This window comes from Sphaeramia orbicularis, chromosome 14 (genome assembly GCF_902148855.1).
Source record: "Sphaeramia orbicularis chromosome 14, fSphaOr1.1, whole genome shotgun sequence".
In the NCBI taxonomy this organism is placed as follows: Eukaryota; Metazoa; Chordata; class Actinopteri; order Kurtiformes; family Apogonidae; genus Sphaeramia; species Sphaeramia orbicularis.
Window position 1 is genome coordinate 3,858,620 of NC_043970.1, and position 144,179 is coordinate 4,002,798.

Sequence of the window (144,179 nt, forward strand, 5' to 3'; positions counted from 1 at the left end):
ACACTACTATGAACCTCAACAAACAACAAAACAGAAAACAGAATCAAACACGGTGAAACACTGGCTAAACAGTGCCGGTTAAACAGTGCCGGTTAAACAGTGCCGGTTAAACCGTTCCCCTTCCTGCAGTGATGCTCAGGCTATGACCATGTGACATCACTGTCTGATATGGTGGTAGGTGAATACAGGGACACGTCTGTACCCAGCACTAGCCCTAACCCAGGTCAGTAACACAGTGTGTCTGTGTGGTGTTGTATTAGCCTTCACATCAGGATAGTCTGAGTCAGTTTTTAACTCTGATCTTTATGCATTCATATTTGGTAGGCCTGTGACGGTACACAAAATTTTCGGTTCAGTACATTTTCGGTTTTCAAAGCCACGGTTCGTTTTTTTTTTTTTTTTTCTCGGTTCGGAAGACAGAAAACTCCTCAAAGTGTCTTTAATACATTTATGAATTTTTGAACATTTTCCCCCCAATTTTTGGAGACAATAGAATATGGAAAAACAGGAACAATATAATTCTGCTGCTATAAATCAAATAGAAAATAAAATAAATTATTAATATTACTAAATGTATTTTAAACATTAGTATTGCACTTTTCCTTGAAAGGTAGTTTTGAACAAACAACAAAAATCTATTCACAGTTCTGTCAGTTCACATTCTGCATATAAATAATAACAAAAAAATTCCATATGAAATGCAAGATTAACATGAAGGTAAACTGGTATTCTGTTTAAACAAACTGAAGAGAAACATTAACAACAAAATTAACCAAATTATTTATTTTAGGACAGCTAATAAACTGTTTAGGCCACTGTGTGTGTGTGTGTGTGTGTGTGTGTGTGTGTGGGGGGGCAGACAGAGTGGGAGATGTGGTTTGTTTTTGTTGGAGCTGGGGGGCAGGGGGCTCAGAAACATAACTAACATTACTAACACTGGTGTGAAATGAAAGTGAAACTGTAGATACTTTCAACATCCAGCTCCAGGTTCTATTCCTCTGTTATACAGCGTGCACAAGAGAGAGAGAAACAGACAGAGTTAGTGTAAGTGTTGTAGAACTACTGTAGTTCACAGGCGGCAAACACTGTTCGTCTTACTAATGTCTCTTTCCTCGTTGTTGTCTTTCACCAGAACCTGAACTGATCCCAAACTGGACTGGACTGATGGTGGAGGGTCTTCAATCTCCTCCTTCCAGGTTCACATCATATTTGTTGTTGTTTTTTAACCTTATAAAAGCAAACCTTTTAACCTTTTTTAACCTTTTAAAGCAAAGCTCAAGACCCACTTGTTCACTTTGTGTTATAAGTCATGATGTGTTTTTACTGTTAATGTTTTTAGCTTTTATGTTTTATTGTTTTATTGTGATTGATTTTATATCTGTACAGCACTTTGACTGAAAGCGCTTTACAAATAAATTATTATTATTATTATTATTATTATTATTATTATTATTATTATTATTATTATTATATCAGCTGCTATTTCTTATTTTGGGTCAATGTGCGCTCCTTCAATATGTCCGTGTGGAACTTGTGCGGATTTAAAGTTCCGCATTGACCAACGTCATGTACCTAATGGTTTGGTTCAGTACATGTAGCGTTACAGGCCTTATATACATACATATATATAAAAAATAATAAAAAAGAAAAAAAGAAAAAAAAAAGAAAAAAACAAACAAACATATATATATATATATATATATATATATATATATATATATATATATATATATATATATATATTTATTTATTTATTTATTTATTTATTTATTTATTTATTTATATTTATTTATTTATTTATTTATTTATTTATTTATTTATTTATTTATTTTTATGCATTTGGGTTCTGTCACTCAACAGGAAAATTGTGTTTATGATCCTAAATAGTTGTGGATTGACCATAAACCTTTGAGCTTTGTGGAGTTCAAATGTATGTGATATGTATATCTGTTTTTAGTATAAACTAAACATACACTCTGTGACCATATACATACTAACCTAAATTCAAGGCAGATTGTGAAACACCTTGGGGGAGAAAAATCTGAACCCTGTGATCTCCAGGATCCTATTGGCTGCACATCTACCGTTTCAACACAAGGTGGCAGCATTAATGAAGAGCAGTGAAGCCCAGCACATACAGGAGGAACAGTCTGTGTTCAAGTGGAATAAAGTTACATAACTGAGGAGTTTATGGGAGGGAAGATTTACACAGACTCTATATTCTGTAAGCATGAGGATTCATGTTTTAATTCAATCAAACAGATATTATTTATATGTTGTCTGTGTATTATCTAGTTTAATCTGTGTCCTTTAAGTGCAATTCCATCTGAAACCCCATGTAGCTGTATGGCATAATTCTATTTATTCATTCATGTATTTATGTATTATCTGATTATGTCTGTTTTTTTTTTTCTTTTCTTTGTGCAGTATTGTCCAAATGTACATGGCCACCTGCTACTGGAATATAAAGAACACATGTAAATATATTTCCAGTTTCCACAGGTCAAAGTGTCCAGCATTTACTGGGATCTTCCCTTGATTTCATGTGTCTTGAACTCTTTTGTTCATTTTTCTAATCTTCTGGTCATTTACACCAAGTTTAATTCACAACATGTCAGATCCTTTTTGTTATTTCAACTCCTTTTGTGTGTTTTTTCATCACTCTGTACATATTTTCTGTGGTTTCCCATTGTATCTGAATCAAGAGATGGAAAAATAATGTGTCTGCTCACTTCAACCCAGCAAAAATAACAAAGTTAAAGATGGCCTGAGACTGCATTTGCATATTAGACAGTATACAAAAGTTTAGTTCCTGCTCTTCTTCTTTGTCCCATTGACTTCTGTGTCTGACCACCTATGGTCAAATAAACTGAATAAATGACACAGGACACAGTCATGGAATTGGTTCAGAAGTCATTATTTAAGGCCCACCTTAAAAATGTGTAACTCCATCACATTTACATCCGATAAACACGCAGTGACATCTGAAGGACAAAATATCCTTAATGCAGTGGTTCCCAACCTTTTTTGGCTCGTGACCCCATTTTAACATCACAAATTTCTAGCAATCCCAGACATTCAAAATGGAGACATTTTTCTGGCTAAAATTAATTTGTTTTTGATCATGTCATAGTTTGCTATACTATGTTGCAAATACACGTTAATTTTAGATGACATTTAGTCTATATAATGTATATTATTATGGACAGAGGCAGTAAATCCAGGTGTAGATTACTGCACAAAGGGAGAATTGGATTTTCCTTGGTCAGGATATGTACAGTCAGTCCAGCTTGGATTTACAAGGCTGACAATTAATACTGAACAAACAAGAACTCAAACTATGAATTGTGAAAGAGCTGCAGCATCTGAAGCCGACCACAATGAACATTTGACAGATAAACAGAACCACAGTGCAGCAGTTTCAGACTCACAGTTTGTCATGTCTTTTATGTGTTTTGATTGTCTCTCTCAACTCACCATAGATTTTTTATTAGTAATTTTATTTTTATCAATTACTAGAAATTTCAGGCGACACCACTTGGGGTCCTGACCCTAAGGTTGAAAAACACTGCCTTAATGACATCCACAAATGAAGGACCGGTCAGTTCCAGACTCATCCAGTTCTACATGGACTTTTTCCATTCCATTTATATAACCCAAGTCAAATCTGGTACTCATAATTTTATCTTGATCATTTCAGAAAAGGCTTCCAGCTGTGTATGCCTATAATATACAAATTAAGATAAGCATTAGCAATATAATGTCCTTCCAGGATGTTCGACTATCTAACATCTTACAACTTACGGAGGAAACTTTGGATCAGAAACATTCCATCAGTGACAACAAAAATAGTAACAACAACAGTAAGTGAAACCACTGAACCAGTCTGTAGTACAGAAGTACTGAGAGTGTTGAATTGAATACAGTGAAATAGGTCTTAAATTTAATTACAAGTCATACAGAACAGACAGGATTATATTACAGATGGATACAATTAGGGTCAGTGACGAGGCTTTAGCCGACGTCACATGACAACAGCTCAGGTGTTGACTACAATGAGCTACTATTGGTTAAAATATTTAGTATGGGGATCTTATTTCATGAAGTTGAGTAACTTCTAGTAAATTGTGTATGTGTGTGTGTGTGTGTGTGTGTGTGTGTGTGTGTGTGTGTGTGTGTCCTGTTTCCTTGAAGGGTTACCAATAGGTCACAGCGACCTGGCAAATTGACAGAACTTTGGAAAGCTTAGTGATGAGAGTCGAGAAGACCGGAAGTTCTCACAGGTCTCACAGAGTCATTAACCCTCTGATGCATGAATTATGAGAACCTTCGAGAAGATTTTTTTCCTGAGTGTTTTTATTCCTCTTTAGGCATTAAAAAAACAATGTGATTATTATTATTTTATTTTTTTTTGTGAAGCAAAGAAACGTATTTAAAACATAATATCAGAAAGTGATAAAATGTGAGAAAACTTCAGATTAGCTGCATTAAAAATGTTTTTATTTATTTATTTAATTAATTTGTTTGTTTGTTTGATTAATTTACTTTTACTTATTTATTTTCTTTTTCCCCTAAGCTTCTTTCTATACTATTATCTAAAACCCTTTTTCTGATTTCCCGCTTCTGTATACCCATATCCGTTAACCCTTTTACTTTTTGCACTTTTGTTCTCATTCTCTCTTTTGCTTCCACCTGGATATGCAAAACGAGCACAAAAGAAAAAAAAAAAATCATAAATAACCACACACACACACACACACACACACACACAGTAAATAGCCCTTTGTTTGCACCCGTCTTTGTTTTGCATAATGTCTATATCTTATGAATTCTCTTTTGTTTATTTTGTCTTTGTTACCCTGTCACAATATTTTGTTGAACACTAAAAAAAAGTTCATTGTGAAATGTCAAAAAAAAAACACAAGTTTTTATTTCATAGTTTTCATACATTATATCATACTTTGATGCTAGTTATCACTCACTTCATGGAGATAATATTTAAAAAAAAACAAAAAAAAAAACTTTTTGGTTAAGAAAACTGTTAATTACAGTCTAATAACAACTAGCAATTGATTTACACTCAAACATGTCAGTGCAGATCAGGTTTATCAAGAACAGCAAAGTTACAGTAATGGTCTGAATGGCAGTGTATGGGATGATGCACAAGCGTCCACTGTGTTTGCGGATATGGAACTAAAACAACCAAACCCATGAATATACAAGAGAACAGCTGGACAATAACTGTAGTGACCACTGGAGTGACCACTATGCTTGATAGGGTTAATAACATAACATCATATTTGGCAAGAGTCTATCATCAGATGGTTAGTTCCTTTTATGGTAACAATGCTGTCAGATCATCCCTGTGTAAAACCCCTGTCCAGTAAAGAATGGGGAGATTCCCTGAGACCATCCTGAAGTCGTGGTTTCTTCGTTATTTTAGCCACAACAACTGGCGCCCAGCGTGGGGCTCGGAAGAGACCTTGGTCGATTCACAGATGGGACGTGGTGACACTGTTTGGGGCCCAAACTAAAGGTATGAGATTTCTTTCTTGCCAAACACATGCATGTGTAGTTTGAATTTGGAACGGTGCCATATCGAAGATATAAGGCATCTACTGTATGTACGAATCTGCTCTTTATTTAGTAACAATTTTTCCAAACATGGGTTCAGCTAAATCTACATATTATTCTTAATAAACGTTCATTGGCTTATATTTATGTCATTTCCAGTAGTGCAGTGTTTCTCAACCTTGGGGTCGGGACCCTCATGGGGTCACCTGGAATTCAAATGGGGTCACCTGAAATTTCTAGTAATTGATAAAAATAAAAATACTAATAAAAAATCTATGGTGAGTTGAGAGAGACAATCAAAACACATATAAGACATGACAAACTGTGAGTGTGAAACTGAAGCACTGTGGTTCTGTTTATCTGTCAAATGTTCACTGTGGTCAGTCTCAGATGCTGCAGCTCTTTCATAATTCATACTTTGAGTTCTTGTTTGTTCAGTATTAATTGTCAGCCTTGTAAATCACAGCTGGACTGACTGTACATATCCTGACCAAGGAAAATCCAATTCTCCCTTTGTGCAGTAATCTACACCTGGATTTACTGCCTCCATCCAGAATAATATACATTATATAGACTAAATGTCATCTAAAATTAACATTTATTTGCAACATAGTATAGCAAACTATGACATGATTAAAAAAAAATTAATTTTAGCAAGAAAAATGTCTCCATTTTGAATGTCTGGGATCGCTAGAAATTTGTGATGTTAAAATGGAGAGACAATCCCAATGCATAAAAGACATGACAAACTGTGAGTCTGAAACTGCAGCACTGTGGTTCTGTTTATCTGTCAAATGTTCATTGTGGTCAGTTTCAGATGCTGCAGCTCTTTCATAATTCATAGTTGGAGTTCTTGTTTGTTCAGTATTAATTGTCAGCCTTGTAAATCACAGCTGGACTGACTGTACATATATAACATACCATAACATAGCATAGCAAAGTATTACATGATCAAAATCAAATTAATTTTAGCAAAAAAAAAAAAAAAAAAAAAAGTCTCCATTTTGAATGTCTGGGGTCGCCAGAAATTTGTGATGTTAAAATGGGGTCAGGAGACAAAAAAGGTTGGAACCACTGCAGTAGTGGGTTAGTAAGGGTGCCCACCTGTCTCACATGAAGAAGAAGATGATAGGAATCACCCAAAATAATTAGACTAAAACATTAATATTTAAGTAAGCGAGCTCCACATGATACAGCCTGTGGGTTTAATCTGCATTCAAGTGGAGTTTAAAAGGGTTTTTGGTCGTTCAGTGAACAGTCAAGTGACGTGTTTCCTGTTTGGGGCATAAATCTACACCCAAGGCTCTCTGTTCACCATCATACACTCTTGGACTGAAGTTTTTCTTTCCGCTGTCTCCAAGTGTTTGTCCCTGGAGGATTCTGTTGGGTTTGTGTCAGCTGGCCTCAGAGTCTGGTTTAGACCTGCTCTGTATGTAAAGAGTAGAGTCATATGAAACATACATGTTTGAAGGATAGATGGAGAAACTTATATATAAAAAGTATTTGACTGAAAACACATACTGTGTACTTGTATTTTAATTTAAATGATTACACTGGTCAACAACAAATTTATTGTTTAAGTTTTTGAGCTGATTTAGGATAATTTTGGTGCTGAATCCAAAAATCACGTTAATTTTGCTCAATCAGGTCAACTTTCTGAACTATGCTACATATTGGCTTTTTAACATTTTTGCTTACATTTATGGGCATTTTCACATCATATGATACAAAATTCTTTCATATTTCTTGCAATAAACGAGTTCTGAAGATTTTACTTTTGCCAATTTATGATGAATGGTTTTTTTAATATTACAGGTGAATGAAATGGCTTCGACTAGAAGATCTTGCAAAAATAAGCCTGACGTATTCTGCTACATCTGCGGTGAATACACCATTGTACCTAACAGGAATCAAGTCACAAGTTTCATAAAGTGTGCTTACCAATCTTATTTTGGTATTAATTATTATTTTTTGTGAGAAGATCAAATTTTTCAAAATCAAATTAGCAAAAAAAACCCTGACCTGATTGAGAAAAACAGATGTCATTTTTGGATTTAGAGGTGCAAAATGGTCCTAATTCAGTTGAAAAAACCTAGACAACTTGCAAAAAACATTTTTTTGTAACCCAGTGTTATTTTAAATGGTGGTGCATGTACTTTGGCGTACCCTAGTGGTGATATGTGGTTATGGTGCAGCTGAAAACTGTCTTCGGTACTGTGCACCGCCTAAAAATAATGTCACCAGCCACCACTGGTCATTTCCTCAGTTTCCCTTGTTATTGCCTTGTTAACAAATTTAGACCAGAAAGAAAGCAAATAAAACAAAGTAAATACAAATATGTATTTGCACAATGTTGTTAACCCATAAAGACCCAGGGCTACCATTGTGGCAGTTCCAAAATATTTTTTTCTCCATATTTAACTTTTCTCAAGTGATTTATCACCATTTATTCTCATATTATCCTCTGTATTTTGTGTTTTTTCAGTGTAAATCATGTATTTTCCTATGTTTAATTGACTGATCATGTAGAATAAAATTGAATAAAATTATTAAAATAAAATTCATTTACTCCAAAAGTAGCCCGGAAGGAATTTTGAAGTATGATTACTCCAAAAGTACACAGTAAAAGTAGTTTATAGTGTTTGTGCTAATATTATATGAAGTACTAATACCAAAAATACCAAATTCATAAGGTACGTATTGGAAAAATTAATTTTATTCATTATTGAATTTAGTCTTTAACATTATTTCAGATGAAAACACTTTTGCAGCATGGAAGGGATTTTGAAGTATGATTACTCCAAAAGTACACAGTAAACGTAGTTCATAGTGTTTGTGCTAATAGTATATAAAGTACTAATACCAAATATACTTGATTCCTGAAATACTTATGGAGGAAAACGATTTTATTTCATGTTAAAAATAGCCTTAAAATCATTTTAGCCAACTTACTTCACTGTAATTACCAGATAAATCGTGCACATGAAAAACACTAGGGGCTGGTTTGAACACAGTTATGGATTATGGATGGTGATCGTCTCTCTCAACTCACCATATATTTTTCATAAGTAAGTTTTTATTTTTATCAATTACTAGAAATTTCAGGCGACCCCATCCCGACCCCAAGGTTGAAAACCACTGCAGTAGGGCCTGGCAGTGCCCTGCACGTCGGCAGCTGCCCACTGGTGTATGAGTGAATGTGAGGCTTTGTAAAGCGCTTTGGACACCATGAAAACAGGTACAGTCCATTTACCATTATATTCTAAGTTTTCTACAATTGTTTTTATAGTGGGCGCTTTTTAAAATATTTATTATATGCTTTATGTGTGTTTGCTGAAAGATAAAACAAACTGTAATTCTTATGTGTCTCATATTGTTGATGTTGCACCAGTGTCTTAAAAACACGTAGGCACCTGTGGACATCTGAATGTACAGATTTTTTTTTTTTTTGTTACATTAGATCAGTGTTTTTCAACCTTGGGGTCGGGACCCCACATGGGGTTGCCTGGAATTCAAATGGGGTCACCTGAAATTTCTAGTAATTATTAAAAAAACAACAACAACAACTCTCTAATAAAAAAATATGGTGAGTTGATACAGTTGAGACAATCCCAATACATAAAAGACATGACAAACTGAGTCTGAAACTGAAGCACTGTGGTTCTGTTTATCTGTCAAATGTTCATTGTGGTCAGTTTCAGATGCTGCAGCTCTTTCATAATTCATAGTTTGAGTTCTTGTTTGTTCAGTATTAATTGTCAGCCTTGTAAATCACAGCTGGACTGACTGTACATATCCTGACCAAGGAAAATAAAATCCTCCCTTTATGCAGTAATCTACACCTGGATTTACTGCCTCCGGCCATAATAATATACATTATATACAGTACCTATCCTCTAAAATTAATGTTTATTTGCAACATAGTATACCAAACTATGACATGATCAAAAAAAAAAAAAAAAAAATTAGCAAAAAAAAAAAAAGTGTCGGTTTTGAATGTCTGGGGTCACCAGAAATTTGTTACATTAAAATGGGGTCATGAGCCCCTATCTATCTATCTATCTATCTATCTATCTATCTATCTATCTATCTATCTATCTATCTATCTATCTATCTATCTATCTATCTATCTATCTATCTATCTATCTATCTATCTATCTATCTATCTATCTATCTATCTATCTATCTATCTATCTATCTATCTATCTATCTATCTATCTATCCTTCTTACTGCCACCTACTGGACTGGAGGTGTAGTGCAGTTTCTTTTACCACTCAGTACATCATCAGCCTGAGTTGACGACATTTTCTTGAACTCTGAGGTGCGGCAGAAATACAAATCACACAGATTACCAGAAATTCTTTTACCCTGGTAGATACATTCCAGGAAGTAGACGTTCCTGAAAATGTTGGTGAAAAAGAGGCTGTACTTCCATTGTCAATAATCTAAAAAAAACTCACAAGTAGTAGCAGTCATAATGGACTTCAGAAATGGTGAAGCATTCCTTAAAGAATGATTTCCAGAGCCTGTTGTTGTCAGTAATGTCTTTATTGACCTCAGTTTTAAATACATGTACAGTATTTTCTTGGTAATTCCAGCATCCAGAGGTGTTTTACTCCACATTATTGTCACAACTTCCTGCTCTCTCACTCACTCACACACATACATAAACAACAACCTGAAAAATAAGCAAAACATCATGGAAACAGATCACTGACAGCTAATAGACGCTGAAACTCCTACAAAAACTTGCTCATAAAACATTCTGGATATCAGAATGAATAAAAGAAGCAGATGATTGAGTTCCGCATTTACGCAATTTATGTCCAAAAGTAAACCACAGAAGCGCTTAGAGTGTCTGTTATGCTCCATGCGGATGGAATGTGTATTACGCAGGCAGTGATGTTATAAATGGAGCCTATTTTACACGTGTTTTCTTAAAGTTATGCAATAATTACCTCTGACTTAAAGGTCAGAATTTCAGGTTACATTAGATTCTCAAGTATTTTCATTGGCACAAGGGGAAAAAAAAATATACATTTTTGTGCCTTTAGAGTCCATTTGATTATCTTCTGATTGTTCAGATTTGTCTGCATTAAGAATCCAGAACCAATTAAGATGTGATAAATTATTACCAGGCAGTAAATAAAACTACTCAATAACATTAATAAATGATTAACCTTCTTAAAAACAATGCACAGGCAGACTTATTCAAGGAATGATCACTTGTGATGTTTGAAGAAATTCAGTGTCTTCTTCAAAACAATAAAAAGACCAAAAAAAAAACCCAACAACAACAACACTCATTTTCAATATAAAATTCTCATTAAAGGCTGTTTGTACCAATACACACCACTAAAGAAAAATACAATTAATCTCATCAAACCATAGTTTACAGCTTAACAATCATTCCCCTTGGAAACCCAAGAGTCTGAAGGCAAAGCAGAGGGAAAAGTGCATCGGTAGGCTAACGAGCAAAAAAAATGTTTCACACAACTGAAAATTAAATGAGCAGGAGTTGGGACGGGAGTGCAACTGCATAGGGAGAAATAGTTCTCCTTGTTTACTTCTAAAATGCATTGACATCAATTATTTAAAGTGTTTGCCTCCAGGCGTTTGCAAAAGAACAACATGAATGATGTTGTTATAAACAATCCATGGATTCATTCAGCTCAGGGTGAGATGAGAAACATGCCCAGAGTAGGTTTTTACTCCTCCCTCCTTCCATGAAATGAGACTACCTCTTCTGTTTGATGAAAATTACTCTTAAATGAATGGTCTTCATCCATCCAATGTGAATCACGATGTCTGAACTGTCTGTGTTTGCATGCAAATGCTCACATGTGGTGATACAGAAAAAAAATAAAAATATAGAGTGAAATAATCTGATGGTACAAAAGATGCATCTGTGTTCCTACCATCTGGTATGCTGTTTAATCTGGTTCCTCCTTGCTGCTACACTACTTTGGAGAAAACATTCCATATGTTACACATGCATTACTAGAATAAAAGCAGTCATGCCCTCCAGGCTGCTCTTAATGAGATGATGAACAACAGCTGCACAAGGTGTGACTTTTCCCATTTCCCTCTGGTGAAATGGATCAGGTTTAGTTCAATCTGAGTTTTAAAATGTAAAAGTAGTGAAACTAAAAAATACAGTGATACTGGTTTGTTGAGGTTGTAATTGGAAACTTAATATTCCTGAAAAATAATGATAAACACAATTTAAAGGTTGTAATTACAGATTCAATTCCCTGCTTCTCATATTCAACATCCTACATCTCATTTACTTTTCTCATTTATCTCATTCATTCTACAAAAACTACATGAAAAAGAAACTTCTTGAGTGAAGTGGGGGGTTGTACTAATAAACGGCTTGTTTTTCTTCTGGAAAAAACTTTGTTGAGTTTATTGATGCTACATTACTATTACAACTAGGGATGCTCCGATACCGATACGAGTATCGGCATCAGCTCCGATACTCAGTGTGTGTACTCGTACTCGTAAAAGATATCCGATACAAATGCACCGATACCACTTACGGCTGTGTGACATTCCCAGTTCAGTGCAGCAGGTACGAGGAGGAGGAATAATGTGTGTGAGTGTGAAGAGTGTGGAGATTTAACCAAATAAATGACGGTGATAAAAGTAACGCTGACTGACAGTAACGTTACAGACACAGACAGATACGGACGCAGCATTCTGTCCGTCCTCTGCGTACATTCCATCTGTTTTCCAGGTGCTGGTGGATGCGTACCCAGATGGAGAATACCAGCGGGAGTACGGAGTGGTGCGGATTGCCGCCAGTGGAAGTGAAAATGAAACTTATCACTCATTTCTCTTTTCTCTTCCTGCTGAAGCTTCGCTTTTAAACCTTACCAGTGAAAACACTGCAATATGAGTATCACATTAGTGTTCCCTCTGTCGTCTCCATGTTTGTTATTACTGACTTTCTTTTTCTTCTTCTCAAAAAAACTGTTCTTCGTGGTATTTGTCCAGTATGGTTAATTCAGGGCGGCACCCCCTGGTGGATTAATTGAGAAATGCTCATTCCGACACATTAAATGTCAGTAGCAGCACTTTGTTCCAGTCAGACTAATGACAACGACAATAAAGCACATTTACAAAAGGAACTAAGAACTGGAATGGGATTATTAAGTACTTGTATCGGTACTCGGTATCGGCAAGTACTCAAATGTAAGTAATCGTACTCGGTCTGGAAAAAAGTGGTATCGGTGCATCCTAATTAGGGAAAGAGAGAGCTTAAAGCAAACACAAGCCACTCTAAAGAATAAATAAGTGAAACACACCATTGGATTATATTTGTCAAAGCTATAAAATGTCATGTGTTCCATGGCTGAATCCAAAAGCTCAGACCTTTAATCGATGGTTGTCATTCTGTGTCTTTTATGGCCTATTATAGTTTATATATTCTCTTCAAGATAGTGTAGACACCAAAATGGTGACAGGTGTGCTGACGCTCAAATCCTGCTTACTGACACTGTAATATGACAACCTTCAAACATTTGACATTTTTAATTTTCTACTCGGGGCAAACTCCTCTCCAGTCAATACGATGTGAGGAAGTCTTATATGAGACACGAAATGTTCACAAACAAATCCAGCTGCTGCACTGAAGCCCTTAGACTTATAGAATCCTATAAAAACAGGTGAGGGTTCGTGTAATAACTCATAGAACGCACACAATCCCAGCAGGTCATTACCCTCACACACTTAATGACATAAGACTGAAATCCCTGAGGGCTTAGTTCGTAAGTGTGGAGGGTGGGCATTTGGAATCAGCCAGGTCACGGTAGGAAGTATCCGGCACATACCTTAACATGAAACTACTTCAAATCTTGGTTAATTTTGTAGCAGCAAATCCAGAAAACAGTTTAGTTAGTCGTGCTTTGCATTGCTGAGTCTCACAATCTCACTAAAGGCAGCCTTCCTGGGCATTACTGCTGTAATATATACAAGATATAAGAATTATAAAAAGATTATTAGGAATAGGTTGCTACAGGTTGGATAATGTGGATACAAAATAACCTGCTGGCTGTTGGTTTACTTTAGGTATTTTACTGGACTGACACTTTGTTGGATCACTGGTAAGATAGATACGAGGTTAGGACTCACCCACGGGCAGTATTTTCTTCTATGTTTGAAGACGTGTGCAGATGCATGTGTGAGGAGGCCATGGTACAGTTCTGTGGAGGCAGTGGACGGGCAGTCATGCAGGGTCAGTGATCATGACGAGGGCAGCTGCGTCTCTGTATAACACTCAAGGGTTTCAGAAAGAAACACACCTGCATTTTGGGAAATCTCAAGAGTCAAGAAAAGAGGAGGGGACAGACCTCAGTTTCATGTGTCTGTGCATTAGATGTACTGAGTCATGCATAGCGCAGCCCAACACAAAGAAAGCCCCGCCCTCTGTCCAGGAAACCTTTAAAAACCACACAGCTGTTGTACAGTTTCCTCAATACGAAGAGCTTTACCTCTTGTTTTGTCCAAATGGTGAATCACATCTGTCTCTACTGTGACTCGCCGGCTTTTTCAGATCATGTGGACACTATTTAACACCACCAAACCATTTCTCCAACTTTTTCCAAAGTGACAAAAGGTGGACAGTGTTCATTCAGTGTTCCTCTGTGGACATGAGAACGAAGAATGTGACACTTGACACTTGCTTCTCCATTTTCATTCTGTATGCGGCTATTTCTGTCACTCTGTCATGCAACTAAGTGCAATGCTACTGATGAAGTCACTGTGCTCTCACTCTTAATAAAGTGAGGATTGAAATCACACCAAATGCAGTTTGGAGCAGAACACACTGCTAGTTTTAAGAGTGCCAGTCTACACTGCCAGCTGCCTGGAGAAGTCTTTTCCAAACCCTAAAAACTAGACAAAATCCAAACTTAAGCCACTTAACCTGATGTGAAAACCAAAGCAAAGCAGCTGTATTGTCATTTTACAGTACATATATGTATATAAATGATGGGCTTTTCTGACATCTTTATCCCTTTCCCCATGTGGAATAGGAGCCATTACTTTCAGCAAAATAATTTTAAAACTTGAACAGCATTTTGACTTTCTAAAAAAATGGATTGGAGCTTAGAAAATTGAGAACTGCATTAGTGTTGTTGCACATTGTGCTACATTGACGAAACATTTCTTGCACTGAACATTGAACATTGACTTCCACTGAATTCAGTTATAAAAGACCTAGAGCAGGGCTGTCAAAGTCATGTTAGTTCAGTTCCACATTCAGCCCAATTTGATCTCAAGTGGGCCAGACCAGTAAAATAATAACAGTGAAAAAAGTAAAATTACATTATGATCAGGTTTACATCTACAAAGTTTCCTTAAAAACCTGAGTAACATGAACAACTTGAATTGTATTAAGAAAAACAAGTGCAATTTTAAGAATATTATGCCTCGGTTTATCAGTTTATCATTTACACATGTGCATTACAATTGCACAAAACATTGAGTAACAGGCAGAATATTGGTAAAATTGCATTTACTTTTCTTAGGACATTTCTGTTTGTTCATATTTGTTCAGGTTATTCACATTTTTTGTAAACGTATAGTTTGGTAATGTAAACATTTGAAAGAGAAAATTTGGGGTTGTCATTATTTCTAGGTAATAAGGTGATAATATTTTCCTGGTCTGACTCACTTAAAATCTAATTGGACTGTATGTGTCTGTTTGTGAAACCTGAAATAAAAGGATTTTGACACCATTGATTGTTAATTGTTAATTTTTGCATTTCACAAATTCATCCCGTGGGCCAGACTGGACCCTTTCGTGGGCCGGATTTGGCCCACGGGCCGCATGTTTGACACCTGTGACCTAGAGTCCAATTTCAACCAATGTTGATGAAAAGCACTGAATCAGATTGGTCCTCGCTCTAATAATAGTATCATGGTATTGGCAGTCAAACAGGGATTTAGCATGCCAAAACAGAAAGTATGCTAAAAATGTAAATGGAACAGCTAATACATTACAGTATAAACACAGATTTGAAAGGTTACAGGCCTTGTTTTTCCATGGTCTGTAAAGTAAGGGAACACACTAGTTCATTCTCCTGTGATGGCTTTTGTTAGCGTGCATGTAGAACCATCTGAATGACCATACTGTTGTTTTTTTTTTATTATTTAATGTTCGGGACATACAACATCTAAATTTATAATTTTTTCAAACATTTTTTGCCATAGTTTCAAGGAAACAGTCTCTCAAGTTGACATAAAAAACATTGGCTTAAAAGATAAAGCTGGTGATAATTCAGAAAATTTCAATTAAAAACCAAAATAGATTTTAAAGTGACTTATTAACAATAAGAAGCACAGAGATTTGTCAACAATAGATGTGTTTCCAATAAAAAATGTGAATTAAATGGTTTTCGAGGCTGCACAGTGCTGTCAGAGGGTTTTGCTACAGGTCACATTAACACCTAACTGTAACAAACAGAGCAGAAGAAGTGGAGCATTCTGTTGCCGTTCTTCAGCTTGAAGGGATGTTTTTTTTTCTTCTGCATATTTTTTTCTTCTGCATATATATATATATATATATATAGTGTGTGTGTGTGATTTTTACTCTTCTTTCATAGAAGTTAATTTTCCTTCTCTGTAGTGTTATTCCAAACAGAACTCATACTATCAGTCTTAAAACATCTGGACATTTAAACCAAATATTACGCAGGGTTTTCTTTGAATGCTAATTTTTCTGCAGATCCTATTTTTTCACAGTATGCTCTGTAGAAAATGCTTGGCACCAATTATTACTTCAAAAAGCAACAGTATGGTCCTTTAACGGTAATGATTTGGGTTCATTTAGTAAAGAAATTAATATCATGGAATGTCCTTTTAAGGATATGTATGTATGTATGTATGTGTGTACAGCAGGCATGTCTATCAGCTGATTGGATCCAGTGTGTGTGTGTTTGTGTGGTACATTTACCATAGCCTGTGGTAACAACATGTAATATTTATAGTGAGTGGCACAGCTATGCTTTTGTATGGCAGTGAGTATGAACTTTTCATGTGTGTGTCCTCATTTAGTTTTTGTTGTGTGTTCTTCATGCAGGGTTCACATTCTGCTTTATACTGTGTGTGTCTTTGTATGTGTTTGTGTGCTTTGCTTCACTGCCGGCCTTTGTGGTCCCTGCAGTCAGTGCTCAGGGCCACCTCCAGAGGCCTGGGTACAGTTTATCATGCTGAGCCCAGGCAGCTTGACGCGTCCATGGACGTAGATGTCGCGGTCAGGCCCCTGGTTCATGCGTTTGACCAGGTTCTTCTCGTAGAGCAGGGGGTGGTAGGCCCCGAGCGTGCAGGCGGCGTCATAGAAACGCTGGTAGTAATGGCAAAGCTCCGTCTTCCTACGGGACGGCAGGAACTCGTAAATGTGAACCACCTCGCAAAGTGACATCATAAGGACCGTGCCTTAAACAAAGGACAAACACATGGTTAGACTATGGAGTATTTGTGTTCTTCTTCTGCTAAGACAGGGCTGTCAAACTCATTGTAGTTCAGTTCCACATTCAGCTAAATTTGATCTGCAGTGGGCCGAACCACTAAAATAATAACATAATAATATATAAATAATGTCAACTCCAAACTTTTCTCTATGTTTTAGAGTGAAAAAAGTACATTTACATTATGAAAACGTTTACATCGACAAACTATCCTTTCAAACAATGTGAATGACACAAACAAACTGAAAAAAATAAGTGTATTTTTAACAATATTCTGCCTCAGTTTATCATTTCCACATGTACATTAGAACTTACAGATCACAGTGGATCTACAAACACACAAAACATTTAGTAACAGCAGAATCTTGTTAAAATTGTACTTACTTCTCTTAAGACATTTCAGGTTGTTCATATTTGTTCAGGTTATTCACATTTTTTGCAAAATTATACTTTGTTTTAGTGTAAATACATGAAAATATTGACATTTATAAAGGGAAAAAATTTGGAGTTGTAATTATTTCTATGTTATTATGACAGTATTTTACTGGTTCTGACCCACTATAGATTGAATTAGTCTGAATGTGGAACCTGAACTAAAAGGATTGTTAATATCTTAGCGTAATTTTTGCATTTCACAAATTCATCCCAAGGGCCGGATTGGACCCTTTGGCTGGCCGGATTTGGCCCATGGGCTGCATGTCTGACACCTGTGTGCTAAGAGGACCACGAAGATCCCGTCATCACATTCACTGACTGTGGAGTCCCACATTTACAGCTGTGCACACTGGAGTACATGCTGGTTCTAGGAAAAGATTGGCCACTGTCATTATTTTTGCTTGTTGTTCTGATTCTTTGTTAATTACTTAATGATTCCTGATCAATTTTCTGTGATGAAAACATAGGCCTACACAAATCTTTGAGGTCATTACAACAGTGTCACTATTGTTGAGTCTGAAGCATGAAAGGTTTGGTTGGTTGTGGCATGAACGACACGTTGAGCTAGTGTTCCCTACCCAGATTTTCTGCTCTTGACTAAAGTACGAAGGATACAAAATGTGCTACTCTATGGGCCTGAGTTACTGAAGGTCTGCACGTGTAAAAACATGTGCAAACTTGACTACGTGCGCAAAAACCCGTTGAAGCTTATTTACTAACAGAACGCACCAAGGGTTGCATCTTTCAAATGGGCAAAACAGCTCACGCAACCCATTTAGCGTGTTTGCCTTGAATATGCGAGACAGGCGTTTCTGCCAGACTTCATGTAGATTTTTAGATTTCGATTTCTAGTTTAAACAGACAAATGACCAGTGTTGGACATACCGAGCAGTCCAGAGGAGGGTGGGTTCTTCTGGATGGGTTCAGCCATGTTGTCCTGAATTCGTTGCCACACTTGCCACAGAAAGCGTGGGTGCAGGATGTAGAAAGGCTGCAGGGGATGAAGCCTTCTGTACCTCTGGTACTGGGTGAAGATGGGGTAATCTGTCCTGTTGTACCACTGCACAAGGGGTTACACATTATAGGCGAGGCAGGTTTATTTATATAGCACATTTCATGTACAGGACAATTCAAAGTGCTTTACATAAAACATTAAAAGCATTACAGCAGGGAAGCAATAAAAAGTAAAGGCATGAGAAAAAAACAAACAGATAAAACAGATAAAAACTTTTAGCTTAAAAGAAACAGTGCAGATCTGAACTGATGAATAAAAACTCTATTCAAATGCAGCTGAGAACAGGTGGGTCTTTAACCTGGATTTAAATAAACTGAGTGTTTCAGCTGATCTGAGGTTTTCTGGGAGTTTGTTCCAGACGTCTGGTTCTGACTCTGGGAACTGACAACAGACCGGATCCAGATGGCCTGAGGGGTCTGGGGGGTTCATACTGGGTCAGGAGGTCACTGATGTATTTTGGTCCTAAACCATTCAGAGCTTTATAGACCAGCAACAGAACTTTAAAGTCTGTCCTCTGACAGACAGGCAGCCAGTGGAAGGACCTCAGAGTTGGACTAATGTGGTCCACTTTTCTGGTCTTAGTGAGGACTCTAGCAGCAGAGTTCTGGATGAGCTGCAGTTGTCTAATGGATTTTTTAGGTCGACCTGTAAAGACACTGTTAAAACAAGTGTTCAGTGAACGCAAACCTCCACCAAGCACCCCAAATGGTGTGCATGTGTGGATTGACTATTTCTTTTTAAATTAAACAGTTTCCAGGTTGTTCCATACAAGCAGAAAAAGTTGAAGCTTGGTACCAGTCATGTGTATGTCCAATTATATTAAATTCCAATCAATATTTGTTGAGTTATAATGAAAAATGTGTCATAAATGGGATTTTCAATGTTAAATGTAAATGCCCACAGAGTCCACATTCCACAGTGGATGTGGACAATTTTGTGGCAGATACAAGATATTGTTCTAAGCTACGGGTGAATCAAATTGGAGGCTAATCGGAGTCATTTTGAATGTTTTATGAATTTTCAAAAATTGCTCAATGATGACAGAGAGGAAAATTGTAGATGTTGTGACCTTGCTGTGACCTTGAACTTTGGCCTACTTGGCCCAAAATTTAATGGGTTGGTCCCAGGGCCTAGGCCTATCTGTGGGGAAGATTTGGTAAAGATAGTTTGTATAGTTTTCCCGTAAAGTTGCTAACAAACAAACAAACAAACAAACAAACACACACACAAACACACAAAGCAAAATGATCACAATACCTCCTGGTGGAGGTAATAATCAAGCCGACTGAAGATCTAAGCTAATAAGCTATGCTTCTTCTCTCTCCTTTTCGAATATGACTTTTTTTCTTTTTGTGTGTATTAATATTTTATGGTTCCTTGAATTTTAATTTCTATATTATGTTGTGCAAAGAAGTCAATTAGTAGCAATCAGGAAGCTTGGATCATTTCCATATTCGAAATAAATCAACAAAAAAAAGATGAATGCATGGACTAGTTTTTCCAGGTCCTGCTGAGACATCAGATCTATAGTGATAGTGAAAGCTTTTATTAAAGGGCCAGTCCACTGATGTTATACCTACATATCCATTAGTATCAGTGAAAAAGTGAAAAAAGAGGCTTTAAAAAAGACACAGTCATTTCAGCTGGAGTTTGTCATCTACAAATTTCCAAGTAGAATTTGTTAAGGTGGTCACCTGTGACAGGTCAGCAGAGAAGGGGGCAGGGTCCCAGGCCACCAGGATGCCTGAGCTGTACAGAGAACTGGACAGAAAACGATGGTCATCAGACGCCATCACCTAAAAGACAGACACAAAACATGCAAGAGTTGAAGAAGGGAGGATAGTCACATCTGTGCAGGAAGACTTAAGGTGATAATGGCCCTGCTAAAGATGCGCATACAATTTGGGCTGAAGTTGGGATTTGTGATTTTTTGCAGCTGTTTTATTCATATGCAATATACTGTTGCTAAATAATGTATAGCAAAGACTCTGTGCTTATTATTTGTTATAATCATTGATCCTGCTTTGACATGTTTAGACTGCTGCAGAGGCATGTGGTAAAGGTAAAAATGAGACAGAACAAATTATTTGAAATACCAAAGAACTCCAATGAAACATTACATTACATTTGGGACTGTGCCAATTATTATTTATTATACAATACAATTGCCTTGTCACAATTCTTTGCATTTACTTTGTACAATCACAACAATCGTCTCCTGTGCCATGTCTAAAACCTGATGGACTATTTCCACTTTGTTCATTTATGTTACATCTGTTCAGCCAAGCTTTTGTTTATCAAGTAAAAAAGACTTAAAACGAACAGAAATATACAATTAAATCCATCAGTGATAGGCAGACTAGACTGGATGATTGAATTCCATTCTCAGATAAGCAGCAGTCTAAGGCAGAGGTATTCATATCCAGTCCTCGGGGGCCGCTATCCTGCATGTTTTAGTTATTTCCCTCTTCCAGCACACCTGATTCAATTAATGATCAGCTCATCATCATGCTCTGCAGAAGCCTGAAAATGATGTAACAGTTTCCAGGTGTGATGGAAGAGGGAAATATCTAAAACATGTAGGATATCGGCCCTTTAGAACTGGATTTGGATTTGAATACCCCTGACCTAAGAGATTAAATGAAGACCTGACCTGATGATCACATTTAATACAGAGACATAGAATCACCAAAGTAAATATCATAGGTGGCACCGTATTGATAACATGTATAGTTCTAGAATTTCATACCATAGTTATCAAGACACATCAATGTTACATGAAACGTAAAGCTGATTTATAACTTCCTGTCTTCCAAACTGTACTAATGATAATGGATTGGATTTCTATAGTGCTTTTCAAAGCACTCATACACAGGTGGTGGTAAGTTACACCTGTAGCCACAGATGCCCTGGGCAGGCTGACGGAAGCGTGGCTGCCAATCACATGACCAGGACAGAGCGGGATTCAAACCATCAACCCTGTGGTTACTGGACAATGCATTCTACCAGCTGAGCCACACTACACAAGTACCTTGAACTAAAGCTTCTGTTTGTTTGCTTTTTTTTCTTCTCTTAGTAGAGACGAGCTAATTTTCCATAGCAGCATAACACAGCATCACATCATCTGTCTTTATGTTTGGTCTTTTGACTTGACATTATCATCTATTATTCTAAGTAATTTCAAGATTCAAGGTTCATTTATAGTCATTCATTGAATGTAGCACATGAAAGAACGAAATGTGTACTCAGGTCCCAGCAGTACGATAAGAAATAGGATAAAAATAGTAAAATATCTAAAACATACAAATAAAAACACATACATAAGTAAAACACACATAAAACATATTCACCGTTCAGAAGACAAAGAAGCCAAGCAAAATAAAGTGCAATGCATGTGTGACATGAAGCGCAGTTCAGTGATTTATTTGAGGTAGGGAGGGTAGGGAGTTCAGCGGTCCCACAGCGTCTGGATAGAAGATGCATTTCAACCTTGTAGTCCTGGATTTAAGGCTCCTCAGCCTCCCGCCAGAGGGGAGGAGGGCAAACAGTCCATTTGCACAGTGGGTGGGGTCTCTCATAATGCAGGGAGCACCGTTCCTGCACCTGCTGATGGAAATGTCCTCGATGGAAGGGAGGCAACAGTTGGTGATTGTCTGCGCTGCCTTAACCACCCTCTGCAAAGTCCTCCTGTCCGCAGCAGAGCAGTTCTCATACCAGACTGTGATACAGGATGTTAGGACGCTCTCCTCCACACATCTGTAGAAAACAGTCAGGATGGGTGTGTGAGGCCAGCATGTTTCAGCTTCCTCAAAAAGTAGAGGCATTGGTGGGTCTTCTTCTTGATGCAGGCGGTGTGGTATGTCCAGGTGAGATCATACAAGATGTGCAACTTCAAGTATTTGAAGCAGGAGACCACTTCCACTGCTGCTCCTCCAATGTAAAGAACAGGGTGTCTGTGTGATCACCTTTCCCAAAATCCATAATTACCTCCATAGTCTTCGCTACATCGACATGCAGGCTGTTTCCCCTGCACCATTCTTCCAGTATTACCACCTCCTGTCTGTACTCAAGAAATTAGTCCAAAAACGATCGTGTCTCGGGCAAACTCCATAATATGGCTGCTAGGATGAATGACAGAGCAGTCATAAGTGAGGAGGGTGTACAACAGGGGGCTCAAAACACAGCCCTGAGGGGAGCCAAAGTTGAGCATGACAGAGGTAGATGTGACATCATGGATCTTAACAGTCTGTGGTTTGTTAGACAGAAAATCCAGTATACAGTTACAGAGGGAAGGTTTTCTTCCAAGCAGCTGAAGTTTGTTGATCAAAGTCTGTGGGATGATAGTGGTAAAGGCAGCACAAAAATCCAAAAAAAGCAGTCTGATATAGGAACCTCTGGACTCCAGATGGGAAAGAGCTGTATGAAGGACAAAAGAGATGGCATCAGATGTCGACCAGTTCTGTCTGTAGGCATACTGGTGGTGGTCTGTGTAGATGTTCACACTGTTCTTTATGTGGGCCATGACCAGAAGCTCAAAACAGTTCATGATTATTGGAGTAAGAGCTACAGGACAATAACCCTTCATGCCTGTCAATGTGGGTTTTTTAGGAACAGGGCATCAGTGAGCACATGTGCACAGCCTTTCAGGACCCGACCTCAGATGTTATCCTGACTAACTGCCTTATATGGGTTTATTCTCAGCAAGGACTTCCTCACATCGTCAACAGCCACCTTAAGTGGCAACTCATCAGGTGGAAGAGTGAGCCTGGTACTGGGGGTGGTGTTGGAGGCCTCAAACCGCTCGTAAAAGGTGGTCCTGGGGGCATGTCGCACCTGTCCTGTTGTAACCTGTAACAGTCTTGATGCCCTTCCACATGCTACGGGGGTCAGTGTTCTTGTATTTTTATCTCTTTTGATTCCAGCCTCCAGCTCCTTCCTTGCTGCCCTCAGCGCAGGTACAGTACGTCTCCCAGCCTATACGCAGAATCCCCCGCCTTCAGAAGGGAACGAACCTCGCTGTTTAGCCGGGGCTTCTGATTGGGATGGATAGTGATGGTCCTGGTGGTGGTAACATCATTGGTACACGTACTGATGAAGGTGGTGACAGATGATACATTTTCCTCCGAGTCCACCATACAACCAACTGCTGCTGTTTCTCTAAAGACCTGCCAGTTCATGCATTTAAAACAGTCTTGGAGGATGAGGACAGCATCAGTGGGCCACACAGTAGGGCAGGGGTGTCAAAGTCCGGTCCTCGAGGGCTGGTATCCTGCATGTTTTAGATATTTCCCTCTTCAATCACACCTGGAAGCCATTCCATCGTTATCAGGCTTCTGCAGAGCATGTTGATGACCTGATCATTAATTGAACCAGGTGTGCCAGAAGAGGGAAATATCTAAAACAAGCAGGATACCGGCCCTCGAGGACCGGAGTTTGACACCTGTGCAGTGGGGCATTAGTGACTTCAGATTTTTTCAGGTTGACTTAGTTGTCAATAAAGTCAAAGTTGAGTCAACTTGTCATGTGATGACGTCATCATGTTGACAGTGGAAGAACAACACGGACACACGAAAGTTCAACAATGAGCAACTTGTGCTAACGTTCACTGAAACATTAACAATCTACAGGGTGTCCCATAAGTCTCCATACATAGGAAAAATAAACGTTTCTTGACATAAACCATTTTTATTTATATAATATGCTCTATAGGACTGCCCTTTTGTCGGGAACACATTTCATTGCATGTCCTCCACTGCTGAAGAACTATAAAGAAGAAATAGAAAGAAATACATGTTAGAACCATATATGTATGGTATGTATTATGTCTCCTATGTATGGAGACTTATGGGACACCCTGTACAGTAAAGAGCAGAATAAAAAACTAAGACACAAGCATCAACAGTCCTTCTCAGACATTTAACCAAAACTAAACATAGGTTAACACCTGGAATTTTCTTTTAAATTTAAGTGGACAACATAAAGTGGGAAAAGGTTCAGACAGCGGCAGAGAAGACACACAGAATGTTAGAGAAAAGAGCGCATTGTCTTCATAAAATAAATGAACAGAATAATCCAAACACACTGGCGGTCCAAATGATTATTCAGTATTGGTGGTGCTTCCATGGTTCACTGAACATTACTGAGACCAGAGTTTTTCTAGATCACAGTCACTTTAGTTCCTACTCTGAGCCGTCTTCTTCTGTCAGTCTTGGCCTCGCACTAGTGATGCGCGGGTGTTTTTTTTTTTAACCTGCTTTGTGGAATTTTTTGACCCACCCCGCACATAAAGTGACATTTTTTGGACCCGCACCAACCCGACCCAGGTCTGCACATCACTACCGCTCACTGTGCTTCATGTTTTCATGTATAAAGATGAGAGTATCAACATGGGCTGAATGAAGGCTCACACACTGTCGGGTGATGGAAGGGAGAGAGAGAGAATAACACACTAGTAGTCGACTCCTCCACAGTAACGTCGACTTGTGCCACAGACGTCGATGCATTGACAAACCGACTTTTCAGATAATGCCCTACCACACAGTGATGGTTTTCTGTGTGGGCTTATAAGCTTTGAGCACCGGAAGATGAGAAGGAACCAGCACGATGAAGTCATGATCAGAAAAGCCAAGATGTGGGTGGAACACCGTTCTGTACGAGTCCCGTCTTTTAGTGTACACCTGGTCAAGAGTGCTGTTCCTCCTGGTTGCTATGGTGACATGCTTATAGAATGTCTGCAAGGTATCCATGAGGACTACATAATTAAAATCTCACGCAACCACAAGAAAAATCTCCAGGTGCTTGTTCTGACGCATCATGATGTGCTAGTACTTCACTAGCATTAGCACCCGGGGGGATGTAAACAGCTACTACGAACAGTACTGTATACTCTCACAGCAAATAATGTGGCTGGCATTTCCGTGTCAGATACTCCGCTACCTCAGAACAGTGGCTCTGTTCTTTGGAGCAGTTTGTGCTCCAGCTACTGTTGATGTAGCAGACGCCACCTCCCAGCCTACCACGTTTTTCCCAACAGGTGGTTGCGGGCGGATCTGTAAAAAAAAAGCAGCCCATCAAGCTGGTATGCAGAGTCCAGCATGTTGTCTCAAACATAAACGCACAGCAGTTCCTCATGTCTGTGCAGGGGCGCTGCTACTAATTATGGGCCCCATGAAAGCATAATCGCAGTTGGAGCCTACAGAAATTGACTATCTTCTCAATTAGTCAGATTGCGGGGGGTGAATGTGGGGGTGCGAGCCATAAACAACATCACTTATGAATCCGTGAAAACGAAAACAACACCTAACATGCCTTAAACATTTGCCTCCCAACTTCTACACCTATTTTATGCAGCGGGTCTTACATGACATTTTCACAGCTTCTATATCCACTGGGCTCCCGCCACTGCTCTATGGGCCCCCCACAAATACTGGGCCCCATGAATTTGTCATGTTCACCCCCATTATCAGCACCCCAGTGTCTGTGTAGGTGTTAATCCGGCGTTGCAACAAGTCCATCTTATTGTCCTTCGTGTGCACATTGGCCAAGAAGTGACGGGGGAAAATGGATCTGTTGTTAGCCTTTAGCCTAGCTAGGAGGCCAGCTCACATCTCCCTCCATGCGCACCGCTTCCTGATTCTCCTCTGTTGGTTTGATTTTACATGCAGTGAGTTATCCTCAGGAGCCCCAGTCTGCCCAGTGCAGCTTTCAGATCTTGGTGGATTTCAGTAGTAGGGTTAACCAGGGTTAAAAGTTCCTCTGCACTGTATTTGATCATAAAACGGGGTGGCCATGGCTCAGTTGGTAGAGCGGGTCGTCCAATAACCGAAGGGTTGGCGGTTCGAATCCCGCTCTGTCCTAGTCAGTCCGTTGTGTCCTTGGGCAAGACACTTCACCCTCCTTGCCTCCAGTGCCACCCACACTGGTGTATGAATGTTTGGTGGTGGTCAGAGGGGCCGTAGGCGCAAAATGGCAGCCACGCTTCTGTCAGTCTACCCCAGGGCAGCTGTGGCTACAGATGTAGTTTACCACCACCAGAGGGAGAATGTGAGAGCGAATGAATAATGGGTCAATAATGTAAAGCGCTTTGGGTGTCTAGAAAGGCGCTACATAAATCCAATCCATTATTATTAAAACACAAACTTGTTACCGGGAGCTGAGAAGGCGTTGCACTACTGCACACCACCATCTTGTTATGATCAATCAGTCACTCACATTTGACTGACATAGCGCCACAACATAACAAAATTTATCTCATGACACGGTCGGACCAGACTCTTAAGCCAATTCACAGACACCAACAGAATCCTCCGACAATCCATCCAAAAACTTCCTTTTAACGGCAAAAATCTCGAGCAGAGAAGGGGGGAGCTCTTAGAGGATGGTCATCTGCCTTGACCAGTTGGGGATAAGGAGAAAGGGTTAGAGGAAGAGAAAGAGACAGAGAGAAACAGAGACAGAGAGAGACTGAGAGAGGGGGGAGACAGGGGGAGACACATGTTGGCACAGCAAACTGAACTATAACTGTCATAAACTACAACCGCTGTTGGTAGTATTACTACCAACAACTAGTACAAATACCCATAACTGTTGATACTACTACAACTACTACATACAAGTATTAACAGTGGATATACTACGACTGCAGCGGTTAGTACCAATAATAGAAACCTCTACCATCGATGTACAGTAACTTTATAATAAACATTTGTATGACTGTACTGCCATGAACATTTTGTTGTGTATAATTCAGTTACTGCATTATGTATTTGTTGTGGTTTGATGCTAAAATTAGGAAAATAGTATTGTTCGATTCTTGTATTAAGTTAGTGATAAATGTGTAAAAGCACTTGAGGGGTTGAATTAAACAAGTTCATACTTCTTCCAACTCCTTTTTGACCATGCAATATTCAAACTTGTATGTGCTGAAGATAGATTCTGTCCATTTAAATGTTATTTTGTTTTTGTCTTAATTTGCTTTGTTTTGTTTTATTTTGTTTCTTTGCATGTTCAAAATGAATAAATAAGTGAAATCAAATCAAATCAAACATTATGACAACTATTTGGATAAATGAACAATGATGACAGAGGAGGAGAAAAGAAGAGGAGGAGAGAGGAGGTCCAGAGATGATCCAGGGAAAACCTGTGAGGCGATAAATCACAGAGACTCCAGGGAAAAAGTCTAGTCAGTAACATGTATTTGCTGGGGCATGAACAGAGGAGAAGGGGGGGGGGGGTCAGACAGGAGGAGGACCAGAGAAGAGCTCAGTGTATCCAGATGAGTCTCCCAGCTGTCTAAGCCTATAGCAGCAGAACTAAGAGCAGCCTGAGCCGCCCTAACTATAAGCTTCATCAAAAGGAAGGTTTTAAGTCTACTCTTAAACACAGAGATGGTGTTTCCTCCCAGACCGAGGCAGGGAGGTGGCTCCACAATTGAGGAGTTTGATAGCTGAAGGCTGTAGCTCCTGTTCTACTTTTGGAGATTCTCGGGACCACCAGTGCACCTGCATGTTGACAGCATAGTGCTCTAGATGGCTGTAAGGAACTAAAAGCTCTATCAGATAAGTAGGCGCCTGGACATGAAGGGCTTTGGAAGTGAGGAGGAGTATTTTAACCCTTTCATACATACTGGTCACTACAGTGGACAGTTATTCTCCACCTCTTCTCTTATATATTCATGGGTTTTGTTGTTTTTACTTCCATATCAGCCAACACAGTGGACACTTATGCATCTTCCCATAATACATTGTAATTTATACCATTACTGTAACGTGTTAAATCAATTGCTAATTGTTATTAGACTGTAATCTACAGTTTTCTTAATCAAAAATGTTTTTTTTGCATATTGTCTGCATGAAGTTAGTAATAACCAGCATTAGAGTATGTTAAAATGTGAAAAAACATCAGATTAGCTGCATGAAAAATGTTTTTATTTCATAGTTTTCACACAGTTTATCACTTTCTGATGATGGGTTTTAAATACATATTTTTTGGTTCAAAAATTGGTGTTCAGCTGAGTGGACATTTTTGTAACTCCATGACAAATAGGTTCATAAACAATTTTTCATTGCATTGTTTTTTTCATGCCTAAAGAGGAATAAAAACACTCAGGAAAAAAACTCAACTAAGGTTCTCATAATTCATGCATGAAAGGGTTAAAGTCTATTTTAGCTTTTACAGGAAGCCAGGGCAGAGAAGCCAACACAGGACAAATATGGTCTCTGATACCGGTTCTAGTGAGTACACGGGCAGCAGCATTCTGGATTAGCTGAAGGGTCTTTAAAGACTTTTTACGACAGCCTGAGAAAAGTGAATTACACTAATCTCATCTGGATGTAATAAATGCATAGATTAATTTTTCTGCATCATTCTGTGTTAAAATATGCCTGATTTTAGCAACATTACGCGGATGAAAAAAGGCAGTTCTAGCAATTTGTTAAATGTGTGAGTTAAATGATAATTCCTGATTGAAAATTTACACCTGGATTGCTCATTGTGGTTTTGAGTTCCAAGGTAACACCATCCACGGTGACTACTTCACTGGACACTGCATCCCTAGCCTTCTTTGGGCCAAACACAATGACCTGACTTTTGTCTGAGTTTAAAAGCAGAATGTGGTTGGTAATCGGATAACGACATCCTGTGCTTGACCCAGGTAAGACATAAGACAAACCATTTACTCTCCACAGTTGACATGATGTTTCCACTTTTTCATCCAGTGTCCACAAAAGCTGTTGTTTTTCTGTCTGTCTCACCTCAAATGCCTCTCTTACGGTGCAATAACACAATGGTAGATTATAAGAGAACAAGCAGTCATCAGGTCATATGGTGGCTACCTGATAACCTGCACCACTGGGACAAAGAATTATGAGCAGCTTCAAGGAACTGATTTATTCTCTCCAACTATTTTTCACATAACTGTTTGCAGGTGTGGGAAGTGCATCCCTAACTTTTTGTCAAGAAAGTCACAGACTGAGGAGGAAACTGTGAAAGGGAGGTGTGTGGGTTTTTTTTTTAATTCATGGCATTTCTGCCTTAAAACAATAAAAGTTTTCATCTTAAAAAGTGTCTGGAGCAGCCAGACAACCCTGCAGGAAAATAAACTTTACTGAGAAGTGTTTTAAAGCTAGACATGCAGCTAGTGGTAATTAAATAAAGGCTTAAAGGCATCACATCTAAATGCAGATACCCATGTCATTATCTGTGTTCCATTAAAGTGCTTTTAAGGACAACATTAGAGTGTGTGGAGATTAAATATTGTTCTCAAATCATAATTGAAATCTTAAAATCACAAACAGACTTGAAATAGTCCCATTTCTCTTTTAACTTTAACATCTTTAAAGCTGTGTATGACGTTTGTCACCAATATTTCATCAAATCTGTAAAACCCAAGTGCTACTTGAATAGTACATTTAGGAAGACAGGAAGTTATAAATCAGCTATATATGTTTAGAATCACATCTTTTAACTTTAGATCATGACTTTTTTATCCTTAAAATAAAGTTTCTCATTTGTGTTAAAGTAGCATATGATGTTCATAACCATGTCACAGCCTAAGTATCATGAATGTGTTAGTCATTCCATGATTATGCACCTGAATCACTTCCCTCCCTCTGAACAACTTTGAAGTTGACTCCATCACAAGCAGTCTGTTTGTTTACATACCAAACCGAAACTGAAACCAAACCTTCACTCAGGCCTTTTTGGAATTCCACGCAGCCGCAGCAGCAAGAAGCAATGAAGCCATTTCCGTGTTTGTTGCTGCTGCGGCCATACTGTGGCTGCATGGTATTCCCATTCCCACAATGCACTTCGCAATAACATTTCTGAAAAGGCCCGAGTGACCTATCGGTTTGGTATGTAAACAAACGGACTACTTGTGATGGAGTCAACTTCAAAGCTGTTTACCATGAGGGAAGTGATTCAGGTGTGTAATCACGGAAAGACTAACGGATTCATGATACTTAGGCTATGACATGGTGACCAACGTCATACACTGCTTTAACACTCTACAGAGAAACTTCTTATTTTAAGGATAAAAAAGTCACTGATCTAATATTAAAAGACGTTATTCTAAACATACAGACTGATTTCTAACTTCCTGTCTTCCTAAATGTACTATGCAAGTAGTACAGTTAGTGAAAAAGCTGCCTCACTGCTTGAATATTCGGTTTCCATTATAAATAAATGCTGGTAATTTTTGTCCTCTTGTTACATTTGGCTGCATTGTTCTCACAGTAAAGTTCTGCATCTGAAAACACCCACCAGCAGTAAAAAAAACCAAAACAAAACACAGCTCTAGAGGAGTATGAAGACTACAGTCCAGCCTGAAAACTGAGAAAACATCTTCATCTCTACTCAAATTCAGCCCTGTTGAATCTTTATAAAATCATGTAAAGCTGCATATTATATAATTTTAATTTAAATAACAGTGAAATCATTAAAATAGTTTATTTTTGCAATTCACTGCTGTTGCGTGACTGTATTTTTTTCATTGTACTCATTGTACCGCCTACACAATATTTAGGTGGTTATCTCGAGCTACTGGACTCAGTCTGAATCTGACTGAAAGATTATGTGGAAAAATCTAAAGACTGTGTAAAGTTGTATAAATCAGTAACAATTACACACTTTTTGTCATTCTTGAAAAGTGTGCACACATGAGGATGAGAATAGAAATGTGACTATCAAATAGTTACCATAGAAACCAGGGAGCTCTACTGTTATTGGCACTGTTAAAGAGTTGAAAAAAAGGGACCAAAACAACATAAGACTGTAACCAAAACACAATTCCAAAAATATAGACTATAAACATTTTATATTCCTTGATTTATATTACATTTCTATAGCTACCAGCACAATAAAGCACCTTTCACAAAACAAATCTATGATTTCATTTTCATCTTTGCAGTGAGTGAATCTTCATGTTTTAATGTAGTAACATAAAATACTTTTTTTAAAATTCTGAAATGTGTAAAAACATTCATCATTATTTACTTAGGATATATAGAGCCTGGCCAAATGTAAGTCCCCTTATGGATTTATATAAGCCAATATTTCAGATCCTTCCATTGTATAATTACTGCAGCAATTAATATTTTTCCACTGCAACAAGTTCATTAACCCCAACTAATGCAATGAGTAGCTTCTTGTTTCTTTGTTGGGCTGCATGAAAAGCAAAGAAAGCCACTGATGAGATTTCTGAAACTGCTAAAATTGGGTTAAAACGTCCAGTGCACCATCAAAAACTGGACGGATAGTGGTGAGCCATCATCTGTGAGGAGCAAATCTGGTTAGACAAAAAATCTTAAGTGACTGCAATCGAAGACCATTTAAATGTTTCACAATTCACAGCTGTGTTAAATAATGGAAGTAAGAGCAGGATTAAGTGTTTACCCAAAATGCCTAGTGCCTACAGTGCAAGCCTGTAGGGGCATATGGGGGTTATGAACACATGGATTTGCCCCAACATAAAATGCATAAATATATGTACTGACCTGTGAGTTGATGAGACGGATGGTCGTTTTACTGCCGACATCTTTCTCATAGCTGCCTGTTGGTGCAGCGTTAAACCGCATCACAGCATCATGTGAATCTATGATTTAAGTGAAAAGTAAGTGGAGCTTAATAATACCCGCACAACACTGCACAACACTTTACCCCTTCTGCTCACTGATACCCTGACTTGTCAGGGATTCATGTTGAATTTTAAATTAAAGATCATTGTAAACTAGATTTAACTAAGTTACTGTCCTTTTGGGTAGTTCAGTCAAACCAAGACAAACATTATTCTGACCAAGGGCCTGATTTACTAAAGGTCTGCATGTGTAAAAATGTGCACAACTTGACTACACACGCAAAAACACGTTGAAGTCTTTCTACTAACAGGACACACCGAGGGTTGTGTCTCAAATGGACAAAACAGCTCGCACAACCCATTTAACGTGTTTGTCTTGATGAATATGCAATATGGGTGTTTCTGCCAGAACACGCAAAATTATTAGGAGTAGATGCAAATATTTATTTAGTTTGCAGAATGTAATTGACCAAACCTGAAACTGATTGCAGTGATTGATTCTGAGTCTATATGTAGGCAGGTTTTAACTGACACAGCTTCAGCCAAAACTGGTTGCAGTTGTTGTGGCGAGGAGGCGGGGCATAGGCCCAACCAAAGGCAACGCACAGAACCAATCTGTTCTGATCATGTCAACATTTATAGAATGATGGAAGAAAAAATAATATAGCTGTATGTCCTACCCACAATACCATTTTAGTACTTCTAGATAAACTAGGGGATGATTTGGGTCCAGTCACAGGAGGAGTCATCAGTAGCTTCTATGACTAAACTCCTCCAACATTGGGGGCGGCCATGGCTCAGTTGGTAGAGCGGGTCGTCCAATAACCGAAGGGTTGGTGGTTCGAATCCCGCTCTGTCCTAGTCAGTCCGTTGTGTGACGGACACTTCATTCTCCTTGCCTCCAGTGCCACCCACACTGGTGTTTGGTGGTGGTCGGAGGGGCCGTAGGCGCAAAATGGCAGCCACGCTTCTGTCAGTCTGCCCCAGGGCAGCTGTGGCTACAGATGTAGTTTACCACCACCAGAGGGAGAATGTGAGAGCGAATGAATAATGGGTCAATAATGTAAAGCGCTTTGGGTGTCTAGAAAGGCGCTATATAAATCCAATCCATTATTATTATTATTATTATTATTATTACATTTCTGTGTCTTGATCATTCCAGTCACTGTTGTCATTAGTGCTGCTGTAACCCAGAGCAGTTTTTCCAGTGTACTGTCTCCATGACGACAACCAGTAGCGCACGCAAAATCCTCCTTTAAATAGGGCAGTCTCCAAGACATTGCACCTGTTGTCATTTATGCAGGCAATCTGAGTTGATCACGTGTGACATGCAAATCAATAGCGCGTGCATTTTTTAGCGTGAGAAAGCAAATTTGCGCCTGTTATTTGCGATCTTAGTAAATCAGGCCCCTAGTCTTAACTTTCAATCTGATCACACTTTGTCTGCCAGGTTGGGTGAACAGTCTTTGAGATTGGACAAATTTTTTTAAAAATTGGGAAAAAAATTCAAACATTTAAGTTTAGCCATTAAACGTGGCACTGCACCTCTCCTGGTAGTAAAGAAAATGTGTGTAAGATCTGAAAAGAATTTTGTGTGAAATTTGAGAAGAATTAGGTGAAAAATCAAGAAATAGTTTGGACAAAAATCTCAAATGAACAGAATTTGTGGTATTACTATATAAACCTGCCCTATGGGTGGGCGGAGTTATGATAAAATGTGAACGTTTTTACAGCAAGAGCAAGTAAGTTTTGACATACTGCCTTTTGTCTCTTTGATTTCAGAGATCCTGGATAAATCTAGAAATTAGACAGCTCTGCAAATTTAATAAAAATATCTCTAAACACTAAAAAATCAAGAAAGACAAGGGCACACAAAAGGCAATGCACCACCAGCAGAAATACAGTCTGACTCATGAGCCCTGTGCTGCAGTCACTGTCTCACCGATCTCTTTGCCAAGTCCAGAGTTGCGGAGAGACCCTGCTGATGACACCACGGCACACGTCTTGTATGGTCCGAGGTCAGAGGTCAAGGGCTTCGGCGGCAGCTGGGAGGCCCAAGGCAGAGATGCAAAGGGCTGTAGGTCAGGAGTCAAAGTCATGAGCTCTACCTTGTCTTTAAATTGACAGAGAAGCGCTTGAGCACTGAGCTTTGGTCTGCTGGGAACACCACCAGGGCCTGAGATCTTCACTCCGTACTTATTTGTCGCCTGATGGAAACAAAACAAAAGAAAAACAGATAGAGAAGTCGATTAACATCAAAAACAGATAGTGTCCTGAGTTTTTATTGACACTTTTCTCCTGGAAAAACAAGTAGATGGACCTGTAATTGTTGGTGCACCACAACTAAAAAGATCCAGAAATGACTTTTATTTGTGTTTGTTTATATTTGTTGTTCATATTAAAATGTAATGTAACCCATACCTGATAATTCTGTACCACTTTCTTCAGTCTATTTCCCAGCATGCTGCTGGACATCTCATCATCCCACACCTCTCCCAGAATCCCATGAGGTCCAAAAAACTCTGCATCCCCCCCTTTGCCACTCAGCTCCCCCCTCCGCCGGCCTCCAAACAGCGTCTCCAGGGCACGGGTGAAGGGACGAGGCAGCAGGCGAGTGAAGAACCCTGTGGAATCACGATCTCTCGACCTCCACTTTGATGTCAAGTCCTCGTGGGTGTGGTTTGGAGAGGAGAGGACAGGGATTGGACGATTAGGGTCACCTGGGATGACACCCGGGAGCTTTTGAGGGTCGATATACATGGGTTTGGCTCCACCTCGCAGCACCTTCATGAGAGACAGAGCAATGAAGATATGAGCCTTCAGTGTTTTGGTGGTTTGGATCCATATAATATCTGCTGGCAGAGACGAGACTGAAACCAAAACTCCTCCATCTCCTAAGTGCAAACCAAAACACATATCTGCTATTGCCAGGCTGCCAAATTTTAAAATTTTCTCAGTTTTGTCTTTCAGATTTGGACAATTTATTAGTAAAAATTTGAATTTGCAATATCTGTGCAATAAGTACTTTGACCTGTGTTCCATTGCGCACAGTATGACAAGTGTACATTTGATGTTTTGTCTGGTCAACTAAATTTTAAGTGAAAATGTACGCCCATTCCTAACATTCAGACCTGGGGATAAATCAAAAACCATTATGTCTTAGCCAACCAGTCTCTGTTTATATTCATTTACATTCATAAATAATAAATTCAGCAAAGGAAATGAAGGAATTTAATAAAAAGTGTTCAGCGTATTTTATCCCAAAATGGTATCTCTCACTATAGAGATATATACTGTTCCAAAGAACCATTTCCAGTGAGAATTTTATCTTCTTTGTCCTTATCTTCAAGCAGCGTATGATGTTCGTCACCAATTTTTCATCAAATCTGTAAAACCTGAGTGACAGTCAAAGTATCACAAATCTTTTAGTCTTTATGTGATTACACACCTGAATCACTTCCCTCACAGTGAACAACTTCAAAATTGACTCCATCACAAGCAGTCTGTTTGTTTACATACCAAACCGATATGTCACTCAGGCCTTTTTGGAAATTTTGTTGCGAGGTGCATTGTGCGAATGGGAATTCCACGCAGCTTCATTGCTTCTTGCTTCCGAAAAGGTCTGAGTAATGGTTTGGTTTCGGTTTTAGTTTGGTAAGTAAACAAACGGACTGCTTGTGATGGAGTGCACTTCAAAGTTGTTCACCGTGACAGAAGTGATTCAGGTGTATAATCACAGAAAAACAGACTCATGATACTTCAGGTTTTACAGATTTGATGAAAAACCGGTGACGAACATCATACGCTGCTTTAAAGATGGACTGAGTATTGACAATTTATTCTCTAATGTCAGAAAAAAAACACTAAAGGGTTTAAAACATAATGTTCTTGAAATAAAGTGAATATGGGCTTTAGATTTTTCACCCTCTGTAGTGCATCAACAGTTATCCTTGATGTCAAATGTCATCTATTCTCAGTGGAGTTCCAACTTTTCCTTTTGGTCAGAGATTTGGATTCCAAAATATGAGAACAAACTGCAGATATTGTCACCCATGGGGTCAACACAGGGACAGACTAAATTAAGAAGTTACCATAAAGACCAAAGTACAGAATACATGCTTGCACAGGGTGATGGCTCACTGCATTATGGAAACACATAAGGCAGGGGTGTCAAACATGCGGCCCGGGAGCCAAATGCGGTCTGCCATAGGTTCCAATCTGGCCCATGGGATGAAGTTGCAAAGTGCAAAAATTCCACAGTCAAGGCTGTGGAACTCATTTTAGTTCAGATTCCACATACAGACCAATATGATCTATGGTAAAATAATAACAGCAGAATAACCGACAAAGAATAATGACTCAATATTTTCTTTTCAGTTTGATGTGAAAAAATTTATATTACATTATGCCTATAAATAATGACAACTTCAAATTTTTGTCTTTGTTTTAGTGCAAAAAATAACATTAAATTATGAAAATATTCACATTTACAAACCATCCTGTAACAATAAAATGTGAACAACCTGAACACATACGGACAACCTGAAATGTCTAAAAAAAATTAAGCACAATTTTAACAATTCGATCCATAATGCACATGTATAAATGATAAGTTGAAGCATGATATTGTTAAAATTGCACATATTTTTCTTAAGAAATTTCAGTTTTTTCAGATTATTCACATGTTTTTTGTTTGGATACTTTATAAAAGTAAGTATTTTCATGATTTAATGGGTTTAATGGCACTAAAACAAAGACAAAAATATGGAGTTGTGGTTATTTATAGGTTATTATTAGGTTAGGTTATTATTTTATTGGTCCGGCCCAGCTGAGATCAAATCGGGCTGAATGTGGCCCCTGACAGAAAATGGTGACATAAGGTTTGGTTTGGATGTGAATTTTCCATTAAATCCTAACATTTTCTCATTGGGGATACAGTAATAAACTGTCAACTTAAACACTAAAGAGCATTATTGCTGCAGTTCTAACAAGGTGGTAGACCTTGATGGCAGAGTGTGCACGGGGCTGAGCCCTGGTCCGGGCCCGGACACCGAAGATGGCATCAGTGACAGGCACGCTGTTTTCAGCACACAGAGCATAGAGCAGAGCCATAGAGACGCAGAAGAACGCCATGCAGAGTGCTCCACGGCGAGCCCGACGCCTCAGACGCCACAACAGGCTGACTCTGTCCATCGCTGCCCCGGGGATCTGCAAGGAAGAAACAGATTTAAAAATAAGATGAAAGTTTGAACTGTCTGAGCTGAAATACAAAGAGTCATCTGTGGATAAAGACATGTTTAGGGATTTGATTCAAAGGGAATGGTGATGTACCGTATAGGAATTAGATAAACATACAGAGAAATACACACAGAAACATTGAAAATACCTATAATATGATGGAGAAATAAGACAAACTACGACAGTACTCAATTGCATGTTCATAATTCTGTCATTATCAGTGCAAGTGTGAGTGGACCCTAACTCTTAAATTATGCTGTGTGATTGGCATACTTCCCTAACTTTTTTGCCATCATTGCCTAATAATCATTCAGTAATTGTGTGGAAGACAAAATGCATCCACTCATCATCACATTCTCTTGTTAACAAAGAAAACAACAGCACCCTAGTTTGCTGTGGGCAATGGAACAAAAGAGCAGAATAGCTGTGAATTTTTAATTAAAGAGCCCATTACACGCTGAACAGCAAAGTAATTCCATGGCAGTCCTGCTACTCTTACTTTTTTACTTATCTTTAACATGACATATTTACTTTTATTTACTGCAAGTGCAAAATGAAACCAGACATCAGAGGGGCTTAAAATCACATGTTAGCAGATCTCATCTGCATATTTGTTGTTTTTGCTTCAGCAAGTGGGTCAGTAGGATCTGTTTTCATTGAAGATGGTCCTGTGTTGAAGAGACTAAAGGAGACCAAGAGGGAAACACTGAAGCTCTTTACTCAACAACTAAAGCATTCAGATCTTTTGTGGCCAGCAGTTAGATACCTTCTCATACTCATTAATTCGTAAGGGTCAGTGTCAGTGTAAAAAATTGGCTACTGAAACAAGACATTGACGGAGCAGGGCAGAGAACATGGTGCTGATGGAGTAGGACTATGGTAGGAACCCAAGTGAAAGGGGATATATGCAGAGAATATGGGAGAAACGGTTACTTCAAAACCCCACATTTTCACTAAGAAACAGCTATTAGCTCAGTGTTCAAATATCTGCAATAAGAAGTTGCTGTCAAAGTCAGAGATTGATGAGGTGGCTCCAGCAGATAGATCCTGCACAGAACCCTCAGGCTCCCAGACCTCTTTGTTAATCAGCTAAAATTTGCTTAGAGTTCTTATTTATGTCTTTGTGCATAAGAAATCAATAGAAGTGAACCCCCCAAAGGAACTTTGTGTTGGTAAATGCAAGTTATGCAAATTTACAGAATTTCAGTTCTGTTGCAACATGTTGATGATCATATGAACTATGTTTTCAGGTCAAAAATGTCCAATTTCTTCACAATTAATGCTATATTTTCATGTCACAAATGGCCAAGTTATATTTCAAATGAATTTACCTGAAAAACAAATATTCTATTCTTTTCGATTCCCCAATTTTTCTTACAAGAGTCTATCCTACATATCACATGTTTTATTTTTACAGGTTCAATCTGGAGTATGGTGCTGATCCATCCTGCTTATGTTACGCCAATACATACATGAAGAATGTCACACGTCACTTTTGAAATCAACACTTTTCTAATAATAAGGATTTTTATAAAGAAATAACAATTCTATATTGTTATTTACTCTTTAGTCTGATGATAAACTATACAATAAATAATAGTGCTCCTAGTTTTTGCACTGGGATCATTAGTGTAAACGGTGACATGGCTGCAGAGCATCAGTATGATGGGATCCACAACAACCATGTCACATCCGTCCACTGACACATTTAGTGTTTTTGTGTCAGCTGTTATTGTTTTAGATCCACAATACTAACATTTGTGAATAAGAGGATAATTAGCAATAGTAAGTATATAAGTTTATTACTAATAAAGTACTGGTACTGACCAGAGCATCATGGGTAATGTCACGTCCGTCCACCAGTAAAAGTTTTCAGATACACGTGCTATTCAAAATCCAATATTTATGAAAATAGAGCTTCCACTGTCAAATAATATCAGTAGTCTGTGCACAAATGGATTAGCATTATTTCAACACAGTTCTATGCATTTCTTACAACTTTTTTTTTTTTTGACAAAAAATGGCCACTCATTTGACCCCCTAAGGAAATTTTAGCCGTTATAGACTTTGCTTATAGTCTTTGTTTAGATCTGTCCCTTTTCATGGAAGAGGCTGTAATCTTTAGTGGTTCAGCCCTCAAAACATACAGTCAACTTTGACATTAGCAAATTTATATTCTTCAGTACTTTACAGTTTTAGTAAATGTCCATCCATCCATCCATCCATCCATCCATCCATCCAAACTAAAAGGAGAACATGCATTCAATGAAAGAGCAAAGAAATTCATGAGTTATATTCATCTCCTTCAAAATACATATAACTAGGATTTTTGGAAGCCAGAGATGACCAAATTAGATAAGCTGCTGAAGCTGGGGATGAGAGAAGTAAGAACCATTGGCTAGCACTGACTTACTAAAAACATTAGCGGAAATCTGAAGTAAGGACTTCACCAGTACTAGTCTTTTGTCTTTTTAACCGCCCACAGCTCTGTGGTACTAATGGGCACTAATGCACCTCAGTACCATCACAGATGCAAGCTTTGAACAGGTCATTGATAAAAAACAGAACAACAACAACAGATGACTCCTTTCCACGTTAGTCCAGAGGATTGCGTCGTCCATGGTTTTCCACAGTGATTTTGAAATTTGGATTTATTTCACCAAAGAAGAGTTTTCCACTTAGCCTGGTAAATGTAATTCCCAGAGGATTCCCCTTTCCCATAGTTCATGAAAAATATACTTCAGTCCTTTTATGACAGGAGTGATGAAAATAATCTTGTCAGAGATAGGATATCTGGGGTACACTTCCCTTTGTGTTTTCATCTAAGGCACAGGTGTCAAACATGCGGCCCGGGGGCCAAAACTGGCCCTCCAAAGGTTCCAATGAATTTGCAAAGTGCAAGTTAGGGCATCAAACTCAAAAATAATATCATAATAACCAATAAATAATGATAACACCATTTTTTTTCCTCTTTGATTTAGTGCAAAAAACATTACATTATGAAAGTGTTTACATTAACAAACTATCCTTTAACAAAAATGTGAATATCCTGAACAAATATGAGCAACCTGAAATGTCTAAAGAAAATTAAGTGCAATTTTAACAATATTCTGCCTGTTGCTAAAAGTTTTGTGCCTTTGTAGATCTGATCTGTAGTGCACATGTAGAAATGATAAGTTGAGGCATAATATTGATAAAATTGTACTTATATTTCCTAACAAATTTCATTTTTTTCAGGTTATTCACATCCTTTTTGTCTGGATAGTTTGTAAATGTAAATATTGGCATAATTGAATGTCATTTTCTGCACTAAAACAATTTGGAGTTGTCATTATTTATTGGCTATCATGCTATTATTTGACTGGTCCGGCCCACTTCAGATTAAATAGGGCTGAATGTGGCCCCTAGAAGAAAAGGAGTTTGACACCCCTGATCTAAAGGCAACTGTGGAACCAGTTGCCCTTAGATGTTAGACAGGCTCAGTCTCTGCCTGTCTTTAAATCACATCTAAAAACACACTTTTTCTCATTGGTTTTTAGTCAGTGAGTGAGATGTTCCTTTTTTTATATTTCTTATGCTGTTTTTATCAGATTTTAATTTTGTCTTTTTTTATGATGGTTGCATTTTGTTGTTCTTCTTTGCACCCTGTGTTATCACTGTTTTTACTTATTTACTTATTTAATCCCTTGTTTTATGTTTCGTGTATTGGCCAGCTGTAAATTTCTTAAAATGCTTCATAAATAAAGTTGGTATGGTTCCTTGTTCTTTAAAATGTTCATCAGCCTCTTAACGTTAACCACATAATCATCTGTCTCTGAGCTGCATACCAATCACATTTAGGACATTTCCACAAGGGGTAGGTTCCATTTGTATGCTCAACCACACTTTTTGACCACTTAGCTCTCAGATCTGGTTTGCACAGGTTCATTGTAGCATGGGACAGAATCTCGGTTCCTTTTGTGATAATTGTGAAGGGTTCCTCAACATCAAGCCATTTACATGTAAACAAGCTCTTTCTTTCATATTGGTTGATGTTCTTTCTAATGGATGGAGGGAGGAATGGGCTGAGGGAAACTGTTTTTATGCTAAAGCATGTGCAGGAAAGCCTTAGTGATGTCTCCAGTGTAAGCTAACTGGTGTGGTCAATTTAATTAGCATATCTAACAGGTTTGGTTAAGTTCATTTAAGTTTGGTTGTACCCTTGTGTTCTCATATGGTGTGGCATGTAAAATGAATACAGCTAAAATTTGCATAGAGGTCTTATTTCTGTCTGTGCATAAGAAATCAATAGAAGTGAATCCACAAAGGAACTCTGTGTTGGTAAATGCAAGTTATGCAAATTTACAGGATTTCAGTTCTGTTCAACATGTTGATGCTCATATGAACTATGTTTTCAGGTCAAAAATGTCCAGTTTCATCACAATTAATGCTATATTTTCATGTCACAAATGGCCAAGTTATATCTTAACTGAATTTACCTGAAAAACAAATATTCTATTCTTTTAGATTCCCCAGTTTTTCTTACAAGATTCTATCCTACATATCACGTTTTATTTTTACAGGTTGCAATATGGAGTATGGTGCTGATCCATCCTGCTTATGTTACACCAATACATACATTAAGAATGTCACATGTCACTTTTGAAATCAACACTTTTCTAATAATAAACATTTTTATAAAGAAATAACAATTCTATACTGTTATTTACTCTTTAGTATGATGATAAACTACACAATAAATAATTATGATCCTGGTTTTTGCACAGGGATCATTTCTGGAAACGGTGACATGGCTGCCGAGTAGGGATGTAACGATACGAAAATTTCATATCACGGTTATTGTGACCAAAATTATCACGGTTATCATTATTATCGCGGTATTGTTGAAATTGTGCTCAAAATGTTCAAAAAGTACTAATACACACACTGAAATAATTTAACCAAGTTGTATTTTGAAAAAAATTAATAAATAAATGAATAAAATAAAGTAAAAGGCACAATATACCTTCTGTTGCAGAAACATTGAAATATTAACCCTTAGTGGTCTGAGCCTATTTTGTCCATTTTTCAGTACTTTTGATTTTGCCTTTATATACTATATAAACAAATGTTTACAATACCCATGTTTGGGATCGTTTTTTTTTTTCAGCACAACTTCATTTATATCATCTGTCTATTATTTTTTTCACTTTAACCTATTATATCAACATAAAAGGACAAAAAACACAAAAAATATATAAAATCCAATTTGAAAAATTTGTATAATTTATTGCATAAATAACACAAAGATGTTTAACGAACCTTTTCAAAGACTTTAAAAGTGAATATTGGTTCCAAATATTAGGGATATAAAATCAAAATTGAAATAAATAAAAACTATACTCAAATATTTGACATAAAAGCAGATCTTTACAGAGGGTTTTTTCCCCTAAAAGTGTGGTACTCAAACGCTGTTATCTTGATAATTAGAATTTAAACAGTAATACTAATCATATGCAATTTTACCATGGTTTATCGTTATACCGGTAATCGTTACATCCCTACTGTTGAGCATCAGTATGATGGGATCCGTAACAACCATGTCACATCCATCCACTGACACATTTTGTGTTTTTGTGTCAACTGTTATTGTTTTAGATCCACAATACTAACATTTATGAGTAAGAGGAGAATTAGCAATAGTAAGTATATAAGTTTATTACTAACAAAGTACTGGTACTGACCAGATCATCATGGGTAATGTCACGTCCGTCCACTGTCACGTCCGTCCACCAGCAAAAGTTTTCACATACATGAGCTATTCAAGATCCAATATTTCTGAAAATAGAGCTTCCACTGTCAAATAATATCAGTAGTCTGTGCACAAATGTATTAGCATTATTTCAACACAGTTCTATGCATTTCTTACAACTTTTTTTTTGACAAAAATGGCCACTCATTTGACCCCCTAAGTAAATTTTAGCTGAATATTTCACAGACTACTTCATCACAGATGCCATGTTGCAGGTAATTTTGAATGGCACTGAATCTTGTGTTCCGGACTGCATCTGGTTAATTTCTCTTGTTGAGTCATTAAAGACATGCCTTGGTTGCTCTGAAATCATTTGGGAGATCTGGTCTGTCAGATCGCCATGGTAACTCAACCTCATATAGTAGCCATATTGGTATGTGACAGCCTGTTCAAAGCTGTGAAGAGCCTCTGTTTCCTCTGGGTTCTGGGGTTTCTCATTCACAAGTGTGTGTTGTCGAATCATGAGTAGTCTTAGTGCTTTAATGATGCGTTCATGAATGAAGCTCCTCTGGCTGCCAACATTCAACAAGCAGTGGAAGCAGATAGTTACAGCATCAGAACGCAAAACACTTCGTTACTGTAAATGCATGCAAATATATGTACATATATATATATATTTTTTACCATTCCTTTTCCACTATAAATGAAATATTATGAATTGTATTGTTACTTAGCTAAGCCGAATTATTCATAAATTTACAGAAGAAAAAAACAATGTTACTTTCCAGAATTCATTGATTAAAAAAAAATAATCTGCGCTGTTGGATTTTACTATAGGTAAGTCTGAAAGCATACCAACTCACTGATTTGCTCTCTGTAATCCTTTATGTAAATGAATAAAAGAATAAACAGGAAAAGGGCACAAGAGAAAGCCAAGACCGCCCTGGGTGATGGATAAAATGAGGGCAAAAGACCCAGCATAAGGAGGAGGGGGAGGCAGCTGAGGGCTGGATTTGACAAAGATTGGGCTATAGTAGAAAAAAGAAGAGAAGGCGGGACAACACAGATAAAAAGGAAGAGAAGAAGAAAAGAGAGGGAGGGAGAAAGAGAGAGAGAGAGAAAGAGAGAGAGAGAGGGGGGGGGGGGGTTGGACTGAAAGAGACTCTTGTGTGGCCCATTACAGAAGCAGATACCAAGAAGACAGCAGTGGTTGCCCTGTATCCTGCAATGCTTTTCAGCCACACCATCACTCACAGTAAATGGAAGTGAATAATGAGGGAAGCGGGTAAACAGGGAAAAGAACTGGAGAACAAAGAACAAGAACAAGTATGCAAAGAAGGACGAAGAGGAGACTTAGAGCAAGGCTTATCCATGAGAATATTAAACGATAAACTGACTCATACACAAATGATAATATTGTTGATTTTGAGATATTAAAAATGATTTGTTTGTTCTCTTTCTCAGTGTAAAGGGCTGAGTTTTCATTTTACAATGTTATGTTATTTATTTTATGGATTTATGTATAATTTAGGGTATGCATCATGAAACAACTTCACCATACCCAGGGAATGACAGTGGCGCATTAAGTAAGAAATCGGTATTTGAAGGACATTTCATCTCTCTGCAAAGCAATGACTGCACAAATACAAACATTCTAAAGTGATATAAATTAAATGAAATATAAATATAATCTGCCTGGCCAAAGAAAAGTCGCACATGCAATATTTCACTGCGCCACCTTTGGTTTTGATTACAGGAGACATTCGGAGTGACGTCTTTTTAGCCACATAATGCTGATGCAGTGTCGCAATAAGGTTCATAATATGTTTTCCATCCATAGTTACATTAATTTTTGATTATTGATGATGGAGAATCGGACCGTTGCATCAAGTCTTCATCACATCCCAAATTAGAGTCTAGACTTTATGGAGGCTAATCCATGTGTGGACATGATGTCTCATTCTCCCTGAACTATCCTGTCACAAGCCTGATGAACCTGATCAATCCTGGCTAGGGATGCACCGATACCACTTTTTTCCAGACCGACTACAAGTACGAGTACTTACATCTGATTACTTGCTGATCCCAAGTACCGATATGAGTACTTAATAATACCACTGCAGTTCTTAGTTCCTTTTGTAAATGTGCTTTATTGTCGTTGTCATTAGTCTGACTGGAACAAAGTGCTGCTACTGACATTTAATGTGTTTGGGATGAGCGTTTCTCAATCAATCCACCAGAGGGCGCCACTCTTAATTAACCATACTGGACAAATATCACGAAGAAGAGTAATGTTTTTTGAGACGAAGAAGAAAGTCAATAAAAACAAACATGGCGACGACTCAGGAGGTAAACTAATGTGGATACTAATGTTGATATTGATGAGGGTATTTGTCATAAATATGTCAGTAGTTTTCCTCTAACTCACACAGTCGCTCTTTGAACAGATCCACTACCTCCACGGTTCCTGGTGATACTGCTCCGAATTCTCCATCTGGGTACGCAGAGCACCCGGAAAACGGACAGAATTTTGTACAGAATGTAGGCAGAGGATGGATAGAAGGCTCCATCAGTATCCGTCTGTGTCTTTAACGTAACTTTCAGTCTCTTTTGAAAAATCTCCACATTGCTGACATTACTCCTCCGCCACGTACCGACTGCATTTAACTGTGAACGTCACGCTGCTGTAAAGTGGTATGTTCGTATCGGAGCGGTTTTAGGAGTATGAGTAGAAATACATACTCTCAGTATCGGACCGATACCCAATACTGGTATTGGCATCGGTGCATCCCTAATCCTGGCATTGTCCAGTCTTTTTGACACTAAAGACACCGAAAATTACCCGGGCAAATAACTTACCCCCGGCCCCAAGCTTCCCCCGAAGAAGTTCCTGGTAGGGAGGTAGTACTTTTCAGATTACCGGGAATTCTTAGGGGCGGGGCTGTGTGCTGCAGAACACTGAGTGGTGGACTACACTGACAGCGTTTCCGCATTCTGTTCACCCATGCAATTTAATTCATTCATTTAATTTCCACAAGCTTTGTATTTTGATCATTCGGAAAATGGACTAAAAGAGAAGCTATGACAAGTGGACAGACGATGAGGTCCAGGCTCTTTTGAGTGTTTTTGCGGAGGAGGGAATTCAGATGGACTTTGAATCTAGTTTCTAGTAATTATACTAACACCAGCTGATCTACTTTTAGCAGTTCTAGTTCAGTTATCTGTGCATCAACTGCATCCATGTGTCTCCCCCACTTCCCCCTTTCTCCCCCTCTCCCCCAGTCTCTCTCTATCTCTATTGCTCTCTCTTTTTCTCCTCCTTTACCCTCTATCTTTAACCCCAAGTGGTCAAGGCGGACGTCCATCCTCCAGGAGTCTGGGTCTGCTCCAGGTTTCTGCTGTTAAAAGGACGTTTTCCTTCCACTGTCACCACTCACAACTGTTTACTCCTGGAGGATTCTGTTGGGTTTCTGCAAAATGGCTTAGAGTCCAGTTTCGACTGGCTCAATATGTGAAGTGTCATGAGATAACTTTTGTTATGATTTAGCGCTATATAAATAAAATTTGATTGATTGATTGATTGATTGTCTGATTGATTGATTGATTGATTGAATCGCCGACACAAAATGAGTGAGGTTCGAGTAAAATCTGTCGGAGCCAAATGTAAGACACAAGCCTGAAGAAATATGAGAAAAGAAGAAGAAACGTATGCAGGATTCAAAGAAGCTAAAGGACCACAACCGTCGCAGTGGATCCGAACAAACCAATGGTATGAATATGACAGAAATATTCACTGTTCCACTGGTTCCATGCTGTAACAGTAGTCAACTGCACATCAGCTGTTTAGTCAAAAGTCCGGTTAACCTAATGCTAATGCTAACTGGTCAACAGTCTGACTCTAAACCTAAATCAGAACTGGATGTATTCGTGTTGTCGCTGTGAGCTGAACACTGATTTATTCTTTATGTTTCCACCTGAAATGGACCGGACGGACTCGCCTCTTTACACCGAACCTGTGGCTCGCTTGTGTCCTCATCTATCGTCTACTGCTGTTTACAACAGCCCAGGTCAGACATGTCACATTGTCACATCATAGTAGTAGGAACCTGTCATCATGTGTTCTGTTATTCATTTAATGCATTTTTATTACTTTTCCTGTAGGAAAGCGAAAAAGGGAGCAGGACCATGGAGTTCCAGACCCTGGTCCAGGACCAGCTGGTCCACACACTGGTCCAGAAGCCTGAACCTTTCACACATGTTTATTTCCCTTTTCATCTCAAGGCACCTTGTTTTTTTGCACCTTTTGTTTTCTTTCCATTTTTAATAAAAAAAAAATTCAAACCTAATATTGTCTGTTCATTTACAAGGCATCAAAACATGAGTGTAAGTACTTTTATAAGTAATATGCAGTCGAGTTAAATGCAGGCATTTGAGTAAATCTGTCTGACTTAAAGAGTTGAACCTGGACTATATCTGTAAAACAACAGAAATGAAACAGAACCATCCATCACACTTAAAGTTAGATGTGATTCAGTTTAATGACTGAGAAGTTGAAAATACATGTTCTACCATTTTTAAATACAAATTAAGGATATGTAATGATGGTTAACTTCATTTAAAATGTATTCCAGATGGATTAAGTGATTCAACAACCAGTAAAATGTTCAACCCAAACTGTCCAATTAAAGTACTGATTGGTTTTCCCCTGTAAGTCGCTTTGGAAAAAAGCGTCTGCCAAATGCATAAACAAACAACATAAACATACAAGGTTTTCATCTGTTCATGACTGTATCATGTGCTACTTAGATGTATTTAAGCCAAATATAAAAATGTGATTTGAGGGATTAGACTTAGTGAGTGGTTAGGGTGTCTAAAAAGTAGTCTGAGCAATGAGTGCATGGTTCAAATGACAGTTTGCTACGTGTCTGTCCTCACATTTCCTGAGAGTCTGCAGTGTTACTATCTCATAAATAAATAAAATTCAAATCTCATAAGACCAAGGCTTTTGTCCTTTCATCAGTCTGTTTTACGATGTTACAAGCAAATATTTGTGGCTTACCTTAGAAATAATTACCTCCGCCAAGGAGGTTATGTTTTTGCCAGGGTTTGTTTGTTTGTTTGTTTGTCTGTTTGTTTGTCTGTCCGTTAGTGTGCAACATAACTCAAAAAGTTATGGACAGATTTGGATGAAATTTTCAGGGTTTGTTGGAAATGGGATAAGGAAGAAATGATTAAATTTTGGTAGTGATTGGGGGTGGGGGGGTGGGGGGGCACTGATCAGCCTTGGCGGAGGTCTGCGCTCTCCGAGTGCTTCTAGTTTCACTATTGTTGTGGTGTGTGTGTTGTGTGTTCCACTACACTATCTGTGCAGTCCATTTATATATAGTTTATTATTTTTCATCCATATACCAACATCCCTGGAATATTTTGGAAATCAGAACTGACTGAATGTAAGAGAATCCAAGACTATTCATAGATTAGCAGAATTTTTTTTTTTAGCAGAATTTTATAGTAGTAGTTCATATAGTTTGGACCTGGCTCTAAAATTATGCTCTAACTTAGGACAAGTAAATCCATATAGATTCTGACCTTACATTTTGGGCCAGTTGGCCTTGAGGGGCTGTCAACAGCCATTTCCCCTGACAATGTTCACATAGGCTACTAATTTTTGGAGGTAGCCAAGGTACATCCGACTGGGAGAAGACCCTGTAGCTCATAATACACTGCACACTGTCAGGAAGTCATAGGTCCCTGCTACTTTACCTGGCTTCTTGCTGCTGCACACATATAAAATGCAGCATGAGTAACTTAAGTGTTTGTATGAAGAACATCATTATGAGCAAGTACAACTTCAAGCACTGAATGATGTTTAACACTTGCTCTACATCCACCTCCTTGTGCATAGGCATAATTATTATGTGCTTACTCTAACTCCCCCAGGACACTATGCATAGTCAGCACAGAATCATAGTCATCTGTATGTGGACAACACAAAGCAGCAAACGCCGGAGATTAAAAAAAGAGGTATAGCATGATGCATCCAGGTTCTTCTTGTGCAGTTCACAAGATGGCCGATACGTCAATAAAAACACAGAACAAATCCTAATAGAGTGAGCCACCTGAGTGCACAGGAATGTACACTGTGTGGGCTGATGATGGAGAGTGCAGAGAGACTGCTGTGTAAAGTCTTCTCCATCACATCCTACCGCAGTGGTTCCAACCTTTTTTGTTTCGTGACCTCATTTTAACATCACAAATTTCTGCCGACCCCAGACATTCAAAACAAGATTTTTTTTTTTTGCTAAAATTAATTTGTTTTTGACCATGTAATAGTTTGCTATGCTATATTGCAAATAAATGTTAATTTTAGACAACATTTAGTCTATATAATGTATATTAATATGGACGGAGGCAGAAAAGCCAGGTGTAGATTACTGCACAAAGGGAGAATTTGATTTTCCTTGGTCAGGTTATGTACAGTCAGTCCAGCTTGGATTTACAAGGCTGACAATTAATACTGAACAAACAAGAACTCAAACTATGAATTATGAAAGAGCTGCAGCATCTGAAACCAACCACAATGAACATTTGACAGATAAACAGACCCACAGTGCTTCGGTTTCAGCTTCACAAGTCTGTCATGTCTTTTATGGATTGGGATTGTCTCTCTCAACTCACCATACATATTTTATCAGTAGGTTTTTTTTTGTTTTTTTTTTATCAAGTCCTAGAAATTTCAGGTGACCCCATTTGAATTCCAGGTGACCCCACATGATGTCCCAAGGTTGAAAAACACTGTCCTAGAGAGTCTCAGTGAGGTTCAGGTCTGGTCAATCCATGAGTGAAAACGATGTTTCTCTGAACCACCCTTTCACAGTTTGAGCCTGATGAACTGTCCAGTCTTTATGCTCCCTAACAAACTGATGGCTGTTTAAGACACGTCAAGGTAAATGACTTGTTGCACCCGAAACATTTTAAGCACTGCAATAATTTTCTAATGGAATGTTCTGAACTATTGACACAATTAAATCCAGGAAGGGGACCTTTTTTGACCAGGAAGTGTGTATGTAATTTAGCATCGCTGTGGTAGCAGTGATAAGCATTTTGACACACCGAGTCACATGGTGTTAAGATTTCACTGTACACAAGATGTTGCCCCTAACAAATTTTATTTTGCAATAACTGCATAAAAAGCCATGATTGCATTCAGGTTGTCAATATCTTTTAATTTTTTAGGGGGGTGGGGGTGGGGTCCAGGCATGACCATATTTGGAAAAGTGGCGGAGCTGGGGATGCATGCGGGATAATGGATGGGCAGATGAAAAATGCTATCAAGTGTTTGAAATTCATCAAATGTGTGTAGCACAATAATTGATGGTCTTATTAGTGTAACTTATTATTTACAACTACAGTCAAGCAGCCGGGGAAAAAAGGTGTTATTCAATGAACAGATACTCAGAAAGTCATGACAGACAAGCCTTCCATTATCTCTGAAATCTTATTAACAGAGCAATAACTCAAAGATGGCCCACCACAACACTTGTTAGAAGGTCTAAATAAAATGAATACAACCAGAATACTTCTCAGAAAAAAAATAAAAGTCCAATAAATAAGTTCATTGTTGATCTATGGGCACCACGTGTTGTTGAAACCAGCATCTAGTCACCCATCATAGATTTTTAAGATAGTTTGAGTTCACTTTCAAGCCACAGCAGGTAGATCAGATTCCACAATTCTGACTGGTGTCTGAAATGTGCAAGTCCAATTTACTAAATGGAGCGTACATTTTTCAGATTGTAACGCTGTTTGTCACCACTTTTCTCACAATAGAGTACAGCCTCAGTTCTGTCAACAGGCACATCTGCAGCATTTAGTCCCATCCAATACTATACAATTGCCAACTCCTGTTGTTACGACCCATAGGTGGGTTGTAGTGTCACTCCGTGGGTGTGTCCTTTTTTGTGCATGTGAGTGGATGATATGTTACAGGTGCTGAGCCGGATGCTCCCCTGTGATTGGAGCAGCGACGGAAGGCGGACCTTTAAAGACCGCGGAGCTGGGCCAGTCACCGGTGTCGCTCTTCCTCCACTCCCAACCCTGCCTCCATTCCGCCAGCAGTCCTGTTCAGAAGTAGGGGTGGGCTGCCCTGTTGTGTTATCTCGTTTTCTCCTGTTTTTGGTAGGAAGGTTAGACCTTGTATTTTGGTTTTTTTCTATTTTGCAGGTCAGCCTAATTTCTCATTAGTGCAGTTTTGTTTGTTTTGGCCAGAGCCCACCCTGAAGTTTCAGTTACCTTTCTGTCTACTTTTCAATATCCTTATGTTGCACCTTGTAAAATAAATCACCTTTTTGTTAAACTTGCAAAACCCGTGTCCAGGGTTTTTTTCTCTATGGCTTGGGAGTGAGGAAAAGTGATCACAAACTTCATGTTGCACCCTGGGTAACACTGTACCCATTCAACTTTCAAACATATTTTTCTGTGATGATGTGACAAATTCATGACACACTGCATGTATTAGCTACGTCTTTACACGGACTTTAAATATTATTTATTCCTGTACACTGCAAACTGAGTTGACACTAAATCTACACTGTACACAATAAGCCTTGTTTCACAGCTGTGGCAGCAGCACTGAGTTTAATCAGTTTTTCCTCCAGCTATAGAACATAGAGGGAAAAAAAGGGCAGCACTAACATGGTCCATTAAGGGGCACCAATTGATTGAACTGTTGCTATGTCAGACCATATAGAATACACAATACAAACATTGCAAAGAACTTGAGAATCAATATGTTCTTGTTGTGCCATTGGTAGTGAGCAGAAGCTGGTGCTGTATATGGAGTAAAAAGTCAAAGGCAGAATGTGCCCCCCCCCACCTCTGTTCTGTCTGATACAAGTGGGTACATGAAGATAAACACACAAGTACTTACAGAACTATTGTTTATTTGATATATTCATCAGTGATGTCCTTTGTATCAAATAGAAATGCACTCTTCTGGGTGTTAAATAGTGTTTTGGTATCAGTTAACTTGTAATGAACAATACGTGCAACAAACACTACTACTACTTTGTTATCATCAAATAATTGTTAAAAAAAATTAAATATGGGAACAAAAATAAAGGTATACTCTTTTCTAGCCAACAATTCCATTTTTAAATAAGATTTGAATCTTCCAGTTCGTGTAAAATGATTTGAGGGTTGCAATCCACTTTAACTTTGGCAGTGCATGAATGGTTTAGGAGGTCGACCAAAATTGTGTGTATTTCTGAAAGTAATGTTTGATGTATTCAGGACCCATTTCACTGAGTCTCTATTGAAATGAATGAAACGGCTGAGTCCATTTCAGTCCCTGAAAAGACCATCTGCATTTCCAGTTGAAACGAAAAACTGTCACTGAAAAGATGAAAACAGCTTTCCCTCAGGAAGGGAAAAGAATGGAAACAGCCGCTTCTATTTCATTTTAGTTAAAAGAAGGAGCTGTCTTCATCTTCTCTTTCAATGATAAATATGACAACACAACAGTATAGAATCTCTGAGTCTTTTCAGACTTTTTGATTGTCTGAGCTGGACATTATAGTGTTGCTTTCCTTCCATTTATGTGGGTCCGGGTGGTGACTTAATCATTTCAATTCAAATATCTACCTTAGATGACATCTATCTGGATGTCATTTAACTTTCTGCTACTTAACCCTCCGGTATTCCGTTCAGCAAGGCCCTTACTAAGCACCAAGTGTGCCTTTTTGGCACACTTGTGGAATAATGTCAAAAAAAATTTCATACAGTTTATTTTTAATTCTTTTACACTTTTTTCTATTTCATCAGCTTGAGCCATGAATAAGAATACCAAATACTCAACAATTGTCACATTTTTAACCCTTTAAATGCCATGTTTGTAATGTAAACAAACCATTTTTTTGGATGCAAAAAACACAAAAATATATTTTTTTTCAATATACTACATAAAAATTGGATCACATATTATTACATTTTTGCAGCCTGGCATGTGTCAATGATTAATTCCAACATTATTCAAAAATACTAGCATTTGTCACCAAGTGTGCGTAAAATGCACACCTATAAATCAAACTATTAAATATTATATATTTATTTATTTTTCTGCTCTAATTTGATTTTACTTTTGTAAATCAAGGTCACCCCTAATCATACATATCAGATGGAAGGAATAGTGCGTTTTAGGCACACTTGGCAGACAGATGCTTGTCTTGTAATTTTCTTTCATTTACAATGTGCAAATTTTAGTTGGTGGCCAGAATTTTAAAGATCATACAAAAATGAACAACTTTTGAATTCTAACCTTACTTAAATTGTGAAAAATAATATGAAGTTTTTTAAAACGAAGTGCAGTGTGTGTAAAAAGCGCACCTGGATACCGGAGGGTTAAACTCTGCTCTGTGGATGTGATAGAACCATAGACTGTATAAAAGAAGTGGATGTAGCTGCCATGACATCACCCAGTGGTTTATGGACTGGGAAGAAGAGCTGTGAAAGCGTGAGAGGTGGAATTTACCAAGCTAAAGCTACTGCCAACTTAGCAAAAACCAATAACCACACTGCTAACTAACACTGAGGTATTAAATGCCGCCAATTTCTGGAAAAACATCTCGGATTACTCGATCAGCAGCACGTGGCGAGTGCAGGATTCCAAGACACAAAACAGCATTTGCAAATTCAGCATTCTCATGTGTGGCCATGTGACAGTGGAACACATAACCAACAGAACTACTAACAATTACAAACTATCACACTTTCTCCCACATGGTGAAAAAACAGCTACTGTCAAACCACACCTGTAGATATAATGTAATGTGATGTAAACATGTTTAGAGTGTCTGTGACAGACTGCAGTGGGACATAAGAGTGAATGGTTGGATATGAATGAATATTTTTACATAGATGGAGTTATAAATATGCATGTTTTACTGTTCTTTAATGTTTTAGTTTTTATTAATGTCTTTTTTTAATGATACACAGATGGAGTTATAAATATGCTTTTTTTTAACTGTTTTTTAATGTTTGAGTTTTAATTAATGTCTGTTTTTTTTTAAGATAACATCAGCCTGCGTAGGGACTACAGGTGGAAATCAGCACTAGTGCTAGAACCTGGCACACTACATCTCTCCTTTTTAAGGTTAAAAGCCCTTTAGCCTTATCAGCCCGCCCGCGGGCCGAAAAATTATATTAATATTCATCTACTATAAAAATATAATAAATCAGGACAATGAATGTTTTTTTCAACTTTTGCTCAAAGTTTAGACCCTAATGTTAATAAAAGTACATCAAAAGTGTATTTTAGTGCAAACTTTAATGTTCAAACATGATTTTTAATCTTTGTGGGGTGAAATATACGCTATTAAAAATCTCCGACACGAACAATTAATTTATGCATATCAACGTCAATCCAGCCGAAAAAAAAAAACAGGCGAGGATAAAAAATTCCAATTTCTCTTTTAGTTTGTTACAGTTTGCTCAGGCATAGTAATAGATACAATATTTTAGACAATAGGAATAGATTCTGTGAGGTCTCTAAATGTCCATAGACACCAAGAACATCCATATGAACCTTATTATTGTGAAGTAATTCTTCATTTACTTTGGGTATGTCTTTTTAGGCGTTTTTCCCCTGAAAATATGGTCAGGGTTTAATGTATGTTTGTGCATTGTCCCTGTCTAAACAAATAAATAAAAATAAATAAAAAATTAATTTGAGCAAATAGTTAAATGTGTGTGTTTCGCTACAGTGTGACATCCACAGTCTGGTCATGTGTGGATTAATTTTCCTAAAGACGGCCAGTTATGTGAATCATCACATATTTTGCGTTCTGGGTGGTCAGGAGGGTCACAGATTAACACAATAAGGATGGTGACTATAAGGGAAAAAAAGGCTAAACAAATGAAAGGAGAAAAGGGACAAACATACAAAGATAACCTGAAAAGGACACAAAGATTACCAAGTGCTTCTGAAGACTTCCTCACATGTGACTCTACTGCCCTGCTCTGGGACTCGACATAGAAGCTAATTCTCCATCATTTTAGTCTCTACATTTGGACTAAAGCAGGGGTGTCAAACTCATTTTAGTTCAGGGGCCACATTCAGCCCAATATGATCTCAAGTGGGCCAGACCAGTAAAATAATAACAGTGAAAAAAACAAAATTAAATTATGATAATGTTAACATCTACAAAAATTCGAATAACATGAACAACTGGAAACATCTTGAAAAAAACAAATGCAATTTTAACAATAATATGCCTCAGATTATCAGTTTATCATTTACATATGTGCATTTCAACTTACATTACAATTACAAATGCACGAAATATTTAATAACAGGCAGAATATTGGTAAAATTGCATTTACTTACCTTAGGACATTTCAGGTTTTTCACATTTTTTGTAAAATAACAGTTTTTTAATATAAACATTTTCATGTAATTTTACTTTTTTTACACTAAAACAAAGATAACATTTGCTGTTTTCATTATTTATAGGTTTAATATGATCGTATTTTACTGGTCTGACCCACTTCAAATCTAATTGGACTGTATGTGTCTGCATATGGAATCTGAATTAAAATGATTTTGACATCCTCGATTGTTAATATCTTCAGTGTAATTTTTGTATTACACAAATCCATCCTATGGGCCAGATTGGCTCCTTTGGCGGGCCGGATTTGGCCCCCGGGCCACATGTTTGACACCTGTGGACTAAAGGGAGGTGCGTATTCTGAAATTATGGAAATTTTCTAACTAGCTTCAAGTGACATTCCAGAAACTGCAAGTTATGTCACTTCTGTATTCTGTGTTGGCTCCCTGTCTTTCAGCCCTGGAGACTGGATGAAACATAAGTAGGGTTTTTCATTTCTAATATTTCTTAAGTGCAACTCTACACTATCATTGTTTTTTTTGAACAGCTAGCATTACATTTGAGGTGTGTATCTCCTTCATAATGGTGAAAACTACAGACGCACAGCTGCTGCTTCCTAGTCTGAGTAGCACCGATATAGCCATAAGCAGCCCCAGAAGGAACTCTGAATGAATGAATGAATGAGTGAATGAATGAATGAACACACAAACAGCTGTGGCTGTGCATTATGTTTGGTCTAATGGATGCATAAAGTACTCACGATTCAAGTGCTACCTACAGGGGTTGGACAAAATAATGGAAACACCTTCACCTCAAGATGATAATGCCTCAATCCATACAGCTAGAATTGTTAAAGAATGGCATGAGGAACATTCTAATGAAGTTGAGCATCTCGTATGGCCGGCACAGTCCCCAGACCTCAACATTATTGAGCATTTATGGTCAGTTTTAGAGATTCAAGTAAGACGTCGATTTCCACCGCCATCGTCTCTAAAAGAGTTGGAGGGTATTCTAACTGAAGAATGGCTGAAAATTCCTTTGGAAACAATTCACAAGTTGTATGAATCAATACCTCAGAGAATTGAGGCTGTAATTGCCGCAAAAGGCGGACCTACACCATATTAAATTATATTTTGTTGATTTTTTAAGGTGTTTCCATTATTTTGTCCAACCCCTGTATGTGTATGTAATGCTACACTGCTTGGGTGAGTGTGTGCAAATCTAGCTGGGTACAAAACCTCTGAAACAAACTGGCAGTGCACGGTGTCACACACACACGCACACGCACACACACACACACACACACACACACACACACACACACTCACACACACACACACACACACACACACACACACACACACAGTTGTTAAATTTTCTATAAAATATCCAGACATGCACCACCTAACTAATCAACAGTATTCAGTCTACTTCTAAGTCTGCTAGATGTAAAAAAAAAATAAAAAAATAAATAAAAAATGTAACCATTTAGGCCATGTGATATATTTCCTTCTAACTGGCTCACATTTTCCATTAAATTTGGTACATATTTATCAGTCCAAGAAATATGAAAAAAAAAAGAAAAAAAAATGGTCTCATGACCTCAACAAACAGGAAATCTGCCATTTTGAATTTTACATTTAAATGTGGATAATTTTTGTAATTTGGCTGGCATCATCTGCAGATATGAAGATGTAGTTGTTCAAAAATTATTAAATTATTAAAAAGCTCTACAAACCTTGAATCCTTTTGCATCCTCAATTACAGATTTGGTCTGAACACATCTATGCCAGTAGTGAATCGGCTGCCATGGCAACAGTGTGAATTTTAATGACCTAACATGTGACATTTAGTTCTTCTAACTCAGACATACTTTATTCTATCTCCAAATTTTTCATGTTTAATTTAATTTCACTTTTTTTTTTTTTTTTTTCACACCTACAGGTTTATATTAAGGCCTATCCTGGTATCTGGGGTGGAGGGGTATTATTGTTGCTTTCAACTTTTTAGATTTATTTTCATTATCTGATGCATATATGTACAGTGCAAATTGAGAAAAAGGTTTAACCTCTTTGTTAGAGGTGTTTAATGTTCCCAGAACAGAGGAAAGGTTTTCACATTCGTCCTATGGCGCCAACAGGGTATGAGCACAACATAAATTAATGTAGCTGATGATTATACAATTATATTAGTTTGTGTATGCTACAGTCAGGCTGCTTGTATTATGCACAAACAAAGAGCAACTACCACTAGAAACTGGATTATTGTAAAATGGAGTATCACTGATGACTGCTATGCTTGGGGATGTTCACGAATTCTGAGACTGCCGACAGTTTGGTTCAGGTGAACGTTAGCTCCAGTCATGTAGGATATAGGTGGACTAAAACTGTCACAACCTGCCTGTTATTTCAACTGGTTGGTTGCAACCCCGAGGATGAAATTCATTGAGCAGAAGTAGGGATGTAAAAACCAGAGGGGGGGCTGATCTCCCCCATCCCCCTAACAAATTGCACCCTGGACATATGGGCCAACCAACGAGCAAAGTGCACACTAAAACTGCTGCTTTTCTACTCTGATGTTGCTGAGTTTAACATTAAGGCTTTAAGGCTTTAAGGCAGGGGTGTCAAACTCATGTTCTTTCAGGGGCCAAATCCAGCCCAATTTGATCTCAACTGGGCCGGACCAGTAACATAATGGCACAGTAGCCTATAAATAATGACAACTCCAATTTTTTTAATGCAAAAAATAACATTAAATTATGAAAAACATTTACATTTTACAAACTATCCAAACAAAAAGGATGTGAATAACGTGAAAAAACTGAAATTTCTGAAGAAAAATAAGAAATAATAATTAGAAAAATTTATCAATATTATTTCTCAGCTTATGATTTCTACATGTGCATTACAGATCAGATCTACCAAGGCACAAAACAGGCAGAATATTGTTAAAATTGCAAGTACTTTTCTTTAGACATTTAAGGTTGTTCATATTTGTTCAGGTTATTAACGTTTTATTATTAAAGGATATCAGAATTTATTGTTCTTTGCAATAAATCAAAGAGAAAAAAACTGGTGTTGCCATTATTTATAGGCACGATGTCATATTATTTTTTTCACATTAAACCAAGAAGAAAATTTGGAGTCATTATTTTGAGGTTATTATGCTATTATTTTTAAGTTTGATGCCCTTGACTGTTAATATCTTCTGCACATTGCAAATTCATCCCATGGGCCGGATTGGAACCTTTGGCGGGTTGGTTTTGGCCCCCAGGCCGCATGTTTGACACCTGTGCTTTAAAGCATCAGATATGACAAATCAGACATCAATGGAAATATTTTTAGAGACTTTTAAGGGTCATTGTGTAAACTGATAAAAGTTACTGCTCTCTGTAAAATTGAACACAGAAGTGAGTATAATCAATTGCACATGAGTCAAGAAGAAAAGGAAATGAATGCTGCATCATTTACAGTGCCTGACCCAGCTTATGTGCAAAGTTCAGTGATCTGCATCTAAATACAGAGGAGGAGCACAAGGCTTTTTGGTTTACAGAATTTTGGTTTAGGGCGATACTTCCTTTGTATCAGAATTACAAAAGACCTGAATACAAAGCAGCATGAAGCATGATGAAATGTATCTAAAAGCAGAATCAGTTTGTACTCAGGTGTTTACTATTTATCAGTCAGTGTCATCTGTGATAAAGGCAGCAGTGATGAGTCAGTGCAGGTGTTTCTTTTCACACAGCATTGTAGTGAAAGGTAAATCTGAATAAAACTGTAGATGCAAAAATGAATCACAACAGCAGCAGTAACTGTTCCAACTGTTACAGCTATGAGTCATCTGGGTCTCTGCGTACCAAACACTTATGTCTTATTTTAAATAATAGTGACAGATGGTTTCATTTACTCTTATTCTACACATCATATTTTCAGATTTCTATTTCCAAATGAACTTTCAGCTGTGTCGTTGCTGTGCAGTGAACAGTGAAGATGCTGATGGTACCTTGTAGCCCATGGTGTGTGGTACTGCACGCTGTGTTTCTGTTGTTGTTGCTTAGAAACTGGCTCCTGCCTTCAGGTTTTCCCTCATCACCTCTGCAGAGAGAGAGAGAGAGAGAGAGAGAGAGAGAGAGAGAGAGAGAGAGAGAGAGATTTACATACAATCACTTTTCTGTGTAGGATCATTCATTCTCTTTACCTTTAAACCTGATCTTTAACCCTATGTATTACAGTCATAAGATACAAACATATATGATTGTAAAGAAAACTCAAACCTTGCTCATGAACAAATGGTAAATGGACTGCACTTATATAGCACATGTCCTACACCTTCATGGTGCCCAAAGCGCTTTACAAGGCCTCACCTTCGCTCATACACCAGCAGGCAGCTGCCACCATGCAAGGCACTGACAGACCCTACTGGGAGTAGTTTAGGGTTCAGTGTCTTGCCCAAGGACAGTGGACAGTCAGAGGCAGGATTCAAACTAGAGATGTAATGATATGAAAATTTCATATCACGGTTATTGTGACCAAAATTATCAGTTATCATTATTATCGTGATATTGTTGAAATTGTGCTCAAAACGTTCAAAAAGTACTTATACACATGCTGAAATAATTTATCCAAGTTGTATTAAAATAAATAAATGAATGAATGAATAAATAAATAAATAAATAAATAAATACATAAATAAATAAGTAAAATAATTGGCACAATGTACCTTCTGTTGCAGAAACATTCAAATATTAACCCTTAGTGATCTGAGCCTATTTTGGCCATTTTTCAGTCCTTTTGATTTTGCCTTTATATATTATATAAACAAATGTTTACTATACCCATGTTTAGGATCTTTTTTTTCAGCACAACTTCATCTATATCATCTGCCAATTATTTTTTTCACGTTAACTTACTATATCAACACAAAAGGACATAAAACACAAAAAAATATAAAATCAGATTTGAAAAATGTATATACTTTATTGCATAAATAACACAAAGATGTTTAACGAACCTTTTCAAAGACTTTATATTAATAATATATACTAATATACTACTATTGGTTCTAAATATTAGGTATATACAATTAAAATTGTAATAAATTAAAACTATACTCAAATATTGGACAGAAAAGCATATCTTTACAAAGGGTTTTTTCCCCTAAAAGTGCGGTAATCAAACATGGTTATCATGATAATTAGAATTTAAACAGTAATACTAACCATCTGCAATTTTACCAGAGGTTATCATTATACCGGTAATCGTTACATCCCTAATTCAAACCACCGACCCTTTGGTCATTGGACGACCTGCTCAACCAACTGAGCCACAGCCGCCAAACAAACATCTCAGGTACAGGTCAGTACAGCGGAACTTTGTCATTAAGGAAATGATTGATTAAACTCTATAATAAAACTGAACATGTGCATCTGACAGTACATTCAGCCATGGTCACTCCATAAGTGACTGAAAAAGAACTTCCTGACATTCAGTATTCAGATGAAAACACACTGTGTTTTTTGAGTTTGTCACCACTATGGCTCCAACAAGTCAGTTTTCTACTGAAGTCGTTTCAGCTCGATCAGGGCTGGTGCTTTATGTGGGAGGGTTCCAGGGTGGCAACAAGTTTCTGTGTCACAGATGGTGTGATGGCGAAGTGGTTAGCACTTTGGACTTCAACAGCAAGAAGCAGGGTTCATATGCATTTTTCAAGGTCCAATTCAAGCACTTTTAAAGGTCGTTTTCACATTTTTCCATCACAGCTCCTTATCACTGGGGTCAAACACATACTTAAAGGAATACATATACTCGTGATTATTTTTTTCTCTTTTTATCACAATGATGTACATGGTATTATACTATAAACATCTAAAATTATGTTTCATACCAGCAAAAAGTTTAGAAATTAAAGAACACAAAGTTTTATCCAAATGTACCAGGAGTAAACCTGAGAACACCCACTAATTTTCTTTTTTGATATAAAGTTTTATTTTTCAAAATGTATCACCTCTCTATAAGTAGCTTTGGCTTGAATAAATATTAAAAATAAATTAATTAATCATATCACAGGGTTATAATTGCAAGTACTTTCAAGCACTTAAACTAAAATTCAAGCCCTTTTCAGACCTTGAAAACAAAACATTGGAATTCAAGCATTCTCAAAGGATTTCAAGCACCCATAGAAGGAGACGGTGTGACTGTCCAGAGTGCCTTCAATGGCAGCTCACTGCTCCTAATGTGGGTGCTAAGTGCTAAGTGCTAGTGCTAATGCTAATGCGAGGTACAGTGTGTGTATTAGAATGGTAAAACTCACAGATTGAATTACCCTGTAGCGCTAAAACTAAGCAATGATACATCAAGGGCTGGAGGCGGGACTATTGTGACCAACATACCAATTATATCTTTTAAACAGACATATTTAATAAAAAAACCTAACCAAGTGCCTTATCTGTCTGATTTGGGTAAACAAAAAGAAACAAGCTTTAATGATATGAAGCTGAACCAGTAAAATACAAAAAGGTCTGTCGCAAAACAACATACATTTAAAATGACCTGTCGTGATAAAGCCGTTCTCAGAGAACTGATGGTGCTGACCACCAGGTTAAACTTTTTTTTTTTTCTCAAAAATATATTTATTGTCATTTTCATTGTTTTATAAGAACAAGCAAAAAAAAAACAAAACACAACACATCAAAACAATCCCTACCACCCCCCACCCACACAAGCACCCACTCCCACTGCGACAAAACATACTTAACATACACAACTTAACTGACTCTACAGACAAGTCCTTTAAAAATTGTAAAAAAGGTGTCCAGATCTTTTAACAGTCTTTGATCTTTCCTTTAGCCAGGTACGTCAGCTTTTCCATTGCCAGGTTAGAAGACATTTCTTTAATCCACTGGTTCACTGTGGGTCCTTGAATATCTTTCCATCTCAAAGAAATAACTCGTTTGGCTTGTAATAAACAAAAATTTACAAGTTTCCTTTTTCTTCCAATTACTTGAAACTGCTCAGGGAAGATGTGCAAAATACAACATTTTGGATCCACAGGGATAACACATTCTGTGAATCTATACATTAAACAAGAAAAGCACTCGGAGACCGCAGACCCCCACCAAGATAGATCTGTCCCCCCACCCCCACCCCCCATCACCACCAAAATTTAATCATTTCTTCCTTGTGCCAGTATCAACATTTCCTGAAGATTTCATAAAAATCCGTCCATAACTTTTTGAGTTATCTTGCTAAAAAACAAACAAACACACACGCACACGCAAACACACAAAGCAAAGCGATCACAGTACCTCCTGGCGGAGGTAATAACCATTTGTACTGTAATAGTCTGAACCTGGACCACCAGGTTAAACTGACAATACCTGACCCATGCTGGATCCTGTTAGCTGCTAATATTAGCTGGTAGTTAGTGGACAGTAGTTGGTAGTTAGTGAGCCTCCCCAGCAAAACAAGAATGTCTATAAGAAGACCCACCTGGGCACCATCAGTAGTACTGACCCTGGCCCAGCACTGGAACCATTTCAGTGTAAAGGGGGTCACAGATCAAAAATACCAGAGCCAATGTGTATTATATGGCAACATGCCCTCCTAGTCCACCACATAGCTGGAATTACCTTCACATAGACATTTTAATAGAACATTTCATATCAACACTGTTTTACAGTATATACTAGTAGGCTATGCTAATGAATAACAGTGAAATACATGGAGAGTTAGCAGCAACTACTTTTGGGACAGTTCATAAACACTTCATTTCAGCTGTAAACTGTGTATAACACACCCTTGTTGTCTCCTTTTTCTTTCATACAGGTTATTTTCCTGAAATTATCTTCAACTGCAACACTTTGTACAACCACTATTTATTTATTTATTTACTATCATAATAATAACAGGCAGATACAGTGGCTCATGTTCTGAGTCATAGCTTTTAGCTTAACTTCTGTTAAATTTTAAAATTTATGAATCATTTTTAGATAAAGATGATAGTGTAATATTTCCAGTTCTTTACTACTGGTGCGAGCACAAGTTGTTACCTTTCTAATGATATATAGTTTGAACCAACATATAGTTTTACCAGAGCTTGGAAAACAGCACTACTGCAGATTATCCTATACCGTCGGCTCAGACTTATAATAATTAGTGAAAGTGAGGTGTTTTGTGTATTATTCAAACAGTATGGTTTATATGGAAAAAGAAAACACAACCAAGCTTCAAGGCTTGATTTCATGTTTTCCTTGTTTTTTCAATTCTGTCACAAGTTGGGTATCTAGATGTAAATATTAATCATTTGTTTCATAATTTTCTGATTAAATGAGGTTGAGTTACTGCATGTTTTTGCCACTCAGGTCCAACAGAGGGGCTGTGCTCTGGTGGGAATGAGACAATAATACATACCCTCTATAATACTTGCTTTGCACAGAAGGGGCCTTTAAATAAGTTACCATATTTTCTACTTGCACACCATTAACTTCTATTAGGACTAAATGGACGAAACAAAACCAGTCTTATATAACAGCCATTTCCAGTGCGATGATGTAAAATCAGCACTGACTCCAAATGAGAATGAAGGGGAAAAAAATGGTTTCATCTGAAAACTAAACCAGATGAGGCTGCAACAAACATTACTTCCTCTAACCTGCAGAACACTTAGTGTAACTGTCTGTAAAATATGACAAGTTTCCAAAAATCAATATCAAAACTCACGTTTCAAAAGTCTAATGTCCGCGAATGTACAAGACAAGTATTGAACACGCCAGTAACAGTAAATCTCAAAAACCACAATTAATTTAGGTTAATGAATTTACCACGTCAGATATCTTTATATTCTATACACCGGTTAACTCTTTTCGCTTTGCTCTGACTTCAACCCATGCGACCCATGCGAAACACATGACCGCCGGTGTTTCTCCACCTTACTCCAATACTTCCATAAAAACGGCTGTCCGGTTAAATCCAGGCTGCCCCAGAGGGGGGTCACTTTATTTAAATTATTAACTCACCAGTTATGTTTCAGGTGGAAGGACCAACCTAGAAGAAATGAAGAATTCACCAAAAAAGAAGGGTTGAAATTTTAAAAAGTTAAAACAAAATTTGATTTATTGTTTCAGGCAAAATAGAAAAAAGTTACAAAAAAAAAAAAGAAGTCAGTTATCAAACACACTACTCGTCTCTGGCTTTGTCTCATCTACATGAAAATCTTCTTCATCACATTTTATAGTCTTCAGTCACTTATTTGAATACTTCCCACTGTTTACTTATTCCCATATGTGGTTACATAAATCTAACATTCACATAGAATTGGTTTGACAGTTGTTGCTGGGTAAAACATATTGTAGCATGGGCAGAAGTTTGTTGGGAAGTTAGCTCAGTGTCAGGTAAAAGCACAAGATGTGCTTTTAATTTGACAGACAGGAAGATCAATTGTGGGATACTCACAGCAGGATAGCCATTGCTCTGCCAATGGCTCTCACTCAGGGTGCAACTTTACAAATTACAAAAATACAGAAAAAATAAACAAAAAGTCCAATAAGCATTGCCATACACATATTAAGTCAAAACTAGTACTAACACAATAACCCCGCTGAATTTTTGAGCATAAAAATAACACATTTACAACATAGTATCCATTACCCATAATGCACTGCGGCAAACATGCCACAATATCACAGCTTACGTCAATAACTCCAATTAAGCTAATTCTAAGAAAAAACACATTTGAAAGTTCACTTCAGTTAATCACACCTTGATTTGACATTTGCACCAACAATTTAGCTTACACTGCATAGTTAAACCACTAAGACACAGGTGTCAAACATACGGCCTGGGGGCCAATCCGGCCCGTGGGATGCAATATGAAATGCAAAAATTACACTGAAGATATTAACAATCAATGATGTCAAAATCATTTTAATTCAGTTTCCACATACAGACACATACAGACCAATTAGATTTCAAGTGGGTGAGACCAGTAAAATATTATCATAATAACTATAAATAATGACAACCCCAAATTTTCTCGTTTTGTTAGTATAAAAAACGTACAATTACATGAAAATGTTTACATTACAAAACTGTGCTTTTACAAAAAAATGTGAATAACCTGAACAAATATGAACAAACGAGGCAGAATATTGTTAAAATTGCACTTGTTTTTCTTAGGACAATTCAAGTTGTTCATGTTATTCAGATTTGTAAGGAAACTTTGTAGATGTAAACCTGATCATACTATAAGTTTACTTTTTTCACTGTTATTATTTTACTGGTCTGGCTCACTTCAGATCAAATTTGGCTAAATGTGGCCCCTGAACTAAAATGAGTTTGACACCCCTGCACTAAGAGTTTCCGTAAGTACGTCTAGTTCTAACACTTGCGCAATTCTTGACCACAGAGAGTCCCTCAGTTCATAATCAAGATTAACTCAGCTTGCTTTTACCACAAAGCTGCAAGATTTTTTCTTAGAATCTAACCTTTTCTCCAAGTTCAGCACAGACAGGTGTGAGTTCATCAAAACCACACACACACACGAACCAAACCTGACACTGACTGTTCAGTACAAATAAGGATACATCTGCAAAAATAAAAGATTCTTCAAGCAAAACAACTTGTAACATTAAATTTTTTCATCTCCATTTTGGTTCGTGATGTATGATGTCTATCCAACATTTCAGAACTAGTCAAAGTCACACATTCAACTTCCATTTAATGTAAGATACATCTTACACAAGAAAAACAGGATCTATTACGCATATTCGAAAAGCTGGGATTAACATATATTTATTGCATTTATGCTTAGAAAACCACTGACACAATTAATCTCCGAACAGATTTCTCCACTTATACGTATTACACTACTTTAGTTTTCATCCATCTTGGCTGACTTACCCTGCACTGAATATTCTATGATCGCTCCTTAATAATCATTTAAACACAAGCAGAAAAAAAAAAATTTTTTTTACCGATCTGCAATTCCTTGAAGATGTTTTCTGGAAATTGAATTTAGTACTAATAAGTCAAAATCCAGAAACTGTCCCAATTATTAGAAAAATTAACTGCTAATGTTGCTCAGAGAAACCTTTGCTTGCAGTCATTTTGACTCGTAAAAATGTCAAGTTTGTCTCGAGGTGAGCAAACAATAAGGTAAGACATTACTGCTTTTACAAGGATACAATAAGGGAAAATTTGATCAGTACAAAGACCCTCTTTGCGTCACTCAAAAGTGGCTGATGTTTATATTTTATGGGTCTTGGTGATGGGTGTCGCAAATGGCTCAATGGTGCCCCCTAGAAAACAGAAAAATTAAACCCCTATATCTGTTTCAGTGGTGTACCAAATTCATTTAGAGGGCACATGTATCAAGTCCAGACGCTATAAAAAGCCTCTGGAAGCCATACTCAGGAAGTTGGGTATTTTGATCTGAAAATGCAATTTTTGTTCTGTTTTTGCTCTTCTTAGAACATAAACCCAATTGGAATCAAAATTCATCTGTGTCATCTGACAACAAGGTGAACTTTAATGTTTTGTCAGAACTTGTGCAATTACACGCCTCAAATTTTAACCAATCACAGGTATATTCAGATAGGGAGTGGGATAAATATGAGATTTACAGTAGAAATTACTAACTACTGATCAGATGCCATTAGAAAAAACCAATGTGATTATTATTATTATTATTATTATTATTATTATTATTATTATTATTATTATTATAACCTTTATTCAACCAGGGAAAAAAAAGATCATTGAGATTAAAAAAAAAAATTTCAAGAGTGTCCTGGTCATTCAAGTTACACAAAATGGAAATCACAGCCACACATCCACACTAATATAAATGAACACAATGAAAACAAGTGTTCAATGAACGCAAACCTCCGCCAAGCACCCCGAGCGGTGTGCATGTGTGGATCGACTATTTCTTTTTAAATTAAACAGTTTCCAGGTTGTTCCATACAGCAGAAAAAGTAGAAGCTTGGTACCAGTCATGTGTATGTCAAATTATATTCAATTCCAATCAATATTTGTTGAGTTACAATGAAAAATGTGTTGTAAATGGGATTTTCAGTGTTAAATTGAAATGTCCACAGAGTCCACATTCCACAGTGGATGTGGACAATTTTGTGCCAGATACAAGATATTGTTCTAAGGTACAGGTGGATCAAATTGGAGACTAATCGGAGTCATTTTGAGTTTTTTATGAATTTTCGAAAATTGGTCAATGATGAGAGATAGGAAAATTGTAGATGTTGTGACCTTGCTGTGACCTTGAACTTTGGCCTACTTGGCCCAAAATTGAATGGGTTGGTCCCAGGGCCTAGGCCTATCTATGGGGAAGATTTGGTAAAGATGGCTGTAATAGTTTTCCCGTAAAGTTGCTAACAAACAAACACACAAACAAACAAACACACAAAGCAAAGTGATCACAACACCTCCTAGCAGAGGTAATCAGTACTAAAACAAACTTAAAACTGATAAGAATTCACCTATAAAACGTCATCATTATTTTAAAAGGTCCTAAAAATATAACAACAATGTTCCTTAAAAGCATGTCAAAGCCGAACCCAATTCAGTCAATTAGAAAAAACATCTTCATTCATTAAAAATAACTTTGAATGTATTTAAACAGACAGGTTCCTTCAGTTTAATGTCCTTCTGTGGGTTGTTCCAGGCAGTGGGAGCAGAATATTCAAAAGCTTTCTTTCCCAGTTCTGTTCTGACTTTTGGAACCCGTAAAGATAACAGGTCCTGGGACTGGAGACTGTAATTATTCAAGTCATTCCAACAGATGGTGACCAGCAAATAGGATGGAAGCAGACCTAGGATACATTTATAGGTAAAAGAATACCAGTGTTTCAATCTGCGTGTAAAAAGATCTGTCCATCCAACTGGAGCGGATAAAAGACAATGATTAGTTCAAGCTCTGAGGCGTGTGATAAACCAGTGATAAACCTGTGATGAACCTGTGAGAAACCTCAGAGCACCAGGATAAACAGTATCAGGTACTGCAGTACTCCATAACACCAGGAACAGTCATCTATCTTTTATTTATTCTGTTCACCTGGACTGAGAGGAAACAGCTGCAGAAGAAGGTGAGTATTTTGAAATTCTGATTTTAGCTCCTGCATTTTTTATCCACCCATGTTATGCACGCAAAAAGTCTCTTAGAGACACCCTAAACCAGTGTTATCAACCTTGTTTGTCTCACGACCCCATTTTAACGTCACAAATTTCTGACGACCCCAGACATTCAAAACTGAGACTTTTTTTTTTTGTTGCTAAAACTAATTTATTTTTGATCATGTAATAGTTTGTAGGGCTGCATGATTTTGGCAAAAAATAAAATCACAATTTTTTCCTCTAAAAACTCGATTTTCGATTTCGATTTCAATTTTTGGGTAAAACTACAAAAGACAACAGAAGTCGGCATGTCATTTTCGTGAGCAGCCCACAATGGAAGCCACTGCTCCGACCTCCAATCTGTATCATGTATCTGTATCACATGATGAACCTACAGAAGTTTTTTTTTCTTCATTATTGAATGAAGTAGAGTATACAAACAATGTCTACAACAAGAAAATAACATAACAAGTTTGCCAGGGGGAATACACTACAATACACTGTCCAAATCAGAGCAAATACTGATGGTTTTTATAGCCTTTTTGGTTCCAGATTTATCGAACAGCTTTAAATGAAGTTCGACATCTTTCAAAAAATAAATAATATTTGGTTTTGTGTTACAGAACTTACATTTGTGAATGACAAATGTAGCAAGTAAGAGGACTAAATAAATTATATTAAAAAAAAAAAGTTTTTTTTTTCCTTTTTGGGGTATCTGGGAATTATGAAAGAGCTGCAGCATCTGAAACTGACCACAATGAACATTTGACAGATAAACAGAACCACAGTGCTTCAGTTTCAGACTCACAGTTTGTCATGTCTTTTATGGATTGTGATTGTCTCTGTCAGCTCACCATATATTTTTTATTAGTAAGTTTTGTTTTTTTTATCAATTACTAGAAGTTTCAGGTGACCCCACATGGGGTCCCGACCTCAAGGTTAAAAAACACTGCCCTAAACCTAACAGAGAATCTGTCATTTTGGTTTTGAATCTGCTATTTCTGCCTTTTCCATCAGTTGTACTATCAACATGGGAAGTCATACTTAACTCCTTTGTGAACTTCATAAAAAGGCTCATCCTGACAACATCTACACAACTGCAAAGAAACACTCAAGTAGTACCTGCTTCATGAAACTGATCATCTGTGTGAAGCTTCACTGTTTGGATTCTGCTGTTGTTACTGTTTCATTTCTATGGACAATCATTTGATACAAAAAAATCATTAAAAGAAGATACCAACCTCCCAATTAATTATCAATAGGGATGTAACAATTACCGGTATAACGATAATCCATGGTAAAATTCCTGACAGTTAGCATTACCGTTTAAATTCTAATTATCATGATAACCGTGTTTGATTACCGTACTTTTCCGGAGAAAACGCCTATGTAAAGATCTGCTTTTATGTCAAATATTTAAGTATAGCTTTAACTTATTACAGTTTTAATTTTATATACCTAATATTTGGAACTAATATTCACTTTTAAAGTTTGTTAAGCATCTTTGTGTTATTTATGCAATAAATTATATACATTTTTCAAACCAGATTTTATATATTTTTTGTGTTTTTTGATCTTTTGTGTTGATATAGTAGGTTAAAGTGAAAAAAATAATACAGATGATATAGATGAAGTTGTGCTGAAAAAAAGATACCAAACACAGGTATAGCAAACATTTGTTTATATAGTATATAAAGGCAAAATCAAAAGGACTGAAAAACGGCCAAAATAGGCTCAGACCACTAAGGGTTAATACTTGAATGTTTCTGCAACAGAAAGTGAATCGTGCCTATTATTTTATTTTATTTTATTTTATTCTTTTTTTTTTTTTTAAAAATACAACTTGGTTAAATTATTTCAGTGTGTGTATAATTACTTTTTGAACATTTTGAGCACAATTTCAACACCGCGATAATAATGATAACCGTGATAATTTTGGTCACAATAACCGTGATATGAAATGTTCGTATCGTTACATCCCTAATTATTCAATAAATACAATCCATCCATTATTATAATCATTGTATGTAGGGTCAAGCACTGCGTAAACAATGTTTGTTCCATCAACAAACAACTGTGTTTTCCAGTTCATCATATGTGACTTTAACAATATGATTATGACCAACAGATTAATATAAACCAGGGGTCTCAAACATGCGGCCCGGGGGCCAAATGTGGCCCACCAAAGGTTCCATGAATTTGCAAAGTGTAAAAATTCCACAGTCAAAGCTGTCAAACTCATTTTAGTTCAGGTTCCACGTACAGACCAATATGATCTACAGTCAAATAATAACAGCAGAAGAACCGACAAAAAAGAATGACTCCATAATTTCTTCTCGCTTTGATGTGAAAAAAATATTATACTAGGTGTAAGTGCCAGATAATATTTTCTTTGTCATATCCGGGGAGGAGTTATGTGAGGGTGGTGCTTATGTCACTGACATAGTAAAATCAGCTGTTTCACCTGTTTGAATGAATGAACTGAGGGGGTGAGGGGGGAAGGTCATACTTCTGCTGACCGCCACCAAAGTATACTGTCCTCTGTGTTTTTTTAAATATTACTGGATTATTTCACTGTTTGTTTTTTACCTTTAATAAACATATGGACATTACTCTGGAGCTCACTTCTCCTTTTTTTATTGTTTAGCAGCGCGTCCGGCAGATAAAGATTTTTTCCCTCACTTAGCTTCTTGGCGACATTGTTTTTTAGAAAAGTCGCCCCAACACTACAGGGTGGTGAAGCAAAATTTACAATATTTTGAGGCAGGGATTGAAAGACAGTGTATGACCAATTAGTTTATTGAAAGTCATGAGAATTTATTTGCCACGAGAAAATGTCCATAATAGAAAATGTTTTTATTCTATGTGTCCTCCTTCTTTCTCAATAACTGCCTTCACACGCTTCCTGAAACTTGCGCAAGTGTTCCTCAAATATTCGGGTGACAACGTCTCCCATTCTTCTTTAATAGTATCTTCCAGACTTTCTGGTAATAGTTTTGCTCATAGTCATTCTCTTCTTTCCATTATAAACAGTCTTTATGGACACTCCAACTATTTTTGAAATCTCCTTTGGTGTGACGAGTGCATTCAGCAAATCACACACTCTTTGACGTTTGCTTTCCTGATTACTCATATGGGCAAAAGTTTCTGAAAAGGTATGGATAATAGTGTTAGGTATGATTATGACATCAATATATGTTTGGTTTCAAAACAATTGACATAGTGCCTGCTGAGAAAAAACAACTAAATGTTCATTGTAAATTTTGCTTCCCCACCCTGTATGTCTATAAATAATGACAACTTCTAATTTTTGTCTTTGTTTTAGTGCAAAAAATAGCTTTAAATTATGAAAATACTTACATTTACAAACTACCCTGTAACAATAAAATGTGAATAACCTGAACAAATATGAACAACCTGAAATGTCTAAAGAAAATTAAGCACAATTTTAACTATTTTCTGCCTGTTACTAAGTATTTAGTGTCTTTGTAGATCCGATCCATAATGCACATGTAGAAATGATAAATTGAGGCATAATATTGTTAAAATTGCACGTATTTTTCTTAAGAAATTTCAGTTTTTTCAGGTTATTCGCATCTTTTTTGTTTGATAAGTTTATAAACGTAAGCATTTTCATAATTTAATGGGGGTTTTTTTTGCACTAAAACAAAGACAAAAAATTTGGAGTTGTCATTATTTATCCGTTATTATGCTATTATTTTACCAGAGATCAAATCGGACCCCTGAAAGAAAAGGAGTTTGAGATCCTTGATATAAGCACGTCCTCGGCCTGCATTGGATTTGTGAAACAAAGGATTTAAAGAACTGACAATAAAGAAGTAAAACGAGGATGAAGATGAAAAGCGACTAAGAACAAGAGGGGAAGGATTAAAAAAGAGGGAGGGACAGCTGGGATGTGAAACAGTAAAAAGAAAGACTACGGATGAAAGAATGAATGAAAGTCAGAAAGAAGCGCAGAAACAAGGAGAGGTGAGAGGAAGGTGAGCGTGAAAGACAAGAGAGAGAGAGAAGAGGAGGAAGAAGAAAGCAGGGAGGAAATCAGAGGGAAGAAAGTAAAGGAAACAAGATGAAGGAGGAGGGAGAAAAACAAAGGAGATGATGGCACAAGGGAAGGAGTGAATATTATTATCATTCATAAACACATACAGTGTACAGAGTGTTACTGCGGCCTCATGTTCTAATGTAAATAGTGGTGATGCAGTGATAATCAGAACAGTGGAAGAGCATCCTGTAGAGGTGGACAGGCCAACAGGAAAACAACTGAAATATAGAGAAACCACACACACATGCAAGTCATGCCAGCCACCACAGAGGATTTAGATAGATAGATAGATAGATAGATAGATAGATAGATAGATAGATAGATAGATAGATAGATAGATAGATAGATAGATAGATAGATAGATAGATAGATGGATGGATGGATGGATGGATGGATGGATGGATGGATGCTCCACTCTAGGTTTATCTAAGGTGTTGTGTTGTGACCTGTGTAAAGTGATGCTCCTCCGTCTCTCTCTCTCTCTCTCTCTCTCCCTCCTTCAGTCCCAGGCTCTGTGGTCGCTAAGGTGCCCGGCAGGCTGTTGTTTCCGCCGCCATGTTCCCGATCAGCCCTCCGCGCACTGGTACCGCTGTCCGTCCGTCCGGACCCAGGCAGCCGTCGGCGTCCGGTGGCATTTAGAGAAGCAGGAGCTGCAGGACCGGAACGGGGAGCGCTCTCTCTCTCTCTCTCTCTCTCTCTCTCTCTCTCTCTCTGCGTGCTGCACTCCAGATCTGCAGCAGCACCAAGTGTCAAAGCTGCAGCAGTGGAACGGTACTTCCGCTCAGAGTATCAAAATAAGAGCGGCCGCAGGGAACTCTGCACCGGACAGATGCAGCGGAGGTACACGGATCTGTATTAGATCAGATTATCTACGGAGAGGATTAAGGCCACTGAAAAAAAAAAAAAAAAAAAAAAGTTAAGGTCCAATATGTTTTTTTTTTTATTATTGTTCTGAGAAAAAAGTCAAAATTCTGAGAAAAAAAAAAGTCTGAATTCTGACTGTTTTTCCTCAGAATTCTGACTTTTTTTTTTTTCTTCTCAGAATTGGAACTGTTTTAAATAATTTTTTAAATTATTGTCCTGAGATTAAAGTCAAAATTCTGAGAGAGAAAAAAGGCTGAATTCTGACTTTTTTCTCAGAGTTCTGACTTTAATCTCAGAATTCTGATTTTTTTAGTTGTTTTTTTTTTTCTCAGAATTGTAACGGTTTTAAATCTTTTTTTTTTTTTTTTTTTTTTTTAATTATTGTCCTGAGATTGAAGTCAAAATTCTGAGAGAAAAAAAAGGCTGAATTCTGACTTTTTTCTCAGAATTTTTTACTTTAATCTCGGAATTTCCTTTGTTTTTTTTTTTTTCTTCTCAGAATTGGAACTGTTTTAAATAATTTTTTAAATTATTGTCCTGAGATTAAAGTCAAAATTCTGAGAGAGAAAAAAGGCTGAATTCTGACTTTTTTCTCAGAGTTCTGACTTTAATCTCAGAATTCTGATTTTTTTAGTTGTTTTTTTTTTTCTCAGAATTGTAACGGTTTTAAATCTTTTTTTTTTTTTTTTTTTTTTTTTTAATTATTGTCCTGAGATTGAAGTCAAAATTCTGAGAGAAAAAAAAGGCTGAATTCTGACTTTTTTCTCAGAATTTTTTACTTTAATCTCGGAATTTCCTTTGTTTTTTTTTTTTTGTTCTCAGAATTGTGACTGTTTTAAATATTTTTTTTTCAAAATCATTGTACTCAGATTAAAGTCAGAATTCTGAGGAAAAATATAAAGTCTGAATTCTGACTTTAATCTCAGAATTCAGTTGTTTTTTTTTCTCTCAGAATTGGAACTGTTTTAAATCTTTTTTTTTTTTTTTTAATTATTGTTATTGTCCAGAGATTAAAGGCAAAATTCTGAGAGAAAAAAAAGGCTGAATTCTGACTTTTTTCTCAGAGTTCTGACTTTAATCTCGGAATTTCCTTTTTTTTTTCTCAGAATTGTAACTGTTTTAATTTTTTTTTTTTTTTTCAAAATTATTGTTCTGAGATTAAAGTCAGAATTCTGAGGGGAAAAAAACAGTCTGAATTCTAACTTTTTTCCTCAGAATTCTGACTTTAATCTCAGAATTCTGATTTTTTTTTTTTCTCTCAGAATTGTAACTGTTTTAAATCATTTTTTAAATTATTGTCCTGAGATTGAAGTCAGAATTCTGAGAGAAAAAAAAGGCTGAATTCTGAGTTTTTTCCTCAGAATTTTGACTTTAATCTCGGAATTTCCTTTTTTTTTTTGTTCTCAGAATTGTAACTGTTTTAAATATTTTTTTTCAAAATTATTGTTCTGAGATTAAAGTCAGAATTTTGAGGAAAAATATAAAGTCTGAATTCTGACTTTAATCTCAGAATTCAGTTTTTTTGTTTTTTTGTTTTTTTCTCTCAGAATTGGAACTGTTTTAAATCTTTTTTTTTTTTGGAATTATTGTCCTGAGATTAAAGTCAAAATTCTGAGAGAAAAAAAAGGCTCAATTCTGACTTTTTTCTCAGAGTTCTGACTTTAATCTCGGAATTTCCTTTTTTTTTCTCTCAGAATTGTAACTGTTTTAAATATTTTTTTCAAAATTATTGTTCTGAGATTAAAGTCAGAATTCTGAGGGGAAAAAAACAGTCTGAATTCTGACTTTTTTCCTCAGAATTCTGACTTTAATCTCAGAATTCTGATTTTTTTTTTTTTTTTCCTCAGAACTGTAACTGTTTTAAATCATTTTTAAAATTATTGTCCTGAGATTGAAGTTAGAACTCTGAGAGAAAAAAAGGCTGAATTTTGACTTTTTTCTCAGAATTCTGACTTTAATCTTGGAATTTCCTTTTTTTTTCCTCAGAATTGTAATTGTTTAAAATATTTTTTCAAAATTATTGTTCTGAGATTAAAGTCAGAATTCTGAGGAAAAAAAAAAGTCTGAATTCTGACTTTTTTCTCAGAATTCTGACTTTTTTCTCAGAATAATAAAAAATATATATATATAGGACCTTAATTCATTGATTTTTTTTTTTTTTTTTTTTTTTTCCAGTGACCCTAATCCTCTTCCGTAGATTACCTGCAGTGTCAGGGAAGGTGAGTTGAAAGTATTCACATCTACTAATTAGCTAACGTACTTAGGAAAACAAAGGTGCTGTATTAGCCTCATATGTGCAGTGTTGGGTATAAAAAGTTTAACATTTGTTTTTTTCTTGCCAAGTGGTTAAGAAATTCTGGAAATATGTGGATAACTGGTTACAAAATAAACTTAGAAATCTTAAACAATTTATAATTCAAGATACCATGTTATATAAAAATAATTTGAACAGAGATACATCACTTTTGATTAACATCATTCTTATTATGGGTAAATACCACATACGATAAAACAATTGGAAAAACAAACTGCCAAACTTAAACTGTCTTAAAGACGAACTAAAAGTATTGTTCTCCTCGATGAATCTGTTAAGAAACTTCCATCCGACTGTGTAAACAATTTGTGAAGCTGCTGAAATGTATTTATTATTTTAATGCCTGTTTTTTCACGTTTCATCATCATTAATTTTGTATTATTATTTTAATGCCTTGAGTTTTTTGTAAATGCTGATGTATGTAGGGCCTTGTCATTTCCTGTTGTCTCTACTGGAATTTTTTTTTTGCAACAATAATAAAAAGCAAAACAACAAAACTCAGCAGCTACAAGCCATAGTTTGGGTTGGCTAAATGAACAATAGGCTACTTTATATGTACAAAAAAAAAGAAGAAGAATGCAGTTGGAAAGGTAGGCCTACATGTTAAGGCAAGCATTAATATAGACCGTGAATGAATATTACTTTGAAAGGATGGATATCAGCCATAGGAGACATTCAACTACAGTGAAGTTGTTCCACAGAGAAAGAGTAGAGAAACTAAAACTACTGTCAAAATGTAGGTCAAACATTTTTCTTAATCAACTTATTAACCCTTTCATGCATGAATTGTGAGAACCTTAGTCAAGATTTTTTTCTTCAGTGTTTTTATTCCTCCTTAGGCATGAAATAAACAATGCAATCAAGTTTTTTTTTTTCCTACAGAATTACAAAAATATCCATGCATTTAATTTTTGAAGTAAAGAAACATATGTTTAAAACCCAATATCAGAAAGTGATATGAAAACAATAAAATAAAAACATTTTTAATGCTGCTAATCTGATGTCGTCTCACATTTTAACATATTCTAATGTTAGTAATTACTCACTTCATGGAGATAATATGCAAAAAAAAAACTTCTTATCTTACAAACAACAATTGATTTGCACTTAAACATGTTAGTGCAGATCAGGTTTATCTAGAACAGCAAAGTTACAGTAATGGTCTGAATGTCAGTGTATGGGATGGTGTGTAAGTGTTCACTGTGTTGGCTGATATGGAACTAAAATAACAAAACCCATGAATATACAGGGTGGGGAAGCAAAATTTACAATATTCTGAGGCAGGATTGAAAGACAGTGTATCACCAGTTAGTTTATTGAAAGTCATGAGAATTTATTTGCCACAAGAAAATGTACATAATAGAAAATGTTTTTATTCTATGTGTCCTCCTTCTTTCTCAATAACTGCCTTCACACGCTTCCTGAAACTTGCGCAAGTGTTCTTCAAATATTGGGGTGACAACTTCTCCCATTCTTCTTTAATAGTATCTTCCAGACTTTCTCGTAATAGTTTTGCTCATAGTCATTCTCTTCTTTCCATTCTAAACAGTCTTTATGGACACTCCAACTATTTTTGAAATCTCCTTTGGTGTGACGAGTGCATTCAGCAAATCACACACTCTGACGTTTGCTTTCCTGATTACTCATATGGGCAAAAGTTTCTGAAAAGGTATGGATAATAGTGTTAGGTATGATTATGACATCAATATATGTTTGGTTTCAAAACAATTGACGTAGTGCCTGTTGAGAAAAAACAACTAAATGTTCATTGTAAATTTTGCTTCCCCACCCTGTACAAGAGAACAGCTGGAGAAGAACTGTCCACTGGAGTGGCCTATGCATGAAAGGGTTAATGACAAGGACAGTAATAATCGTGATTACGTGTGAAATGTAGAAAATACAGTATCATTTTCTACTGCTATGGAAACCACTTCAGCATTGAAACTTTTTGCTCATAGCTACATTTTATTTTGGAGGAACAGCAGACTTCCGGTCCTGTCCTGCTGTACTCTGTGTAACTTGACAGACTCTCTGCAGCAGTGCCAACAAACAGCGCAGAGAAGCAGAGAAGAGCGGATGAAGACTCACGCAACTGACACTAATCCTAAAGGACACATGATTTCCCTCTACCCTGAATAGTTCGGATTGTATATCTTGTATATCTTCATTGACACTGCCACGCCTTTATTCTTAAAATAAGACGAAAAAATTGCTTACCGTAGATAAATAATTACGATTCAGTGGAAGGTTATAGAAATAGAAATAAACCCATATAAATATATCCATATAAATTCAGGAGGCATTGTTGTTCAATTAGCTTTATTTCAATGACAATATAATAATAATAAATACTAACCTTTTAAATGCTCATTATTTTGCACGTATTTTCAGACCTCCCTTGAGATGAAACGCTTTTAATATGAACTGTTTAGTGTATTAATGTTAATTTTCGGTATTTGAGTGGACTCTTTCAGACATAAGACAGTCAAACAGCTGATATGCATTTGTACATGTAGTCCATTTAGAAATAAGCGGATATTCCTGCCGGTTTGTTTAGCTAGCAGGTCCTCTGCTAACCACAGCTAGCATAAGCTGTCTGTGTCAGGTTTGTGTTTTTAACTTTGCTTTCGTTGTGGTTACAATTTAGTGATTCGTTGTTCAGAACATAAAGCAACAATATAAACGGTATTACAGTTTAAACCCTATTGACATGTACTTAACGGAAATGTGATTCCATCGTTACCGGACAGACCTCGTGGCGCAACGGTAGCGCGTCTGACTCCAGATCAGAAGGTTGCGTGTTCAAATCACGTCGGGGTCATTTCTTTCTTTTCCTTTTCTTATTTTACTTTTCAGTTTACTATAATAAAATTTCAATGGGCCACTGAGGTCCAGAAATAATGACTGTGAAAATATCAATAGCCTTTCAATGCATTTGTAAAACTAAACCAAAGTCAGGGCCGGATTAACACTTCATTGTACCCTGGGCAACAATATTGAAGGGCCCCATCATCACAACCCCAGGATCCCTATAATCTGGCAAAATACAGAATAAATTCCAGGAATATATGTAAATATACCCCATACTTCAATATCTAACTAGAAGCACTCGGAGAGCGCAGACCTCCGCCAAGGCTGATCAGTGCCCCCCCCCGTGGGCCCCCCCACCCCCGATCACCACCAAAATTTAATCATTTCTTCCTTATCCCATTTCCAACAAACCCTGAAAATTTCATCCAAATCTGTCCATAACTTTTTGAGTTATGTTGCACACTAACGAATAGACAAACAAACAGACAAACAAACAAACCCTGGCAAAAACATAACCTCCTTGGCGGAGGTAACTATCGTCAAATGTATTTTGATGTACAAATATGTAAATGCTCGTAGAACTACAAGTGCACCACTATAGCCTCTTGTCAAGGCCACTCACTTGCATATGATATGAAAACAAAACACATTAGAATCAGTATAATCTAAAATTGATCCACTACATTAGAAAGAGAGGGAAGTGTCCTCCATTTTCACAACAAATAAATAAGAAACCATTTCCAAAGTATCCAGTATTTATTTAAGAACACTTTTTGCAACACAAATGTATTGAATGGTCAGAAAAAGCCCACAGACAAAACACAAACATAATCTGACAGAATCAGATATGAATTTTAAACAGAAATCCCCTTGTCACCTCAGAATTCAACAAGAGAGTTAAAGGAAGTGCAATGTAAACATCTTGAAATCTGCTTTCTCTCAACAATAAACATATTTCAACATTTTCATGGAGCCACCACAAGGAAAAAATAAATATAATGCAGTATAATCTGCTAAAATAAACATTTTGGTCCCAGTTTAACTTTTAAACAGAAAAACACATCACAATTCAAGGCATGTCAAGGCAAGGGTTAAACATTTTAATACTAAATACAACATACACTAAATACTATAAACATCTGGAAAACTGTCTTTAAAACTGTTTTTAATGTCCCTCTCCTTTTTTAAATTTCATTTGGCGCTCCCACTTAGCTGCTTCTCCATGTTTGCAATGTTTTGATTCGTGTACGTCGCGTATGTCGCGTAGTTCTTGACGTCTCACATCCCGCTCAGTGCACGCACGTTGATTTGCGCCACCGCTGATTCGCTTTTTGGACTGACCAATGAGGAGAGGGTCTCAGCTCACGGTCACAGACAGCAGGAGCAGGGTTTCTGTGCAGTGCAATGGCTCCGGGCAGCGGACAGTTTCATTTATAAGCAAAAGATAACCAGATATTTTCGTTATGCCCGAGCTACCCAGGACCCTTCAGAGGTCGCGGGCACCTGGGCAATTGCCCAGCTGCCGATATGGTTAATCTGGGCTTGACCAAAGTAAATGATCATGATGAAATGTGCTGATAAATAAAAGGATCATTGAACAGACATGAAGCTACGGCTGGGATGGAATAGAAGTAAGGACCATGTAATGGGATTACAGATATCACTCAATTACACTGGGGAACACAATTTTTGTTGAGTTAGGTCTGACAGCTGGGTTTAAGTAATTTTTGGGTGCGGAATCCAAAAGTGATCTCAGTTTTTCTCTATCACGTCAAGTTTTTGAACTATAGGATCCCAGTTTTCTTAAAAAATATGAAAAATACTGTACTTAACAGATATGTGCTTGTTTTATAAAAATGTTCAAATATTGACATACAATGAAATATCAAATCCCCTACGAACTGAATCCTCGTGAATTTCAAAATCTGCATCATTGCTGTCACTGCGTTCTTCAACATCACTTAGATCTTCTAGAGGAGGTAGTTGTTCGAAAACTGGCACTGGAATTTCAGCTGAACGAGGCATTGGTCTTATAGCTGACGGTAGATTAGGATATTCTATTTTACTTTTATTTTTCTTGTTAAATCCTGATGTTTTCACTAAACAAAAGTAACAGTCTGTGCAATCTTTTTGCTCTGGCCAAACCATGGGGATACCAAATGCCAACTGCTTGTACACTTTGTGAGGGGTCCATGGCTTGTCTTGATCACCGAGTTTTACTTTAAAATATGCAAAATATGCTTGTTTGACAAATGCACTGATGTTTGCCCTCTGACTTGGAATGGTGAAACTACCACAAATATAGCAAAAGGAGTCAGGGTTGTTTAGGCATTTACGACGAGAAGTAGCAGGAGCAGACATGATCTGGAACAAAGGAAATATATACCTATGGAAATAAAACACTAAGATGGAATAGTTACAAGCTTTGAAAACTAAAAAAACAGCATAAAACGAAATAGAACTTACAACGGTATGCCCATGGTTACAAGGTTAAGAGAAAAGCCAGCACAAATCCTCTTAATTCCTACTATGCTTGCTTTCTGTTTGCAGATACTGACAGTACTGACCAGTTGGGAGCTGCACACACCTCTCACCGCACTGTCTCAATTGTGACTGCACAAACAAGTTGCCACGTAGCTGTAGATGAGTCCAATCGTAATCAGCTGGCAAGTCTTACTATAGCTAATCAGTGGAATTTTGCTTATCTGGAGGTTAAGCTGTGGAGGAAAAACTTGACGTGCTAGTAAAAAACTGACTGCAGTTTTGGAATCAGCATGCCAGTTTTAGTTTAAAGCAGCATAAAAATCTAACTCAACAAAAAATTTTTTTCAAATTGTTCCCCAGTGTTATTAACCCTCCGGTATCTGGGTGCACTTTTTAGGCACACTTTGCACTTCGTGTTAAAAAACTTCAATATTATTTTTCACAATTTATATAAGGTTAGAATTCAAAAGTTGTTCATTTTTGTATGATCTTTAACCCTTTCATGCATGAATTATGAGAACCTTAATCAAGATTTTTTTCCTAAGTGTTTTTATTCCTCTTTAGGCATGAAAAAAACAATGTGATGGAAATTTTTTATGAACCTGGTTTTTATGGAGTTACAAAAATGTCCATTCAGTTGAACACCGTGTGTTTATTTTTTGAAGGAAAGCAACATGTATCTAAAATGCAATATCAGAAAGTGATATACTGTGTGAAAACGATTAAATATTATTTTAATGCAGCTAATCTGATGTTTTCTCACATTTTAGCATACTTTAAAACCAGTTATTACTCACTTCATGGAGATAATGTGAAAAAAAACTTTTTGTTTCAGAAAACTGTTAATTATAGTCTAATAACAACTAACAATTGATTTTCTCTCAAACATGTTACTGCAGATCAGGTTTATCAAGAACAGCAAAGTTTACTGATATGCAAATAAAACAACAAAACCCATGAATATACAAAAGAACAGCTGTAGAATAACTGTCCACTGTAGTGACCACTATCCATGAAAGGGTTAAAATTCTGGCACCAACAAAAATTTCCACATTGTAAACGAAAGAAAATTACAAGACTCGCATCTGTCTCCCAAGTGTGCCAAAAACGCACTATTTCTTCCATTATAACCACTGTTTTTGATCCCAAAGCCATTACGGCATAAATCATGCTTTTACTGGTATCTGGGCTTCATTTGAGAGGTGAGGGTCTAAATTCATTTATTAACCTGTTAAACCCTGACCATATGTTCAGGGGAAAAACGCCTAAAAAGACATACCCAAAAGAATTACTTATAATACTTATAATAATAAGGTTCATATGGATGTTCTTGGTGTCTATGGACATTTATAGACCTCACAGAATATATTCCCATTGTCTAAAATATTGTATCTATTACTATGCCTCAGTAAACTGCAACAAACTAAAACAGAAATTAGAATTTTTTTAGCCTCGCCTGTTTTTTTTTTGTTTTTTTTCGGCTGGATTGACGATGATATGCATAAATTAATTGTTCGTGTCGGATATTTTTAATAATGTATATTTCACTCCACAAAGATTAAAAATCATGTTTGAACATTAAAGTTTGCACTAAAATACACTTTTGATGTACTTTTATTAACATTAGCGTCTAAACTTTGAACAAAAGTTGAAAAAAACATCCACTGTCCTGATTAATTATATTTTTATAGTAGATGAATATTAATATAATTTTTTCGGTAGGGCTGATAGGGCTAAAGGGGTTTTAACATTGTTAATGTTGCTGTTAATCACTGACATATGCCAGGCTGCAAAAATCAAATAATATGTAATCCAATTTTTATGTAGTATTTTGAAAAACAAAACAAAAACATTAGGGCTGGGCAAATTAACGCGTTATTACTGCGTTAACGCATTCGTTAAATAACGCCGACAATTTTTTTTTTCTCCCGTTAATGCCGTTTTATTATTGTTAGTTCATTTATACATACGGACTCTTATTTTGAAACTCATTCTTTTATTTTGGCGCTCCACACGCACCAAGCGCCGAGAGGAGAAAAGAGCGAACTTTCATCATCATCACCACTTCAATCATTCTGTTGTTTGCTAAATAATTTCACATGCAAACGTGCCGTTACAAACATTTTTATGACATTATTTTGGATGTGTTTATTACAATGTGTTATTAACATGTTTAAGCTAATTTGTTTATGCTAGCAGTCGGAGGTGGGTTGCTAATTCTTTATGCAGGCTCATGTTAAGTTTATGTAAATTCATTGGTTGTGTTTAGGTAGAATATGCCAGTCTTTGAACTAACCTTTACTCATTTACGATGTGAATGTTGTATCAGCAGTCAATTTAAGTTTATAATAATTACATCTATGCATTCTCCGTGAATATGCATATCATTAATAGACATAAATAATTGAATTATTTTGTCTTTATTTTATAGTTTCGCTGTCAATCTGCATGATGTCAAGTATGTACATTAAAGCTGCAAACTTTAAAGAGGACATATCTTGCATCGTCAGTTCAGAGTTTAGCTTGCTGTCTAGCTCAGACTAAGTACAGACGTCTTAGCGAGGACAGTACAATATTCTAACTCCTATTCTTCTGCCGCTGCTTGTGTGCGTGTAGCGATTAGCTCAGCAGATAGACAACAGGTTTCCCAAGAAAAGCCAGACTCCCAAAACTTCTGTCCAAATCTTTTACTGTAGACTCACTGTAAAACTGACACATACAAACAAAATATGTCTCAGTTCTGTTCATTGCCTTAGTGCATTTACATGGCATTATACATTTAAATGAATGGGAAAAAGATCACTAGCTTGATGCTAACTTCAATGGGGACATCCATAGACACGCTAACGATTAGCATTTACAGATTAATTTAAGATTTACAACGTGTTTTTATCCAGCAACAAAGGTTCACATCAGAGATATTTTATACTATTCATTCTCACAACAACTGAACATAAAATACTCACAGGCAAACGTTTTTGGGGCCATACAAACAGAGTGAAAGAAACGTGTCTGTTAGTTCCTTCTTATGTCCAAACTGACTACGGGAACACTGCAAGGACAAAACATACATTAGTGCAACTTATTCCGACCACTAGAGGGCCCCCTTTGCTTGCTTTGAACAACTGAACATCACATATTATTGGGCTTATTAGTATTAGTACTTATTAGTGGGACTAAGACTCCTGTCAATCACTCACAAGCGGAAATAAACTGGTGTGGACATAAACATGGAGAAAAACTACTGGTCTTTTCCATGGACATTTTCATTGTAAATGTCTTCAGATGGTGGGGGTGAGAAGGACACAGTTGTTTGGAAGCACTGCAATGTGGAATTATTTTTTATCACCGGAGTACTTCCTGTCTGAAATATCACCTAAAGGCAATACATGCTATTGATGCTGGCAACCCCCCCCCCCCACACACACACACACACACAATATAACTATGCGATTAATCGCAGAAATCCACACGATTAATTGCTGCACAGCATTAAAAAACATATTTTGTGTTTTTTGCATCAAAAAATGTCATCATGATCAAAAGAGATCGTTTAAAGGGTTAAAAAAAAGTAAAATGAATGATTATTTGATATGTATGTTTAGGGCTGACCTTGATTTACAAAAATAAAATTAAATTAGAGCTGAAAAATAAATCAATATATAATATTTAATAGTTTGATTTAAAGGTGTGCCTTTTTGGCACACTTGGTGACAGATGCTAGTAGTTTTGATCATTTGACCTAGCGCCAAAAATAATCATGCAAATGAACCGATGTTGCTGTTAATCATTGACATACGCCAGGATGAAAAATCAAATAATATATAATCCATGTTTTATGTAGTATATGAAAAAAAAAAAAATTGTGTGTTTTTTTGCATTCAAAAAAATGGTTTACATTAAAAACACGGCATTTAAAGGGTTAAAAATGTGACAATTATTGAGTATTTGGTATTTTTATTCACGGTTCAAGTTGATGAAATAGAAAAAAGTGTAAAAGAATTTAAAGCAAACTGTATGAAATTTTTTTTTTTACATTATTCCACAGGTGTGCAAAAATGGCGCACTTGGTGCTTAGTAAGGGCCTTGTTGGACGGGATACCGGAGGGTTAATGTATCATGACATTCTTGTCCCAAATGATCCTCAAATCAACAGTTTTTGCTTTTCAGTATAATCACAAATCACCTATAAGATAAGTGAACCTTTAAAATAAACACACTTACTGCAGCTGTGTTTGGTGTTCCTCTAGGACTGTATGAGTGTTTACAGAAACTTAAAATAAGCATGAACACAGAAAGCCTGTATTCCTGTATTCAGCTTTTTGCCTTTAACATCCTCAGCCTCATTTCTAAATGTGTTTCTGGTTATTGACATCAGGCTGTTGTGGCCATCTCACTTTTAATAGACAGACCTACTTTCTTTGTAGCCTACTTCTGTCCAGGTTATCCAAAAAAAAAAAAAAAACAGAAACCTTTGCTTTTACAGAACTATTTTCTTTTAGGCCTGAGGAGGAGGACCTATTTAATCCTAATACAGCCTTATTAAGAAGAATATGAAAGTGAACAATTAAGCCCAGATTCTTGATGTTCTATACATTCTGTATAAATGGTTAACATCTGCCTTATTTCATTACATGGGAGTAACTGATATGTTAAAAACAATGCATCAGAAAGTCAACCTCAACATTTTGTTTTGTATTTATATAGATTTATTCAGCAAATAAATAAAAACAAAACCTGTGGATCATATTATTGTAAACAGAAGCATATATTTGGAAAAAAATTACTCTTTTCCGAGCTGTACTTGACACTGTGACACTTATTCTTAGCTTTTTTTCTCACTTTGAAAAAACAAAAACAAAAACACAACTAACAGAAAGATAAAACTAAAGTAAACCATGGAGAAAGGTGTGACTCTATCTGAGAATATATATATTTTTTCACAGATATAAAGTCACAACCATTAGCTTAATTTGAGCAATAGATTGAAGCTAAAATATTTTTAAAACATGCAAAAAAAAAACAACAAAACAAAACACATAATTGATATAAACTCCCCAGACATCATTTGTAACTCCTCTGAAGACAAAAATTTCTTGACACAAGAGCAAGTCATTTCATTATATACATCATCTATCAATATAACTATCAATTAATAACTAGTATTTATATGTTGTTGTTTTTATTTATTATCAGTATATCACCCATATTCGTGTATTTTGTTTGGTGTGCTAACAATATTTATCTTGTTTGTTTATTGTTTGTGTTGTCTGTGATTTCACCAGTCATGCACAGGGGTGTAAGAAAATATCGGTTCTGCAATATATCGTGATATTTCGTTTCATGATACCGTGTCGATGTTAAAAAGTACTGCATCAATAATTTTAGGTATTTATTCAAATGCAGATATTGTGGAGGTTCATTTTTGTTTTTGTTTATATTTTATTTGTTATTGTTTAACACTATTTTATTAAATAAAGGTTATTTGAAGCATCCTAAAAGCACCTTTTACTGTCTGAGAGGCAGATGTTAGTTCCTTTGTTGGGATTGCACAAAAATAATGTCATAATGTTAGTTATGAACTAATAGAATATGAACATTTGAACAGGATCTTAAACTGTAATGTTTGTAAACCATAATTTAAGTTTGAACAGAGGAAAATGTTGTGATTTAACATTAGATCCTGTTGTGATAAAAAAAAAAAAAAAAAAAGTGTTTAGTATTTGTGCATATTTCGGGTGTAATTCAATTCTTTAAGGAAATAATCATTTAAAAAAAAGAAACAAACAAAAAAATGCCTTTTTAACAGTATCATGATATATTGTGATATATTGTATTGTGATCCTAGTATTGTGATTTGTATCGTATCGCCAGATTCTTGCCAGTACACACCCCCAGTCATGTATCCATCCAAATTTTAGCCAAATTTACAGAAAATGGACAAAAGAATTGTACATTCAAATCTATGTGTATGCATTTCCATTCATTCCACTGCTGCATCACTAGTAAGAGTTTTCCATCTTTCCAAGGTGTAAAAATTGTTTGTGCAACTTTTTTTTTCTTTGTGGAATATCTGTCATTCATTTCTACTGAGGTTTTTTAATTGCAAATTGAGAATGCGGAAAAAAAAACAGCTGGATGGAGATACACCTACATATGACTGGAACCAAATATGTGCCTTCCCTTTGGTGGCCAATAAATTGAATTTTGATGGTTCTTTGCATCAGAAACAACCATTTGTTTCCCTAAAACTCATTTTTATCCTTGTTTTCCGTGGTGTTGGAGTCAGGCTCGGCTGGAGTGATGCTGACTCTCTTGCGGGTTTTATTGGTGCAGCGCTCCAGGATGAGCTCCGGGCTGGGCCGAGGAGGGACCAGCGGAGCCTTCTTCTTCATTTCACTCTCTGAACTGGAACTGGATTCTTCAGGAATGTTGTCTGTTGGTTAGAAATATTGTTTTACAATTTTCATTCTTTTTTTTTTTTTTTTTTTTTTTTTTACAATTTTTCTCATTTTGAAGTGTAACCTGTATGTGTTTTCTCAAAGCTGTGGGGCAAGTTATGTACTGAAATTTTAGGAGGAAGAAGAGGCAGGAGAATAAAAAATGTACTGGACAGCACTGTGTGTCCCTTTACTTAACCCTTTCATGCATAGTGGTCACTACAGTGGACAGCTATTCATAGCAGTTCTCTGGTATATTCATGGATTGTGTTGTTTTATTTGCATATCAGCCAACACCTTTGGCACTTATGCATCATCCTATACACTGCAATTGATACCATTCTTGTAACTTTGCTGTTCTTGATAAACCCGATCTGTCGTAACATGTTGGAGCGTAAATCAACTGCTTGTTATTTTTATTAGACTGTAATTAACAACATTTTTTTTTTTTTTTTTTTGTGCATATTATCTCCAAGAAGTGAGTAATAACTAGTATTAGAGTATGTTACAATGTGAGAAAATATCAGATTAGCAACATTAAAAATTTTCATATTTCATAGTTTTCACACAGTATTTTTGTAAATACATGTTTTGTTGCTTCAAAAATTAAACGTATGGTGTCCAGCTGAGTGGACATTTTTGCAAATCCATGAAAAATAGGTTCATAAATTTTTTTTCAATCACATTGTTTTTTAATGCCTAAAGAGGAATAAAAACAGGAAAAAAATCTTGATTACAGTTTTCATAATTCATGCATGAAATGGTTAAGGATGGCATGCACACAATACTAAACACATGATCTGATATCTAATAGAATGGAAAGTCAGCCATGAATGACCTTGGTTCTTCCTCTCGCTCAGTGGTGACTTTGCCATCGTCTTGGAGTTCTGCTTGGGCTCCAAACGGCGGCCACTCTTCTGCTGGAGGTAGCGGCGACTGTTCCTGCGGTACGCTTCCTGGCTGATCTTCTGACGAGGCCTGCTGTGGATGCTCTTGGCATTTCGGATGGTGGACCTGCAGTTAAAAAAAAAAAAAAAAAAAAAACACAGTCAAAGGACATGCAGATATGCTTTTGGAATATAAAGACTAGTGGGAACCAATTCTTCTTTGTATTTCACACTTAGAAGCTGTTATATTTACACAAATATATACAGAATTTAAACTGTAGGGAGAGAAGCTGCCGGTATTTATGGATTAACCAATGATATTTGAAACTGTTTTTTTTTTTTTTTCCACCTGCTCCATTTTGAACTTGAAGATTAAAGAAACAGAAGACTGAACTTTGACAGTGTTGGTTGCCTGTTTGATCATTTAAATGTCCACTACATAATTTCTGCCACTAGGGGTCCCTCAATGAAAACATTAACAAAAGATGCAGGAGATGACATCTACAAGTAACATGGAACCAGTTACAGACAGAGTTACTGTCTTCACTGGCATTGCTGGTGGAAATATATCCAATCTGACTAAAACAAAAATCATGTTTACACAGAGGCAACCATATAAACAGGATGGTTCATTGTGATATTGAGCATTGTTGGAAATATTTGATGTAATGTAAGCCCACAAGTCAACAAACACATAATACAAGCCTCATTATTTGCAAGTGACACTGCAGATAAATGACTGCTGGAATATTAGAAAACTAAATTAGAGAAATGAAATCACTTTGTTCTTTTGTAGACAGAGAAATTTTAGGTTGCAAACTTCCCCTTCTTTTGAAGTGACCCAATATACTATATTTCCCAAAGAGGAAGTACGTGCAAAGTAGCACATCACACAAAGAGTCATGATAGTGCCATTCTCACACTAGATCACAGGTGTCAAACAAATCCGGCCCACCTAAGGGTCCAATCTGGCCCCTGAAATGAATTTGTGAAATATAAAAATTACACTGAAGATATTATCAATCAAGGATGTCCAATCTAAAGTGGGTCAGACCAGTAAAATACTGTCATAATAACCTATAAATAATTTTAAAAAAGCAAATTTTTCTTTTTGTTTTAGTACCAAAACAGGAAAATGACACAAAAATGTTAACATTTACAGACTAGCCTTTCACAAAAAATATGAACAACCTGAAATGTCTTGAGAGAAGTGTATAGTATTTTAACAATTTTCTGCATATTATTAAATGTTTTGTGTATTTGTAGAGCTACTGTGATCTGTACGTTGTCATGCACATGTATAAACGATCAACTGAGGTGTAATATTGTTAAAATTACACTTATTTTTCTTAAGAATTTTCAGGTTGTTCATATTTGTTCATGTTATGTTCAAGTACGGTTCGAAGATGTAAACATTTTCATTACGGAATTTTACTTTTTTCACTCAGAAACAGGGAAAACTTTGGAGTTGATATTATTTATAAGTTCTTATCCTATTATTTACATTATTTTACTGGTCTGACCCACTTTATTTCATTTTAGGCTGTATGTGGCCCCTGAACTAAAATGAGTTTGACACCTCTACACTAGATTAACAAAAATAGTCAAATTATATGTGTAAATTTACAGGTTTTAACCCGAGTTTTAAGTTAATCTGGTAAATCAAAATGCATTTTTTAATGTGTGGAGAATGGGAAAAAAAAACTGTAGCTTTATGCTTGTGTTTTTTCAACAGAAGTCTATCATTTCTCTGTTTTTCTGGTTCCACTGTATAATGTGTCACATACCTGCGAGGTGGTACTTTCTGCACCAGTGGGTTAATCCTCTCTAGTGTTGCCTTCTTGCCAGCCTTCTGCAGGAACATTGAGGGGAAATGACCCGTCTCGTCACCTTTTCTGTACAAAACATGTATATAAGTACATATATATATGAAAGTATCACTGATTTTAACAGTTCTGTGTGTATCTTTGTGTATGCATAAACACAGCAGATCATACCTTACGACCCACCAGCCGTCCAACAGCTTGTGGATGACCTCAACGGACTCCCCCATCTCCAGAGTAATTTCATCCTCCTGCTCCGCCTTGTAGGCTCTGTTGGTAATGTAAAGCTCTCCTGCACAGACACACAACATACTTTAAGAAATACACAGGGAAAGGCTCACAATGCCTTTTAACATACCCTAAGGCACAGGTGTCAAACATGCGGCCCGGGGGCCAAATCTGGCCCGCCAAAGGGTCCAATCCAGCCAGGATGAATTTGTGAAATGCAAAAATTACACTGAAGATATTCACAATCATTTTGGTTCAGGTTCCACATTCAAACAAATTCAATGTCATAATAACCTATAAATACATACAACTTCAAATTTTCTCTTTGTAAATGTAAATATTTTCATGTATTTACACTAAAACAAAGTATAATTTCACAAGAAATGTGAATAACCTGAACAAATATGAACAACCTGAAATGTTTTAAGAAAAGTTAGTTCAATTTTAACAATATTCTGCCTAATATTAAATGTTTTGTGTATTTGTAGTGATCTGTAAGTTATAATGAACATGTGTAAATGATAAACTGAGGCAGAATATTGTTAAAATTACACAATTTTTTTCCCGTTTGCTCACGTTATTTACATTGTTTGAAAGGATAGTTTGTAGGTGTAAACATTTTCATTGTTTAACCCTTTCATGCATGAATTATGGGAACCTTAATCAAGATTTTTTCCTGAGTGTTTTTATTCCTCCTCAGGCATGAAAAAAACACTTTGATTGAATATTTTTATGAATCTATTTTTCATGGAATTTGCAAAAATATCCATTCAGCTGGACACCATGAGTTTAATTTTTGAAGCAAAGAAACATGTATTTATGAATACATTTTTTAAATGCTGCTAATCTGATGTTTTGTCACATTTTAACATACTCTAATATTAGTTATTACTCACTTTATGGAGATAATATGCATAAAAAAACCCTTTTTGTTTAAAAAAAAAAAGTTAATTACAGTTTAATAACAATAACAAGGAACTGACTTACACTCAAACATGTTAGTGCAGATCAGGTTTATCAAGAACATTAAAGTTACAGCAATGGTGCGTCCACTGAATTGGCTAATATGGAACTAAACAAAAAAAATCCATGAATATGTAAGATAACAGCTTTGAATAGACGTCCACTGTAGTGACCACTATGCATGAAAGGGTTAATTTGACTTTTTTTTTCACTCTAAAACATAGATAATTTTGGAGCTGACATTATTTATATCTTATTATGTTACAATTTACTGGTTCGACCCACTTTAGACCAAATTTAGCTGAATGTGGCCCCTGAACTAAAGTGAGTTTGACACCCCTACCCTAAGGCACAGGTGTCAAACGTGCGGCCCAGGGGCCAAATCTGGCCCGCCAAAGGGTCCAATTGAGCCCGCATGATGAATTTGTGAAATACAAAAATTACACTCAAGATATCAACAAACAATGGTGTCAAAATCATTTTAATTCAGGTTCCACATACAGTCCAATTAGATTTCAAGTGGGTCAGACCAGTAAAATATTATCATTATAACCCATAAATAATGACAACCCCAAATTCTCTCTTTGTTTTTTTGCTGTAAAAAAGTAAAATTACATGAAAATATTTACATTACCAAACTACTCTTTTACAAAAACATGAATAACCTGAACAAATATGAACAAATGGAAATGTCTTAAGAAAAGTAAATGCAATTTTACCAATATTCTGCCTGTTACTAAATGTTTTGTGCAACTGTAATGCGCATGTGTAAATGATAAACTGATAAACAGAGGCAGAATATTGTTAAAATTGCAATTGTTTTTCTTAAAACAATTCAAGTTGTTCATGTTATTCAGATTTTTAAGGAAACTTTGTAGATGTAAGCTTGAACATAATATAACTTTACTGTTTTCACTGTTACTATTTTACTGGTCCAGCCCACTTGAGATCAAATTGGGCTGAATGTGGAACTGAACTAACATGAGTTTGACAGCCCTGCCCTAAGGTGTTAAATCCAGACACAGAAAACAGCTTGCCTTCGTAGTCTGGCTGACCCTCCTCGGCCTCCTCCGGTCCGTCCAGAGGCTCCAGGTAGGATGCTGGGATCCACCCGTTTTTAGACTCAAACTGGCAGAACCACCAGCCTGAACACAACACCAAAAACCAGAGGTTGTTAAATGATGTCATCACATAATTTGCATAACTGTAAATGTGCATGTAATTGTAATGAACGATGCAGGAGAGAGGAGTAACACTGTGGGGGAAACAAAAAAAAAATTAGTTTAGAACTACAAGTGAGCTCTGTGTATTTTTTAATATCCCAATTCTAACCCTCCTTCTTTATCCGGGCTTGGGGACTGGCTAAAGTGACCCAAAAGAGACATTCGAGACAAGTTACTTAGGTTATTTATTTATTTGTTCAGGTTTTAGCTTAATTTTTTTTTAGTTTGGTTTGGTTTTTTAACACTTAGGAGCCTACAACAAGTCACAGTAAAACATGAACATTTTCAACCATAACATTTAAAGGTTTTAGTCTAAATTAACAACTGAAATGGGCCAAAAAGAGACAATAGGGAAAACTGTCAAATTCAATGGGACTGATTTATTTTCCATTCAGTGATTTGTTTTGGGCGAAGAACGATACATGTTTTCACATCAGAGTCTCCAAAAGTCTCCAATAACACCAGAAAAAGTTGATAGATTTGTCACGCGCCACTTTTTTAATAAAGAGTCTCTAGGGGGGTCTGACAAATCACTAAATATACTAACACAGGGTCTAAGTGTCAAATACTGACTATTCCAGCCACAGACAGACCGTGGGTTTGTCTGAATGTGACAGTAAATCATTTGGTGTCATTTAGAGGGGAAACGTCTGTGTTTTAGCATTTGAGTCACTTTTCAAAGCTGATTAAAATTTCTGCACAAATTTTAAAAGTAGCTAAATTTGTTTCCAGGTGCTTTTTGAAAAAGAAAAAAAAAAGTTGCTGATGTAGTCTGACAAGTTGCTAAATCTGTCAACAAAAGTATTAAGTTGGCATCAATGAACCGGGGCTAGTACCTGGTGAAAGGTACTTTTTTAGTACCAATTCAGACTGAGTAATGAGAGTGACCCCATGTCCTGTGTTGTGTGTGTTTGTGTCACATACAAATGATACCCAGCCGCCCTACTCTGAGGACCCCACCCACACTGATGTGGTACGCAACTGTAATGGAAAACGACCAAAACAAAGAGGTTGAGTATAGTCTAGTAGTAGTGTTCAAACAGTGTAATGGAAAAGCAGTGTTAGTGTCTCTATTTATTTACATGGATGAATGAATGAATGAACTTATATTTGGTTAGTACATTAATCATTGCACTTAGAACAATAATCATAATAAACATAAAAACCAAAAAAGGAATAGGCTAGAAGTAAAAGCTTATTTTTGTGCCTATCCTTTTCACCTGATACACTGCTTACATTAAATTAAATGTGTACAGCATTGAGCATTCACATCATAAAAAAAAAAAAAAAAAAAAAAAAATCAACAGCAAAAACATATTTACTATCTCAATTCAATATTCCTAAATGATTTTAAACTTAAGGTATTTTTTTAAACTTTGTCAAAGAAGTGAACAACTGAAGTTCATCATCAGGTCCATTCCATAATTTCACACCCACAACCCCAGTCCATCTACAAATATAAATTATTATAAAATTATAATTACTCTCTCTTAATTCAAAGAAATCACAAATTGTATTTGGGGCAGTTTTTATCCCTCATCTTCCATATACGTATTTAGAAATAATTTTTTATACCTCTTTTTAAATATATGTATGTTTGTACTTTGCTTTATCTCTTACTCCAGATTGTTCCACAAAGTCATGAAAATATTAAAAATGCTAGACTTATTGGGCAAAAATGTAAATAAACTTTTGTCCAATAATATTGCATTTCTTTTCAGCTTATAATTCCTCTCACCGTTCTGATTTTTCTCCACAATCTCCACCAGGTCACCAGTGCACAGACTGATCTCATGTTTGGATGTTTTGGTGAAGTCTGCCACCACCCTGTATGTGTCCATGATGATCGGGCCAGAAATCTCTGTGGGGTAAAACATAGTTTAACATTTCAGAACAGACACATCCAGGACACACTGAAGGCTGCCGGAGACTTGATATCGGAAAAAAACATGAAGCTTGAGTATTTTAAAGCATCATGGAAACAATTATGAAGATCCAACAAATAAAACAACTTCACAAGCCAGCATTGGCATTCTTGTCATTTCTAGGACTTCAAACATACGCAGCTCTGAAAAAAAAATGAAGTAACCACTCTGTTTTTCCAGACCTAACCCCTATTGGATAGTCTCAGGCCGTCATTCAAAGCCAAAATACTTGCATAAAGTACGCTGTAAAAAAAAAAATCAAAAAAATAAAAAACAACTAGTAAAAAAATGGTAATATTCCGGCAGCAGGGGTGACGAAAAAATACTGTTAAATAATGGAAAATAACCATCTCATAAAAATACGGTAATTTTCCATAATTAAAATACAGTTTTTTTGCCCTAACTTTACATGAGATTTTGCATATTTTTTTGAATTTTTAATGTTTAATACAGAATATTTACATATATTAAAACAATAAAATTACCTATAAATATATGTATAAATAATTTTCAATGAGACTCAGTTGTACAATCCACTGATAAAAACTATATTTGGACAGTTTATCAGTGCTTACACATTTTATACATTCACAAAAACACATTTATTCAACATTTTTGTTGTTAAACCTCCGGTAATTACACAAGATATTTGTCAATTAACAAACAAGTCTTGTTAAACTTACAGAACAAATACTTCTTTGATGGTTAATTATCAGTAATTTTATGTCTTTTTTTTTTACAGTATTAAACTTTAAATCAACAGTTTAATCTCATAGAAAGAAAAGACATATTTGTGAAATCATGATACATTTGCAAATGTATTTTAACGGTATTTTTCTGTGAAAAAAGAAAAAAACTCCTTTAGAAAATTGAAATTTTTTGGTTATTCACAGTTACAGTTTTTTCGTGTTATTTTACATTTGACATGTAAAATCACAGTCTGTTTTTGTAATTTCATTAACATTTTCCTGTATCTTGAAAATACAGGAAAAATCTGTTAAATAAACAGGGAAAATTCTGTTAAATTACAGATTTTTTTTTTTTACAGTGTAGCAGCAATATGAAAGATTAAACACAATTAACACAAGTAACTAACATCATTACTCCACTAAATACTGATTTGAAGAACTTTGCATTTTTCACTGAAAACCAGTTGACACTCTCTGGAAATGTTTTACAAGCTCTACAATATTTTCATATTTTGATTAATTAAGTACAGATCTAACAAAAGAAAGACATTCGAGTAATCTCATGGACTAGGTAAAATGCTCTCTCTGATCCTCTTTTCTATAGGTACAAACTTCTGAAACTCACTGAGTCCAACACTTTCCACAATGACTGTGTAATGTATAAGGTAATATTTTGACAAAATGATGACTGTCATCTCCTTCCAATTTATTTACCTACTCACCTACACAACACGAGAGGGAAACATCATATAAGGGGAAAGAACGGACACTGAAACGCTTAAGTCTTAGTGTGACAGTTAAAGGTCTGCAGACTTGGAATGAGATTGAGAGCATCATAAAAGAGTCTGCATTCCTGTCAATATTTAAAAAGCATTTAAAACAAAAACTGCTTTTGGAATATGTTTAATGTAAGCCTGTGTTATTGTATTTTTGCCTCATGTGCCTGATGTGCTGATGTGTTGATACTGTCTAAATTCTATGCTCTCTGTATTTATGGAATTACCTTCAGTTGTTTTAGAGCAAGGGTTATGTTTTAGCTTAGGTAGAAATAGTCTTCATAATCAGTTGTACTGTTTGCTTACTGTCTTGGGCCCCAGTTTATAATCTATGGATAGCTTCTGGGGTTACCCTTTTTACAAAATCATATCTTGCTGTATATTATGAATACAAGTTGCATAGGTATTTTTTAAATGATTTGTAAATAAAATGTGAACTGAACTGAGTAGGGAAAAATGTCAGTAGTTGCTATATTCAAATAAAAAACTGTTTAATTATACCAAAACACATATCTATCAATAGCAGGACCTTAGGTTTCTTCTTTTTCTCAGAGCTGTTTTTTGCTTGTATAAAACGTTATTAACGATCAAAGACAAATGAGGCTGATTTAAAAAGTAAAGTGGTTTAAAGCGACTCTTACCAGATGCATTCCCTCTGGCCAGCTCTCTGGACACAACAAACGTCTCATTTCTTTTCAGTCTGGAATAAAGGTCATCTTACATCAGCTTAAATGGCATCATTGTCAAGGTCAGCACATCAAATGGAAAAGGATGTAGTTTGATACTGACATGTTTGGCGCTGGTGGGTTTTCATCTTCAGGACGGACTTTGAAGAAATTGGTAAGGTGTTTACAGCGTGAGATGTGAGGTGGCAGGCTGATCAGAGACAGACAGTACTCTGCCAAGGTGGTCTTCTTGGTTTCCCTTGACTTGTCACTTTCCACCCACCGTGGCGCTGACACAAACAACACATCAGCCTTTACGTTACCAAAATTTTGAACCCCTCGTAAATGTTTTTGTTTGTCTGTATGTGGAGTGAAACTTTGGAGCAGTCTGGATATCTAACACAAGGAACGCCAAAATATCCACCGATTTAACCCTTTCATGCATAGTGGTCACTACAGTGGACAGCTATTCTCTTGTACATTCATGGATTTTGTTGTTTTAGTTCTATATCAGCCAACACAGTGGACGCTCACACTGCAAAAATCTAAATCTGACCAGGTGTATTTTTCTCATTTCTAATCCAAATATCTCATCACACTTAAAATAAGACAGTCACCTAAAGAGGAACTTTTCAGTGAGACATAAGAACTTATTTTTAGACAATAGGTCTGCAAAATCTTATTTCAAGAAATCTTGCCAAGATAATTTTCACTTGTTCCATTGGCAGATTTTTCTGTTTGAATTAAGTAAAAAAATGTTACTCTATAGGTGATTATGTCTTATTTTACATGTGATGAGATATTTTAGTAGAAATGAGGAAAATACACTTGGTAAGATTTAGATTTTTGCAGTGCATGCACCATCCTATACACTGCAATTCATACTGTTACTGTAACTTTGCTGTTCTTGATAAATCTGATCTGCACTAACATGTTTGAGAGTAAATCAGTTGCTTGTTATTGTTATTAAACTGTAATCAACAGGTTTTTGTGGTTTTTGTTTTTGTTTTTGTTTTTTTTTTTTTACATATTATCTCCATGAAGTGAGTAATGACTAGTATTGGTGTATGATAAAAGATGAGAAAACATCAGATTAGCAGCATTAACCCTTTCATGCATGAATTATGAGCACCTTGGTCAATAGTTTTTTCTAAGTGTTTTTATTCCTCTTTAGGCATGAAAAAAAAAAACAAAAAAAAACAATGCAATTGAAATTTTGTTTTCTGAATCTATTTTTCGTGGAGTTACAAAAATGTCCACTCAGCTGGACACCATGCATTTATGTTTTAAGCAAAGAAACATGTATATAAAACTCATCAGAAAGTGAAAACTACTTCTACTGTGTGAAAACTATGAAATAAAAACAGTTTTAATGCCACTAATCTGACATTTTCACACATTTTACCATACTCTAATACTAGTTATTACTCATTTCATGAAGATAATATCCTCCTGAGACCCAGGAAATTGACAATTTTAGCTTTTTTACAGTAAAAAAAATTGTCGATTGGAATCTGCATTATGCAAGTTTTTTCAGATACATTTTTAAAAATCATTTTAATTTATTTATTGATTTATTTTTTTTAATGGAATGTCCTTTGCAATGGACAGCATTTAAGTTAAACTGTCAAACTTTTGTCCCCTATAGAGGACAAAATGCATTGCTGGGTCTCAGGAGGATATGCAAAAAAACCCAAAAACTTTTTAGTTCAGAAAACTATTAATTACAGTCTAATAACAGTTAGCAATTGATTTACAGGGTGGGGAAGCAAAATTTACAATGAACATTTAGTTGTTTTTTCTCAGCAGGCACTACGTCAATTGTTTTGAAACCAAACATATACTGATGTCATAATCATACCTAACACTATTATCCATACCTTTTCAGAAACTTTTGCCCATACGAGTAATCAGGAAAGCAAACGTCAAAGAGTGTGTGATTTGCTGAATGCACTCGTCACACCAAAGGAGATTTCAAAAATAGTTGAAGTGTCCATAAAGACTGTTTATAATGGAAAGAAGAGAATGACTATGAGCAAAGCTATTACGAGAAAGTCTGGAAGATACTATTAAAGAAGAATGGGAGAAGTTGTCACCCGAATATTTGAGGAACACTTGCGCAAGTTTCAGGAAGCGTGTGAAGGCAGTTATTGAGAAAGAAGGAGGACACATAGAATAAAAACATTTTCTATTATGGACATTTTCTTGTGGCAAATAAATTCTCATGACTTTCAATAAACTAATTGGTCATACACTGTCTTTCAATCCCTGCCTCAAAATATTGTACATTTTGCTTCCCCACCCTGCACACTAAAACATGTTACTGAAGATCAGGTTTATCAAGAGCAGCAAAGTTACAGTAATTGTATGAATTGCAGTGTTTGGGATAATGCATAAGAGTGCACTTTGTCGGCTGATATGGAACTAAAACAACAAAACCCATGAATAGACAGGAGAACAGCTGTAGAATAGCTGTCCACTGGAGTGACCACTATGCATGAAAGGGTTAAACATGCTTTCATTTCATAGTTTTCACACAGTTTATCAGTAATTATGTCTCTTTGCTTCAAAAATTTAATGCATGGTGTTCAGCTGAGTGGACATTTTTGCAACTCCATAAAAAATGGGTTCATAAAAACTATTTCAATCGCATTGTGTGTTTTTTAATGCCTCGAGGAATAAAAACACTCACAAATAAAAAACTTGATTAAGGGTCTTATAATTCATGCATGAAAGGGTTAAACTAGTATTTAAACAGATGGTCTGGTCCTAGGACAAAGATAGACGGCCCTAATACTGATGTTACATTAAGATTCTGTCTTGACTTATTTTGTTTGTTCTTTGTTTTTTGTGTGTTTGTTGATTGTTATCTTTTGTATGATTGTTGCTGTTGTTTACTTTGTCTTATTGTTACTTTATTGTGTATTTATTTGTGTTGCCTTCAAGGATTTATGTATGCATGTACTTATTTATCTATGTACTCTTCTGGTATGTCTATATGGGTGTGTACATAAACTAAACTAAAAAAAAAAAAAAAAAACTTACACCAAGGCAGCAAACAGCACAAAGCATATGAAGTCTAGGTTTCTCTGAGCCCTTAGACCACAGGTGTCAAACATGTGGCCCGGGGGCCAAATCCGGCCAGCCAAAGGGTCCAGTCTGGCCCGGATGAATTTGTGAAATGCAAAAATTACACTGAAGATATTAATCAGTAGTGTAAAAATCATGTTATTTCAGGTTCCATACATACACATATAAACCAATTAGATCTCAGTTGGGTCAGACTAGAAAAATAGTGTCATAATAACCTATAAATAATGACAACTGCAGATTTTATCTTTGTTTTGTGTAAAAAAAAAAAAAGCAAAATTACATTAAAATGTTTACATTAACAAACTATCCTTTTACAAAAAATTCAAATAACCTGAAGACATATGAACAATGTGAAATGTCTTCAGAAAAGTAAATGCAATTTCATCAATATTTTACCTGTTACTAAATGTTTTGTGTATTTGTAATTGTAATGTAAGTTGTAATGCACACGTGTAAATGATAAACTGATAAACTGATGCAGAATATTGTTAAAACTGCACTTGTTTTTCTTAAGACATTTCAAGTTGTTCACGTTATTCAGATTTTTAAGGAAACTATGCAGATATAAACATTATCATTATGTAATTATACTTTTTTCACTGATATTATTTTACTGGTCCGGCCCACTTGAGATCACATTGGGGTGAATGTGGCCCCTGAACTAAAATGAGTTTGACACCCCTGCCTTAGACTGTTGAACCAAAATTATAAAAAAAAAAAAAGTGCAATGACGGGTGACTAAAGTAACTGTCTGATGGCACTTTAATATCTATGGAGTCTAAGGAAAAGCTAAAAAGAGCACAAGAAACAGTAAGCAGATTGGTTTCACTACAGACAGATTTAACTAGTAAAAGCTAACAGAGAAACAAGAGTTGTCAACAAATTAAGCTAAGCATTCAAGATTGATTTATTTCATTATTTCACATGGTATTTACACAAATATTTTAGTTATCATAATCTGGATCTTATCCTATCATATCGTGATCCACTGTGCACTGGCTCCTGTTGATGATACAGTCTTGATTAAAATGGTTCAGCTAAAAACTGCCATCAAGCATTGAGTTTCATGATGATTTCCCAGGTTTCTCCATTGCTATCTTGCCTATTCTCTACTTCCTACATGCCACGCCACAATACTACACAGTTCAGGTCAAAGGGAAACTGAAAATATCAGGCTGAAGGTGTATGAGATGGATGCACCTACTGAAAACAGCCTCGATCACTTGTTTCATGAGCTGGTAATTTCCTGGCTTTTACGTTTACATATTGAAGTTACATCAGGCCTGAGGTTTTGTCTTTTACTCGTCTTCCTCCACATTGCAAATGTTTTGTAAGAATGGGTTCACAAACAGATAGTTTACCTTACGACTTCTGTTTTCATGGAAATATACCCAAATAAGTGAAAAGGAACAGAAAACGATCAGGTGAAATCACAGACATGCACAATGTTTCTGTTTGGTCTGTGACACCTGCAAGATCTAACAAGTGAAAGTACATGAAAAAAATGTAAGAATAATTAAACCTGAATGGGAAAAGTCAAAGACTATACTTTTTATGCAGCACATCTCAAAGGTTTATTGATCCAGGGAACAACTGTGATAAAATGTGTGGACGATAGAAAAACTAACAGGAAGATTAATGATGAAATTATTCCATTTTCTTCAGAGTTCTATCACAGTTATTTATCAGAAAAGAAAATTTCTAATCATTCATGAGCATCTTTTGTTTTGTACATTAAATATTGTTATGTTTTAAATCAACAAGACACTGGAAGAAGACAAACTCACTGTAAAAATATCAAAAACAATTATTCTTCCAATTTCCTGGTTTTTCTCACTTACAGTATGCATTAGGTTTTGAACATTGCCATTGGTAACATGAGCATCAGTTTTAGTTTAGTGTCTTTTTCCTTCGTTTTGGAAAGTTTTTTTTTATTTATTTATTTTATTTTATTATTATTATTATTATTATTTTTATTTTTTTTAATAGATAATCAGTTCTAACCCTTCTGTCAATATCAGCTCTAGGCTGTGAGTCTAGAAACCAAATCGTTTTAAAGGCTGCTCACAGTTGCTGCAAGACGCATCTTATTTTAAGGAAAAGAGAAGTACGCTGGAACATAACTGTTTAAAAACCACAGGTGCATCCTGAGAGGATATTACAACATGCACACCCTTCAGTCTGAAAGTGAGCCAAATAAACAAAATTATTCATTATTATTGAATTATTATTATTTATTACCAGCCTACTAAACTGTCAGAACGTAGAGTTTGTGTTAAAATGACCATGGTTGCTGGAGTGTTAATGGTTCAGTGTTTTGTGTCAGTAGTTTGTTAATGTTAACTAACTCCATTTCTCCACAGACTGAAATCTAAACATATAAAGCACAGGTGTCAAACATGCGGCCCGGGGGCCAAATCCGGCCCACCAAAGGGTCCAGTCCGGCCCCTGGGACGAATTTGTGAAATGCAAAAATTACACTAAGATATGAACAATCATTTTAGTTCAGGTTCCACATTCAGACCAATTCATTCTCATAATAACCTATAAATACTCACAACTCCAAATTTTTCTCTTTGTAAATGTAAATGTTTGCATGTATTTACACTAAAACACTTGGCCTAGAGTCTGGTTTTGACCAACTATATATATGTGTGTGTATATATATATATATATATATATATATATATATATATATATATAAAGTGTCATGAGATAGCTTTTTGTTGTGATCTGGTGCTATATAAATAAAATTTGATTGATTGAGTGATTTATTGGTTTACCCCTGTAAGTCGCTTTGGAAAAAAGCGTCTGCCAAATGCATAAATGTAAATGTAAAATGAAACATAATTTTTGCAAAAAATCTGCATAACCTAAACAAATATGAACAACCTGAAATGAAAAGTGCAATTTTAATGATATTCCACCTGTTACTAAATATTTTGTGTATCTGTAGATCCACTGTGTTCTGTAAGTTATAATGTACATGTGTAAATGATAAACTAAAGCATAATAGTGTTAAAATTACAATTTTTTTTTCAGTTTGTTCATGTTATTCACATTGTTTGAAGGTTTAGTTTGTAGATGTAAACATTTTCATGATGTAATTTTACTTTTTTCGCTGTAAAACACTGAGAAAAGTTTGGTGTTGACATTATTTATTTATTATTATGTTGATATTTTACTGGTTTGACCCACTTCAGATCAACTTTAGCTGAATGTGGCCCCTGAACTAAAATGAGTTTGACACCCCAATATAAAGGATTTTGGTCAGTTTTTATTTTGATTTTTTCTGATTTCTTTAGTAACCTGTGCTCCTATTCAGCAGCAACAATGTGCAACAAATCTTATTGTTAACTTAGAAGTGAGGTTAGTGAACATCAGCACATATGAACAAACAAAAATGTATTTTAAACATAAAATATATGTGTATATATATATATATATATATATATATATATATATATTTATAAAATTTTTTAAAGTGCATGTGCATGGGCTGTTATGTGTGATGCAAATGAATCTGTCTAAACACGTTCACATAAATACCTGCTGTAAAATGTACCTGGTAATGAAGGGATAATTCTGTCTTTCTTTTCTATCTGACCAGCCTCAATGGGAAACATCTCCTTCAGCGACTTCTGCAATGAAAACACAAAACACTTCTGAGCACAGACTCGGACACTGATCCATCTTTTAACATCATTATTGTTTGTAAGTGCAGAAGGACTCACATGGAAGGTGTGGATCTCAGGATATGTCCTGTAGATCAGTTTTTCTGAGAGGTCACTCCATTTCAACATCAGCATGTAAACCTGCACAGACAGGTTTAGATTAAAGCTGGTACTCCATCACTGCTGTCAAGGACAAGTTTGATGTACTTATGCTGCAATTTCATACTTGTTCAAATTTTGACTCCATTACACTGGTCTACAATTTTTTTTTTTTTTTTTTTTTTTTTAGAAATGATCTGCCTCAGAGAATAAATGTGCTAAATGTTATGTATTTTAATAAGATTAATTGGAAAACAAATGACCAAAGCGCTGGTTTGCTGATGTTTTCAAGGTATATGATAAAGTGTTATTACACAACATATGTTGGCTCATGTACATTTGTACAATAGATTTATAAATGTTCCACTTAATAGAACTTGTAAAGTGAATGTATTGTCATGTGCAGACAATATTTTGAAGTAGATCTGGTAGCTCTGACACTAATATTTCTTTTGAGTAAAACCCATTCTCTCATTAATTCTCGAATTTCACATTTTGACCCAAAACTGTATCTGGGAAACTTCAGCTAACCAGCATTTAGGACTGGATTTTTATTTATCAGTGACTCACAAATGGTAAAATTTCACTACTTTTATTCTGGAAACATTTTACTTGTAGACCAGTATCATATTTCAGAAGGAAGCATAGACCTTTTTTACTCCATTATATAGTTCTGATTACTTTAGTTAATTTTCTCATAAAGATTTCACACAATGGAAATATTTAACTAGCTTATAAAATGTAATACGTTGTTAAAGCCTTTCAAAATGAGTTTCCATACTTTTTGTCTTCTGCATCAGTCAGATACAAAAATAGATTTATTTCAGCATTTTTTTTTTACTTGGATATATGATATAAAGTTTCAGTCAAGCTCCACCTCTTGCCTCTCTAACACTGATATCTCATCGATAATAGTTAAATGTTAACATACATAATAAAACATGAACCAGTATTTTATGTTCATACTTAAGATACATTTTGGTGTTAATTCTACTACTGTACCTTTAAATGTACCAGACTGTTTTACACTGTTGTATTGATTTTTTTTTTTTTTTTTTACTTATGGAAAAGAAATAATCACATCTTCCACCAGTGATTTAAACTCAGATAAGTGTCTAGATTCCCTATGATCAATATTAGCATCTGAAACTGGACTCACTTCTCTAAGTTAAGCAGATATTTGGCTAAAAACTTGAAAGATTATGTAGAATAAAAAAAATAAAATGGGATCCTTACATAGTGCTGACTCGGGTAGAGTCGTTTCTCGTAGCCCAGCAGCTCCACATGCCTGATGTAGTTCTCCTCCATGCTGAGATTACAGAGCAGTGACACACTCCGACTGAGATCAAACACATCTCATAGTGACCTTTTATACAGAACACGTGTGTGCATTTGGACATGGTGATGTCAACAAACCACAAGAGTTAGTTCCTCTTTCTTTGAGTGGGGAATTTTGTTACTTTCATTCGTTTTTTTTTATTGAAATAAAATTGTCTAAAAACAACATAACTGTTGCACCCTTAATAGTCAGTTGAATTACCATAGTAATTCTGTTAGTAGCAGTTATGTTAAAACGTAGTACAGGCTGTTTCATCAAAGGAACTAAAAAATTATAGAAGTAACACTAGTACAGAGAGGAACAGTGTGGTTACCAGTAAAAATATCTGTTGGTTACATACGCTAGCAGTCATGGCTGCAATAGTAGTAGGAGTACATGCCAAAAAAAGATGTTGCACCAAAGAGCCTGACAAAGGAGAAGAGAAAAAATGTATGTGACAGATGTTATTACAGCTGTTACATAAATTAAAGAAACAGACCAAAGACAATCAAAAGCCTTTGAGTTAAAGTGGGTTTTTAGCAGCTTAGTAATAATAATTTAATAATAATAATAATTTATTTGTAAAGCGCTTTCAATCAAAGTGCTGTACAGATATAAAATCAATCACAGTAAAACATAAAAACTAAAAACATTAACAGTAAAAACAAATCAAGACATATAACACAGAGTAAACAAGTGGGTCTTTAGCTCTGCTTTAAAAACCTCCACAGAACATGCCTGCCTTCTGTCCAGAGGAAGACTGTTCCAAAGTGTTGGCGCACGGAAAGAAAAGGTTCGCTCACCAACAGTCTTTTTCCTGACTTTAGGCACAGTCAGGAGGCCAGATCCTTGTGAGCGAAGGGCACGAGAAGGTACATACAGTCTAACCAGCTCCGTTAAGTAAGAAGGTGCCGCTCCATTTAAAATTTTATAAGTCAATAAAAGCACCTTAAAATCAGCACGAACCTGACATGGAAGCCAGTGAAGAGAGGCCAACACTGGGGTAATATGATCGTATTTCCCAGCACCAGTCAGAACCCGAGCTGCAGCATTTTGCACCATCTCTAGGACTCGGAAACTTTTTTTGGGTAATCCTGAGAGAAGAGCATTACAATAGTCCAAACGAGATGTTATGAAAGCGTGAATGAGGACTTCAGCATCTTTGTCACTCAGGATTGGCCTGATCTTAGCAATCCTTCGAAGATGAAAAAATGATATTCGAGTCACCTCCTTGATATGCTTATCAAAAGCAAGCGTCTGGTCAAATGTGACACCAAGGTTTTTCATCTTGTCTCTGCCAAGAACAACACAGTCATCAAGAGACAAAGAGAGAGATAGTAAAAGTACCGACAGAGTTCGTCTAATGCCTTCTGGTAGGCTGTTCCAAAAACATCTGGCCTTTTTAATCTGAGAAAAAAGTATAGTCAGCAAGCCATGGAAAGATGATCTGGGGCATGTTGGGGTGAGAAGTTCAGATACGTATATGATGCACGTATCTGAACTTCTCACTTTCTCATCTTAAGGTAAAGAACATGTAGAGGTATGTAGACAGCTGACAGAGTCTCCCACTTTCACCTGATGTGTTCGAGTGGTGGAACAGAAGGACAGGGGGGATGTGGTCTTGGCTCTTACTCCTTGTTACTAGCAGCTCCTTTTCCACCAGATTCCCAATTTTTATTACCAGGAACTTATTTACCTGTCTAAAAGAAGCTTCCACCCCCCTACCCAAAACTTTTTTCAGGGAAAGTTTGAGATTTGAGGGAAAGTTTCTTTTTTATCTGAGTAATTTCAGTGAAAATACACCAAAGTATTTCAAAAGCCCAATCACAATTCACCCTTTGGCTCCTCCCCCTTGGCCCTTGCCTTTACACTATCCCTTGAAACGGATTTGCAAGAGGTAGGGGTTGAAACATTCCCCTGCAAAATGGGACAACCCTTCGAGACCTGTTATGTCATCGACGCCACTATAAACAGATGCGACAAATTTGTTTGTGAAAGAACTCTCCATGCCCTCAGCAGCTGTAACCATCTCTGTTCCATGGGCTTTGGGCATCTTTTGGCAGTTATCAAACGCAATCCAAAGAAATGTGATCTATAACATATTAAGACAGCATTAAATGGATAATAATAATAATAATAATAATAATAATAATAATAATAATAATAATAATAATAATAATGATAATAATAATAATAATAATAATAATAATAATAATAATAATAATAATGGATTACATTTATATAGCGCTTTTCTATGAACGCATATTCAAAGCGCACAGTGGATCCATTATTTATTCACTCTCACATCCCCCCTCTGGTGGTGGTAAACTACATTTGTATCCAGAGCTGCAGGCTGATGGAAGCGTGGCTGCCAATCCGCACCTACGGCCCCTCGGACCACCACCAAACATTCATACACCAGTGTGAGTAGCAGCACTGGAGGCAAGAAGTATCTTACCCAAGGACACAACAGCACATGACTGGGACAGAACAGGATTCGAACTTCCAACCCTTCGGTTATTGGACCATCTGAGCCATGGTCACCAAATGGTAAAGTAATTGACAAAGAAAATACATACATTTGTGTTTTTCTTTCATGAAACCGCTGCACTTTTTAGCTGTGTTTACCTCCATCTTGCCAATGATTTGAACAGAATTATGGGAAATTTCTCATACCTCTCCGTATCATGTGGTCCTGAAAAATCTCCATTTTGAGGACCAAACAGCCCTCCCCTTTAGCCCCTCCCCTCCAGCTCATCAAGAATCGGGACACCCCTACCCCTTCAAGTGAACACACAAAATGGAGGGGTAGGGCTAAGGGGGAGGGGCTAAGGGGTGAATTGGGTTTGGGCCAAAGTTTCTAGTAATGTAAAAAATCCTGGAAAAGTTTCTGCAGTGGAAAAGGGAAAAATAGTACTGTAGGAAAAGCTGAAGTAGAGAGAGTTGAAGTATTCTAGTCCTGATGATATGAATTTGATGATGTTTTGAGGAAATACGTCTTTTTTGAGATGGTTCAAATTTGGCACTGGAACTGGAACTGACAGTGGAATTGATCTGTTTATTAAAAGTTAAGTCTGAATTGAATATAATGTTTAGGTTCTCGGCATATGGGATGTAATAGTTGGGGGATAATTCAGTGGGAAATGGTGATGGTAGGTAGCAATATTAATTTCTACAGTAAAGCATTACTGAAGACCAGTGCCCAGACCACGTTTTGAAGGCATTTGACAAGGAGGATTCTGGGTTATTTCAAGACTACAACTGAAGGGACCTTACTCAAGCGCATATGCATTGTCTAATTTATTTGTCAACATCATTACTGCAATCTGATGTTAAAGTTCCTCTTTCAAGTGCAACCAATAACCTGAGTCATTTTCAGGAAAGAAGCTGTCTGGACGTGACAGAGCTGCAGTAACAGAACAATTTCCCATCTATACCAGACAAATCTGTAATAAAATTTGTCAAACTAAACGATAAGGAGTTTCATCTGTAACACAAAATAATAGTAGTGTGTAAAATGTCAAACTTGTATCAGCACTGAGGAAGTTTTAGCAAAAGTCCTCTTGAAATGTTGCTAAATTGTAAAATGCTGATTTCCATATTTGTGACACCATAATGTAACTTTTATTTTATGAAAAACTCTCGATTTACAAATAAATAAATAATAGACATTTAAGTCATCAACATTAACACAGTGTAGAAGCAATGTCAACAAATGTAAGTATAGAAGCAGTTAACTTCTTTGTTAATAATGTCAAACAAAAGCTGAAAGCAAAAAGCCAACATGGTGACGGCTAAACCACAAACTACTGGCTTCAAAATGACAATTCAAAAACCACTGAGTGACAGCGACATCCCAGTTCCTTCATCCAATTCTTAGTCTGTCTTGACTTTGCCTCAAACCCTTAAAGCACAGGTGTCAAACATGTGGCCCGGGGGCCAAAACTGGCCCGCCAAAGGGTCCAATCCGGCCCCTGGGATGAATGTGTGAAATACAAAAAATTATACTGAAGATATTAACGATCAGTGATGTAAAAATCATGTTAGGTCAGTTAAATCTAAAGTGGGTCAGAACCGGTAAAATACTATTATAATTACCAATAAATAATGAAAAACGCAAATTTTCCTCTTTGTTTTAGTGTAAAAAAAAACAAGTCAAATACACACAAATGTTTGCATTTAGATGAGTCCTTTTGCAAAAAATGTGAACAACCAGAAAAAATTTAACAACCTGAAATGTCTTAATGGAAGTACGTGGAATTTTAATAGTATTCTGTCTGTTATTAAATGTTTTGTGTATTTGTAGATCCACTGTGATCTGTAAGTTATAATGCACATGTGTAAATGATAAACAGAGGCAGAACATTGTTAACATTGCACTTATGTTTCTTTAGAATCGTCAGGTTGTTCGTATTTGTTCATGTTGTGTTCAAGTACAGTTTGTAGATGTAAACATTTTCATTACAGAATTTGACTTTTTTTTTACTCAAAAACAGAAAAAAACTTTGGAGTTGACATTATTTATCAGTTCTTATCCTATTATTTATATTATCCTATTATTATTATTACCTCCACCAAGGAGGTTATGTTTTTGCCAGGGTTTGTTTGTTTGTTTGTTTGTCTGTTTGTTTGTTTGTCTGTCCGTTAGTGTGCAACATAACTCAAAAAGTTATGGACAGATTTTGATGAAATTTTCAGGGTTTGTTGGAAATGGGATAAGGAAGAAATGATTAAATTTTGGTGGTGATCGGGGGTGGGGGGGCCCACGGGGGGGGGGCCACTGATCAGCCTTGGCGGAGGTCTGCGCTCTCCGAGTGCTTCTAGTTATTATGTAATCCTATAATTTATATTTATTTTACCACTTTAGATCATATTAGTCTGTATGTGGCCCCTGAACACCCCTGCCTTAAAGTGATCTTGCTCTTGATGCCGTCTGGTCTTGGTCATGAGTTGCTTTCAGTGTATGTTGTCTTCACTCCAAGAATAATTATGAGCATAATAAATCAGTAGCGGTCTTGCTAAAATCCGTTGCAGCAGTACTACCAAAATTCTTGTTACCAGTTTCTAGTGGCTTAACCATGCCCAGAATTAGTCAGTGGGATTTCCCTGTTTTGCCTCAGATACTTACAGGTAAGACAAATACAGTCTACTCTGGGAGTGCTACACAAATGCACACTTCTCATTAATGTAATCTGACACGATCTGAACATTTCCTGGACTTTTTCAGATAGGGAAACTCACATGAAGAGGTATTGTCTCATGAAAAGAAAAAACAAATGTTTTTTAGCATCAGTGTGTTTTTCCAGTTAGAATTGTTCAGTACTAATTTACTAATGTTCACATTTTAAAAGCTAATTATTTCAAACAAGAGTAGAAATTTGATATCAGCATGTTTTTCAGAGATATTAAGTGTACCCTACCGGACACTTACATGACAGAATGACATATCTGCAAACTGCACTTTATCTTGTTTTTTCGAGATTAGCTCCTGTAGTACGTCTAAAATACAATTTGTACAAACAAGTGTTACACTCCTACTGTGCAGCACTAAAAATGTGAAAACCAATCAAACTGCAATTATTTATCTGACTTTCATTGAAGCAAAATAAATGATTTTTTTAATCTGGGTGTCAACACAAAAGTTGACTGTGCATGTAATAAATTTTATTTTATTCATTTATTTTTATTTTATTATTATTTTTATTTTATAACAGCACACCACCAGTTGCATTAGACATGATTATTATTTAAGATCAGATTAAAACATGTCTGTAACTGTTTTGAACTATAGTGTCTTCTATTCTCTTCCTCTATCTACATATCCACAAATCTTCTGCCTTTGTCATTTTTCTGTTTGGTTTTGAGTCAGTTGCTTACCAATGTGACTCCCTCTCTGGGGCTGGGGAGTCATCTGTTTTAATGCCTTCACTTACGGCATGACATATTTTTGTGTATATGTAAGGAAGTTTACCCATGTGGGTTTGTTTGTGTTACTTTTTAAACTGATTTTGTTCCTCTTTTCCTGTTGCAAAAGTTTTGGAAATCACAAGATTAGGTAAAACCCCGACTAAAATCCTACAAGCAAAACCAAAAAAGAAATACTGCTGGGCAAACAAAACATTGTTTCTATGAGGGGGCAGATGCTCAGAGGAGGAAGTCATTTTGAGGATTTGCTTTTTGGATGATTACGAAACAGTTTGAAGGGGAACTTTAAAATTGTAAACGTTTTTATGACCTGATGGTGACACTGCGTCTTCTTGATAATATGACTTTTACCATTCACTTTTAATTGGTTACTTTTAGTCACTAGGAAATGAATTACTGTGGCCAAAATAAAAATAATACATACGTAAAATATTTTTTGTAGCAGGATTAAATCATCTATTACAGCCTAGTGTAGTGGTTATCACGTTCACTGACATACAGAAGGCCAGCTGTGTATGCCCGTAGAACTGTGACTAGCCAATCAGAAGAGAGAAAAAAATGACACGTTCTCAGATTTAATAGTATTCTCCTATGAAAGATGGATTTGAATTCCGGCTGAGGTAAAAATGTAGATGTTATTTTTACCTTTAGACCTTTATATTGAGAGGACTATTATAAAATATGTTTGGTTTATGTTTTTATCTACTGTTTGTAAAGTGTCTTTGAGTACCATGAAAAGCATTATATAAATAAAATGCATAATAATAATAATAATAATAATAATAATAATAATAATAATAATAATAATAATAATAATAATAATAATTATTATTATTATTATTATTATTAAATTTTAAAAAAGCCCTTTGCTTTCATTTTCAAAAACATGAAACATGTTTTCTAATGTGTACTTATGCAGTGTGTTATCAGTTATGGCGGAATTAGGTCACAGGCTGTGCTTGTGAAAAAAAAAATAACAGTATGGGCTGTTTGGGTTTTAAGTAAAATCAACTTTGAATGAACACATAATCAGCCAAAACACTAATGGCCAAAAAATCCAGCCTCTAGAAAACATAAATTACCAGTAAACTAAATAAATAAATAAATATAAATAAACAAGTATGACAAAATATATGTGTGTATATATATATATATATATATATATATACACATATATATATATATATATATATATATATATATATATATATATATATATATATATATATATATATATATATATATATATATTAACTTGTCCAGTGTGTTTAAGTGTGTTTAAGTATATATTGTTTGCAGATGACACAACTTTGTTTTATTCTGGGGAAAACATAACGCAGGTTATGGAGGTGGTTAAAGAACATTTCAAAAAAAGTAAAAAGAGGGTGTGATATAAGTAAATTATCCTAAAATCTTGGGAAAACAAATTTGATGATATTTAGTAACAGAAGGAGGGAGGCACGTGAAGAAATAAATATAGATGGCTGTGCAATAAATAGACTTGAGGAAAAAAAAACTTTTTGGGGGAAATGCTTGATGAAAACTTAACTTGGAAATCACACATAAATCATATGAGGACAAAGATCACTATAACAATTGCCATATTACATAGAGAAAAGGATTTATTAAACAATTCCATGCTATATAGTTTGTATAACTCTTTAATTGTACTATATCTAACATATTGTGTGGAGGTTTGGGGAAATGCTTGTAAAACACATGTGCAACTGATTATCATTCTACAAAAAAGAGCCATATGTATAATAAGTAGAAAAGGCTACAGAGATACAACACATCCATTATTTCATCAACTAAAAATATTAAACTTTTATGATCTGGTTAAGTACAGTATATTAAAAATCATGTTTGAAGCAAATAGAGATTCTCTGTTGGTCAACATTCAGCACAGGGAAAGGAATCCACTTATGGAACAACCTGAATGATAAAACGAAGGCAATTAAATTAAATAGCACATATAAAAAAGACAATGAAATCCAAAATGTTAAAAAATATGACCAAATGGACAGAGTTTTTTTTAATATGTATATTACTGATAAGAAATGGGCATTGTTTAGTTTGGTTTTTGATATGTGTATTATTATTATTATTATTATTATTATTATTATTATTATTATTATTATTAATAGTAATAATAATAATAATAATAATAATGATAAATAGAGTTTATTTTTAATATGTGTATTATTATTATAAAAGGGACAGCATATTTTTGATATGTATATTATTGTTATGAAATGGACAGAGTCTATTTTTGATATGTATAGCATGTTTGTGTTTGTGCTTAGTCAGAATTAGTCTGATATGTGCAGGATTTGTTGAGTTACTTATGGGATCTGACATGGGAATTAGGTAGAAGGATGGGGTAAGGGGGCGGGAGTATATAAGTTCAAATTCATCCTGCTCCTTTTCGAATATGATTTCTTTTTATATTAAATATTCTTGGTTTTTTTTTGGTTTTTAATGTTATATTCGAAATAAAACAGATTGATGGAGCTTAGTGCGGCTGCCCGTCATGGGAGGAAACTACTCAACAGCGCCAACGTACGCTGTGGCCAAATATATATTACATCCGTAGTGTTAAGGACTACCACAGAGAATGAATGGGAGAAAGGTCCCCTGTTCGAAACCGGGCGGAAACAGCTTTTCTCTTTTCAAGGAAAAAAATCTTTTCTTTAAAAAGTAATCTATGAAATAACTAACATTTAAAATGACAAGTTGCTTTGCCAGACAAGACCAAATTCCCGCTTCTCTGATATCGGTTTTGTTTGTTAGCTCTAAAATCGGGTTTCTCCGTGCGTCCGTGAACGCAGCCCCGTGATGACGTCATCCCGTTCGTTCCCATGTTTTGGCGGCGTGTTGCAGCCACAGAAGGCTGTCTGCACACTCAGCTCCATCCTGGGGTTTTAAATGCACCTCTGACTTCACTACCCTTTTTGACAACCTTATTACCCTCGTCTTCCATTAGGTAAGTGTGTGTTTAGTTGACAAATGCTCACCGTGAGTCTGTGTATGGTGAGGCTAATGCTAGCTTTGTTTTGGGCTAATTCACCTATGAGAAGCTAACATATCACTTTGTTTACACTTACACCTACACTTTTGTTTCCTTGTTTATCGTCTCGTTAACTGGTCTGTGTTCACAGATAAATGGTAAATTCAGTTACTTAGAGTATCTTGCACTGTCAGTCACAATAATTTTCATATTGAGGTCAGTATTCCGTATTGTAGTACTTTATAATGAAGTGTGCACGTGGCGGCCATTGTGGTGCAGATCTAAAACGCATAGAAACGCCAGTTATTACAGTGCTACGTTCACAACACGCTGGTAAAACGAAGCTTTTAAAAATGGGTACACTTCCTATTAAACCAATAAGAAATGGAATGATTATTATGATTAATTATGTAATTAGGCAGCAGAACACAGACTCATTACGACTGTTGTTGAAGACCTCATTCAGCTCAGCTTTGTGTAACCAGCCACAAAGGAAAACTCACACATGGGTAATGTTGCAAACAGGGTAATCTGACCTAAAAGATCATATTAGAATATTTTGCTGTAGACTCAACCATGATCCTTTTATAATATTAGGGCTTCAGCTATCGAATATTTTTGTATTCAAGTATTCTACTGAAAATTCCTTCGATTAATCAAGTAATCAGAGAAAACTTATTTTTGCTTGGTTAAAGAGCAATTACATATAAGCAAGAGGAAATAAGGTATTTCTCTTAATAATGAAGGACCAATTGGTTTCCTTTTTTTTTTTTTTATATTTAACAGTTTTATCTCTTAGATTCATATTGTACATACGCAACAAAATGTATTTTCTTGACTAGAAACATTTCCAGAGGCAATTGCAAACACAAATAAAATAATAAAACACAAATAAAAATAAATGAAATTTAATTACTTTCAACTTAGTATTTCTTGTAAGTATCAAAAATATAAGGCATTAATAAATAATAAAAAAAAAACAAAACGCATAAACATTGCCTTTTTGTTGTGCGACTGAACTTTGGCGGCTGTAAGTTTCAGAATTTACAATTTAGACAAAACAGGAATGCGTTGTGGCATAAAAGAGGCAAGAACTTTTGAACGGGAAGTTGGAATGAGTCCGTGCATGAACAGTTTTACACATTTCTGCTATATTCAGGAGAATCAGGGCAATGGCCACCCCACCTTATCTGTCTGTGTCAGTACCCCCCCCACACACACATACACACACACACACACACGTCCAGTTAATTGATGTTTCGCTTCATTTTTGCAAAAACTAGTTGGATTTTGCCAAAATCAGGCCGTGACTAGGTAAGAGAAAACTTTCAGCAACCCGTGCACCATTTTGGCTGTGCTTTTGTGAAATTAGCCATGCAAATCACGGGTGCACGGCTCACTGCCTGAATCTATGCTTGTCACAATCGTAATAAACTAGCCACACATTCGACAGTAGCCACAATTAACACAAACCTAGCCCTCTGTAGGGCTAACGTTATGTTAGTAAGGTACATTAATGTTAATCTCGTGGATTTGCCCAACATTAATTTTATTTTTATCTGGGGTCCTCCGCTCCATTCTGGGTGTCTTATGAGAAGATACTACATCGGAGATGTGCTGTTGTGGCATGGAAGGGCCGTGTTACAACGGATACATGACATGACGTTCACCTTGCTGTTCAGTCTGAAATGCTTCCACACTTCCGACATTTTCTCTTTATTTATTTTTTTGTCTTTCTTCATCATTGTTGTATTCACTCGCCTCTTCCATCTTCCCGCTGCTTCATCCGAGCACTTCCACATCCTCCGTCAACTTCCTCTGCGTGAGTGACGTAAGCACGTTGTGCCACATTAAGTGCGAAATGCCGTGTTTTGAGCTTTACAATTAAATAAGCGATTCCTCGAGGCAGAGAAAATTCCTCAATCATTTTTTGTAATCAAGGTACTCGAATAACTTGAGGAATCGTTTCACTCTTATATAATAAATAGGCAAGTTGCAGTCAAATTACTGGTTTTCCACTTGTTTTCTCAGGTTTCTGGAGGCTTAGACTGGGATGGTTCTTTGTTGTTGTATGTGACTTGAAATTCTGCATTAAATGGCATTATAACAAAGTTGATAATATGTTAAGCATTTGTCACATTTCCCTGTACATACAGTTGTTTTTATTAATTACACAAACTATGGCAGACTTATTTGTCCCAAAAGAATGAATCTTAAATATTTTTTACACTTTAACATAACTGTAAAGTATTTATGTAAGTCAGACTCACTGTAGGTGGAAGTTCAGGTGTTGGACCGGCTCCCAACAGACTTCTGGTAATCCCTCAGGTTCTTACATACATCTTGTGATGCTGTTTCTTGGACACATCATCAGTGATTGTACCTGGGGTCGCAGGGGGGTTTCGGTTCTTTCAACTTCAGACCCCCTCACCTAGGCTACACGACTGGAAGTGATCAGTTCCCGGCCTGTGCCCAAGAAGTGCTCGCCCACTCCTTGTCCCTCCTGATCCACAGCCGTTGTGAGGCTTTCACTGCAACCTCAGAAGCTGTTCTGATGGCTCTTCTTTTCCGTGCTCCTGTGATGCCCAGGAGGCTGTGTAGGCTTTGCAGAGTGATTTCCCTGCGAAGCCCCTTCCCCCGACGTTGATGGGCAAGCACTGTGCGCACCACCCCTGCCTTGAGGAGCAGCATCAAATCAACATCTTGCTGGGATGAAAGTCTTGTGGATTAATCTGGGATTCTGGTGGTTCCAACCTGAAATGATCAATGTGAATGATACAGATCTGGAATTTTTACAAAATATTTTTAGTGAGAGGGGGTCATGAGTTGGCCTAGTACGGAAAAAGAATTTGTGGCATAGTTATTTGTAAGAGTGATTTAAAGCATTCTGTCACATAGATTGATTGAATTATTAGTTTACTCCTTTCACCCGGACACTTTTTCATGGAGGTTACAGACGTGACGTGAACAACAACCCTGCCTCTCCCTCACGCCAAAGTGGGTGTCAGTGTTGAAACTATGATGATCAGATGAAGTATAAGCACTGAGTTTAGAAAAGGAGAAAAATATACTAGTGAATAACAGCAGTCAGGGAACATCTTTTGTCTTTGTGACCGCAACATCAGTTGATGAGCTGATGTTCACGTTGGTTGTTCTGGGTTTTACTGATTATCCAGACACTTCAGGGCTGTTTTCTCTGACTTTGTGTTTGACTGATGTGACAGTGAAATGACATACAGGGTGGGGAAACAAAATTTACAATATTTTGAGGCAGGGTTTGAAAGACAGTGTATGACCAATTAGTTTATTGAAAGTCATGAGAATTTATTTGCCACAAGAAAATTGACATAATAGAAAATGTTTTTATTCTATGTGTCCTCCTTCTTTCTCAATAACTGCCTTCACACGCTTCCTGAAACTTGTGCAAGTGTTCCTCAAATATTCGGGTGACAACTTCTCCCATTCTTCTTTAATAGTATCTTCTAGACTTTCTCGTAATGGTTTTGCTCATAGTCATTCTCTTCTTTACATTATAAACAGTCTTTATGGACACTCCAACTGTTTTTGAAATCTCCTTTGGTGTGACAAGTGCATTCAGCAAATCACACACTCTTTGACGTTTGCTTTCCTGATTACTCATATGGGCAAAAGTTTCTGAAAAGGTATGGATAATAGTGTTAGGTATGATTATGACATCAATATATGTTTGGTTTCAAAACAACTGACGTAGTGCCTGCTGAGAAAAAACAACTAAATGTTCATTGTAAATTTTGTTTCCCCACCCTGTACATTCTTATCCAGTGTCCTGAATAATGCAAATGAGCTGCAGTGTTTTTTTTGTTTTGTTTTGTTTTGTTTTTTTCACATTTCACATAGTGTTCATCCATGAAACGGAAGTCACTCTTTAATGGCAGACAACACCTGAGGCAACTGTTAGGGAACGTAAAATGTTATTTGGTTGGACATACCGGGCAACAGTGTATGCACATCTCTGTAAACACAGTTTAAACAGTATTTAACTATCTTAACCCATTAAGACCCAATGCTACTTTTGTGGCACTTCCCACATTAATTTTTCTCTTTATTTAACTTATCTTAAGTGATTCATCAACATTTATTATAAAATTATCCTCTGTATTTGGTATTTTTTCAGTGAAAATCAGGTATTTTCCTATATTTAATTTACTGATCATGTAGATGTTCATAAAAGCTCAAATTAAAGTTGAGGGTTATTATATCAAAAACTGAGAAAAATGAAGAAAAAGTGACTTTTTCAGGAAAGATAGGAATAACAGAATCTATCTTTATGGGTTAAAAATGTACGGTCTTTGGGTGCTGGTGGCAAATTGGTGTTAAGAATTTAATGTTTATTATTTAATATTTATTTGTGAATACAATTTCTGATTAATATGATCACAGTTGCTACTTTTGGAAAGTCCTTTAGCTTTGCATATTAAATGTATAATGTAATATTATGTCATGCCCACCTTGCCTAAGTGGATATTAAACACGAAAAGGATGAGAAATTGTGCTTTTTAATCTATGAAGCATATTGTTTCAACCAAAGCTCCAACTAATCATCATCACGATTTCTCTACATAAGCTTTAGGCTACATTTCCTCTTCATTTCTTGTGCTCCTCAGCTGATTAGACCAACTGTGTGTGACTGATATCTACTGGTTAAAATGTGGTACTACTTCAAATGAGAGTAGCTCCACTTTTACTGTGTTAATTTTCAACAGCCTACATCTGCTGTGAATCTGAACAATTTTAACAAAAATTTTTTGAAGGAAATTAAAATATATAATCTTTCTTGGGAGTGGAGTAAGTAAATAGTTGTTGTATTAATGTTATAAAATATTCATTGTTAAGGTGGGAAATATTTTTTCAGTTTGATTTCAGCCACTACTACTTCCATAAACATGTTACAATCGATTGTCTGGGTTTCTTAGATGTTTAGTGCTTATTTCCACCAAATTTCAACAAACAGGCGATTGTTTAGGTATATAAAATACATGAATCATCCTATTTTTCTCTAAAAGCTGCAATACCAGAACTCACACATGTAAACGTGTTTAAAGTAGAGGGTTAGGTGTTTAGTTCCCACAATTTAAACAGCTTATTTCATTTATTTTCTTCAAATCCATAATGGTCAGATAGGGCATAGAGCTGGTTTGAATGACCTATACTTTTTCTTTTTACGACTATAACTCAAAAAAAAAAAAAAAAAATCTTATTGCTGTATAAGTAACATAGTCTTTGTTTTTTCTCTTTTTACAGATTGAGGAGACGAAGCTGGTGTGAATATCTGTCCCCTAGTAACTAGATTTCTTCTACAAAAGGCATCTGGGAATAATTTTGGATCCAGTTCCTGGGTTACTGCTTCGATCACAAAATATTCTTTTACTGCTACTGTCGTGGTGTAACTTTCAAGTCAAGTGAACCTCGTCTACCAGGACTGACTGATCCGAACATCAGTTGTCAACATGGAGAGCAACTACATCAGTCACAGTTATGTCTGGCAGCGTCGCATCCAGCACGGGATCAGGTATCAGAAAGGTCCAATTCCCTTCCCACAGTCGGTGGAAATCGGTTTGGACTTCAACGCAGCGTTTGAAAGGACAGAAAAGCTAGATCGTTGTCTGCTGACCAATGGTGTCATGCTGGAGATTTGTGAATTTGCCAAAACGGTGAATAAGTCTGAAATGTATTTCTTGTTTGAGATGCTAGACTTCAACTTTGACCTTGGTTTGGACCCTCACAACAGGAGGCAGCACTTCAACTACGCAGCACGAATTCACAATAGAGTAAAGTTCTTAAAGGAACAAATGAAGCCTAAGACTCAAAGGTATCAAGAGATCTTCATCTTACCAGGCCCAGTGGAGCCTACAGAATTAGTAAAGTGCTACAGCCCTAAATGGAGTGAAATGGATATTTCAGTCCTCACTAAAGACAGTAGCAGTCAGTCTTCAGCAACTCAGCAGGCAGACGGTGCATTCATGATAAAGAAGCCAGGGGGAATCGAATTAAAGCTAATGACTGATGCCTACCCGAACTGTCTAACTAATGGTGTCACTCTGGTGATTCCACCAAAGGACACACCCAGGCAGAAACTTGACCCAAATCTGCTAACCATTGGTGTGATGGTTGAACTGTTAGACTTTTCCAAGCTACTATCTGGAACGCAAAATCAAATTATCCGGGATTTGGTCAAACAAAACTTTGGTCATACGTTTGAAACGTTATTCTTTCGCCTGCACATTTCCAAACTCATGGAGAGAAAACATACCTGCCTTACGCCTGAGAGCAAGGCTGCTTTCCTGAAGGAGACCTTTCAGATCCCAAAGCACTCCAAACGGCAGTGTAAAAAAAGAAAAATACTTGATGTTGATTTTGAAGATTTACCGATTACCACTAAGAGACGATCAACACTGAGGCAGTTGGACTGTGAAACTCCAGAATTCTGGGAGCATAGTAACCTGTCATACATGTGTCCAGTTGATTTTGAGACGAATACTGAAGGTTTATCAAATGTAGAAGAGCGGCTGGAAGAGACAGTAGAGGTCAAACAGGAAGATGAGGAGAGTTGTCTGTCTCCTGTGTCACTTCACACAAGTGGCCAGTTTAACCGCTGTTCAACCAAAGCAGCCTATCAAAATATCACAAGTATGTTTTCTGAAGATGCACATGACAACACAAATGTGAAACACCAAAGCATAAGCTATGGATGAGACGTGCTGCTCGTACAAAGCAGATCTTAATGTCTAGCAAAGTGAATGACATGTATCCCCGCTGCAGAGACATCGGTTTAGACTTTAATATAGGCTCAGGAAGAAAGCAGACCTTGGATCTACAATTGCTTACCAACTCAACTCTGTTTGAAGTGAATAAATTTGCAACTGCAATGACAAAAAGTTTAGGAAATTTCTTCTTAAGCCTTCTTGAAAACAACTTTGGCCTTGTCTTCCAGGATGAGTTGCATCAGCGCAATTTTCTCTTTTACATGATCACAAAAGAAAAGCTCCTACAGAACCATTCTTGTAGAGGAAAAGCTGAGTTTCTCAACAAGTGTATTCAGTTCCCAGAAGTGTACAATATGGTGGATGTGACCAGTGATCTACAAAGTGGATGGAGTGTTCAGCCAGAGCCAGATCCAGCAGTGCCAGATGAAAATCAGCAGACAGATCCAAAGTCATACCCATACTGCAGCAAAATAGGGATAAACATTTGGGCGGTAGAACCACGTCCAGCAAGCGAAAAGCTTGATTTGATGGTCCTGACCAACGGCGCGGTCATGGAAATGATCTCTTTTGTGAGAGAACTGTGCGGGACAGCTCGCGAAATTGTCAATGATATCCTCGAACACAATTTTAACATTAATTTGCAGGATTGTTCAACAGAGGCGTCAAAGGCCATCCAGAGGTGGTACTTAACACAGAAGCACGGGATGAAAAAGGCAATTGGATCAGCACGGATTAGCAAGTGGTCAGACACACTTGTTATTCCCAGCACTGTTCCACAGCTCATTCCAACGAAAACTGAAGACGGACCAGAGGATTTGGATACAGGTCCATCAGTGCAAGCCAGAGAAGTGCCAGTTGTCAATGGTAACACACATCAAGAGCCAGAGGTTGTATGCAGCTATGATGTCTGCCAGCATATTGGACTGGACCTCGACATCCATTCTAAACCAGATGTGAAAGAAAAACTGGATTTGCATGTCCTGACAAGAGCAGCTCTTTTTGAGATACACCATTACGTAGAGAGCAACTGCAACCGCTATGTGCCAGCTCTCTATGAGATTCTGGAGTATAACTTTGATCTGAGCTCACAAAACCATCAGAAGGTGCAGTTCGCTTGGTCAATCGCATCACAGGTGTTAGCCATGGTGGGCAAAAATAGAAGGAAGGGAGATTACATGAAGAAAGTGTTTGAGCTGCCTTTTGTGTCTTCTAAGGCTTCAGTGGTCACCTGCAAAGAGGAGCCAGATGACAGTTACAGCGAGCTGCACCGTAACAGCGATGACAACGAGGTGGAATTTGTCCAACAATTAAAGCCCGTTGACATAGAAGTAGAGGTGGAGTAATCTGCAGGGCATTGACTTTACAGCATATGTGGACATCATCATCAGTATATGTGCCATCACGCTAAGGATCTGATGCATTGATTTTTGTTTTGGTTTTTTTTTTTCTCATTGAGCTCCTACAAGAAGTATTCAAGTTCATTCCATATATAAGCAGTCATGTATTTGACAAGTTTCAATCAGTAGGTTTCTACGGCTTATCAACTTATTCGCTGCCATCTGAAAATACTTAGAAATCAAAACGAATCAGTGTTAACTGTACATACTGAACTGCAGAATCAGAAATAATTAAGGAAAAACGTCTTAGCAAGAACGACAGCAATTAGATTAAACTATAATACTTTGTCTGCTTGTGCTGAATCACATTTGAATAGGAGTGGGTCATATTGTAATGCATCAGTAGAAGCTGTATGTCCACCAGATCACTGGTAATAAATGGTGATGTGAAGTACATCTGCCTCCGATGGATATTCATGTAGTAAGTGTTGTAGGACTCTGATTACAGTCGGCAGAACATGGTAAAGAATCTAATACAGGTCAGATGCACCTGCACTTTGTCACTGTTTTTCTTAATATTCTTTTCAGTATAATTTGAGTCAGTACATTATTCAGTTTTGATGCAACTTTAGAGACATTTTTTCAATTTATGATTCCTCAGTTTTGGTTTAGAAAAATAACATCATGACAATGATCTAAACTGTTCCTGTCTTAAGGTTGTGTGCTTCTACTGGGTAGATGAGCCAACTGTAACAGAAATTTGTTTGGTTAAATGTTCCTGAACTCATGTGGTTAGATTAACGGACACTGAAATTTGAAAGATCAGTTCTTGACAAATATGATTCAAGTAATTTTGGCCAACTTGCTATTTGCTAAAAATGTTACAATGCATGTGTTGAGAAAATATATTTTCACAGATTGGACATATTTGTATTTTAAAGTTTTTGCCCTATTTTTAATTTTTTTTTAACTCAAGACAAAGTTTCATTTGCTTTTAATTTAGCTTCATTGAAGTGCTGAACACTGTTCACTGATGGTTCAGAGAAAACAAATGTACATTAAGGTGTGTTGATGGTTTTACGTCTCATTTCAGACTGTATAAATATTCTGTACACAAATGACATGTGCTATGCATTCCCTGAAGCCCAGTAATGTATTGAACGCACGTATTTTCCTTTGTTATTTCAGTAATTTGCAAAGATCATTAAAGTCCCAGAGCAACAAAGAACTCGTGTCTCAGTCCAGTTTTAATGAACATACAGGGTTCCCACAATCATAACAAACCTGGAAAAGTCATTAAATTAGGTGAGAGCTTAGATTTTAGTGAAATTAAAACAATGAGAGAACAAATACCACATTTTGACACAGACTTAAGAAACTGTGAGGATGGTGTCAACCTGACTTCAAAGCTGATTGACATTTGTTTCCATGCACACTGCTTTGTTTTCTCATGGCTGTCGTGTGGTATATCTTTAATTGTTAACCTTATGGATTATCATATCAGATTGTCAGATTATTTATCATTTAAACATTTCTATCATAGATATGCAAAAACAAAATGACGATGCATTGGTCTAAACAAAAAAACCCACAGATAAAACACTTGTGGAAAAAATAAAATAAAATGGAGCAGCACATCTTTTGTAAAGGGTTTGTCTCCTTTCTGTCCCACTGTCACAGACTTACTCAGAAATAGCTGAATGTTGGATTCCTAGAAGGATCCATCTGCTGATTCCATATATTGATCTTGTCCAGCTATCTAAACCTCCACATGCTGAACTCAGCCCCATTTGACATCACCATGAAAGAGCAATATTTACTCCAAATCTCATCAAAGCTCTGATGCAGTTGGATCCACTTCTATATCATTAATTCATATAATACTGAATATAGTGCCTTTAATCCGTCTGCAGCTCCATAGAATGACCAAACATGACCTTTGACCTGAACTCATTTGAATATCATGGTGGAAAATCCAGTCAAATCATTAGGTTTGACTTTTAAATCTGAAAGAACATTCTTTCCCACCTTGTAGATTCTATTGGTGTAAATATGTTCAACACACTATATTTATCCATCAAATATATCAGCTGTGGAATCTGAGGAGGGACAGATGTTCAATGTGAAGGACAACTAAGAAAGCTTAAAAATGATCCATTCCATGCAGGAGTGAATGGAACATCCAACTGATCACCTAAATGTGTCTTTAAGAAATAAGAATATATTTTTCATTTATTTTCAATTCATTTCATTTATTTATTTGTATCAGACATATAAATAGTTACAGTCCATAGAGTATAATGAGCATTAAAAAAAAAAAAAAGGGTTATAAATGTAAAAACGACACGCATGTACACACCTTATCTTCAATAACAAGTATAAAGATGCTGGTGCCAGTATTTAACAAGTGTAGAATCAGTATAAAAGTCAGAATTAACAATTGTAAAAAATCACAACATTTCTAGAGTGACTTAAACGCAGTATAAAATCCAAAATTGTTTTCTGTAACATCTCATAATAAGAGCGAACATTATTAAAACAACATACCACTAGCACTACAGCTACGATAAAACCCATGTATAATACGGAACGCATTGTTAAAAGCAACTCTGACTGAGTGAGCAGTACAACGTTTAAAATTAATCCATAAGTAACGGAGATAAATGTTTGAGCAAAAAGATATGAACAATTTATTCTTAACAGTAGTGGAACAAAAATAAAACCTGCGAGAGATAAAATTACCCCTGCCATAAAGACTCCTAACTTTAGTTTGAATGTCATTATCATCTCTAAGATTATCAGATGCAATATGTCCAAGGTACTTGTAGGTTTTGACATATTCTAATGGAAGGCTATTCAACTCAAGTTCAGTTTTAGTTTTGTTGCTTAATAAATGTAACATCTACTTTTAGTTCCCATCCATGGTCTTATTTCTTAGTATTATAGACATTATCAAGATAAAGGGATCCATTTTGGAGATGATGGATATGACTGTTTTACTTCAGTAACTGAGTCATGCATCACTGAACATGGTCCAAAATGATTTTATAGACATAATTATGCATTTGACTGAACCAGACACACCTATTTATAAAATAAATCCAAAGTGGGCAAAACAGACAGGAGACCAGAACATGTCCTCTGCTCATGAATTGTGTCTGGCCTTCTTATGCTGAACACTTCATAATTACCTGAAGGGTGTTAGTATGTTTGAGAAGTTACACCATTACAACTTGTCCTGCAGAAATCCAAATCTCCGTTCAGTTTCTCATGTGCATGAAGCATATACTTAAGTAAAATATCAGGCTGTCTTTGAGGACTTCTCCTCTGTGTACAGTATGTGTAAATGTTTGCTTCAGAACAATTCAGTGCACATCTGCCTCCTCTAATCAGAGACTTTACGTCTGTTGAGGTTTAATATCGCCTTCATTCCAGTTAAATTAAAGCATAGACATCAAAATGAACCTCTTGTATATATTTATATTTTTTCTTTTCTGTCACTTCCTGTGATCCAGTTAAGTGTTTTAATTCCTCGTCTTTGACCTGATCAGCTGCAGTTATTTTGGGGGAGTAAGAAACATGAGATAATATTAGATGAGAAAATGCAGATTAATCCGTTTATTTACACAGATTGGATTTCTGTAAAAATGAATTTAATTTCAGTTCATAGTGCATTTTTTTAAATTTCAAAATTGCACCATTTCATCATCACATCAAACATGTCCACACCCATAGATACTGAAGAGAAAAAAAGTTTACTTTTAAAAACACCTCAGGACCCACAACAACCTTTTTTGTTTTTATATAATGGGACAGCAGCCTTTACAACACTATTAAGGAAAATGAAGTGGTCTTTGGGATGTTTTCGTTTTTTAGTGTAAAGCAGGGGTGTCAAACATGCGGCCTGGGGGCCAAATGCAGCCCGCCAAAGGTTCCAGTTGGGCCTGTGGGATGAATTTACAAAGTGCAAAAATTTCTCAGTCAAGGCTGTGGAACTCATTTTAGTTCCGGTTCCACATACAGACCAATATGATCTACAGTCAAATAATAACAGCAGAATAACCCACACACAAAAAAATGACTCCATATTTTCTTCTTGGTTTAATGTGAAAAAAAAAAATATTACATTATGCCTATAAATAATGACAATTTCAAATTTTTGTCTTTGTTTTAGTGAAAAAAATAACATTAAATTATGAAAATGTTTACATTTACAAACTATCCTGTAACAATAAAATGTGAATAACCTGAAATGTCTAAAGAAAATTAAGCACAATTTTAACTATTTTCTGCCTGTTACTAGGTATTTAGTGTCTTTGTAGATCTGATCCATAATGCACATGTATAAATGATAAGTTGAACCATAATATTGTTAAAACTGCACATATTTTTGTTAAGAAATTTCAGTTTTTTTCAGGTTATTCACATCGTTTTTGTTTGGATAGTTTATAAAAGTACAGATTTTCATAATTTAATGGGGTTTTTTTGCGCTAAAACAAAGACAAAAATTTGGAGTTGTCATTATTTATGGGTTAATATGATATTATTTTACTGGTCCGTCCCAGTTGAGATCAAATCGGGCTGAATGTGGCCGCTGAAAGAAAGTGAGTTTGAGACCCCTACGTTAGATACATCAAATAAATAAATAAGTTAATAAATTTAGTCTAATTACATCTGATCCAGAAAACTCATGTAGAAATGATAAGTTGAGGAATAATATTGTTGAAATTACACTTATTTTTCTTAAGAAATTTTATTTTTTTCAGTTTTGCAAAGTTTACAAAAGTAAGTGTTTTCATAATTTAATGTTTTGTTTAGTTTTTTTGCACTAAAACAAAGTCACTATTTATAGCTTTTCATGCTATTATTTTAGTGGTCCGGCCCACTTGAGATCAGATTGGGTTGAATGTGGCCCCTGAAAGAAAATGAGTTTGAGACCCCTGGTGTAAAGAGCATAACAGGCCAACTTTTCCTGAAACCAAGCTGAAACGTGGACTTATGTGACCACAGCACATGTTTTGGCTATTTTTGGTTGATCTGAGATGAACATAGAAAAGTTTCTGTGCATTTTTACCTCTATAATCCACTTTCAGACTTCCTTTCAGTGCTCTGTTTTCAGTGACAGTGGCTCTATCTCCATCACATTAACATGATGATTTTCCATGTGATACTGCCTCAGGTCACTGTCAAAGGTCACCAAGATCCAACTGTGCTCTCCTCCCCTGACTTTTAAATATTTATATTTCCTCTGGACTTTCTGAGTCTTTTCTCAAACTGAGGTGGTAATTAGAGTTAATTAGTGCTGCTCCTGTGGGTCACCTCGTAAACTGCATCTGGCATGACCCTAGGCCCTATCGTAGTATTCTTCACAGTCTAGGTCTGCGGCTTCATGTCATTCTTCCATCTTTCCCATGTCTAATAAAGGCAAAAAGGCCCAAAATATATTTGAAAATCTGAACTAATTTGTTAACCACATGTGGACTGTGCAGTGCTGTAGAACCATAGACAGTTCTAGACTAAATCAGTGGTGAAAGCACATGTCAACATGCACATTATAACTGTAATATCAGCCAGTACGAAGGAAATGGATGTGATTTGAGTAAACTGATTTGTAAAATAAAAGGAAAAAGCCCTAGTATATAATGCAGCTTTAATTATAGTTCTCTACTAGTAATGACAGACTTTCAGTTTCTAATTAGAATTTATTATGTAATTGTTTCAAATAATATTAAGCTGATGAAGCAAATTTGCATTTAAATGGTCTCATTCCATACATATTGAAATTTACTTAATTAAATGAATGAGTTCATAATTTCCTCTCATTCAATTTGCAAATGTGGTGCGTGTTAATTTAAAAATGGATATTCGTAATGAAATTAATTATTTTTGCTAAGCCTTTTTTATTATGTAATATTTCAGTTAGTGATGCATCCCATACTCTGATTCCATTCGTCTCCTGCACGCAATTTGACTTGTGTATTTTCCAAATGAAACATGTTGGTGACTAAGGAAGATGTTGAAAGTCAGATCAGAGAACGTTCAACTCATGTTTGGGAGCAGAGATGTTCATTGGTCACTGTGTGGATTTCATTTATTTATTTATTTATTTTGAACATGCAAAGAAACAGAATAAAACAAAACAAAGCAAAACTAGAAAAGCACTTGGAGAGCGCAGACCCCTGCCAAGGCAGATCAGTTGCCCCCCCACCCCCAATCACCACCAAAATTTAATCATTTGTTCCTTATGCCAGTATCAAAATTTCCTGAAATTTTCATCCAAATCCGTCCATAACTTTTTGAGTTATCTGGCACACGGACAGACAGACAAACAGACAAACCAACACCGGCAAAAACATAATCTCCTTGGCGGAGGTAATAAGACAAAAACAAAATAACATTTAAATGAACGGAATCTATCTTCAAGTATGTGCAAGTCTGAATTTTGCATGGTTGAAAAGGAGTAGGAAGAAGTATAAACTTATTTAATCCAACCCCTCAAGTGATTTTATACATTTATCACTGACTTAATACAAGAATCAAACAATACATTTTTCCAAGTTTTAGCATCAAACCACAACAAATACATAATGCAGTAACTGAATTATACACAACAATATGATCATGGCAGTCCAGTCATACAAACAGACTCAACAATTCAACCATTTTTTTTCAATAATTACAGCAGATTTATCATTTCAACATTATCCATAAACAAACAGCCCTCATTGTCATTATTAAATACTGGACCTCACAAGAATCAGTTCTTTATGTTTTTTTTAACTGAATTATGTTTGATATTTGTTTTATCTCCACACACAATTTGTTCCACAGTTTTACTCCACAGATGGTGATACAGAAACTTTTTAACATAGTTCGTGGTTTATAAATCTTTAAATTTAACTTTCCCCTTAAATCATACCCTCTCTCTCTTTCACAAAACATTTCTTGAACTTTGCCCAGCAGTAAGTTATTCTTCGACCACTTTATGCTTTAACCACATTCAACCACTAGATGGAGACAGAGTCCACAGCTGATTTTCAATCCAGTTTCAGACAAATTAATTCCTTTAAAAATGGTCTGAATTACTGCTGAATTTGTGTGTTTTTAGCAAACAGCACTTATTTTTCATGTTCAGTCACTGTATCTTAAAACAAGTCAAAGTAAACCAAATTGATTCATAGTTGTGGAGTAATATTTTGTTCAAGCTTTTTATTGTTTTATTTTTCACCATAGAAGCTTTTTCATGTACTTATGGTTTTCTATAGACACCAACTAAGAATTTGCTCTCCATTGCTTATATTTATTATGTGTGCACTAGTTCAAGGAGCCATGCAACACTTTTTGTTGCATGGTCATGCATCACGCAGACAAAAAGCTTTTATTTTGTGTATTTATTTGGTTGGCATAGTGCATATTAATCAACATCTGCATTGAAACATCAGATGTAAATTTGCCAAATTGCAGCTTACATACTAGTTTGCATCTACGGTCCCTGGACAAGTAACAAAACAACCGATCACAATTAAAACATACAGAGAGAACAATAATAGAACAACGCGTTAAAAGGTCAAAAGTAAAAAATGATCACATGACTCGTTTGCGTTCAGCCTCTGTTTGAGTAGATATGGGGAATATGTTGAGCATAAAAATACAGAAAGGATTTTATGTCAAGTTTGCATTAGGCAGCAGACAGGCTCTTATCTTGTGGAGTTTAATATATATGCAGTCAGTCATCACTGTACTGCTGATTTTAGCGGTTAGATAATTACAATGTATCAAGTTTGTCGTCGCTAATTATAGAGCGTGTGAGTGAAATGCAATAATTATAACCGTTCGCTAAAATGTAGTGACGTGAAAAGGACAAAATCTATATTGAGAATTAAAGTGTAAAGTGACACAAAATGGCAATACACAAAATACTGCAATTACAAATGCCTTCAACTTCAGCCTAGATGAATGGAGAATGTCCGTGTTCTATGAGGCCTCTGTGGGTTTGTCTGTGTCCACACCTGCAGGTTGATGGATCCACTACCCGCCGTCCCATGTTCTTTATCTTTGCTAATGTGGTCAAAAGGAAGTGCAGCTGATCTCCAGTCTACGGCTGCTGCTGATGTCAGTACATAGTGAGATAACACACCCAGAGACGGGCCTCTATCAGCATATCATCTTTTTGCTGAAGCAGTTTATTAATCTCTGCTAAAACACGCCTAAAGAACAGAAACAAGCCCTGATTTGGCGGTGGGGGGTAGGGGGATGGGGTTCACATTTACCTCAGTACAGTCACGAGGCTTGTGGGAGTACGTTTTTGACTAGTACTTGGTAAATTATAACCCTTTGAAGCTAAGTTAACCTGTGACCCCTGGTCTAAAGTCATACAGTTCCATAAGCCCTTTTATCCCTTAGATCAGGGCTGTCAGAGTCATTTTAGCTCAGGTTCCACATTCAGACCAATATGATCTAGAGTGGGTAAAATCAGTAAAATCTATATCATTATACTGGAAGGTGTGTGTGTGTGTGCGTGTGTGTGTGTGTGTGTGTGTGTGTGTGTGTGTGTGTGTGTGTGCGCGTGTGTGTGTGTATCTGCATGGTTCTGAGAAACTGAGATATTTTTAACTGGTCAGTTTGGTACTTACAGTTGAGGAATAGTTCCATCTCCAAATTAAATATCTTTTTTTCTTTAAAATGCCCTTTTTTAAAGAGGGGACTGATTTAATTTATGTTGCGTCACATCTCTGCCAATGCATTTGGGGCAGTTTGTCCAAGTAGAGTTACCGTTACATATGCACAAATGGACAGCTGATCCGGTAGTGACAGGCAGCAGAACCAACCCACAAAAGTGGAAGACGCAAAACAGCTATTGGCCCTCTGGATGGAAATATGCGGACAAAAAAAAAAAAAAGACGGACCAGTCGACCAGCAAAGTATTAGACACACTGTGCAGGAAGGAGTTTTCTTTTCACTGAAGCACTTCCAGATTAAAATACCACTTTAACACAAAGCATAAGTTAGTCGAGGATTCTGCTAGCTTACCATAATACTGGAAGGTCTCAGAGCATCTGTCTGAGTGTGAGTGTGTGTATGTGTGTGTGTGTATCTGCATCTCCACATTAAAAATCTTTTTTTCTTTAAAATGCCCTTTTTTAAAGTGAGAAGGGACTGATTTAATTCACGTTACATCACATCTCTGGCAATACATTTGGGGCAGTTTGTCCAAGTACAGTAACCGTTGTGCATGCGCAAATGGACAGTTGATCCGGTAGTGACAGGCAGCAGAACCAACCCATAAAGATGGGAGATGCAAAACAGCACATTGGCCCTCTGGATGGGAAATCTGAGTACAAGAAAAAAAAAAAGACGGACCAGTCGACCGACATAAAGTATTATATACACTTTGCAGGAAGGAGGTTTCTTTTCATCGAAGCACTAAATACCACATTAACACAAAGCATACATTAGTCGGGGATTCTGCTAGCTTACCATAATACTGGAAGGTCTCAGAGCATCTGTCTGAGTTGTGTGTGTGTGTGTGTGTGTGTGTGTGTAGGTGTGTGTGTGTGTGTGTGTCTGCACAGTTCTGAGAAATTGAGATGCTTTTAACTGGCCATTGAATAAAATATCCAAATCTACTGCATTTTGTTCCAATTAGGGAAAAGTCTTTTGGGATAAATTTGGGTGAGGGAGAATAATTCAGGATATTTTTCATATCTTCCTGTATTCAAGTTCCCATGTGGAAATGTTCCCACATCTAGAGGAGTGGATTTATCCACGGGGATTCAAGATAGTAATAACATAATAATATAAGCAATATCAGCTCCAGCTAATGCTACTGTATTGCAGCTACATTAGCTACACAACTTTTATTTTATTTCAAGCACATTATATTTTAGGAACAACAAGGTGTTCACCACATGTTCAACCCCCCCCCCCCCCCCCCCCAATCTCTTATAAAGTTAACGCTGCATTAACGACATCCCGTATGTCAACTAAATTAGTGAGCTCATGGACCAAGCTTGGTGTAAAATGGTTAATGAGCAACTGAAAGCAGACGAAAAATGTATACATCAGAACAAGGCAAGGACTTCAGCACCAAAATAAACCCATTGTTGAAGAATATTAAAGTTATAATACCGCTGACAACCACTAGATGTTACTCTAGAAAGAAGTGGCTCTAAAGACTCCAAATGAACTTTTTTATTTGACATAGCCTACTATGTTAGAATTTCAGTATTCAGATGGAAAATTATGTAAAATGTTTATTTATTTTAAAGCATTATTATAGAAGATAAAAATGATGTGAAAGACACTACAAGACACAGAGTCAAAAAAGCAGATTTCATTGTGTATTTCTGTAAGTTAAGAGACAGTGATTTGGAAACCACTGTTTTAGTGGTCAGTTTTTATTGGCTTACCGGCTGGCTAAATGACAGATGCTAACATTAAGAGCTTTACTAAGAAGTAACATTAGCCAAAATGATATGTAATTTAAGGTATGATTTTACGCAAGAATACAGCATAAATTAACGTTACCTGACACAAATCCAGGTTTCATTGCCTGGATTCCAGATATTTCTATGAATTGCAGCGATCCATCTGTTTCTTCTGTCTTTGGCTTTAGGTCGCCGCTAAAATGATAGCTCCGAGTGCTTTTTAAATCTGTTTGTCCGATCAGTGGCACAACAGCTCTTCCCCATTTTTTAGATTGTTCTAAAGTTTTAGCAGTATTCAAGCCAAAGCCGCTACTCATCTCCCTCTTTCTGCCACTCAGTGGACGTAACCACGGTGACTTCAGCTAGCTGTGACGTCACGTGCATACCCTCTATACAATCTACACTGCGACAACAACCTGTGTTAGATGCTTGTGAAGAAATAAATGAAGCAATTAATATTCAACAGAAACAACAAATGCACAACAACAGTTATAGTTTGTCTGTATTTGGGTCTTATTTGTCAAAAATAGTTCCTTTTTTGTGTGTTATTGTGGTACAGCTCCATGTCTGAGCCAGCGTTGGCAGACATCTGTATCTGTGAAATAACATTCAGTGGTACCGCCAGTGTTCCCAGTTGTAATACAGTTTGTTTCTGTGTGATGGATCTTGTGTTTCCACACAGTTTATTAGGAGCCTTAAAGCAGTTTGTTCCTCCTGTTCACCAGTTGTCTCTGCCCTTTGGTTCTCTCCATGGTCGCTTACTCCTTCCTAGGCTTTAATTCACTCTGCTTTATAGGCAGGATGTTAACTTCTGCAGCGCTACCGAGGCCTTCAAACACAAAGGAACGCATTAAAGAGAAGCCAAATCACAGTAAATACCTGCCTCTCTGTGTCTGCCTCTCACCATGAGTCAGCCCACTCAGACTGGCAGAGTACTCCCCTTGTTATCCCCTTCACATACTTGTAACACCACACACACACACACACACACACACACACACACACACACACACACACACACACACACACACACCTAAACACACACACACACACTCTGTCTCTCTGTGTCAAATGACAAGTAGAAATCTATGTAGGAGAAATGAAGAGGAACTGCAGAAACGGCAACACTCCGCAGTAGACACAGAGAGGAAAAGCAGTCACATTACATCAGCATTGTGTTTTAACTGAGTGCATTTGAGTTTTGAGTTTTTTACACCCAGTTTGAGTTTGAACACTATAAACCTAAACTGAAAAAGACTTATTGAAACAAATACCCAAACAAGTGAACAACAGGCAAATGTAAAGATAAAAAAAAAAAAAAAACATTATTGATATATCAGCCTAAAAGGGCACATGTCACCCCCTTACTCACTGAGTCACACTGGCTACCCATAGCTGCCCGCATCAAATTCAAATCATTAATCCTAGCCTACAAAATTCTCCATGGGTCTGCTCCTACGTACTTAGGTGCACTGATAAAAGCTTATGTTACCCCACGACCACTCTGCTCATCTGGGGAATGTTGTCTGGTGGTCCCCAGACCTTGTACAAGACAATCCAGGCTCTTTTCATGGGTCGTTCCATGTTGGTGGAACGTTCTACCAAACACTATGAGAACAGAGGCATCCCTGCCTATCTTCAAGAAGCTCCTGAAGACCCAGCTCTTCCGAGAGCACCTCCTGTCCTAGCACTTTCAAACATTCCATTTTAAATATATTAATAATAAGGATTTCCCAGGATCATCACAGGTTTTCCCAGGATCATCTCTGGACCTGCTGCGGTGGTCCTGCCTCTCTCCTGCCTTCATCATCATCACTCACTTATCCTCAACTGCTTCCATGTGTCTCCCCCTACTTTCCCCCTTCTCTCCCTCTCCCCCAGTCTCTCTCTATCTCTATTGCTCTCTCTTTTTCTCTTCCTTTATCCTCTCCCTTTAACCCCAACTGGTCAAGGCACACGTCCATCCTCCAGGAGTCTGGGTCTGCTCCAGGTTTCTGCTGTTAAAGGGAAGTTTTTCCTTCCGCTGTCACCAGTCACAAGTGTTTGCTCCTGGAGGATTCTGTTGGGTTTCTGTAAATTGGCTAAGAGTCTGGTTTTGACCAACTCTAAATGTAAAGTGTCATGAGATAACTTTTATTGTGTTTTGGTGCTATATAAATACAATTTGATTGATTGATTGATTTGAGTTTATGGTGTTCACAAATAGAAAAAAGGAAGAACATGTTTGATTGTCTATTAATGGGGTTACGATTGAGAAGATTTAAGAAATTCCTTTTTTTGGGTGTAATAGCAGACGATAAATTAAAATGGAAGCCACATATTGCTTATGTAAAAAAAAAAAAAAAAAAAAAGTGTCTAAAAATATTTCTGTGTTCAGTAAAGCAAAATATGTGTTGGATTATAAAGCAATGAGAATTTTATATTGTTCACTAATTCTGCCATATTTGAGTTATTGTATTGAAGTATGGGGCAACACATATATGAGTAACACCAAGCCATTGTTTTTATTACAAAAAAGAGCGATAAGAATCATGTATAATGTTAATTTCAAGGAACATACAAATGAGTTGTTTATTAAATCAGGATAGTTTAAGTTTAAAGCAGGGGTGTCAAACTCACTTTAGTTCAGGGGCCACATTCAGCTAAATTTGGTCTAAAGTGGGCCAAACCAGTAAAATAATAACATGATAAGATATAAATAATGTCAACTCCAAAATTTTCTCTATGTTGTAGAACGAAAAAAAGTCAGATTAAACAATGGAAATGTTTACATCTACAAACTATTCTTTCAAACAATGTGAATAACATGAGCAAACTGGAAAAAATTAGTGTAATTTTAACAATATTCTGCCTCAGTTTATCATTTACACATGTTCAGTATAACTCACCGATCACCACAAATACACAAAACATTTAATATCAGGCAGAATATTGTTAAAATTGTACTTACTTTTCTTAAAACATTTCAGGTTGTTCATATTTGTTCAGGTTATTCACATTTCTTGTGAAATTACACTTTGTTTTAGTGTAAATACATGAAAATATTTACATTTCCAAAGAGGAAAATTTAAAGTTGTGAGTATTTATAGGTTATTATGACATTGCATTTGTCTGAATGTGGAACCTAAACTAAAATGATTGTTAATATCTTAGTGTAATTTTTTCCTTTCACAAATTCATCCTGCGGGCCGAATTGGACCCTTTGGCCGGCCGGGTTTGGCCCCTGGGCCGCATGTTTGACACCTGTGGTCTAAGGGCTCAGGGAAACCTAGACTTCATATGCGTTCTGCTGTTTGCTGCCTTGGTGTAAGGTTTTTTTTGTTTGTTTGTTTGTTTGTTTAAAGAGCTGGCTGAATTAAGGACATTGCTGATTGTATTTAGAGCGAGAAATGGACTTTTGCAAATTTGCAAAGACTTTGTTTTAGTATCACAGGATGAAGGACATAGAAGGAGGTTTAATTTTAAACAGCAAAGGGTTTGGACTAATGTAAAGCAAATGTGTATTTGTGTTGTGGGTGTTAGGATGTGGAATTCTTTGGCAATGGAAGAGAAGAGCTGTACAAATATTTTTCAGGATGTATAAGGAAAGAATAGAGAATCTTGATAAAAGCATGGAATGAAATAATTTAACTTATGGATGCTGGATTTGTTTTATTTTCATTGACTATCATGTAAACTGTTTACTGTAATAACTGTAGTGGCAACCTGTCTGATGTAAGCAGATGTTTCAAGAAAGGGGCAGGTATTATAAGGTTTCTTCATCCTGCTCCTTTCCAATCATTTAGATTGGAATGAATGAATAAAAAATGAGACAAAAAAATGAAAAAGATTATTAGAATTAACATTAGAAACTGACAAAAATGACTCAATGAAATATAATTAAATGTCAAATACAAAGACTTAAGGATTCTGAGCTGGGCAGAATGTATGACTGCAAACCATCATGCAAGTAATGATGGTTTTGGATTGACCTAACAGGCAAAAACTATTGCTGCTGTCTTCAGAAAAGCTAAAAGAAAAGCTAAGGGATCCCTCACACATTTTATACCAAGAGAGCATACTACTGTCCTCAAGACAACATTTCAAAGCCAGTACATGCAAAAAATAATTAATTTAACCTGTAAAGACCCAAACATCCACTGACGACCAAAACCATCTGCTGATCTAAAATATTTAACAACTTCTGATCCACTAATCCTATCAATACATGTAAATAATTGATGTAAAATACAGTTATTCATCTTTTCATGGTCATCAGATATGACCCATTTGGACGTTCAGAGGCTCTGTAGTTACCATGGAAACACAGTCATCTTCTATAACACTGATTCACCAGTAAAATCCATGGAGTTTGATAAACAATAGTGAATTGAGAACTTTTTTTTAAACTTTGGTTATTGATACTTTTGCTGAAAAATTCACTTTTTCTGCAGTTTTCTCCATTTCTGATATAATAACCCTCAAGTGTAACCTGAGATTTTATGAACATCTACATTATCAGTGAATTTAATATTGGAAAATATCAGATTTTCTCTGGAAAAATGCAAAACATAGAGGATTATTTCATAATAAATGGTGACACATCATTTAAGAAATGTTAAATATAGAAATAAAAAAAAAATCATTTGGGAACTACCACTAAAGTAGCACTGGGTTTTTATGGGTTAAATAAAATCAAAGCAAATAACTGTACTTAACATAACTATTTTATCAGCTTAAGTCTTGAGAAGTATCTAGTCTGGAGTTTAGTGATTTTATGAATTATTTTATTCTCCTTGGGCTTGATTTACTAAAGGTTTGTGTGTGTAAAAACGTGCAAACTTGGCTGATCGTTGAAGGTGATCTACTAACAGGACGCACCGAGGGTTGTGTCTCTCAAATGGGCAAAACGGCTCACGCAAACCATTTAGTGTGTTTAGTCTTGATGAATATGTAATATGGTTGTTTCTGCCAGAACACGCAAAATTATTTGGAGGAGTAAATGCAAATATTTATTTAGCGTGTGGAATGTGATTGACCAAACCTGAAACTGATTGCAGTGGCTGATTTTGCGTCTATATTTAGCACATCTGAAAGGCAGGTTTGCACTGTTACACACAGAGCCAATCTGTCCTGCTCACATCAACATTTTTGGAATGATGGAAGAAAAAATAATTGAGACATATGTCCTACCCACAATGCCATTGTAGAATTTCTAAATAAACTAGGGGATAATTTGGGTCCAGTCACAGGAGGAGTCATGCAATACCTTCTGTGACTAAACTCCTCCAACGGTACATTTCTGTGCCTCTGGATCATTCCAGTCAGTGTTCCCATTAGTGCTGCTGCATCCCAGAGCAGTTTATCCAGTGTACTGTCTCCATGACGACAGCCAGTAGTGCGCGCAAACTCCTCATTTAAATAGGGTGGTGTCCTAGACTTTGCACCTGTTTTCATTTGCGCAGAAAATCTGAGTTGATCACCTGTGACACGCAAATCAACAGCACACACATTTTTTAGCATGAGCAAGCAAATTTGCACCTGTTATTTGCGATCTTAGCAAATCAGGCCCCTTGTCTTTATATTTCTCTTACGTTCTAATTGTATTTTGATAGGATTTTATACCATCGACTATGTTCACTATCAACTGACTTGAGATCAGATTATGTTGTATTGTATCATGTGTATTAACCCTTTCATGCATAGTGGTCACTGCAGTGGACAGTTATTCAAAGATGTCCTTTTGTATATTCATGGGTTTTGTTGTTTTACTTCCATATCAGCCCACACAGTGGACGCTTATGCATCAACACTGTAATTCATACCATTACTGTAACTTTGCTGTTCTTTGATAAACCTGATCTGCACTAACATGTTTTAATGTAAATCAATTGTCATATTATCTCCATGAAGTGAGTGATAACTAGCATTAGAATATGTTAAAATGTGAGAAAATATCAGGTTAGCAGCATTAAAAAAAATTTTTATTTTATTGTTAAATTAAATTCATGGACATTTTTGTAACTCTATGAAAAAAAAAAAAAAAGATTGCGTTGCTTTTTCATGCCTAAGGAGAAATAGAAACACTCAAGACATTTTTTTTTACACAAGGATCTCATAATTCATGCATGAAAGGGTTAATGTGATATGTATGTTTACTATTGCAGCTGCTATGCAGCACTACAGCTCAAGACCAAGTCTCTTGTAAGAACAATATAGGATTTCTTCATCTTAACTGGACACTTGAAAAAATTATATCAGTAAAGTGTTATGTAATGATATAGAGCAGCAGCTGCAAGTTTAAAAAAAACATTTAATGGAGATTAAATGTTGCAAACAAATTAGTTTCATGTGAAAAATACATCCATTCTGTTCCATGTGTCAAAAATGTAGTTAGATTTCCTATTCCATTATAATAAAATATGCTACTATATTAGTACAGGGTTATTTAGAGCCTGACAGAGGGACTGCACTTCCATACAGAAAACACCAGTGGTATCATTCATCCGTCTTCTACCACAGGTCTGGGTTGCAGACAACCTAAGCAGAGCCATCTAGATTTCCTTCTCTTTTTCTTCTGGGGAAACACAGAGGCTTTCCCATGTTCCCCAGTAGATATAATCCCTCCATCATGTTGTTGGTCTGCCCAGTGGTCTCCATCCAGTTCCATATGCCCCGAACACCTCACCCTGGAGGCATCCAAGAAGTTTCCCGACAAGACGCCTGAAACATGTCAACTGAGTCATTGCAAAAGTTGACATGCAGTTCAGCTGCTACAAATACACTTCTCAATCTTTTTACAGATAAAGTGCCAGAAAAGAGATTATCAGAGACAATCAGAGATGAACAGATTCTGGTGAAAAGAAAGAGTAATGCTAGTGCTGTATGGTCAGAACCCAAGGAGCCATCCCTTATTCCAAAATTAACAGGCAAAAGAAAAAAAAAAAAACAAAGAAAAAAGAAAAGAAAAACTACTACTAATTGCTCATAATGATCATTAATCAGCTAAGTGGATTTTTTGACTGTCTGCATTCTGAATAAAGGCATCAACTAATCATTTGTGTAAAAGAGATGTTGTCATGTGTCAGCAACAATGATGGACCCAGAACTGCTGATGTCTAGACACAGTGTTTACTCTGAAACACAAATGAAGTAAAAGTAAGTGTGTGGACGAGCCATGACAGACAACTAGACGACCAGGATAGTGAGGAGTTTGTGTAATATGAACCTTCATATCAGCCAAATCTAATCTGTACTGTGTGTGTTTGGTACCTGGACACTGAAGCAACAGAGGATGATGGACTGGACAAACAAGCTGCAGATGAGGCTCCAAGTGATGCTCAACTCATTATTATTAGTGAAAAGAAGCGGCTCAAATGTTTTCAAATGATTTATTGAAGTGTCACAACTGTCACAAACTTGCATTGCTGCTGGTGTGAATAGTTTTGAAACAGAATATTTGTGGGAACCATCTGTATTTGTTTATTTATGTAACAAAGAATGACAGCCTTTTTTTCTTTAACCTGCTCCTTTTATGTTACTTTATCTATTGTTTTCCCTTGAACTTCCATGAAAAGAACAAATTAAAAAGAAATGAAAAGCGATGCCAGGTTTTTTTTTATTTCACTCACCTCACTTGATTACAAATAATTACCCCGCCCCCCGAAGGGGAGGCAAGGGGTATTGTTTTTGGTTCTGGTTTGTTTGATTGTTAATACTCTAGCACCTAAACTATTGGTTCAGTTCATATTAGATTGGGTTTATAGATGTCATTACATTGTGGGAAAAGTAGGTCAAAGTTCAAATCTTTTATGAATTTTTAAAATCTTTTTTTTCCTCATTTACTCATAATGGCCGAAATTTCACATGTCTATAAAAACATCAATTTTGTTTCAATTTACTTCAAACTTGGCACATACAGTCACAGAAAAAATTATTAGACCATCAAAAGTCATCAGTAACAATGGTTATGTAATCCAGTACTAACTCCTGTGTTTCTCATGGGGCTAAAACAGACAGAAAAGAAAAGAATGTTTAAAAGCACTGTTTTTGTCAGTACAGTGCCATAGATACTGATGTAAGAAGTGAAGTGATTTTGGTTATTATCAAGAAAACATGGAAAATGTCTACATATCAGCTCTGAAATTGAACTACTATGAACTATTTTTGTTGTTATCATTATATTTGTCCAAACATGTGTACCTTTAGTCGTACCAGGCATTAAAATGAACAAGAAATTGAAGAAAACAAGGGTGGTCTAATAATTTTTTCTGCGACTGTATATAGAGGCAATTGATATGCTGACATCAGCACAGTGACGTGCAGTCAGAGAAGGCAGGGGAGGCAGAGACTCCCTTGTCAATCTTGAGAAGAAAAAAACTTGACTATAAAATATAATAAATGCTGATAGTTGTCAGCTGGTATGTCCTATAAACTCATTTTCCGTTCGAATCCAATATTATTATTATTTTTTCTTTTTTGTCAATTAGAATAGCAGAATTTCCGCATGCTCCGTTCAAATACAGGGAGGAGATGCATTGTAAGGCAGTGCTGTGCTGTGCCTCCAGGAGAACTGTCTCCTCCCCTCATGAACTCTGCTGGTACCCGATGACAATACTGTGTCACTGTCCCTCTGTATGTCGCAGTTAAAATGCTTTCAAACACTCTGATTATATGCTCTATCCTTTCATAATCTACATAACGTATGGAATGTATTTCTGTAATGTGTTTAGGCTCGCAGATTACTCATAAAACCGCAGTGAAAAAGTCACTAGGGGAGGCAAACAGTACCCCTACCTCATGATAGATGGTGCCTGTGAGTCCACAGATTCACGCGCTTATAATCTTCTTCCTTCTTTTTTATACACTTTAATTCACCAGGATCTGTGCATGGATTTCATGTACAAATAAAGGTAAGACCATAAACTTTTTTTATTTTTAGTTTGAAATGGCTCTTTTTGAAGGTTTCCTGTTGAGTTCCTGCCAGTCTACCTATGCTGACTTGATGCAGAGCCCATATACCCAGGCCGTTCCTTCTGCTCACTCTCTCTATTCCAGTTTCTCAGGCCACCATATATTTGTAGATCTGGCTCTGAAAGAGTCAGTGCCTCCCCAGCCATGAACCCCACTGCACGTCACTGCATCAGCACACACATAGACATGATGACATCAGCTGGATTGATGCCAAAATAAGCTACAATACATGTGAGGGGCGGGGTTTGTTGTGCCTGGCACCACTTCTTGGTACTAGTATCAGTTTCAGCTCTAACCCTCGTTCATATGTTCACTTTATGCTTTGAAACTCTGAGTACTTTTCAGTTTCTTATTTGTGATAGGAACTATAGAAAAGCACTATATATTCTGTTAAGTAATTGCCCTCGCATGTATTGTAGCTTATTTTGGCATCGATCCAGCTGATATCATCATGTTTATGCATGTGCTGATGTCAGCATAGACGTAGACAGCATAGACAAATTTACCTCATTATAAGTAAATGGGGGAAAAAAGATTTTAAAAATTCATAGAAAAATTTGAACTTTGTCTCACTTTTCCCAAAATGTAATCACATCTACTCTGAGTCACTGGCAATTTATAAACCCATTTGGTAGGAATTCAACCAATAGTTTTGCTGCTAAAGTGTTAACAAACAAACAAACAAACAAACAAAAACAAACAAAAAACAAACCAAACCAAAAGCAAACCCTTGCCTCCCCTTCAGGGGGTGGGGTAATAAACTTAATTGAAGTGTGACCCCAGTTGCCTACGTGCCTAGGTTGAATTGCAACAGATGGCATGCTATTGGTCAGCGTATCATCTGCCACAACAGGAGTTCATGCTGATCACTGCCTCATGCAGTACCGTGCCATCTAATCCTGTGGCACTTGATGAGCCCAGAGGATTTACTCCTGCACGCATTTACTACATGGGTGTAGATCTGTGGTGGTTATTAGTGCAGAGGAATATTTTCTACCTGATGTACAGTATAAACCCACACTTTTTTGCACTCACACAGAAAAAAACAACACAAAACTCCAATCCCCAGGCAACGACACACACAGTCCCCTGAGTGGCTCATCTGCACTGACATATGGACGCACACACACATACACACAGTCATCACCTCTCCAACTCCCCACAGCTGCTCTCCCACACATATCCCACTCATTTTCACCCTGATTCATAATCTGCTCAGAGACTCACAGCACTCTTCTGGTATAATCTAGTGGGACCGATGTCGCTCACTGCAGCACGTATTTAATAAACCTTTATTCATCCAGGGATGGAGGACGCCGCTGAGCCTGTATTACTGTTACCTGGATGGGGAGCTCATGGGATTTTCAACATTACCCCTAAAAGTCACTCACATCAGCTCACATAATGCCAAATATTACCACTGGCTTCAAATGAACAGTCCACAGACCAATGGCTAATGCCAGGGCTATTGTTTTCTCAGTAGCACTGCCAGATGGGAAATGTGAAGGATTGTACAAGAGCTTTTGAAGAAAATGAGAAAATCATGTCAAGCAAATGTGTAATCTATTAATGAATGACTTTTTTCATTTGCCCTGCAAATCTTACTGCAGTCAAAAAAAGGTACATGTTTGTGAAATACTGAAATGACTAGCGCATTGACCCATGTGGATCCACTGGTTCTAGATGTGGTAGTTCTTATGCTGTTGTGTATTCGTGCATGCTGTACCGCATTTGTCCAGCAGTTGCTGCCAAAGTGTTCTGGGTATAGCAACGTGATTGTAAGGTTGTTATATTAAAAATTACTAATATCTCCCAAAATATTGGCCCTATCAACTTGCTGTTTTCGCTACTGTCTTCCTTGACCAAAAATACATATAGTAAGTGTGCCAAACTGCAGCTGTCAGCTCTTTATGGATTTTGTGTGATTCCCGAGACACACACACACACACAGAGGCCACTTGGCTTTTATAATATAGTTACCGTACTTTCCGGACTATAAGCCGCTACTTTTTTCTCACGCTTTGAACCCTGCAGCTTATACAATGATGTGGCTCAAGTATAGATTTTTACGGGCTAACGGCCTCCAGGGGGCGCTCTAGCAGGAAGCGCAAAAGTGAGACAGACAGGTGGAAGAGGTGATGAAGAGGAAAAGTTTTAAGCTGAAATTTTAACAATCATTTTGTGTGTCATGCACAAACCCTCATCATGGAAAACACACGAAGAAATGCATATGATGCAGCTTTTAAGTTCAAACTAATCGATGTGTCTGTCCAAGAAGGAAACAGAGCTGCTGCACAGAAGTGACAATGAGAGACAACGGAAGAGAGACGTAGAAGGAGTGTGACGGAGCCTTTCTGAGAACGTTCAACTCCAACACTGAAGAAGACGACTGCAGTGGTTTCAATGAGCAGAAGGAAGATGAAGATACAGATCAGTGACTTTTCTGAGTTTATTAACCAGCTGTGTTCCTGCCGTTTTACTGCTGTGTTAGAGGCACTGTTTGGAAAAAAGCAGTTAAGGTATGGAAATAAATATTTAAATAATCTTTCTGTTTACCATCTTTCTGTGTAAGTATCTCATGTTACAATGTGGACACCTGAGGCTTATAGTCAGGTGTGGCCTATATATGTACAAACATTTTTTTTCTTTTAAAATTTGGTGGGTGCGGCTTATAGTCAGGTGTGGCTTATAGCCCTGGAAGTACGGTAGTCAGGTTCACCATTACAACAAAGATAGCACATTATTAGAGGCAGTAACAACAAATGTAGGATTCAGTTTTAATGAATAGCCAGTTTTAACACCCTGTAAACTGTACAGTTTGGACATTTGGGTATAAATTCCCATTGAATGCTAGCATTCCCAAATGTCACAATCAATATTTCTACAATTCTATGGGCT

At 36.5% G+C, this 144,179-nt stretch overlaps 3 protein-coding genes and 1 non-coding gene across 5 annotated transcripts; 2 read left to right on the plus strand and 2 right to left on the minus strand.

The window, feature by feature from the left end:
- Positions 1-13,208: 13,208 nt before the first annotated feature.
- Positions 13,209-73,345, minus strand: st6gal1 (ST6 beta-galactosamide alpha-2,6-sialyltranferase 1). The gene is made up of 10 exons (XM_030154203.1): positions 73,058-73,345; positions 59,427-59,518; positions 37,074-37,280; positions 34,494-34,856; positions 34,015-34,279; positions 31,993-32,090; positions 20,194-20,295; positions 18,370-18,544; positions 15,429-17,017; positions 13,209-14,797 (listed from the first exon to the last, which is right to left on the minus strand). The coding sequence occupies exons 2-9, from the start codon at positions 59,436-59,438 to the stop codon at positions 16,746-16,748; spliced, it is 1,494 nt and encodes a 497-aa protein (XP_030010063.1). The 5' UTR covers positions 59,439-59,518; positions 73,058-73,345; the 3' UTR covers positions 13,209-14,797; positions 15,429-16,745.
- Positions 73,346-78,538: 5,193 nt separating this feature from the next.
- Positions 78,539-78,610, plus strand: trnaw-cca (transfer RNA tryptophan (anticodon CCA)). Its single transcript has one exon. It is a non-coding gene; the product is annotated as a tRNA-Trp (tRNA).
- An 8,691-nt stretch (positions 78,611-87,301) lies between these two features.
- Positions 87,302-104,918, minus strand: ncf1 (neutrophil cytosolic factor 1). Its single transcript, XM_030154204.1, has 11 exons — positions 104,806-104,918; positions 103,531-103,611; positions 103,362-103,437; positions 96,828-96,993; positions 96,680-96,738; positions 94,387-94,509; positions 92,463-92,570; positions 90,409-90,526; positions 90,199-90,306; positions 88,363-88,538; positions 87,302-87,520 (listed from the first exon to the last, which is right to left on the minus strand). The coding sequence occupies exons 1-11, from the start codon at positions 104,875-104,877 to the stop codon at positions 87,330-87,332; spliced, it is 1,278 nt and encodes a 425-aa protein (XP_030010064.1). The 5' UTR covers positions 104,878-104,918; the 3' UTR covers positions 87,302-87,329.
- Positions 104,919-113,631: 8,713 nt separating this feature from the next.
- Positions 113,632-123,296, plus strand: LOC115433426 (uncharacterized). Of its 2 annotated transcripts, none has more exons than XM_030154827.1 (2): positions 113,632-113,798; positions 119,103-121,075. In XM_030154827.1, exon 2 carries the CDS (start codon positions 119,309-119,311, stop codon positions 120,551-120,553), a length of 1,245 nt encoding a protein of 414 aa, XP_030010687.1. In that variant the 5' UTR covers positions 113,632-113,798; positions 119,103-119,308; the 3' UTR covers positions 120,554-121,075. The 2 variants fall into 2 exon arrangements, with proteins under 2 accessions (XP_030010687.1, XP_030010686.1); XM_030154826.1 differs by having other exon boundaries at positions 113,639-113,798; positions 119,103-123,296.
- The last annotated feature ends 20,883 nt before the right edge of the window (positions 123,297-144,179 follow it).

What these genes read in the sequence shown, in the direction of transcription:
- st6gal1 (XM_030154203.1), bottom strand. An exon ending in AAGTGGTACAGAATTATCAG is followed by an intron (nt 34,280 to 34,493) that starts GTATGGGTTACA and finishes TGTTTCCATCAG; the next exon opens with GCGACAAATAAGTACGGAGT. An exon ending in TCTCTGCTGACCTGTCACAG is followed by an intron (nt 18,545 to 20,193) that starts GTGACCACCTTA and finishes CCCCTTGTGCAG; the next exon opens with TGGTACAACAGGACAGATTA.
- ncf1 (XM_030154204.1), bottom strand. Translation starts at nt 104,877, where the DNA reads ATGGAGGAGAACTACATCAGGCATGTGGAGCTGCTGGGCTACGAGAAA. An exon ending in TCTACCCGAGTCAGCACTAT is followed by an intron (nt 103,612 to 104,805) that starts GTAAGGATCCCA and finishes CTGTCTGTGCAG; the next exon opens with GTTTACATGCTGATGTTGAA. An exon ending in AACCCACCAGCGCCAAACAT is followed by an intron (nt 96,739 to 96,827) that starts GTCAGTATCAAA and finishes CCTTTATTCCAG; the next exon opens with ACTGAAAAGAAATGAGACGT.
- LOC115433426 (XM_030154826.1), top strand. Translation starts at nt 120,550, where the DNA reads ATGAGACGTGCTGCTCGTACAAAGCAGATCTTAATGTCTAGCAAAGTG.